At 38.1% G+C, this 144179-nt stretch overlaps 1 protein-coding gene and 1 pseudogene across 1 annotated transcript; one reads left to right on the forward strand and one right to left on the reverse strand.

Moving 5' to 3' along the window:
• Positions 1 to 2478: 2478 nt before the first annotated feature.
• On the reverse strand, positions 2479 to 3815 carry LOC113888082 (annotated as a pseudogene).
• Positions 3816 to 43312: 39497 nt separating this feature from the next.
• Positions 43313 to 108902, forward strand: LOC113887728 (sodium/hydrogen exchanger 2-like). The gene is made up of 9 exons (XM_027534916.1): positions 43313 to 44195; positions 47324 to 47787; positions 48310 to 48560; positions 67879 to 68096; positions 72697 to 72893; positions 89175 to 89264; positions 95167 to 95237; positions 106319 to 106430; positions 108127 to 108902. Exons 1-9 carry the CDS (start codon positions 43940 to 43942, stop codon positions 108259 to 108261), a joined length of 1794 nt encoding a protein of 597 aa, XP_027390717.1. The 5' UTR covers positions 43313 to 43939; the 3' UTR covers positions 108262 to 108902.
• The last annotated feature ends 35277 nt before the right edge of the window (positions 108903 to 144179 follow it).

Consider the following 144179-nt stretch of genomic DNA (forward strand, 5'->3'; position numbering starts at 1 on the left):
GTACTATGTAAAACTTTTCCAAGTGGGAAAATTTTCACTTATTTCTGTCTTTTAGGGACATCTATATATATGGCTGGTAGAAACATTTACAACAGCATATTGAACCTACTATATATGAACAAGGACCTCTCTCTTTTTACAGTTGATCATATGGTACACTAGGAGAGGGAGAGGCATCAAAGCAACAGAGGTAAGTGACATGAGATCTAGGCCTTCTGTTTGTGCAACTTACTTGAGACTTTAGGACCAGTCTATTGTATTATGGATTGCTATTGACATAGTGGATCTGATAATAACCAGTTCATGATGGTCAGCTCTAGTAGTAGTCACTGATGTCCCTTAGTCATGCGTTTAGTCTCTACTTAGGGTCTAGTGTTAGTTGTTCAGTCATGTACAACTCTTTGCAACACCAGGGACTGTAGCCCTCCAGGCTCCCCCGCCAATGGGACTCTCAAGGCAAAAATACTGGAGTGGGTAGCCATTCCTTTCTCCAGTGGATCTTACTGACCCAAGGATTGAACTCAGGTCTCCCACATCACAGGCAGATTCTTTACCAGTTGAGCCACTGGGGAATCCCCTACTAGGGTCTAGTAGCATATATAGGTCTTCTTTTCAAACATCAAGTAGTTATCTGCTGCAGAAGGCATGGCCTTGTTCCACTACCCTTTGAGTCTGTGTTATAACTCTCTAATTGGGGTCATAAAATCCACACAACATCCCCATCCACTATATCTTTAACAGCATCAAATCTGCCTGGTCATATGACCTAAAACCAGGCAGCATTCACCTTCATCTTTTCCAGACCATCTGTTATAGGTCTAAAATTAAGGCCCAATATTATATGCTCCCTTGATACCTGAAACCAGTAATGCCCCAAGTGGCTTAAAGCAAAGTTTCCCTTTGTGGATAATGTCTCCTCGTCAGACCACCATCCCTATCAAGGGTGCCAGGCACAGTTCCTGCTTATCCCTGGATAGTGGGTTTCAGTTCTCTGCCAGCCATATTTATTTATTTAATATAAATTATTTATTTTAATTGGAGGCTAATTACTTTACAATATTGTAGTGGTTTTGCCATACATTGACATGAATCTGCCACGGGTGTATATATGTTCCCCATCCTGAACCCCCCTCCCACTTCCCTCCACATCCCATCCTCTGGGTCATCCCAGTGCACCAGCACCAAGCACCCTGTCTCATGCATCAAACCTGGACTGTCTGCTAGCCATAATTATCCAAACAAGCCAATTTCATGTTCTGACAAAAACTAGGCAGCATCCTACTCTCTTGACATTATAAAGCCTGCCTTCTGCAGCCCTTTCTTGTTAACTCTATTTCAGGTTGCAACACACAGGTAGTATTATGTGACATATGGTGTCCTCCTTCCTTGGGCTGTGAGTATATATGACTCTCAAACTGCTGTTAATTTCATCTGTCCAGTGTTGGTTGTGTGTTTGACCAATGCCATAATTCTAGGGTGTTCCTCACCAATGGGGATGAATGGGAAGCAATTAAAATAACCTTTCTTACTGCTCATAGCCTTACTCAAAACTGAGCCTTTTAAAAGTCTTGATAAATGGGTAAGAACACTATTTCCAAGTGTAATATACCACTACATCCAAAGTTCAATGATGACTGCCAATCACTGGATTGCTTTTACATTGGAAGGGGATCCAATATAAGATTTCTGCCAGATGTTGAATACTCCAACCCAGTTATTACCCGTGGACTGCAGAAATAACAATGACATGGGTCCATAGAATCTCTGGCTCCACTGTCAGATTGATTTAGGCCAGAATTCCATGTATCATCCCGGCCTCCTTAAACTCCCATCTTACCTAATATGTCAGGTCCTTTAAGATCAATGTCATCTCCAACTTTATATCAAAGAGTTTTTTCCTTGAATATCTTTTGTCAGATATTAATATTGCTATATTCCTTTTAATTTTTTAAATTTTTATTTCATTCTTTGCATTTTCAGAACTTGTTTTTGTATCTGTGCACACAGTGGTCTTGGTCAATGACTCACCCATATTTTCTGCATCTACATGAAGTACTTTTGCTAAAGTTCTAAAAAATGCCTTTGTGGCCCTATGTCACATAGAATGGTGATGATCAGGAAATCCATTCACTCAATTATCATTCTATACAATGCACTCCTTGGTGCAGAAGATGGAGAGATGAATTTAAAAAAGGGAAAGAAGTCTCTCACTTCTTGAACTGGACACAGGAGTTCTCAAATTAAAACCAGAAATCATAAAAAGAGGGAGCAGGTGCTTACTGGCAACATGAATACTAGACACCAGACTGGACAGTGAACTGTATTTCCTTGCGAAGTTTTCAAAACACTCAACCAAGCACTGCCTTAAGTCCAGCAAGTACAATGCTCTGGAAGATTCCACCACAATGCAGTGGCTGGCATTTATGGATGAGGATGCAGGCTGAGCATTCCTGCCACAAACACCCCAGTCCCCTGATTCTAGCTGAAGGTGATGGCCTCCAGCTGCTGCTTGCCCTCTATGGCCATGGCACACTGCATGGCACTGGGGATTACCTTCTTCCACTCATTGGGCACATTGTTCTCCTGCTGCTTCAGATCAAACACCTTGGTAAAAGCCTTGGTGCAGGAGCCACACATGAAGGGCTTCTTGCCATTTTGCCTTTGCTCGTGGTCCTTGAGGTGGGACTTGTTCTTGAAGGCTTTGTTGTATATGTAACAGAGGAGGCACCTCTCCTTGCTGTGAACCCTCACATGCTTCTTTAAGTCTGGAGCATGGATGAATAACTTGCTGCACACCTTGCAGCTGTAGGGCTTGTAGCCTCCATGGGTCTTCAGGTTCTTCTTCATGTGTGCCTGGGTGGTGAAGCCTTTGGTGAACATCTTGTAGACAAAGGGCCGGTCAGCCATGTACAACTTTTTGTGCTTCCTCAGCCAGCCCTCATCTGAAAGCGTCTTCCCACAGGCCTGGCAGGTGATCTGTTCCTGGTGATGGTCATCCAATAGGTACTCAAACTTCATGTTGCTGGCAGCTGTGGTCCAGCCTGGAGTCTGTTCATCCTTCACTTTTCCCATCTCATCATTAAATGTTAAGGCATTGAGGGGTCTGGGATCCCAGATCCTTGGACTTGGGGGTCTCCATGGATTTGAATTCCTGGCGGTAGCTGTTAACTTGCCCTACTCCTCGATCCCCAGCTCTTTCAAGACTGTTTCCTGGACTCTGAACATCATCTTGGGTGACTTACTGTCCTTCTGACTTGCAGGGGAAGGGGGAGAAATGCCTCTAGTGTGTCACTGGAGGGACTGTTGTCCGCTTTCCGAGTTCCTCCATGTCTTCATTCTGAGTGTCAGCAGCATCTCCAATGGGGTAATTGATCTTGAGGTAGTACTTGCTTTTGGATTGATCATTATTTTTGCCTGGACTGGACACATCCAACTTCTGAGAACAGTTTATCAAAAAATCAGATACCAAGAATCTGACCCGATGACATCATTAAGTTAACATTTTTTTCCCCAACAGAAACCTTTAACCATTTACATATAATTCAAGACCTCTTCAAATATATCAGAATGGAAAAAAATCTGTTCCTATTACTGAAGAGATATCAACCTCAAGCTTATCAAAAAGCTTTCTAAAATAGGTACCACAGGGGGCAATGGTATATCTGTGTGCTCTGAACTTTACATCATCAGCCACAATTGCAATATTGAAAAATTCTCCTTCCAGGTTTTGCTCATGTAGTGTCTTCAGAGACAGAGTTTTATGATCTTCATCATATTTAATGGATGGTTTCAAACATACTGATTGAAAATTCCATGAACGCCCAAGACGGTGGAGGAATAGTACGAGGAGACCACTTTCTTCCCCACAAATTCATCAAAAGAATTTGAATGCTGAGCAACTTTCACAAAACAACTTTTGAATGCTGGCAGAGGACACCAGACACCCAGAAAGGCAGCCTATTCTCTTCAAAATGAGGTAGGACACTTCAGTGTCTGGTTTCCGCCCTGCAGCAGATGAATGGATAAGAAAGCTGTGGTACACATACACAATGGAGTATTACTCAGCCATTAAAAAGAATACATTTGAATCAGTCCTAATGAGGTGGATGAAACTGGAGCCTATTATACAGAGTGAAGTAAGCCAGAAGGAAAAACACCAATACAGTATACTAACGCATATATATGGAATTTAGAAAGATGGTAACAATAACCCTGTGTACGAGACAGCAAGAGACACTGATGTATAGAACAGTCTTATGGACTCTGTGGGAGAGGGAGAGGGTGGGAAGATTTGGGAGAATGGCATTGAAACAGGTAAAATATCATGTATGAAACGAGATGCCAGTCCAGGTTCGATGCATGATACTGGATGCTTGGGGCTAGTGCACTGGGATGACCCAGAGGAATGGTATGGGGAGGGAGGAGGGAGGAGGGTTCAGGATGGGGAACACATGTATACCTGTGGCGGAATCATTTTGATATTTGGCAAAACTAATACAATTATGTAAAGTTTAAAAATAAAAGAAAATTAAAAGCCAAAAAAAAAAAATGAGGTAGGACAAAATATAAAACATTAAAAAAAGAGAGACAAAAGAATTAGGGATGGAGACCCATCCTGGGGAGGGAGTCATGAAGAAGTTTCCAAACAGTAAGAAACCCTCTCACAGGCAGGTCTGGGGGTAGTTTCGGAATCTTAGAGGGCAACATAACTGGGAGGGAAAAGCACTACAGAATATGTGACTAACCGCAACTCCCAGAGGAGAAGAAGCCCAGATGCTCGCCTCTGCCACCAGTGAGCAGGGGCTGGACAGGGAGGCATGGACTGCATCATTGGTGCTTAGGGTAAGGACCAGGTCTGAATGCCCTGAAGACAATCTGAGGGAGCTAAAGTGAGATAGCAACCCAAACTGTGGCATTGCCAGAGGTGGGGGGTTGGGGGAAAGAGAACTTTCCCTTGAAAGGTGCTAACAAGCAGCCAGGCTGCTCAAAGAAGAAAGGATTGAGTGAATACCAAAGGAGAGCTAGCTGGCTGCTAATAGGGCCCTTTCCCCCGGCTGAAAGCAGAGACTCAGGTGTAGGACAGCCAGAGCCAAAAGGCGAGGGGCAATCTCGGCCCCAGAGACCCGCATCCTTCACCACATTCTGAGCAGGCTCCCAGTTGCTAACCACGTCTTCCTGGGATCCTGGATGGTTAGCATCTGCCAGCAGGGTCACAGCCTGAGATCAGCTCCTCAGAGGAGACACATGGCATACCTGAGACAGTGCTCTCATGGCACATGGGGGAAACCTAGAAGCTGGGACAGGGGAGGTGATTAAGATGCATGGCCCACCTGGGACAGTGTGGCCACCAAGCACCTGACCTACTGAGCTGCTTGGACCTGGGAAGGGCACAAAACAAATGCCCAACTTAGTATGTACCCTTGTGGAGTACCAAAAAACCTGAACCTAAGCAGCCTAGACCTGGGAAATGCACTAAATGCATTGGACAGTGGCCATGCAGAGTACCCTGGAGCTTGAGCAGTATAGAGCCAGAAAGCACATGCCACGAACTGGGGCAAACCCAGTGTGGTCCATACACTGAGAACACACCCCCCACACACCAGCAATATTTTTTGAAGTGTCCCTCCCTCCCCACAACACAACTGAACAAGTGAACCTAAATAAGTGACCACCTGTGGCCCCTTGTGTCAGGGAGGAAATTAGACTCTGAAGAGACTTGCAAACAGAGGAAGTTAAAATAAACAAAGAAGAGGGAACGGCTCTGGAAGTGACAGGTGCAACAGATTAAAACCCTGTAGTTAACATTGACTAAACATCAGAGGGGGACTATAGACCCCCTCCGAAAACAAGTACAAGCTGGAAAAAGGAACTATCTGAAACTGTACTGAGGCCACACTGCCCAAAACATCTCCAGAGAAATTCCGAGATATATTTTTACTGTAATCACTTTTTAATATATTTTTTTTAAAATTAAGCTCTTTATTAGTCTCTTAATTTTCATTTTTAAACCTACTATAATCTCGCAAAAAGAGATCTTTTTTTACAGTTGACTTCATATTTTTTTTATAATTTTTGTGATTGATTCTGTTTTCTATTTTTAATATAGTGTCTTTGAGAGTCTATTTCTACTTGAGATTTTTAATCTTTGCTTTTTGGTATTATCAATTTTTTACCTTTAAGAATCTAATCTTCAGTACCAATTTTCACTTAGGGGTGTGATTAACTGCTTGGTTGCTCTCTTCACTTTTGACTCTCCCTTTTCTCCCCCAGGTTACCTCTATCTTCTCCCTCATCCTACTTTCCTCTACTTAACTCTGTGAATCTCTATGGGTATTCCAGATTGTGGAGAGCACCTAGGGAAATGATTACTGGCTAGTCTGGTCTCTCCCCTTTTGACTTCCCCTCTTCTCCTCCTGGTCACCTCTATCTCCCTCTTCCCTATTCTCTTCTCCATGTAACTCTGTGAAACTCTCTGAGTGTCCCTCGCTGTGGAGAATTGTTTCAACAATAACCTAGATGTTTTATCATCTGTGCTGTATGGATGGAGAAGTATTGAGCCTAATGTTAGAATAAAACTGAAAGCCAGAGGAAGGAGGTTTAAATCCAAAACTTGAAAACATCAGAGAACTCCTGACTCCCACGAACATTAATCAACAACAGCTCATCTAAAAGCCTCCATACCTACACAGAAACCAAGCTCCACCCAAGAGCCAACAAGTTCCAGAGCAAGAAATACCATGCTAATTCGCCAGCAACACAAAAACAGAGACCTGAGCATTAAAATATAGGCTTCCTGAAGTCACACCAAACCCATAGCAAACCAACACTCACTACTGGTCACTACACTGCACTCCTGGGAGAAGAGATCCAGCTTCACCCACCAGAAAACAGATGCAAGCTTCCCTAGCTAGGAAACCTTGACAAGCCACTAGTCCAACCCCACTCACAGGGAGGAACCACCACAATAAAGAGGAAACACAAACTTCCAGCCTACAGAAAGGCCACCCCAAGCACAGCAATCTAAACAAAAAGAAAAATCAGAGAAATATTCAGCAGGCAAAGAGGCATGATAAATGCCCACCAAACCAAACAAAAGAGGAGATAGGGAGTCTACCTGAAAAATAATTCAGAATAATGATAGTAAAAGTGATCAAAAATCTTTAAAACAAAATGGAGTGACAGATAAATAGACTAGAGACAAGGATTGAGAAGATGCAAGAAATGTTTCACAAGGACCTAGAATAAATAAAAATGTCAATCAATAATGAATAATGCAATAACTGAGATCAAAAGCACTCTGCAGGTAACCAAGAGCAGAATAACTGAGGCAGAAGATAGGATATGTGAGGTGGAAGATAGGATGGTAGAAATAAATGAAGCAGAGAGGAAAAAAAAAAAAAAAGAATTAAAAGAAATTAGGAAAACTTCAGAGACTTCTGGGACAATGTTAAACACACCAATATTTGAATCATAGGAGTTCCAGAAGAAGAAGAACAAAGAAAGGGCATGGGAAAATACTTGAGGAGATAATAGTTGAAAACCTCACTAAAATGGGGAAGGGAATAGTCACCCAAGTCCAAGAAACTCAGAGAGTCCGAAACAGGATAAACCTAAGCCAAAATACGCCAAGACACATATTAATCAAATCCACTAAGATAAAATACAAAGAGCAAATATTAAAAGCAGCAAGGGAAAAGCAACAAATAATACCCAAGGGGATTCCCATAAGGATGACAGCTGATCTTTCAATAGAAACTCTTCAGGCCATAAGGGAATGGCAGGCCATACCTAAAGTGATGAAAGAGAAAATACATATTAAAAACGAATATTACTCAGCTGTTAAAAAAGCACATTTGAATCAGTTCTATTGAGGTGGATGAAGCTGGAGCCTATTATACAGAGTGAAGTAAGTCAGAAAAAGATACACCAATAGATTATATTAACGCATATACATATCAAATTTAGAAAGATGGTAACAGTGACCCTATATGCAAGACAGCAAAAGAGACACAGATGTACAGAACAGACTGTTGGACTCTGTGGGAGAAGGCAAGGGTGGAATGCTTTGAAAGCATAGCATTGAAACATGTATATTATCATATGTGAAATAGATTGCCAGTCTAGGTTTGATGCATGAGGCAGGGTGCTCAAGGCTGTTGCACTGGGATGACCCTGAGGGATGGGGTGGGGAGGGAGGTAGGAAGGAAGGTCAGGATGGGGAACACATGTACACCCATGGCTGATTCATGTGAATGTATGGCAAAAACAACCACAATATTGTAAAGTAATCAGGCTCCAATTGAAGTTTAAAAAAACAAAAAACACACAACCTACGGCCCAGATTACTATATCCAGGAAGGATCTCATTCCAATATGAAGGATAAATCAAAAGCTTTACAGACAAGCAAAAGCTGAAAGAATTTAGCACCACTGAACAAGCTCTTCAACAAATGCTAAAGGATCTTCTCTAGACAGGAAACAGAGAAGGTTTGTAAACTCAAAAGCAAAACAACAAAATAAATGGCAACAGGATCATACTTACTAATAATTACCTTAAATGTAAATGGGTTGAATGTCCCAACCAAAAGACAAAGACTGCCTGAATTGATACAAAAACAAAACTCCTATATATGCTGTCTACAAGATACCCACCTCAAACCAAGGGACACAAACAGACTGAAAGTGACAGGTTGGAGAATGATATTTCATGCAAATGGAGACCAAAAGAAAGCAGGAGTAGCAATACTCATATCAGAGAAAAAAGACTTTGAAATAAAGGCCATCAGATCAGATCAGATCAGTCGCTCAGTCGTGTCCGACTCTTTGCGACCCCATGAATTGCAGCACGCAAGGCCTCCCTGTCCATCACCAACTCCTGGAGTTCACTCAGACTCACGTCCATCGAGTCAGTGATGCCATCCAGCCATCTCATCCTCTGTCGTCCCCTTCTCTTCTTGCCCTCTATCCCTCCCAGCATCAGACTCTTTTCCAATGAGCCAACTCTTCGCATGAGGTGGCCAAAGTACTGGAGTTTCAGCTTTAGCATCATTCCTTCCAAAGAAATCCCAGGGCTGATCTCCTTCAGAATGGACTGGTTGGATCTCCTTGCAGTCCAAGGGACTCTCAAGAGTCTTCTCCAACACCACAGTTCCAAAGCATCAATTCTTCGGCACTCAGCCTTCTTCACAGTCTAACTCTCACATCCATACATGACCACAGGAAAAACCATAGCCTTGACTAGACAGACCTTTGTTGGCAAAGTAATGTCTCTGCTTTTCAATATGCTATCTACGTTGGTCATAACTTTCCTTCCAAGGAGTAATGCGTCTTTTAATTTCATGGCTGCAGTCACCATCTGCAGTGGTTTTGGAGCCCAGAAAAATAAAGTCTGACACTGTTTCTACTGTTTCCCCATCTATTTCCCATGAAGTGATGGGGTCGGATGCCATGATCCTCGTTTTCTGAATGTTGAACTTTAAGCCAACTTTTTCACTCTCCACTTTCACTTTCATCAAGAGGCTTTTGAGTTCCTCTTCACTTTCTGCCATAAGGGTGGTGTCATCTGCATATCTGAGGTTATTGATATTTCTCCCAGCAATCTTGATTCCAGCTTGTGTTTCTTCCAGTCCCGCGTTTCTCATGATGCACTCTGCATATAAGTTAAATAGGCACGGTGACAATATACAGCCTTGACGTACTCCTTTTGCTATTTGGAACCAGCCTGTTGTTCCATGTCCAGTTCTAACTGTTGCTTCCTGACCTGCATACAAATTTCTCAAGAGGCAGATCACGTGGTCTGGTATTCCCTTCTCTTTCAGAATTCTCCACAGTTTATTGTGATCCACATAGTCAAAGGCTTTGGCATAGTCAATAAAGCAGAAATAGATGTTTTTCTGGAACTCTCTTGTTTTTTACATGATCCAGCAGATGTTGGCAATTTGATCTCTGGTTAATCTGCCTTTTCTAAAACCAGCTTGAACATCAGGAAGTTCATGGTTCACATATTGCTGAAGCCTGGCTTGGAGAATTTTGAGCATTACTTTACTAGCGTGTGAGATGAGTGCAATTGTGCAGTAGTTTTAGCATTCTTTGGAATTACCTTTCTTTGGGATTGGAATGAAAACTGACATTTTCCAGTCCTGTGGCCACTGCTGAGTTTTCCAAATTTCCTGGCATATTGAGTGCAGCACTTTCACAACATCATCTTTCAGGATTTGGAATAGCTCCACTGGAATTCTATCACCTCCACTAGCTTTGTTCATAGTGATGCTTTGTAAGGCCCACTTGACTTCACATTCCAGGATGTCTGGCTGTAGGTCAGTGAACACACCATTGTGATTATCTGGGTCATGAAGATCTTTTTTGTACAGTACTTTTGTGTATTCTTGCCATCTCTTCTTAATGTCTTCTGCTTCTGTTAGGTCCATACAATTTCTGTCCTTTATTGAGCAAAAAAGACAAAGAAGAATACCACTTAATGATCAAAGGATCAATCCAAGAAGATATAACAATTATAAATACATATGCACCCAATGTAGAAGCACCTCAATACATAAGACAGATGCCAACAAGTATGAAAAGGGAAATTAACAGTAACATAATAATAGTGGGAGTCTTTAATACCCCACTCACACCTATACATAGATCAACCAAACAGAAAAGTAGCAAGGAAACACATACTTCAAATGATTCAATGGACCAGTTGGCCCTAATTTATATCTATAGGACATTTCACCCTCAAACGATGGATTTCACCATTTTCTCAAGTGCACATAGAACATTTTCAAGGATAGATCACATCCTGCACCATAAATCTACCTTGGCAAATTAAACAAAAAATGAAATTATTTCAATCATCTTTTCTGATCACAATGTTGTAAGATAAGATGTCAACTACAAGAATAAAGCTATTAAAAATACAAACATATGGAGGCTAAACAACACGCTTCTGAATACCCAGAAAATCATGGAAAAAATCAAAAAGGAAATAAAAATGTGATATGCATAGAAACAAATGATAATGAAAACACAGCAACCCAAAACCTATGGGATTCAATAAAAGCAGTGCTAAGGGGCAGGTTCATAGCCATATAAGCTTATGTCAAGAAACAAGAGGAAAAGCAAATAAATAATCTAACATTACACCTAAAGCAACTAGCAAAAGAAGAAATGAAGAGCCCCAGGGTTAGTAGAAGGAAAGAAATAAAAAAAATTATGGCAGAAATAAATGAAAAGGAAACATAGAAGACTACAGCAAAAATCAACAATGCTGAAAGCTGTTTCCTCAAGAAGATAAATAAATTAGACAAACCATTAGCTATACTCATCAAGAACAAAAGGGAGAAGAATCAAATCAACAAAATTAGAAATGAAAATGGGGAAATCACAACAGACAACAAAGAAATACAAAGGATTATAAGAGACTACTATCAGCAAGTATATGCCAATGAAATGGTCAACTTGGAAGAAATGGATGAATTCTTAGAAAAATATAACCTTCCATAACTGAGCCAGGGATAAATAGAAAAACTTAACAGGCTCTCACAAGCATGGAAATAGAAACTGTAAACAAAACTCTTCCAACAAACAAAAGCCCAGGACCAGATGTCTTCACAGATGAATTCTACCAAAAATTTAGAGAAGAGTTAACACCTATCCTACTCAAACTCTTCCAGAAAATTACAGAGGAAGGAAAACTGCCAAATCTATTCTATGAGGCCACCATCACCCTAATACAAAAACGAGACAAAGATGCCACAAAGAAAGAAAACCACAGGCCCACATCACTGATGAGCATAGATATAAAAATCCTCAACAAATTTCTAACAAACAGAATCCAACAACATATTAAAAAGATCATATATCCTGATCAATGGGCTTTATTCTATGGATACAAGAATGATTAAGTATTCACAAATCAATGTGATACACCACATTAACAAATTTAAAGATAAAAACCATATGATTATTTCAATAGATGCCAAGAAAGCCTTTGACAAAATTCAACACCAATTTATGACCAAAACTCTCAGGGAAGTAGTCATATAAGGAACATACCTCAACATAATAAAAGCCATATATGACAAACCCACAGCAAACATCATTCTTAATGGTGAAAAATTGAAATAATTTTCCTTAAAGTCAGAAATAAGACAATGGTTCCCACTCTCACCATTATTATTCAAAATAATTTTGAAGGTTTTAGACAAAGCAATCAGAGAAGGAAAAGAAATAAATGTAATCCAGATTGGAAAAAAAGTAAAACTCTCACTATTTACAAATAACATGATCCTCTACATAGAAAATGCTAAAGACACCACCAGAAAATTACTAGAGCTGATCAATGAATGTAGTAAAGTTGTAGGATACAAAATTAACACAGAGAAATCCCTTGAATTTCTATACAATAACAATGAGAAAACAGAAAGAGAAATTAAAGAAACAATCCCAATCACCATTGCGATGAATAGAATAAAATACTTAGAAATAAATCCATCTAAAGAAACAAAAGATCTATATATAGAAAACTGTAAAATACTGATGAAATAAATCAAAGTTGACACAAATAGATGGAGAAATATACCATGTTCACGGATCTGAAGAATCAATATAGTGAAAATAAGTATACTACTCAAAGCAATCTACAGGTTCAATGCAATCCCTACAAAGCTACTAATGGTATTTTTCACAGAACTACAACAAATAATTTCACAATTTGTATGGAAATACAAAAAACCTCAAATAGCCAAAGCAATCATTAAGAAGAATGAAACTGGAAGAATCCACCTGCCTAACTTCAGAGTATACAACAAAGCTACAGTCATTAAGATAGTATTGTACTTGCACAAAGACAGAAATATAGATCAATGGAACAAAATAGAAAGCCCAGAGTTAAATCCACACACCTATGGACACCTTATCTTTGTCAAAAGAGGCGAGGATATACGATAGAGAAAAGAAAGTCTCTTTATCAAGTGGTGCTGGGAAAACTGGTCAACCACTTGTAAAATAATGAAACTAGAACACTTTGTAACACCACACACAAAGATAAACTCAAAATGAATTAAAGATCTAAATGTAAGACCAGAAACTATAAACTCCTAGAGGAAAATATAGGCAAAACATTATCTGCCATAAATCACAGCAAGATCCTCTATGACCCTCCTCTGATAATACTGGAAATAAAAACATAAACAAATGGGACATAATTAAACTTAAAAGCTTTTGCACAATGAAGGAAGCTGAGTTTACTTTTTACTTTTGGCAGGTAAACCCAAGCTCCCTGGAGCAGAGAGCGTGTTGAAGCTCTGCTTGATTGCTCTTTTCTGTAATGGAAAGTGTTATTTTTCAGGCTACATGCAACAGTGGACTGTATAAACCAGTATTTCATCCCTTTCTTGATCCAGTGAGAGAGAGAGAGAGAGGTGTTATCAGTTTGTTTTTCTTCCTATTTCAAAAAGCAATTCTTGAGTTTTTGTTTCTGTTTTAATGAAAAAGACAAACCCCACGTTGATCTTGACCAAATGCGTTTTGCACATGTGTGAAGCCTCCGTTTCTGCAGCGGCCCTTAAAGGGGTGGTTCGCTGCTCCCATCAGGGGTCTCCCAGGCCTGCCCGTATCTCCCGCCTCGGCCAAGCCCACCTGGCGCTGCATTTGCCTGTGATGCCCGCTGTGAGTGGTGGGCTGGACGGGTGACCTTTGCCTTCTCTGCCCACGCGCTTGTCCTCTGGTAGTCCCTGCAGACCACCCCAGGCAGAAGAGGAGGCCACAGGGGACTGCCAAGCAGTAGCATTAACCCTCTGGGCTCAGCCCCAAGGAGGGCCCCAGGCCCTTTTTATCCACTACTTCTGTCTCTCTCTCTCTCTCTCTCTCTCTCTCTCTCTGTGGCTGAGGGAGCAGGCCCAGTGGCTGGGGAAGTTTAGGTGGAGGCCACAGCCCTGCCTCCCAGGTCTCCTCCCCCACCCTGGCTGTTGCTTGGGTTCCAGCTGCCACTCCCAGCCCCTCAACCAGTGGAAGCCGGCCCTGTGCGCACCTTGCCCATGCCTTGGATTAAGAAACTCATCCATTTCAGTCCCGGGGGGTGGGGGGATGGGGCAGCAAGGGCGGACAGGGAAAGGGGTGTGAGGCCTGTCCATCCCGCCACCCAAGCCCACTGTCTACAGAGCAGAGCCACGGGTTCTGGTATCTTCCGGTTCCGTTCCTTCTCCAAGCTCCATTTTTCCGGGTGGTGGAGCTGCATGGGTCCTAGGGAGGGCCGGGGTCCCTGAGCGAGCCAGCACTCGGCGTGTGAGCAAGGCCATGGAAACCCTGCCCCAGTGCATCTTACCTCACAGGGCTGGTTTTCAGGGATTCTTCAAGGCAGCAGGCGAAAATCTTGCCACAGTTGAGAAATTGACAAGAAGCTTCCATGTTGTGTACATGGTTCTCTTTCTCTCTTTTTTACCTTTGAAAAGAAAAACCCAGAAAAATGCATCAGATTTGTGTACATGAGAGTATGCCAACAAGGGTGGCCAGTTTTGCTTTATGATCTTATGAAGGAAAATTTGTGACCCTACATACACACACACACACACACACACACACACACACACACACACATATATTCCCCAACGGGACTTTATTTATATTGCAAATAAATATTATTTTTTTCTTTAAAAAAAAAACATAAACAAATGGGACATAATTAAACTTAAAAGCTTTTGCACAATGAAGGAAGCTACAAGAAAGGTGAAAAGACAGCCTTCGGAATGGGAGAAAATAATAGCAAATGAAACAATTAACAAAGAGTTAATCTCAAAAATATACAAGGAGCTTATGTAGCTCAATATAAAAAAAAAGTAAACGATGCAATCAAAAAAATGGGGCAAAGAACTAAGCAGACATTTCTCCAAACAATATGTACTGTTGGCTAACAAACACATGAAAAGATGCTCAACATCACTCATTATCAGAGAAATGCAAATCAAAACCACAGTGAAGTACCATATCACCCTGGTCAGTGTGGTTGCTATCAAAATATCTTTTGATATTATTATATATATATAATTTAGCAAGATGTTAATGATGACCCTATATGCAAGACAACAAAAGAGACAGTATCGATGGTCTAGTCCAGTACTGATGTTGTTTGTTGTTCTTTATTCTGTTCCACTGACTTTGACTTCATTATGACACAAACATCTTGTTCTGATGACAGTGGCTTTACTCTGGGTACCTCTCCGTGGTCTGCTGCAGCCCCCACATGCACACTCAGATATTGTACAGGAGGAATTTAGCAGCTCAGCCATAAGTAGCTGGTGAGCTGCTGGGGCTCAGTGTTGGGATCAGGCAGCCCCTAGTGAATAACTGAGCTGAGGTGGCAGAAGCACGAGGCCCTGGCAACTTCTACTCAGTGTGGGATGCCATCAATAGTGGAAGTTTTGATCCATCCAGAGCTCTCCACTGAGTTGGGCTGGGATTTTTCACATGCACGTATCTTTTCATTTTTAAATCTGTTTGCATGTATATTTTTTCTATGTAATTTTTGCAACTTTCATTTGAGTTTTATCTCTTGTTAAAATATAGCTGGATTTAGCAACCCCAGTCTGAGAGCATCTGCCATTTAATAATGAATTTACCTCACTGACATTACCTATTATGATGATTATATTTAGACCTATTTCTGTATCTTATTTGGTGTTTTTCTTTTTGCCAGTTTCTAGAGTTTTTTTCCCATTTTTTTTTTTTTAATCGTTGTTGACAATCCTTGTTAGATTGACTGAGGTTTCTTTTTTGCTCTATTTTTCTTCTATTTTATGCTCATTATTACTAACAAATAATGAAACCCTAAGCCTAACCCTAACCTAAGCTTTACCTGAGCTCTGTAGAACATTCATATTGTGCTTATGGTTTATATCTTGGGCATATCTCATTGTTTTTCTGGTCACTTTCAGGGATCAACAGTCTAATTTTAAGTATTACAAACAGAAATCTAGTCTATTACTGCATTTTTAATCTCTCACTCTGCTTATAGTTGGATCTGACTCATGGTTGGAAGCCTGCAGTGAGAAGTAATCATAGAGAGGAGGTTATGTGTGGATGGATTCTTTCCTATTTCTTTAACATCCTTTTTATGCCTTTAGTCCCTGTGTTGACTAAAAAAAAGATATACAACTTGCCCCAATTTTATCTGGAGCAAAATGAGGACTGCAGCCCTGGAGGCAGCATCTCAGATAGCTCTGAGACTGCTACTGTTATAGCCATGCGTTCTGGGAAACAAACTCACTCAGAAGGACAATGCAGATAGTGAAGTGCATTTTATTACACAGGTGGGCCCAAGGCAGAGTCTCCTCTTAGCTAAAGACCCCGACCAGCATTTATGAAAATCTTTTATACCCTATGTGTATATGTCTGAACCCACCACCCCAATTTCCTTGATACTTACATAAAACAAAGGAAGGGTAAATACAATCACAATACCCCCATCAATCATGTGTTAGGTGTTCAATCACAATAACCCCATCATTCATGTGTTAGGTGTTCAAACAGTTAATAATCTATAAGCCTGTGGTTACATCCCAATAGATACAGAAAGAATTTATGACCTGTCTAGAGGCAGGGGTGATTAGAGTATGTTTTCTCTTAGGTGATGAGTAACCTGGATATGATCTTCAAGATTCCCCTGTCCAGAGGGGTCTTCTCCTTCTATTGTAGTTTCCATAGGCACTAAGCAGAGTTCAGAGTCCATTGGAGAGGTGGCCGAGCATGATCAGCATGAACAAGCCTAAGATGGAGTCCAGCTCTGTCTGTTTCCTCCTTCGTTCCCCCCCTTGATGCTCTTAACTCATATTATGAGCATCATTCATAGGGATATATTGCACCCTGGCTCTCCAACCGCCAATTTAGGAGAATGACATCAACCTTTGGGTTACAAAGTTCATAACACATTGTAAAATTCAGGGTCCACAAAGCAGAACTATCAAGGCAACTATAACAGTGGTAAATATGGTTTTCCACCAATCACCCTTCACCCAAGATAGGACTGAAATCCATAAAGGAATGTTTTCATTTGAAATTGCTTTTACCTGGTTTTTCATGTCATCTAAATCAGTTGATACATTTCCAGATAAGTCAGGAATGTATACACAACATTCAACCTTAATTATAGCACTGGTCCCTCCTTGAGCAGCTGTGAGTATGTCCAAAGCCATGTTATTATGAATTACCACTTTTCTCATTTGGATTTGCTCTTCATTTAAGGCTTGGATGGCTTTTGTTCTATCTAGGAGGGCCTGTTTTGTGAAATTAGTTAAGGCCTCTACTTTAATCATGATACCTGTTGTCCCTATAGAGGGTACGAATAAGGCAGCAATATACTCATACCATTGTAACACGGATCTTGTCCACCTAGCATGTAAATAAAGTAGATTTACTAGGGCTTGTTATAGGTTAGGCTTTTGTTACACTGGCATTTATATCAAATATAACCCCATGACTCGAATCTATTGATGGTAGGTCTTATACCAAGAAAGCAAGGAGAGGTTATGATGGAAAAGAGAGAGGAAAGTCTCTTTTTGTCATCCCAGAAAAGAGCAGAGTGTTTTAAAATCTCCTTGGCAGAGTGGTGACACCCACCAAGAAAGTCCATCCATCACTGACAGGCATAGCTCTACATATCCAGCAGTTGGAAGTGTTGTGGAAGCCTGCGTAGGAATGTGCCCATGAGATGAAAACGTTGTCCTGAGTTGAAAAGGAAGTTAAATTCAAAATCATGTGATGGATTCGTGTTGATGTACGGCAAAGCCAATACAATATTGTAAAGTAAAACAAAAAATAAAATAAAATAAAAAAAGAAAATATGGGGGGGTGGGGTGGGATCATGTTGATGAGGCCAAGCAGCAGGAGTTGATTGTGCGGCTTAATCCTGAAGAGGCTCTTCCAGGATCTTCCTTTCCTTCTTCTTAAAGGCAGTCTTAGTCTCCTGAGGGTCAGCGGGGTCCCTCTGTGCAGTCCATTCAGCATTTTATGGGTCTGTGTGGTATGTTCTCTTCACCCTCGTATGATGGATCCAAGGGACAATACCTGCAACTTTAACTGCAGTAGGGGTAGTTAGAATAACATAAGGGCCCTTTCATCAAGGGGCTAGCAAATCATGTTTCCAATCTTTGACCCATACTTGGTAACCAAGCGTAAACTCATGAATCTGTTCCCCAAGGGGGGATGACACTCTTTCTTGTACAAACTTAGTTACCCGATTTATTATCTTACCCAGTTCCATCTGCTGTGAAATCCTATCCCCCCTTACCTGAGGCAAATTTGTTGACACATGTTTTATTATGAGAGGGGGCCTCCCATACACAATTTCATATGGAGAATAGCCTTGGGACTGTGGGGTCATCCTGAGTCTGAGCAGAGCCATCGGAAGCAAGTCCACCCAGGAACAGTCAGTCTCTATGATCCACTTGGAGGGTCTCTTTAATGTCCGGTTGGTTCATTCCACCATCTCAGAACTCTGGGCCTATATGCAGTGAGCAATTTCCATTTGATGTTTAAAGTTTTGCTTACTTGTTGTACTAAATCAGCTACAAAACTGGGTCATTGTCTGAACCAATGCTGGTAGGCAGTCCAAATCTGGGAACTATTTCCCTAAGCAGGCACCGGGCTACTTCTGATGCTCTTTCAGTCCAGGTAGTAAAAGCTTCTACCCATCCTGAGAATGTACATACCATAACCAGCAGGTAATGGTAGTGTTGGTGAGGTTTCATTTCAGTGAAGTCCACTCCCAGATGTTCAAAGGGCAGCATGTCTTTCAGCTAAATACCCAGAAGTTTTTGTCTGAATACCCGAGAGGCAGCATTAACCTGTGAGCAGGCAGCATGGCCTAGGTGGGTTACTTGGTGTGTTTGGCTTACCAGATTGTGTGCCAGCTCCTCCAGTAACAATAAATTTGCCACTTGGCAATTCCCACCATCCCTTTTCAATCTAAATGGTCCCTTCCACTTTGGCTAACCTGACAGCCATTGTCCTTGTTTTATAAGGCTAGTGCCATCAGTATATAGGACCCAACTAGGGTCTGGAACCTTGCGTCCTTCTTTAAAACAAACCCCAGATACCTTACCTCCTCCTTGCAGATCTGTGTCTTCTTCTTTGACACCCAGTAACCTGCTTCCATCAGCAGCTGGAGCAGTGCTTTTGTCCCTTTCCAGCATTTTTCCTTGGTCTTGGCAGCCAGCAGCAGGTCATCCCCATATTGTAGGAGCCAATATCCATACTCTTCCAGATAGAATGAGTTCAGGTCAGAAGCCAAGGCTTCCCCAAAGATTGCTGGGGAGTTCTTAAACACTTGTGGGGGAGTCCAGATGAGCTGTTGTTTGGTGCCCCCGACTAGATCTTCCCATTCAAAGGCAAAGACGGGCTGTGACACTGGGGCGAGCCACATGCAGAAGAAGGCATCCTTGAGGTCTAGGTGAGTATAAACTTTAGTTCTTGGCTGGAGGAGGCTAATTAAGGTATAGGGGTTTGGAAAAGTGGAGTGTAAAGTCAAGTAGCCTGGTTGACTAGCCAGAGACCCTGTACAGGCCTGTAGTCCTGTCCTCCTTCCTTTTTGACTGGCAGTATTGGCGTATTCCAAGCTGACCGTCACTCTACTAGAATGTCCTCTTGTTTCAATCTATTGATGTGGGGCAGTATGCCGGCCCAGGCCTCTATCGGTAGTGGGTACTGGTGCTTTCTAACCGGGATGGTGCCTTGTTTGAGTTCTATTATCACCGGGGCTTGCTGTTTAGCCAGCCTGGGGGGAGGGGGTTTGTCTTCCACCCAGACCTCATGGAATAATTGAGTTAGCTCTCTCTCAGGCTCTTCCAGCCCACCCGGTTCTTCCTTCGGAGGCTCATGCAACCTCTACTCATCTTGGGATGGTATTGAGAGAGAGAGCAAATAAATCATAGTGTCCATCTGGAAATTGGGCCTCTCCTCAGGGGAGAAAGTCACTTGTACTCCTAGTTTGGAGAGCAAGCCTCTTCTCAACAGGGGTACTGGGCACTCAGGAATGTAAAGGAATTCATGAATCACTTAGTGCACTGCCATCTGACATTTTCTGGGCTGGCAAAACGATTTAATCATCTCTTCTTCCGATGCCCCAGTTACAGCGGTAGGCTTTTTGGACAGTGGTGCCACAGGTTTTGTTACTACCAACAGTTCTGCTCCTGTATCCACCATGAAGTCAATGTTTTGATCCCCCACTTTTAAGGTTACCATGGGCTCTCAGGACCTGATATCTCTGAGCCCCGGCAGCCCTATTTAATTTCCAAGTCAGCAAACCCCACAACTGCAGGAGTTTCCTCTTCCTTCCATGCCTTAGGGCATTTATTCTTCCAGTGGCCAAAAGCTTGGCACCAGGCACACCTGTTTGGCTGTAATGGGGCCCGGAGCCTCTATTGGGACCGGTTGAAGGACTGTTCTGTCCCTGGGGCAGATGAAGTTTTTCGGAGGGCCCGAGATAGACTTTTCCAGAGCAGCAGCTAGCATTGTAAATCTCCTGTCTGTTCTCTTTTATTCCCTCTGGCTCTCTGGCAGAGTGCAGTCTCTGCTTACTTCCAACATCTCCCTCTCCTTCTTGTCAGTACTCACCGGGAGAGGTGGGTATAGCTTGGGCGGTTTGGCTGGAGCTGGATCCTGGAAGTGTTGGCCAGAGGCTTCTGTCATCGGGATAGGGCCAGGACTTCACCTGGCCCTAGATTGGACATTAAGGCGGCCTCCAGTCCTGGAGGAGCATTGGGAGTCAGGTGCGTCATTATCCAGTATGGGGGAGGGGTCAGGTGGTCTCCGTCCAAATCCTGTAAAACTTCTTTTTTTTATCATCAGTCAATTTTGGGGCCATTAATATTTTTCCCTTTCCCTTCTGGATACAGAACCTTGTCCAAGTAGGAGGGTCTTGAGCTAACCCTAGCCATGAGTCAATATATGGATATTGATCCAGGTGTCTTGGCTCTCCTGTGACTACTGAATAGACTGCTTCCACTATTTTTAAGTTCATGGTGTTCTCTGGTGGCCATCCTACTCCCATAGGGGGCCATTCAACCTCACAGAGTACGTGGAGCTGGTTAGGCTTCATCTTCACCCCGTAGTCTCCTCCTAATCCCTTCTTAAAAATTTTAATCATGCACTCCAATACAGTTGCCTTAGATTAACTTCCTTCCATTTTGCTTACCTTCTCAGACCTTCTTCTACTTTTCCTTTTTGTTCTGTCTACAAAGTTCTCAGTACCCTATGTACTTCTGATATTTCCACTCAATGACACTTAAATTGCCATTCTGCCTCCTTCCTAATTAGGTTGAGAAGAGCCTTACCTGACAGATCCCAGAAGGAGAAGGGGGATCACTGGGCCTTCACCTGCCTGTCAGCACAGCTGAACCAGAACACCAGGTGGTCCAAGACTGTTTGTCCCTTAAAGTCCACTCTGCTTTGGTGGGCTTGATCAGATGCAGATGAAAACACAGATGGGTTAAATATCTCATATCCCAGGCCATCTCTGGAAAAGCCAATTCATACTCACTTATGTATCCCCCTCCTTCTAGCCTAACAAAGCCGAGGGGGTCAAGAATTTCATAGCATATCGGACACCTCCTGGGGGAGGGCAGAATATGAGCATACAAGGATCAGTTTCCTATCCTAAAAATCCTCTGGTGATAGCTGGTAATAATTTTCCCTGAGACGGTGTGGACACACCTTCTAAATGACCACAAATTTCCTTCCTAAACCCTAGCACACTCGTCGACCTGTGTACCAAGCAATCACTGCTGCCTGCCTATTCCAGGCTCCTGCAGCTCCGTGCCCCTTCTAGCCCCTCCCAGGGGGGTAATCAGGCCCCCTCTTCCACCCTACCGGGTGGGTTCCTCCTCACCTGAGCGCTCAGTTCCCTTGCTGCAGTTCACTACCTGCAAAAGTGAAGAAACCGGGAGTTGAAAGGCTGAATTCTTCCAGCGGGGCAAGGTACCTTCTCCCCTCTAGGAGATTCAAGCCCAAAGCCTCGGGGTGGCCTCAAATGAAACCTGTCTCCTCAAAGTGAGGTGTTTTCCGGCCCATGTGACAAATGTTATAGCCGTGCATTCCGGGAAACAAACTCACTCAGAAGGACAATGCAGATAATGGAGTGCAGTTTATTACACCAGTGCGCCCAAAGCAGAGTCTCCTCTTAGCCAAGGACTCTGACCAGCATTTGTGAAAATATTTTATACCTCATGTGTACATGTCCGAACCCACCACCCCAATTTCCTTGATACTTACATAAAACAAAGGAAGGGTAAATACAATCACAATACCCCCATCATTCATGTGTTAGGTGTTCAAACAGTTAATAATAAATAAGCCTGTGGTTACATCCCAATAGATACAGAAAGAATTTATGACCTGTCTGGAGGCAGGGGTGATTAGAGTATGTTTTCTCTTAGGCGATGAGTATCCTGGAGGTGATCTTCAAGATTCCCCTGTCCAGAGGGGTCTTCTCCTTCTATTGTAGTTTCCATAGGCACTAAGCAGAGTTCAGAGTCCACTGGAGAGGTGGCCGAGCATGATCAGCATGAACAGGCCTAAGATGGAGTCCAGCTCTGTCTGTTTCCTCCTTCACTCCAAAGCAGCCTTGGGGGAAAGTCAATATGTAAGGTTTTGGTGAAGGGGAAGTACAATACTATGAGCACTCATTTTACAAAATGGTTTTTGTTAGTCATGAGGATCTGATGTCACCATAAAGGGATTTATTGCTTCTCTAGATACGAGGAAATACAAGGATTGAGATCATAAAATCTGTTCCTAAAAATATCCAACTATCTAAAGACCTGTCCCACCAGATTCCCTGGAGCACAGAGTGCCTCACTCCACCCTGAACTCCCTCAAGGATAGTTGAAGGTCAATAGCTATAGCAGCATGGGGTTCAATCTCCATAGAGGCAGATGGCAAATTCCTTTGTTGTTCAGTCATTGACAATGCTCTTAAAGTAAAGTTGCTCAGTCGTGTCCGACTCTTTGCGACCCCATGGACTGTAGCTTACCAGGCTCCTCCATCCATGGGGTTTTCTAGGCAACAGTACTGGAGTGGGCTGCCATTTCCTTCTCCAGAGTATCTTCCTGACCCAGGGATAGAACCCAGATCTCCCACACTGTAGGCAGATGCTTTACCATCTGAGCCACCAGGGCAATGCTCTTGGTAAGTGCCAATTTGTAGTTGACACCGGCTTACTTGGCTGCCTCTAGCTCATGCAAGATGATTGGTGTTTAAAGGGGAGGAGAGAAGAAGAAAATATATCTTACCAGACTGATCCATTGTATTAGTAATTGAGCACTGAATGCTCTCATGATGTGTCAAGTGCCCAAATTCACATATACTCTCCATGGTTATTCCTCTTTGTGAATTCTTGAGAAAGCCTATTGCTTTAGGAATATTCCAGTGCCTGTCCATTCCCATGTCTGGGATATGCCCTTATAGCTGACTGCTTATCAATTTCCTCTCCTTTTCTATTTCTGGAAGTAATGAATTGTTCCATCCTATTTTCTTAGGAGAGAGTAATTTATCCATGCAGGACTATCTCTTGGTGTAACAAAAGGATTCTGAAAAGTACAGGCAGGGGTTTTCTGATACTGATCACTTTGATAAGATGGATGGTATCAATAAAAAAGTGTAGTGATTCTGAGTGTGTAGGTGTGTGGATGTGTGTGTGTGTAAGAACATGTGTCAAAGCTGGGGAACCACTTCAAACTGAGTTCAAGCTTGCTCTGCTCATTGCATGACAGGCCAATGAATCTGCGAGATGAGGTGTTGAGGCAAGGAATACTACTTTATTTGGAAAATCAGCTGACTGAGAAGATGGCAGGCTAGTGCCTCAAAATAACCATCTTGTTGGGGTCTGGATGCCACGTTCCTTTGTAGAGTCAGAGTGAAAGAAGCAATGAGGAACTAAAGTCAAAAGGCAGAATAGAGAGGGAGAGGCAATGAGGAAGTAAAGAGAAAGTGTCTTCAGTCTTGCAAAACATCTCCAAAGGAATGGCCAGTCTTTCAAATGAGTGTGTTAATCTCTTCTTTTCACAGGTGGGTAGCCTCAGATTATCTCTCTATGAGCTGAACAAAGGCACTTTAATTCAGTCAGGCAGAGGAGCAGAGTTCCTTTGAAGCACACCATTATGTATGATTATAATAGCAAAAGCAACAACAACAACAAAAAAGTCAGAAAAACAGTTTCCAACATGGAGTCAGAATTGGCTTCTTCTCTGCAGCAGGGTCAGAACTGGCTTCTTCCCTGCAACAATTCCCCACTGTCAAAGTCCATTCCACGATCTTGTAGATCAAAGGGTGAAGACAGTTCTGCTTAGTCAGATGGATCTTTCTGGGAGTTTCCACCATCACTGCCAGTTTTTCAAATGTTGACATTTGTCTTCATTTTGTTCCTCTTTTGGTAAGTGTCTATTTTACACCTGTAGACTTAGAAATATTGAACTTCAAATCCATGAGTCAGTATCTCAAGTTAAGAAATTTAGCACTTTTCTATGTATGGGAAGATGCAAGAGTCAGGGCTCATTAAAATTATTTCCTTGGTGTGTACCTCAGCCATCTGAGGCCTGTAATGCTGCATTCTCAGAGTTTGCTCAGGGTGGCTGCAGTCCAATGACTTCCAGGTAGCAGGCATTCCCCTTCCTCAGGGTTCACTGGCTCATGTTGAAGGGCTGCAATTGCTGATTCCATTCCTCAGGTCTTCCCCTCTTGGTCATACATTTGACCAATATTTGGGAGGCATTTCTCAAATATGACCAAGTTTTGTCCCACAGCACTGAGAGGCTCATCCTCATTCAAGCAAACATTCTTGATAGGCCACTCCAGGTGTTAAGGTTTAGACCAGGCCCCATCAATAATTAAAAATTCTCTGGACTCTAACTACAGTGCAGGAGACATTTTCCCTGTTTCTTTTTCTCATATCTAGAATCACACTACTGCAATTATTTTATGTTACAAATGTGATTTCCTTAAAGTGTTTATCTTAGAAGTTTGTTGGAGGCCTAATTACACATTAGTTACTTCAAGAGACAACAATCTTATAAATTAAACAGGATATAAGTAATGCATAGTTCAGCAAGGGGATACAGAGCACAATTTGAAAACAAAGAACAAATTTAAACAATGACTAGTATAACTAGTTGTAATCCAGTTGCAGTAAATGAATGACCAAAGGAGCCAAAGTTGACTTAATGATCTATCTGCAGTTTCGTTGTACTGCCATACATACTTATGCATGGCTTAATCTTTGAGAGAAGCATATGTTGCTGGCAGGATCAACCAGGTAGAGAAAAAAATATATAAATGTTCCAAAATATACAATCTACAAAACCATTGAAAGTCATATTTAATTGAAGGAGAAGGTCTTTCTTACAGCTGGAAAATATAGATTTAAACCAGTATTCCTTTTAGATAGAAACCATAAAATATTTACCAGTTTACTCAGTTCTCTGTAACTAATCCTTTTTGTTAACAGCTTTATGAAGTCATCAGTTTTCTCATTAGGATTCTTCAATTTTTTTCTCAGTTCAATATTATGTTTTAAAAGTCAGAAACTTGCATATATCTGAAAGTACTTTTTATAAATCTTCTTGAAGAGGAGGCATTTGTATTTCCATACAAATTGTGAAATTATTTGTTCAAGTTCTGTGGAAAATACCATTGGTAGCTTGATAGGGATTGCATTGAATCTATAGATTGCTTCAGTAGCATACTCATTTTCACTATATTGATTCTTCCAATCAATAAACATGGTATATTTCTCCATCTATTGTGTCATCTTTGATTTCTTTCATCAGTGTTTTATAGTTTTATATATATAGGTCTTTTGTTTCTTTAGGTAGATTTGTTCCTAAGTATTTTATTCTTTTCATTGCAATGGCGAATGAAATTGCTCCTTAATTACTCTTTTTTCTCATTATTAGTGTATAGGAATGCAAGGGATTTCTGTGTATTAATTTTATAACCTACAACTTTACTATATTCATTAATTAGCTCTAATAATTTTCTGGTGGTGTCTTTAGGGTGTTCTATGTAGAGGATTATGACATCTGTAAACAGTGAGTTTTACTTCTTTTTTCCCATCTGGATTGCTTTCACTTCTTTTTCTTCTCTGATTGCTGTGGCTAAAAATTTCAAAACTATGTTGAATACTAGTGGTGAGAGTGGGCACCTTTGTTTTGTTCCGGACTTTAGGGAAAATGCTTTCAATTTTTCACCATTGAAGATAATATTTGCTGTGCATTTATCACGTATGGCTTTTATTATGTTTAGGTATGTTCCTTCTATGCCTGCTTTCTGGAGGGTTTTTATCATAAATGGGTGTTGAATTTTGTCAAGGCTTTCTCTGCATCTATTGAGATAATCACATGTTTTTTATCGTTCAATTTGTTAATGTAGTTTATCATATGATTGATTTGTGAATACTGAAAAATCCTTGCAACCCTGGGATAAAGCCCACTTGGTCATGATGTATGATTTTTTTAATACGTTTTCGGATTCTGTTTGCTAGAATTTTTTGAGGATTTTTGCATTTATGTTCATCAGTGATATGGGCCTGTAGTTTTCTTTTTTTGTGGAATCTTTGGTTTTGATATTAGGGTGATGGTGGCCTCATAGAAGGAGTTTGGCAGTTTACCTTTCACTGCAATTTTCTGAAAGAATTTGTGTATGATAGGTGTTAGCTCTTCTCTAAATTTTTGGTAGAATTCACCTGTGAAGACATCTGGTCCTGGCTTTTGTTTGTTGGATGTTTTTTATTACAGTATATATTTCTGTGCTTGTGATGGGTCTGTTAAAATTTTCTATTTCTTTCTGGTTCAGTTTTGGAAGGTTATACTTTTCTAATAATTCATCCATTTCTTCCCAGTCATCTATTTTATTGTCATATAGTTTCTGATGGTAGTCTGTTATGAACCTTTGTATTTCTGTGTTGTCTGCTGTGATTTCTCCATTTTCATTTCTAATTGTGTTGATTTGATTCTTCTCCCTTTTGTTCTTCATGAGTCTGGCTAATGTTTGTCTCTTTTATTTATCTTCTCAAAGAATCAGATTTTAGTATTGTTGATTTTTGCTATAGTCTCCTTTGTTTCTTTTTCATTTATTTCTGCTGTAATTTTTATGATTTCTTTCCTTCTACTAATCCTGGGGCTCTTCTTTTCTTTTTTTTTCTATTTGCTTTAGGTGTAAAGTTAGGTTATTTATTTAATTTCTCTCTTGTTTCTAGATGTAAGCTTGTATTGCTATGAACCTTCCCCTTAACACTGCTTTTGCTGAATCACATAGGTTTTGGCTTGTTGTGCTATCATTTTTATTTGTTTCTATGCATATTTTCATTTCTTTTTTGATTTCTTCCATGATTTGTTGATTATTCAGAAGCATGTTGTTTAGTTTCCATATATTTGTATTTTTAATAGTTTTTTTTTTAATGTAATTGACATCTAATCTTACCATATTGTGATCAGAAAAGATGCTTGAAATTATTTTAATTTTTTTGAATTTACCAACTTTAGATTTATGGCCCAGGATATGATCTATCCTGGAGAATGTTCTCTGTGCACTTTAGGAGAAGGTGAAATTCATTGTTTTGGGGTGAAATGTCCTACAGATATCAATTATGTCTGACTGGCCCACTGTATCTCTTAAAGTTTGTGTTTCCTTGTTAATTTTCTGTTTGGTTGACCTATCCATAGGTGTGAGTGGGGCATTAAAGTCTCTCACTATTGTTGTTTTACTGTTAATTTCTCCTTTCATACTTGTTAGCATTTGCCTTACATATTGTGGTGCTCCTATGTTGGGTGCATATATATTTATAATTATTATATCTTCTTCTTGGATTTATCCTTTGATCATTATGTAGTGCCCTTCTTTGTCTCTTTTCATGGCCTTTATTTCAAAGTCTATTTTCTCTGATATGAGTATTGCTACTTCTAGTTTCTTTTGGTCTCCATTTTCGTGAAATACCTTTTCCAGCTTTTCACTTTCAGTCTGTATGTGTCCCTTGGTTTGAGGTGGGTATCTTGTAGAGAGCATATATAGAGGTTTTTTTTTTTTTTTTTTTTTTTATCTATTCAGCCAGGCTTTGTCTTTTGGTTGGGGCATTCAAACAATTTACATTTAAGGTAATTATTGACAAGTATGATCTTCTTGCCATTTACTTTGTTGTTTTGGGTTTGAATTTATAAACCTTTTTCTGTGTTTCTTGTCTAGAGAAGATCCTTTAGCATTTGTTGAAAAGCTGGTTTGGTGGTGCTGAATTCTCTCAGCTTTTGCTTGTATGTAAGGGTTTTCATTTCTCTTTCATATTTGAATGAGATCCTTGCTGGGTATAGTAATCTGGGTTGTAGGTTTTTTGTTGTTGTTGTTGTTGTTGTTTTAATTTCATCACTTTACATATGGCCTGCCATTCCCTTTTAGCCTGAAGAGCTTCTATTAAAAGATCAGCTGTTATCCTTATTGGAATCCTCTTGTGTGTTATTAGTTGCTTTTCTCTTTCTGCTTTTAATATTTGCTCTTTGTGTTTGATCTTAGTGAATTTGATTATTATGTGTCTTGGGGTGTTTTGCCTTGGGTTTATCCTGTTTGGGACTCTGCATTTCTTGAACTTGGGTGGGTATTTCCTTGCCCATTTTAGGGAATTTTCCAACTATTATCTCCTCAAGTATTTTCCCATGCCCTTTCTTTTTTCTTCTTCTTCTGGGACTCTCCTAAGATTCCAATGTTGGTGTGTTTAACAGTGTCCCAGAGGTCTCTGAGGTTGTCCTAATTTATTTTAATTATTTTTCCTTTTTTCCTCTCTGCTTCATTTATTTCCACAATTCATCTTCCTCCTAACGTATCCTATCTTTCGCCTCAGTTATTCTACCCTTGGTTACCTGCAGAATGCTTTTGATCTCAGTTATTACATTATTCATTATTGATTGACTCTGTTTTTATTTCTTCTAGGTCCTTGTGAAACACTTCTTGCATCTTCTCAATCCTTTTCTCTAGTCTATCTGTCACTCCATTTTGTTTTCAAGATTTTTGATCATCTTTACTATCATTATTCTGAATTGTTTTCCAGGTAGACTCCCTATCTCCTCTTTTGTTTGGTTTGGAGGGCATTTATCATGTTCCTTTCAGTTCAGTTCAGTTCAGCTGCTCATTTGTGTCCAACTCTTTGACCCCATGCCCTACAGCATGCCAGGCCTTCTTGTCCAACTCCAACTCCTAGAGTTTACCAATCATTGAGCCAGTGATGCCATCCAACCATTTCATCTTCTGTCATCCCCTTCTCTGTTGCCTTCAATCTTTTCCAGCATCAGGGTCTTTTCAAATGAGTCAACACTTCGCACCAGGTGGCCAAAGTATTGGAGTTTCAGCTTCAACGTCAGTCCTTCCAATGTACACTCAGTACTGATCTCCTTTATGATGGACTGGTTGGATCTCCTTGCAGTCCAAGGGACTCTCACGAGTCTTCTCCAACACCATAGTTCAAAAGCATCAATTCTTTGGCACTCAGCTTTCCTTATAGTCTAACTCACATACCCGTACATGACTACTGGAAAAAACATAGGCTTGACTAGACAGACCTTTGTTGGCAAAGTAATGTCTCTGCTTTTGAATATGCTATCTAGGTTGGTCATAACTTTCATTCCAAGGGGTAAGTGTCTTTTGATTTCACAGCTGCAGTCACCGTCCACAGTGATTTTGGAGCTCACCCCACCCCTCTCCAAGTAAAGTCAGGCACTATTTCTGATGTTTCCCCATCTATTTGCCATGAAGTAATGGGACTGGATGCCATGATCTTCATTTTCTGAATATTGAATTAAACCAACTTTTTCACTCTCCTCTTTCACTTTCATCAAGAGGCTCTTTAGTTCTTTTTCACTTTCTGCCATAAAGGTGGTGTTATCTGCATATCTGAGATTATTGATATTTCTTCCAGCAATCTTGATTAAAGCTTGTGCTTCATCCAGTCCAGCATTTCTCATGATATACTCTGCATATAAGTTAAATGAGCAGGGTGACAAGATACAGCCTTGACATACTCCTTTTCCTATTTGGAACTGGTTTATTGTTCCATTTCCAAGTTCTAACTATTGCTTCCTGACCTGCATACAGATTTCTCAAGAGGCAGGTTAGGTAGTCTGGTATTCCCATCTCTTAAAGAATTTTACACAATTTATTGACTCCATAGAGTCAACGGCTTTGGCATAGTCAATAAAGCAGAAATAGATGTTTTTTTTGGAACTCTCTTGCTTTTTCAATGATTCAGCAGATGTTGGAAATTTGATCTCTGGTTCCTCTGCCTTTTCTAAAACCAGCTTGAACATCTGGAAGTTCATGGTTCATGTATTGCTGAAGCCTGGCTTGGAGAATTTTGAGTATTATTTTATTAGCATGTGAGATGAGTGAAATTGTGCAGTGGTTTGAGCATTCTTTGGCATTGCCTTTCTTTGGGATTGGAATGAAAACTGACGTTTTCCAGTCCTGTGGCCACAGCTGAGTTTTCCAAATTTGTTGGCATATTGAGTACAGCACTTTCACAGCGTCATCTTTCAGGATTTGAAATAGGTCAACTGGAATTCCATCACCTCCACTAGCTTTGTTTGTAGTGATGCTTCCTAAGGCCCACTTGACCTCACATTCCAGGCTGTCTCTCTCTAGGTGAGTGATCTCACTATCATGATAATCTGGATCGTGAAGATCTTTTTTGTGCAGTTTTTCTGTGTATTCTCACCACGTCTTAATATATTTTGCTTCTGTTAGATCCATACAATTTCTGTCCTTTATTGAGTGCATCTTTGCATGAAATGTTCCCTTGGTATCTCTAATTTTCTTGAAGGGATCTTTAAGTCTTTCCCATTCTATTGTTTTCCTCTATTTCTTTGCACTGATCATTGAGGAAGGCTTTCTTATCTCTCCTTGCTATTCTTTGGAACTCTGCATTCAGATGTTTATATCTTTCTTTTTCTCCTTTGCTTTTCACTTCTCTTCTTTTCATGCTCCTTTAACCTGCTGACTATTTCTCTGCCTTTTCATTTTGCTTATATTGATGTGTTTGGGGTGGCCTTTCTGTAGGCTGGAAGTTTGTGGTTCCTCTTTATTGTAGAAGTTGCTGCCTGTGGGTGAGGTTGGACTAGTGGCTTTCAAGGTTTCCTGGTTAGGGAAGCTTACGTCTGTGTTGTGGTGTATGAAGCTGGATCTCTTCTCTCTGGAGTTCAATGAAGTGTCCAGTGTGAGTATTAGTTTTCCATGGCATTGGTGTGACTTTAGGACGCCTTTATTTTAATCTTCAGGGCTGTGTTCCTGCGTTGTTGAAGAATTAGAGTGGTATGTCTTGCTTTGGAACTTGTTGGTTCTTGGGTGGAGCTTGGTTTCAGTGTTTGCAGGCTTTCAAATGAGCTCTTGTCAGTTAATGTTCTCAGGATTCAGGAGTTTTCTGGTGTTCCTAAGTTTTGGATTAACCCTCCTGTCTCTGGCTTTCAGTCTTATTCTTACATTAGCCTCAAGACTTCTCCATCCATACAGCGCAGTTGATAAAAAATCGAGGTTAATGGTGAAAAGCTTCTCCACAGCGAGGGACACCCAGAGAGGTTCACAGATTTCCATGGAGAAGAGAACAGGGAGAAGGGAAATAGAGGTGACCAGGAGGAGAAGAGGGGGATTGAAAAGCAGAGAGAGCAGCATAGCCAGTAATCAATTCCCTATGTGCTCACCACAGTCTCGAACACACAGGTTCATGGAGTTACTTAGAGAAGAGCCGAGGGAGGAAGGAAATAGAAGTGGCCAGGAAGAGAAGAGGGGGAGTCAATAAAGGAGAGACAAATCTAGCCAGTAATCAATTGCCTAAGTGTTCTCCAGAGCCTGGAACACAGAGAGAGATTCATAGCTTTAAGTAGAAAAGGGAGGGTAAGGGAAGAGACAGAGGTGACCTGGGAGAGAAAAGGGAGAGTCGAAAGGGGAGAGAGCAATCAAGCCAGAAATCACATCCATAAATAAAAATGGATACTGAAGATTAGATTCTTAAAGGTACAAAATTGATAACAAATACCAAAAAACAAAGATTTAAAATCTAGAGCTTAAACTCTCAAAAATGCAATATTAAAAATACAAACAAACAAACAAAAAAATCCAAAAACTTTTCTTTTGTTTCTTTACCAACTGAGCTTCCGTGATAGCTCAGTTGGTAAAGACAATATATTGGGGGCCACACAGAGGCCCAGTGAGGAAAAAGAAGATATCACTTGGAAATTTTCCATCCACTTAACATTTAACTTCACAGGGTCTGAATCCTAACTCTGTGTTCCCCTACAGCAAAAAAAAAAAAAAATACAAACAAAATCAATCACAAAAATATTAATATATATATATGATATTTGCATTAAAAATAGGGTCTCTTTATTGCAAGGTAAAGTAGGTTATAAAAATGAAAATTAAAGGAGTAATAAATAACTTAAAATTAAAAAGAATAAAAATGATAATAGTTAAAATATATTTAGGTATTTTTCTGGAGCTGTTGTGGGCAGTGTGGGGTCAGTTCAATTTCAGGAAATTCCTTGTTCCAGCTTATACTTCTTCTCAAGGTCTATAGGCCTCTTCGAATGCTTAGTCAATGTAAACTGCAGGGTTTTAATCTGTTGTACCTTTCAATTCCAGAGCTGTTCCTTCTTCTTTGTTTATTTTGGCTTCCTGTGTTTGCGAGTTTCTTCAATGCCTAATTTCCATCCTGACAGAAGGGGACGAAGGTGGTCACTTATTTAGGCTCACTTGTTCAGTTGTGTTGTGGGGAGGGAGGAATATTGTAAACAAATATCACTGGTGAGTGTGGGGAGTGCTCACAGTGTACTGAGCACACTGGGTTTGCCCCAGCTTATGGCTATTGTGCTTTCCCAGTCTACACTGCTCAGGCTCCAGGTTGCTCAGGAGGGGTACTGTCCAACTGTCCAAAGCACGACCTGCATTTAGTGCACTTCCCAGGTCTAAGCTGCTCCAGTTCAGGTTCTTGGTTATTCCACAAAAGCACAGACTCGGTTGGGCTTGCGTTTTGTGCCCTTCCCAGGTCCAAGCAGCTCAGGCAATTAAGGGCTTGTCGAGTGCACTGTCCCAGGTGTGCTCTGCCTCTTAATTACCTCCCCAGTCCAGTTGATCGGTTTCCCAGGTGTACCGTGAGAGCACCATCTCAGGTGTGTCTCCTTTGGGTAGATGATCTCAGGCTGTGATCCTCCTGGCAGATGTCAACCATCCAGGATCCTAGGAAGACTTGGTTAGCAACCGGGAACTTGCTCACAGTTTGGTGGAAGATGCCCTCTCTGGGGCCGAGATTGCCCTTGCCTTTTGGCTGTGGCTGTTGCACGCATGCCTCTCTCTCTGCCTCTGGCAGGGGCAGTGGCCAGTCAGGAGCCAGCTAGCTCTCTTTTGGTATTCGCTCAACCCTTTGTTCTGTGAGAAGGTCAGGCTGTGCCTTAGGTTAGAGCTTTTTGTGGGAAAATTCTCTCTCTCTCTCGCCCCCCCCCCCCCCCCCCCGCCCCGGCTATCCCAGTTTGGGTTGCTATCTCATGTTAGTTCCCTCAGATTGTCCTCAGGGCATTCAGGTCGGGTCTTTACCCTAAGCATGCAACCTGCACCTCCCTCCCTGTTTGGCCCCCCTCTCTGGCGGTGGCTGCAAGCGTCTGGGCTACTTGTCCACTGGGAGTTGCAGTTAGACATGTATTGTGTGTGTGTGTGTGTGTGTGTGTGTGTGTGTGTTTTCCTGGTTATGTTGCCTTCTGAGATTCCAAAACTTCCCACAGACCTCCCTGGTGAGAGGGTTTCCTGGTGTTTGGAAACTTCTCCTCCTTCATGACTCCCTCCCCAGGATGGGTCTCCATCCCTAATTATTTTGTGTCTCTTTTTGTCTTTTATATTTTGTCCTATCTCCTTTTGAAGAGAATGGGCTGCATTTCTGGGTGCCTGGTGTCCTCCACCAGTGTTCAGAAGTTGTTTTGTGGAAGTTGCTCAGCATTCAAATGATCTTTTGATGGATTTTTGGGAGATAAATTCATATCCCTATCCTATTTCTCCACCATCTTAGGACCGCCCCCCTGCTCTTATGATTGTTAACATCTCTAGTATGTGCCCCAAAGTTCTTTCCTCTGGGATAGATGAAATATTCCCCATTACAAGTTTGATAACACCAAAACACAAAAGAAAAGACGTAGGGAAATTCTAACACAGGCAGCACAAATTCCAGCATAAATGGAGAGACAAATAAATTCTCAAATCAGGTAAATAAATTTACCCTACAAAACAAATGAACTAATTCCAACTAGACTATCCACCCCCACAAGAAGTAGCTTCCCAATAAACCAGTTCCAACTGAATCAGTTCCCAAATCAGGTAAATGAATTTACCCTACAAATGAGCTAATTCCAACAAAGGTGGGTTTGCCCCACAAGAACTAGTTCCCCAATGAACTGGTTCATGGGAGGGTTCAGCAACACTTCCCCTCCTCAACAGGGTACCCTAATCAAATTTCTCTTAAAAGAAAAGCCCAAATTGGGGGTGGGGTGGGTGTTCCCGATCTGCACAATGGAGTGACTTACCCTCCAAAATTGAACCTGTCAGCTCATAACACCAAATGTCTCATAAAACAAGTGAATAGTCTGGACTGGCTATCGAATTGGGTAGATTTACCTTACAAATGAAATTGAGGCTGTCAACTCGTAGAAGTGTGTCAGTTCCTTGTCTCAACTGGTGAGCCCTGGGTCAGCCAGTGATGCTTCAGTTAATTTTGAAGGAAAGAACCTCAAGACAAATGGTCCTGGCAGCTGCTAGGTTTGTACCCCAGTATTCCTTGATTAGGGCTGGCGAGCCACAAGCAGCAAGGCTCCTGGCTGGCTAAGCCAAACTATTACTGTAACCTCAAAATAACCATTTGTTGTGGTCTGGATGCCACGTTCTTTTGTAGAGTCAGAGTGAAAGAAACAAACAGTGAAAGAAACATTCTGTCAAAAGGCAGAATAGAGAGGGAGAGGCAGTGGGGAAGTAAAGTGAAAGGGTCTTCAGTCTTGCAAAACATCTCCAAAGGAATGACCAGTCTTTGGAATGAGTGTGTTAATCTCTTCTATTCACAGGTGAGTAGGGTCAGATTATCTCTCTATGAGCTGAACAATGGCAGTTTAGTTTATACTCAGGCAGAGGGGCAGGGTCCTTTTAAGCATGCCATTTTGAATGATTATAATAACAAAAACAATGAAAAACAAATCAAAGGAACAATTTCCAACAGTCAGTCATAACTGGCTTCTTTTCTGTCCAAAACTACACATAACCTCTGAAATACCTAATTATGTCCATATCCACTCCCTTGTTTGCAAATCACTGCTGTGCCGAGCCACATATTTTGGTGGGATGTGTCATATTCTTAACTAACTGTGTGCAAAAATAAATATTTCAGTCTTTGTGTGGGTACTCAGGCTTCCCAGGTGTTACTAGTGGTAAAGAACCCACCACCCAATGCAGGAGACTTAAAAGACATGGGTTTGATCCCTGGATCAGGAAGATCCCCTGGAGGAGGAAATGGCAACCCTCTCCAGTATTCTTGCCTGGAGAATCCCATGGACAGAGGAGCCTGGTTGGTTATGGTCTATAGGGTCGCAAAGAATTGGACACAACTGAAGCGACTTAGCACATGGGTATACTCAGGCATCTCCTATTCAAAGAAGTGAAGACATTGAAAGCTTTTACTACTTACTTGTGTGTTCTCTCTTTTTTGGATGTTTTCTCTTCTTGTTTCTCCTTTTTTTTTCTTTTCTCTCATGCATCTGGGATAGTATTAGTTGATGGTAGTTAGAACTGGTTCCAAATTGGGAAAGGAATACATCAAGGCTGTATATTGTCACTGTGCTTATTTAACTTATATGCAGAGAACATCATGCGAAATGCCGGGCTGGATGAAGCACAAGCTGGAATCAAGATTGCCAGGAAAAATATCAATAACCTCAGATATGCAGTTGAAACAACCCTATGGCAAAAAGTGAAGAGGAAACTCTTGATGAAAGTGAAAGAGGAGAGTGAAAAAGCTGGCTTAAAACTCAACCTCAGAAATTAAGATTATAGCATCCAGTCCCATCACTTCATAACAAATACATGGGGAAACAGTGGAAACAGTGACTGACTTTATTTTCTTGGGCTCCAAATCACTGCAGACGGTGACTGCAGCCATGAAATTAAAAGATGCTTGCTCCTTGGAAGAAAAGCTATGACCAACCTAGATAGCATATTAAAAAGCAGAGACATTACTTTGCCAACAAAAGTCCATCTAGTCAAAGCTATGGTTTTTCTAGTGGTCTTGTATGGATGTGAGAGTTGGACTATAAAGAAAGCTGAGTGCCAAAGAATTGATGTTTTTGAACTGTGGTGTTGGAGACGACTCTTGAGAGTCCATTAGACTGCAAGGAGATCAAACCAGTTGATCATAAAGGAAATCAGCCCTGAAAATTCATTGGAAGGACTGATGCTGAAGCTGAAACTCCAATACTTTGTCCACTTGATATGATGAACTGACTCATGGAAAAAGGCCCTGATGCTGGGAAAGATTGAGGGCAGGAGGAGAAGGGGACCACAGAGGATGAGATGGTTGGATGGCATCACTGATTCGATGGACGTGAGTTTGAGCAAGCTCTGGGTATTGGTGGTAGACAGGGAAGCCTGGCTTGCTGCAGTCCATGGGGGTAGCAAAGAGCAGAACATGACTGAGCAACTGAAGTGAGTTAGAACTGTATGTCAGAATTGGACCTGTATTCTCTCAGGTTCATTCCTCGACATTTTTTTCAGCGGGAAGACTCCTCTTGTTTGTGTTTCTGAGACTCCTGTGTGTGCAGGCTTCCTGGTGGACTCATATTAATTGTAGGTTCTGATGGGTGTTTGAAGAGAGAGAAAAGAAGGTACAGAGTATTCCTCTCTCTTTATTTTCCTTGGGGAGGTCTCTGATAGCAGCTGTTCATGACTCTAGCTTTTAGTGTGAAGAGGAAAAGTTAAAATTTTACATAACCTCCTGCTCCTTCTGCCTCTGTAAGTCAGCTTGCTTCTTGCAAAGTCTGGATCACGTAGGTCACATAGTCTCAGAAAGTGGGGACTCACAATACTAGGAACTGGAGCTTATCTCACTCACAGTTGTCCTGCTCTTTGCAATCGTCCAGCCCCTGCAAACCTGCTTAATCATGCCTGTCCATATATAAAAACTCTGTAACCCCTGTGTTTGGGGCTCAGAGCTTGGAGTGTTAACTCCTCTGGGCCCCCTGGTGTAAAAAACCTGAGTTCTCCAACTCTCCGAGTGTGGTGGTTGGTTTCTTGAATACTGGTTTCTGCAACAAGTGAACATGACTGCTAATGTTTTAGCTTCTGTCAGATCATTCTGGCCACAGTGGTAAGTTTCCATCTTCTCTCTTTGTCTCTTCAGCCTAGGGGTAGTAGTAGCTTCTTATTATTGTTAATCTTTCTAATCTGTCAACTTTATGTTTTCATTGTCATGTCTATTTCATGTTGTTGCCATTTCTCTTTAGGTCTCAATGTCTTTATTTATGTGCTGTGCTAAGTTGCATCAGTCATGTCCAACTCTAAGAGAACCTATGGCACATCAGGCTCTTCTGTCCATGGAATTTTCCAGGCAAGAATACTTGAATGGGTTGTCATGCCCTTCTCCAGTTTTTATTCATACTGTCAACCAAAAAATTATAGACACAACCTGAAAGTAAAAAGTTATTTTATTCGGTGGCAATGTTTAGGACTCTGAGCCTGAAGACAGCATCTCAGTAGCTCTGAGGAAACTGCTCCAAGGAGGCATGGGGTAAGTCAGACTATATACAAGTTTCCAACAAAAGGAGTAGGTAGTCTGAGCATCAAAGATCAGGTATCAAGGAATTTAGCATGCTATGTATGGGAAAATGTAAGCCTCTGGGCTCATCAAATTCATTCCTTTCATATGCACTTCAGCTACCTGGGGCCAGTCCTGTTTCCTTGTTCACCTCTTTCATTCACTCAGCTCCTCAGCAATCACTGTCAGGGGGTGGCAGCATCACCTGGATAGCAGTTTGGGAAACCTCATTCACATTTGGAGGCTGGAAATTGCTGATGGCTGTGACATTTCTTCTTTATTAATGTGACAGGAGATATTTTCATTCCACAGTACCTCTTATTTAAGATGCATTCACCTTTTTTTTTTTTTTTTCTTTCCTGGAATTTGCTATGATATTTCTCTGGTTGCTTATGTCTCTATTTTGCATTGCCAGTGAATCTTAGGATTTTTTTTTTTTTTTTTTTAGCTATCTCCAACTTTTCCTCCTTTGAGTCTCAGTTAAGATTTTTTCCCCAGGACATTGTCTCAGTATTCTTTCTTCTTTTAGTCTGGATTAAGAACCTTGATTCTGTGCTCTCATGTGTTTTGTACTTCCCCAGTATCTAATTGTATTGCATTAGGATTGCATTTTTAATTTGTATCTCTCATTAGTCTGTAGCACAAAGGCCAAACTTATATTGAAAGTATTTAGCATCATATGCCTAGTACCTAGCATCAAATACATAATGGACACTAAATAGACAGCTATTGGTTGTATATGTATTGTTGAATGAAACTCACTTATTTTATTCTAATGATCTTAGTTGTTTATGTGCTTATTTTCCCCTTTAAATCATAAGTTTCTTGATTGCAAGGAATTAGTGTTATTCCTCATGTCTACAGCATGAAGTTCTATACCCACATAGTATAAAAAGTACATACAAGACACAAATGATTTTGAACACTAAACATTATTTTTGAAAAGGAGTAAATAGAACTTCACAAAGGTTAAGTAAGCTAACTAAGGTCAATTAGGATCTAATGGTGAGACTAGACTCCAGTCTCCTAATTCATAGTTTGTTGATCTTTTATATTTACCAAATCCTCTGAGTTCAATGATTTATCCTATGCCACGAATTTAAGTTAACAATTACCTTCTTTATAGATTTATACTATATAAGTCTTAGTAACAATGGACTACAGAATTAAATATTTGTCTTTTAGTTTTTAAAAGGAAGGAAATATCTATCAATTACATGCATAGACAATTATCCCCCCAAAATTAAAAAAAAAGCATCAACCAAAACTTGTTCAACAATATTCATAGCAGCCTTTTCCACAATAACCAAAACTAGTAACAACCCAAATGTCCATCAACATAAGAATAGATAAATTGTGATATATTTTACAGTGAAACATCACTTGGCATTAAAAAGTACTAAACTACTGATGTGTATAACAACATGACTAATTACCATGCTGATTGAAAGAAGCCAGACACAAGATAGTACATACTGTATGATTTAATTCATATACAGTTCAAGAATAGACAAAAAGTAATAAAAACACCTATTTCTGCTTTATTGACTATGCCAAAGCCTTTGACTGTGTGGATCACAATAAACTGTGGAACATTCTGAAAGAGATGGGAATACCAGACCACCTGACCTGCCTCTTGAGAAACCTATAGGCAGGTCAGCAAGCAACAGTTAGAACTGGACATGGAACAACAGACTGGTTCCAAAAGGAAAAGGAGTACGTCAAGGCTGGATATTGTTACCCTGCTTATTTAACTTATATGAAGAGTACGTCATGAGAAATGCTGGACTGGAAGAAGCACAAGCTGGAATCAAGATTGCTGGGAGAAATATCAATAACCTCAGATATGCAGATGACACCACCCTTATGGCAGCAAGTGAAGAGGAACCCAAAAGCCTCTTGATGAAAGTGAAAGTGGAGAGTGAAAGAGTTGGCTTAAAGCTCAACATTCAGAAAACGAAGATCATGGCATCTGGTCCCATCACTTCATGGGAAATAGATGGGGAAACAGTGGAAGCAGTGTCAGACTTGATTTTTGGGGGCTCCAAAATCACTGCAGATATTAACTGCAGCCGTGAAATTAAAAGACGCTTACTCCTTAGAAGGAAAGTTATTACCAAACTAGATAGCACATTCAGAGGCAGAGACATTACTTTGTAAACAAAGGTTCGTCTAGTCAAGGCTATGGTTTTTCCAGTGGTCATTTATGGATGTGAGAGTTGGACTGTGAAGGCTGAGCACCGAAGAATTGATGCTTTTGAACTGTGGTGTTGGAGAAGATTCTTGAGAGTCCCTTGGACTGCAAGGAGATCCAACCAGTCCATTCTGAAGGAGATCAGCCCTGGGATTTCTTTGGAAGGAATGATGTTAAAGCTGAAACTCCAGTACTTTGGCCACCTCATGTGAAGAGTTGACTCATTGGAAAAGACTCTGATGCTGGGAGGGATTGGGGGCAGGAGGAGAAGGGGACGACAGAGGATGAGATGGCTGGATGACATCACTGACTTGATGGTCATGAGTCTGGGTGAACTCCGGTAGTTGTTGATGGACAGGGAGGCCTGGCGTGCTGTGATTCATGGGGTCGCAAAGAGTCGGACACGACTGAGTGACTGAACTGAACTGAATGTATATTGAGAGAAGAATGGGACTTGTCTGTGTGTTAAGGTGAGGATAAGCTAAGATGTAGCATGAGACAAAGGTTCAATATCTTCCTTGAGTGGTAGTTATAAAGGTGTATGTAAATTGCCAAAACATGAAGCTGAACATTTAAGAACTGTGCATTTTATTAAATATAAATTATACTTCAATAAAAAGAGAAAAGAATGGAGAGGTGCTTTTCTGGGAATAATCTTCCATTGATTCTAAAATCACATTATGTATCTCTTTTATAAAAGGCTAGACTTGATAATGAAGGAGAAGGCAATGGCACCTCACTCCAGTACTCTTCCCTGGAAAATCCCATGGACAGAGGAGCCTGGTAGGCTGCAGTCCATGGGGTCACTAAGAGTCCGACACGACTGAGCGACTTCACTTTCACTTTTCTCTTTTCATGCACTGGAGAAGGAAATGGCAACCCACTCCAGTATTCTTGCCTGGAGAATCCCAGGGACGACGGAGCCTGGTGGGCTCCCGTCTATGGGGTCACACAGAGTCGGACATGACTGAAGTGACTTAGCATAGCATAGCATAGACTTGATAATGAGAAGGCTAGACTTGATAATGAAAAGGCTAGACTTGATAACGAGGGACACCAATATTAAGTTGTTGTTGTTCAGTTGCTCAGTCGTGTCCAACTTTTTACGACCCCATGGACTCCAGCACACCAGGCTTCCCTGTCCTTCACCATTTCCTGGGGCTTGCTCAAACTCATGTCCATAAGATTACTCCAGAACTTGATCTAGTGGAAACCTGGAAAATAATTACTAAGAATAGTGTGTGAGTTTGTGCTCAGTCATATCTGACTCTGTGTGATCTCATGGACTATATATAGTGTGCCAGACTCCTTTGTCCCTGGAATTCTCCAGGAAAGAATACTGCAGCAGGTAGCAGTTTCTTACTCCAGGAGATCTTCCTCACCCAGGGATCAAACCCATGTTTCCTGGGTCTCTTGTATTGACAGGTGGATCCTTAACCACTGAGACACCTGTAATGGTTAGTGTCAAATTTGCAATCTTTGATCTGAAAATAAAGTAAATAGCTAAATACTGTGTATAGAATGATGATAAATAAAATTGCAGATGGAAAACTTTACAAGGAAATTAAATTTTAAGTTTTAAAGATTTTTAGTTTATGCCCCACTTAAAAAAAAAGATTTATTTTTAAGACGACTGCTCATTGACATATTAAAAGCATATGTATTGGTGAGACTGTGTCTTCAAAATACTCCTTTTTTGTTGAAAAATGGGTCACTGATTTATCATTAGTTGTTAGGTTAGATGGTGTTAGGCAACAAAGGAAAAATGGGTCATTGATTTAACTAATACCCTCGGGCTACCATATTTTAATTACCTGTGTTCTCTGTGAATAGTTAACTATGGTAGCAGTCCCACATCCTGTTTTGTGAAATATTTACTTACTTATCTCAGCCTTCATTTCTTCTTTCTTTCTTCCCTTCCTTGCTTCCTCTTTCCTATGCATGCATATTTATATGTAGCTTTTGCTTTCTATCAGAAAGGCAAGTGTGACTATTATTAAAACAAGAATTTACTATGAAATCATTTTCCCACATTTACTGTATAATTTTGCTGTATTCTGTGCACACACACAAAAAAAGAAAAATACTTTTATTTGGTATCATAAATATCTATATTTGCCATAATGCTCAAAATGTACATCACTTTAAAATAGACTCATCAACATCCTCCATGAATTTTTTTAATTGCATATCTTTATTCCAGAAAAACAACTATTTCTGCTTTATTGACTATGCCAAAGCCTTTGACTGTGTGGATCACAATAAACTGTGGAACATTCTGAAAGAGATGGGAATATCAGACCACCTGACCTGCCTCTTGAGAAACCTATATGCAGGTCAGGAAGCAACAGTTAGAACTGGACATGGAACAACAGACTGGTTCCAAATAGGAAAAGGAGTACGTCAAGGCAGGATGTTGTCGTCCTGCTTAATTAACTGATATGCAGGGTACATCATGAGAAACGCTGGGCTGGAAGAAGCACAAGCTGGAATCAAGATTGCCGGGAGAAATATCAATAACCTCAGATATGCAGATGACACCACCCTTATGGCAGAAAGTGAAGAGGAACTAAAAAGCCTCTTGATGAAAGTGAAAGAGGAGAGTGAAAAAGTTGGCTTAAAGCTCAATACTCAGAAAACGAAGATCATGGCCTCTGGTCCCATCACTTCATGGGAAATAGATGGGGAAACAGTGGAAAAAGTGTCAGACTTTATTTTGGGGGGCTCCAAAATCAGTGCAGATGGTGATTGCAGCCATGAAATTAAAAGACGCTTACTCCTTGGAAGGAAAGTTATGACCAACCTAGATAGCATATTCAAAACAGAGGCATTACTTTGCCAACAAAGGTCCGTCTAGCCAAGGCTATGGTTTTTCCAGTGGTCATTTATGGATGTGAGAGTTGGACTGTGAAGAAGGCTGAGCACTGAAGAACTGTGGTGATGGAGAAGACTCTTGAAAGTCCATTGGACTGCAAGGATATCCAACCAGTCCATTCTAAAGGAGATCAGTCCTGGGTGTTCTTTGGAAGGACTGATGCTAAAGCTGAAACTCCAGTACTTTGGCCACCTCATGCGAAGAGTTGACTCATTGGAAAAGACTCTGATGCTGGGAGGGATTGGGGGCAGGTGGAGAAGGGGACGACAGAGGATGAGATGGCTGGATGGCATCATCGACTGGATGGACATGAGTTTGGGTAAACTCCGGGAGTTTTTGATGGACAGGGAGGCGTGGCATGCTGCGATTTATGGGGTTGCAAAGAGTCAGACACGACTGAGTGACTGAACTGAACTGAACTATCCTGCTCTTAAGTACTAGGGCCCTTATTCACACTAAAGAAAAGGTTTTTCTCCTGGAATTTTTAGGAGTAGATGATTTAATTTTTTCAACCCCTTCACCTCTCTCTGTGGAAACAAGGAGGTCTAATGTTTACCGTTTTACCTAAGAGGCAGCTGGAATTTGACATCCTAGTTAGGATTCTCATATGTACAGTCCTTGATAGTCTTTGGAGATTTGGGGATTCTTCTTGAATAGTTTTCCATATCCTTTATGAATTGGAGTTATCTTATAGTAAGAAAATAGATTCCTAAGTGGCCAGAATACAGTTCCAGTAGTTTTCTTCCCCTGGAATTTAGGACTGGGGGTAAGATCCTTTTCTATGTCAATCAATGAATTTGTTCCTGTTTCCTCCCTTTGCTAGCTCAGGTTCTAATTTCATCCCAGGGCATCACAACCCAGCATTTCTCTTCTGGGACTCCACGGAGCTGCTGAAATTTTCATTGATCATTAAATACTAGCCAGAAAGACTAAGGGTCAAGGACAGCAAACCGCATTTGTCAGCAGCTGCAGCTGGAAAGGAGATTAAATACTTAAGCAAGCACAGCTGGCAGAGCTGGTGATGGCTCACAGGCTGGGCCTCTTGTTGCCTCTGCTGCTGGGTCAGCTCTGCTCCCAGCTTCTGGGAACCTCTGGGAATAGCATGCTGCACTACTGGAACCTGAAGGCAGAAAATGGCAGCTGGGGATCCAAAAGAATTCAGGATAATGCCTCGGTGGCATCTGCTCACACACTCCTCTTCTCCCTGGATTACCAGCATGTGCAGACTCCTTTTGAGATCACACTCTGGATTATGTTTGCCTCTCTGGCAAAGATAGGTAAGTGAGGAATTTCCCAAGGCTTTCCCAGGGTGTTGCCTAATAGGGACAGTGGGGCATGGAGTGGGTGGGGGGATCTCAGGGTTTTTCCAGATGTTAAGAAAGGCACCCTTTTCCTAATAGAACAGAGAAAGGCAAACCGGAATATCTGCCTCCTGTTCTCTGCCAAAATGATCTTTATCTTCATAGCTCAAACCTTCTTGCAGTGATCATGTTCAAATGTTGGTGGTCTCCCAGTGGGAGGAGGCAGGAATAGGCCCAGCAAAGGGACTTAGACTGCAAAGTGTCCCAGTTGTTCAAGGGTTGAGCAGACAAGGCATAATTTTAAAAGGGAGAGCAGAGAAATCTAAATAGAATGATTCTAATTGATCTGAGTCTTTAGACAGCATTTTTTCCTCACAGAATGCTTGCTATAGTTGCCAGGTAGTAACAAAGTGGGACAAGTCCATTTTCTATTTTTTAAAAGATAAGCCTTTATACCATTACTCAGAATTTGAGAGAAAACACAAACTAAGACCAGATCCAGCAAGAAAAGAACTGTTATATTTTAACTATTTCAACTTTATGAACACCCTGAATTTCTAGCTTTATGATTCTCCTAAGGGGATTTATTCCGTTTTTCCTTTTACGTTCTTTAATAATTTATCAGACCTTTGCCTTGATGGTGTTAAAGTATTTATGATAACGTTATCATTTTTCTAGGTTCAGAACAAAAGCAATGTCAGGAAAACTTCAAAGTCTATAGAATTCTGTTATTTTAAAATGAATTTCTTCTAAAATAAATCATGTTCAGCATTTCAAAGTTTTATTTAAGTGACTTTATATACTAAAGCTTTACCATTCATGAAATATATTATTTAATGATGACACAAAGAATCCATAGATTCATAGCATGATAGGTTGTCAGAGCTGGAAAAACCCTTAGAAATCATTCTCATCCAACTTTATTTTGTAGATAGGAAATTTGAGGCCCAGGAAGAGAAGATGCTTTGTGAAGTTCAACAAAACGGAACTAGAATGCTCATTTACATACCTCCTTGATTAGAAGTACATACTGTCTTGGGTGATAATAAAGAACATTTGTGAATTCTTTTAAATTATTAGGGTTAATAATTAAGGTTATTAGGGTGCAGGTTCTTTTAAATTATTTTTGTATTATTAGATATGTTGATTATATTAAATCTTCTAATTAAATGTTAATTTCAGGATGATAGGGCAAAGGGACTTCCCAGTAGTCTTCCATTCCCATTTGTTAAAGTAGGAATTTATTGAACCATCACTGACAGATAATTTTTTCTGTGACCTTGTAAGAGAATGTAAATTTAAAAAGCTAACCAAATAAATTAATTAATTAATTAAAAAAGCCTTCCTTGTAAGCAATCATTCAACACATATATTTTTAAACACATTTTATGTGTGAAGAATTATATTGTGGCCAGGGGCTAAAGTGATGAATAAGGCCCCATCCTTCCCATGAGAAGTTTTCAAATTATTTCAATGCCTAGAGAAAATAAGTGATTCTGTAGAGGATAAAGAAGGACACATCATGGTTTAGTGGAAAGATAAAATTACTATGAGCTATTTAAAATTTACTCAATTTAGGAGCCAGTGCCTGGCACATAGGCAATCAATAAGTATGTGTTAGATAAGTAAAGTACTTCTTTGTCTCATATTTTTCATTTTTAATATGAGAATAACAGTATTTACATTGTTATGCTGGTATGATGGGCTTCCCTGGTGGCTCAGATGATAAAGAGTCTGCCTGCAATGCAGGAGATCTGGGTTAGATCCCTGGGTCAGGAAGATCCCCTGGAGAAGGGAATGACAATCCACTCCAGTAGTTTTGCCTGGAGAATTCCATGGACAGAGGAACCTGGTGGGCTACAGACCATGAGGTCTAAAAGAGTTGGACACAACTGAGTGACTAACACTTTGCTGTTGGTTTGATGAGAGAATCAAATAGAAGCATATAGGTGAAAGCACTTTTGAAAATATTTTGAAATAAACTCTAGCATATGAACCAACTGGCTTTCTTTTCTAAAATGTGTTTATTATTTATCTGATAAGTATCTGTTGAGCTATTTCTATGTGATATCAATGTGCTAGGGATTATTGTAAAAACTATGCTCAATCCTTGAGAAAATTGTAGTCAAATTAACTAACAAATGTATTAGAAAAGGATATCAGCAGTGTATTGGTGAGGACAGGATTAGACAGGAAGGAATGGATTAGCTCAGATGGTCATTAAGGTCCTTTCTATAATAGAGAAGATCGATGATAATTAGAGTAGTTTTCTGTAAGCTTCATGTAAGCTAGAGCATGATGATGTGGAATATAATGTGGGCAGAGGAAAAAGAATACAGGATAAAACAGAGAACTGCTGCCATGTAGGTTGCTAGAGATGGCTGTATTTCCCTCATGGGAAGAAAGAGTAATATCATTCTATGAAAAACAAACTTTATAATTGGGATTGTATTTTGATAATTCAGTAGTATGCATTTATGTAAGCCCATATATGTCAATCAGACTAAGTGACAGTTTGGGGTAATTATATGAACATTGAGCTAAAAGTCAAGATACCTGTCTGGGTTGTCATCCCAGCTCCACCACATACTTACTGTTCAGCCATGAAAAGTAGCTTCATTTCTTTGGCCTCAGTTTCCTTATAAATAATTATAATTCCTTATGAATGAAGAATCAGTTATGATTACTAAAGCCCTTTTCAACTCTTATTATTCAAAGCAGACATTTGAATTATGGTTATCATTTCTATATTTTTGAGTTTCTGATGTCTTTGACTATGATCATGAGAAGAGCAGAAGAACACTGCAAGCTGATAAGTGTGTTGTTTCTATTTTAAAATACATACTCATATTTGAAAATGATTCAGTGGGCATATGAATAAACTTGCTGTTAATTGTGAATATTTTAATTCTATTAGTAAATATTTTCCATTGTAAAGGAAAGTGTCTTCACTCATGCCTCTGCATCTTTATTAAGTCATTATTAAAATGTAAAATGACTGAGAAGTTATTTTCCTGAAATCATAAGACTTGACAAGAAGGCTGACATATAGAGATGATTGATAATAAAGATGTTTACTAGTCTATCTTTTTTCTCTTTTCTAGGATTTCATCTCTATAATAAGATACCCACAGTTGTACCTGAAAGCTGCCTTTTGATATTTGTAGGTCTCATCATGGGAGGACTAATTTACAGTTTAAATGACAAATCTCCACCAGTCATGAACAGTGATATATTTTTCTTGTATTTACTTCCACCAATAGTCCTTGATGCAGGATATTTTATGCCCAGTCGGCCATTTTTTGAAAACATAGGAACCATTCTGCTGTATGCTGTAGTTGGAACAATGTGGAATGCATTTGGAATAGGCCTTTCCCTCTATGGCATATGTCAGGTGAAGCTCTTCAACCTTAAAGATGTGTCATTGCTCCATAACCTTTGGTTTGGTAGTTTGATTGCTGCAGTAGATCCTGTGGCTGTACTCTCTGTATTTGAAGAAATTCATGTGAATGAAAAGCTTCACATTTTGGTGTTTGGAGAATCCCTCCTTAATGATGCTGTTACTGTTGTAAGTATCCCACACACGAGTTTTCATGGTAATTAATTAGGTTCCCTTATGCTCACCCTTGAAATTTAAATAATAATTTAATTCTGGTTTAGACCATGATTGAACAATTTAGTCCTAGGAATAAGGTTATGAATTTAGATAATATGATTTACTCATGATTAATATGTTTTCAAAAATAGAAATACTTCTTTGATACTATACTAACCTTTATCAGTTTATTAAGAGAAAATTAGGGTATGCCTTCTATAGGTCAAAGTCTTCCTAGTCATGTTACAAGAATATTTTAGCCATAAAGGATATATTCACAGCCCATCAATTTTCAAACAGAATCATGCATAATTTAATACTCATCTGTAGAAATATCTTTTGATATAAGGAAGCTTTCTAGGAACTCATATTGGGGAGGAAAAGGGGAGTTGAAGAACTTCAAAGTTGAGAAACTTCAAATTAGAAGGGCATGAATTGAGACGTTCCTGATTGGTAAATTCACTCTAATCTTTTTTTTTTTTTTTTTAAATACAGGTGCTCTATAAGCTGTTCAAATCTTTCTCTGAAATGCCATCTATCAAATCATTGGACATTTTGGCTGGGATAGGAAAGTTTTTTTTGGTTGGAATAGGAGGCATTTTCATTGGGCTCTTGTTTGGCATGATTGCTGCCTTTACCACACGCTTTACCAAGACCATCCGGGTCATCGAACCTCTCTTTGTCTTCTTATACAGTTATCTCTCCTACCTGACAGCTGAAATGTTCCATCTCTCAGGTATTGTGGCGTAAGTATCTGGACAAGTCTTTGATCTATTGAATTTCTTTTAGGAATTGTTTCTTATTTTCCACTAGAAATCTAGGAAACTGCATTTCCTAAATATGGAAGGTGACTCTCCTTTATGTTCTTCAAGGATTTCCTGTTACCTCTAATAGTCACTTAGTCATAGGACTGCAAGTGTTATTGTTGTCAAGCTCATGGACTCCCTGTAGAGATTAAATGGCTACATCTCAACTACCTTGCCTGTGTTCCGATTGCGGGTCAGTATGACTTTCATTGCATAACAAAAATGCTGAGAATTTGGCATGAGGCTACCTAGAGCCCTCCTCTCTTTGCAGGGGAGAATCATTCGCCTAATGGATTAGTGTATCTAAACCCAGTAACATTCCAGTGGTAAGTAATTAGATAGCACACTGTATAAATAAACTTGGCATTAGCTCTTATATAGATGGATTTTATGCCATAACAAATAACTTTATGATTTGTTTTGTAAACCATATGGCATATGCTACATTTTTCTCTTCTCTATCACTGGCATTTAACCAATGATGATAGTACCTCATATCTAGCTTATAAGGCTAAATGCCCATATGGTAAGTATTAACACCTAAATGCTTTTGTGCTAGGGTTTAGATAGATCACTCCATTCTGTGTTTTTAAAAGAAATGGAATGCATTATCTTTTTCAAATTACACATGTTTTCTGAAAGCTCAAAGAGAAAAAGAAAAAAGAAAAGATTGATTTAAAAAAAAATTATTTATTTTAATTGGAGGCTAATTACTTTACAATATTGTGATGGTTTTTGCCAAAATTAAGTTCTTTAGAACTAATGCCATTTGACTTTAGGTTACTCTTAGTTCTCAAAGGACTTACTGTACATGAGAAATGTCATAAAATAGTGATTACAGTTAGTTTGTTTTAAATAAAAATGTTCTAGGTTGAAAGCAAGGATTCTATCTAGCATCTGTCTGGGTGATTGCATTTTAATTTGTTGAGAGATGTAGTTTGTGTTTTAAATTGTCTTTGATTTTTATTGTTTGTATTACTATTAATGAAAGACATGTAGAAAAAAGCCAAAAAAGGAATTGGATGGGGCAATTTAAATTCTTTTAATCTAGGACATTTTCCAAAGTTTTAATATAGTATCATTTAAGTGGCTTCCTTCTTTTGAGCACCCTGCACTTTTAAAGAACTTGACAATGTGGTGAGTCCTGAAAGAAACAGGGAAAACAATGTTGTCAGAATTACTTGTTTCCTCTGAAACTCTCCTGATTCTTAACTTTCTTATAACTCTAATATATGTTATTTTGGATTAAGAATATGAGAATCTTTCAGGGTTATATCTGACAATCTTGTTTCTTTTGAGTGCTAAAGATATTGGGAAAAAGACCTTCCTTTATTTTTATGGAGGTAGTTTAGCAAAATAATTAAATGATTAATTCAGACCATCTTAGGCTAACACTTTATATGCATTTTTGTTATCTTAAAAGGTATTTGAAAACCTAAAGAGGTTGGAGGTGGGAGGCAGATTTAGGAGGGAGGGGACATATGAATGCCTATGGCTGATGCATGTTGACGTGTGGCAGAAACCAACACAACATTGCAAGGCAATTATTCCCCAATTAAAAATAAAGACTTTTTTTAAAAAGAAAAAAAAAAGATATTTGTGCAAATATCCTTTAAATATATATATATATATATATCTTTATAAACTTTGTGTTATATGCAAAACTTTGTCTTACTTAAAGTGAAATTGTTTTGAATGTAGTTGGAAAAGAAGGGCACAAGTATGATTTAAAGTATTTGGGAAAATCTTTTCCTAAGATATTGTATTAATTGGAAACTTAATTAGGCTGAAAACACTGGATTAAGAAATGGAACTCCAAAATTTAGGTCACATAAATGACCAAATAATGATGGTATTTAAACTTGTAATAAAATGAACAGAATGATAATTCAACTAACTGTCAAATCATAGATGTTAAATATTAAATACATTTGAAAAATTAATTTATTTTTTTAGAAAACCTCCTCCAAAACCTTCTGAGTTTCAGTTACTCTACCTGTTAAAAGTAGATGATAATATCTACATTACAGAATAATTGTAATAAAATGAAACAGTATATTAACTGAATGACTATTTAAATATATAAACAGCAAATTTTAGATATTATGTAGTTATTTATTGACTGAATCACTGTGTTAAGCATGAAACAAAAGTATAATCATAGTCACAATGTCACTTTGGGAAGATTTTCCCTTCCTTTCAATTTGTTGCATTATCCAATATGAAAATGTAGCACAAAACACTTACACTCAGTCAATTATTAGTCATTTTTTTCATAAATGAACTATGTATAAATCAAGTTCTGCCTGAAGGATTACTGATTCTTAGAATGGTCAATATCATCAATTTTTCTTGTTGTTGAAATCGAAATGAGGACACAATTTTACTGTGAGAAAAGTAATTAAAATATATTAGAATTCTATACATCTGTGTACAACATTGTAATGTAATTAGCCTCTAATTAAAATAAATAAAAAAATATATATTAGAATTATGAGGTTGAAGACTATTCTTAGCCTAAAAGCATAAGGCATCAGTCTTAATGATGGGTGCTTTTAACAGGGGTATATTGCATCCATTATAGGACTCATTTTTGTTCCTTTTCAACAATTCATTGTTTCTGAAGTCAATAAGTACTCATTTACTGATATCTTAAAATAGGTTTTGTTATATTATGTTGCCTCCTACTTTAGACATTTTTTCATAAAAGAAAATCTGCTCATCAGAAGTACCAATTGCTATATAAATTTATTTTATAAATTACCAAATTTATTTATTTATTTATAAAAGTTCCAATTTATTTATAAAATATTAAATTATTATATCTTTATATATAAATTTATAGAAAATTAAATATAATTTAATGATTCTTTGAGAAGAATATTCAAGTCTAGATTTCTATTAGACACTTGATAATATGTTTTTTATCACCATTGTATTTTGTTACATTTTTTAAAAACTTAACAAATGTGAGTTTGCTTCTCTGAGCTTCAAATTGTTCTGTATTTCATTCAAAACAGTGTTTGCTATTGTTGCCTATCAGCATAGGTGGAGAACAATGTTTTTATTTTTATTTTTTTATTTTATTTTTTAACTTTACAATATTGTATTGGTTTTGCCATATATCAACATGAATCCACCACAGGTATACACGTGTTCCCCATGCTGAACCCTCCTCCCACCTCCCTCCCTGTACCATCCATCTGGGTCGTCCCAGTGCACCAGCCCCAAGCATCCAGTATGGTGCATCAAACCTGTACTGGCAACTCGTTTCATATATGATATTATACAGGTTTCAATGCCATTCTCCCAAATCATCCCACCCTCTCCCTCTCCCACAGAGTCCAAAAGACTGTTCTATACATCAGTGTCTCTTTTGCATACAGCAAGAGAACAATGTTTTTAATTAACTTTGGTTGGGTCAGACAGCTATGACTGCCTAATATTGTTTTTGAGAATCTCAGAAAAAGTAGGCATTGTTATTTTTAAATTAATCTCCAAAATATATTGGCATTGTTTTATATGTCAGATTGACATCACTGTTTGGCATAGGAGACAAATAATTTTTATAAACAATTAACAACCATTTGTTGGCCCTGTAGATAGTATTGCTTTCCTGGTGGTTCAGACGGTAAAGAATCCACCTGCAATGCGGGAGACCTAGTTTCAATCCCTCAGTTAGGAAGATTCCCTGGAGAAGGGAATGGCTACCCACTCCAGTGCTCTGGCCTGGATAATTCTATGGATTTTATAGTCCACGGGATCACAAATAATAGATAGTATTATAACAAGGTTATAGTGTAGAAAATAGCAGACCAATTAATTTCTCATCTTTCACCCTTATATTGTAGAGCTTCCCTGGTGGCCTAGATGATAAAGCATGTTTAAATGCAGGATTATGTTCTCTACAGAAAATTATTTGTGCAATTAGCTTGTTTGTGATTTCTATTCAGGAGCTTGTACAAAATTATTTTACATTCTAATAAAAATGAATAATTATAGCTAAAATACTCAAAGGGTGTTCTTTTTATATACTGTTTTATTCACCCTGTCATGAAAAAAAATCCTCTAAATTTTGTAAAAAGAGATACTATAGAACATGAAGATTTAGAAATAAGTTTTCACACAATGACAAATACTATTTTTGTGAGATCAGAAATACATTAAAGTTATTTCATGCATTTGATATGAACTATAAAGCTAAGGTGTTAGAATTTAGGAATGTTCTAGCTTAAGGCTCCAGTTCTATAATGGGTTTGAGCTGTACCAGTTTGTAATTCCATAACTTATTGTTTTCACAATATAATAATGCTCTATCAAAGAAAGTGTCATCAATCAGCAAAGAATGCCCTATATAATGAAGTTTATATATTGTATTATAACTTTCCTTCACTTTCAAAACTGTTCAAATCTAATAGAAATTCCTTTTTGTTTGCTCAAATGCTAAAACTCTATGCTGTGGAGTGTAGTTCTCTTTCACTTTTGGAAAGAGTTTTTTTTTTTTTTTCCTAACCAACTGACATGCAGATTGATTTAGTTTTCTACTGTGATCTTCATTATCTATAGATTCCAGATAAGTACCTTCTAATTACTTTCTAGCCTAGTTGGACACTTTAAATACTAAACCTAAATTTAAAGTGAAGTCCTAGCTCAAAGTATGTACATAAATAAAATAAAATATTATAGCTACAGTCCATGTTATATTTTTGTGGTTGATACTATTAATCTGAGAATATTCCTTAAAATATCAAATGTTAATAGAATCATAGAGTTTCTTTAAAATGTAAATTTCTTTCTATTTCTTTTGAAATGTATCAAGCCTATACACCTTTGTCATTTGGAGTAACAGACAGGATACTTGCACATTTAACCACTGATATTAGAGCAAACAATTGAATTGGGAATCATGAAAATGTTTCTGCTTACCAGTTCCACTGTTTTAATTCAAAATTTCCAAGACTGAAATAGAATAGGTTCTGTTAGCTGTCTTTAGCAAAACTTCTCTGGCCTACCTAGCTTACTCAGTTTTGAAATTTCAATCCCAACAGTGTTCTCAGGAAAGAACCAGTGTCTTTGTGCTGAGAATGATATAAGAAGCAAGATCTGTAGAGAGACTTGCACACAGTAGGGACTCAATTGTTTCTTTTTGAATGAATGCACACATGAATGCATAAATGACTAGGGAAATTTTGGATGAGACATCATGAAACCACTTCTGTAAAAGAAAGTACTTGTATTAATCATGTTTTTATGACTCATAAACAACCTGACCTATAGAGAAATGGATCAAGGAAGTGAGAAAATGGCTTTAAGTATCTCATACTTAAGGAGGAAGGTAAAATTAATTCCCTAAAGATCTGTAATGAGTCGATGACAGACATGACATTTTATTCTAGAATTTACCTACTAAGAAACTCTTTTACTCATAAGGCAATCAATATTCAAACCTTTAAAATTCAGAGTTTAGTCTTAAAGACTGAGAAATTTTATTGAGTTCATCAACAAGGCTAATTATATTAAGAGAGAAAAGACTTGGAAATAATCTATGATTTTTATTTTTACATCTTATTTATATGTTAGATTTTTACCCATGCATGACTTCAAGAGTTTATGCATTGCTGTGACTTCTGCACAAAGGGACTAAAATAGCCTAAGAAAATGTGTTTTCATGTTGTGAAATACTTCACAGTGATATGAAGTGAAGAGAGTGTTAGTCACCCATTCATGTTTGACTTTTGTGACCACCCATAGACTATAGCCCCATAGGCACTTCTGTCCATGTACTGGAGGAAGTAGCCATTCCTTTCTTCCCTTGAATGGCAGTAGTCATCCGACCCAGGGAGATCTTTGGGACCTTCCCAAGCCAGGGGTTGAAAGTACATCTCTTATGTCTCCTGCTTTGGTAGGAAGAGTCTTTACCTGCTAAGAAACCAATATAGGCCTAAAATATTCAAAGTGTGGTTCACGAACTCTTGTGTACTGTGCTGTGCTAAGTTGTTTTAGTTGTTTCTGACTCTTCACGACTCTGGGCTTCCCTGATAGCTCAGTTGGTAAAGAATCCACCTACAATGCAGGAGACCCGGTTCAATTCCTGGGTTGCAAGATCCCCTGGAAAAGTGATAGGCTACCCAGTCCAGTTTTCTTGGACTTCCCTTGTGGCTCAGCTGGTAAAGAACCCACCTGCAAAGCAGGAGACCTGGCTCGATCCCTGGGTCTGAAAGATCCCCTGATGAAAGGAAAGGCCCCACTCCAGTATTCTGGCCTGGAGAATTCCATAGACTGTATAGTCCATGGCGTCGCAAAGAGTCGGACAGGACTGAGTGACTTTCACTTTCCCTTTTCTTTGTGATCCTATGGACTGTAACCTGCTAGATTCCTCTGTCCATGGGATTCTCCTGACAAAGTCAGCAAGGAACTATATCTCCTCCAGCTATATCACTTTTTCTCTTTAAATCAAACAAATCTAAAGTGAATTGAGAAATATAAGATGTCAATTAAATATTTTCCCTTTAATTAAATTTTAATAGTGATTCTTTAACCTTAAAAATTCATGTGATTAGTCTAATAGATTTGCTTTTAAAGAATTATAATCCTGCATAGCAATCCAGAAAGCCAAAGCAATTAAAAAGAATTGTTTTGAAAAATCAAACTTTTTTATTCTCTGTGACATTTAAGCAATAAATCTCTAAAAAACTAAAGTACCAACCACCTAAGTCAAGAGAAATGAAAGTTACAAAATTGCAAATTCTTTTTGAGTGACACTTTTTATGGAAAAGATTTTTTCAGAAAATAAGTACTCATAAACTAATGAGTTCTTCTAAAGAAACATAATCAAAAAATGTTTTGTACAATCAAATAAATGTTCCTACTCAACGTATCCCCCTCCAAAAAATCTCAAGTTGCTCAAATTATACTAATTCCTTAAAGACCTGAATCACTTCTTCATGAAGACGTTATCACTCATAGAAATTTATTTGCAACTTTGTCTTAACTCTAGTCACATCTGTTTTGTGTCATGGTTACTCATTTAGATGTTTCTCCCCCACAAATATTAGCTAACATTCATTGAGCATTTCCAGTATGTCAGACATTATGCTTATTGCTTTACATACCTTTTCTTGTTTAATTCTCATGGCAATTGCATCAGTTAGGCATTTATTTTGCCCATTTTACAGACCAGAAAACTCAAATTTAGAAGGATTAACTAATTTGCCTAAGGTTATGCCCCCTGGCAACTCTAAGAGCAGGGATTCACTCACACATCTGTCTGATTGCAGACCCCAATGCCTTAAAAAGTGAAAGTGTTTGTTGCTCAGTGGTGTCTGACTCTGCGACCTCATGGACTGTAGCCTCAAAATGGATTAAAGATCTAAATGTAAGACCAGAAACTACAAAACTTCCAGAGGAAAACATAGGGAAAACACTCTCATAACACTGTAACATAAAACACAGCAAGATCCTCTATGACTCACCTCCAAGAATAATGGAAATAAAAGCAAAAATAAAGAAATCCACATAATTAAACTTAAAAGCTTTTGCACAGTGAAGGAAACTGTAAACAAGGTGAAAAGACAGCTTTCAGAATGGGAGAAAATAATAGCAAATGAAGCAGCTGACAAGGAATTAATCTTAAAAATATACAAGCAGCTCATGCAGCTCAATACCAGAAAAATAAACAACCCAATAACAAAATAGGCCAAAGAACTAAACAGACATTTCTCTGAAGAAGACATACAGATGGCTAACAAACATGAAATGATGCTCAACATCACTCATTATCAGAGAAATGCAAATCAAAACCACAATGAGGTATCATTTCACGCCGGTCAGAATGGCTGCTATCCAAAAGTCTACAAACAATAAATACTGGAGAGGGTGTGGAGGAAAGGGAACCTTCTTAAACTGTTGGTGGGAATGCAAACTTGTATAGCCACTATGGAGAACAGTGTGGAGATACCTTAAAAAATTTGGAATAGAACTGCCATATGACCCAGCAATCCCACTGCTGGGCATACACACTGAGGAAACCAGAATTGAAAGAGACACATGTATCCCAATATTCATCACAGCACTGTTTACAATAGCTAGGACATGGAAGCAACCTAGATGTTCATCAGCAGATAAATGGATAAGAAAGTTGTGACACATATACACAATGGAATATTAACTCAGCTATTAAAAAAAAAACATATTTGAATTTAATTTCTAGATATTTTATAAATGTTAGCATTATTATGAAACCATCAAGAAGATATTTCCCCAACGTTTTATTATAGAAGCTTATGGAAACAAAGAATTATTGGTTTTGATTGGTTCTTGATACATAGAGATGCTTTTAGATATAGCTGAATCAATTAATATATCAAATACTTTTCATAAAGGCATACTATGATCTCATTTAACTTCATTACTGACTACTGCATTGGGACTGGAGTGTAAACAGTCACATCGAGTGAGGGCTCTCTCAGGTTAAAATGAATTCCAGTCAAACTTTTTTCATTGTCCCCGAGATACACTTTAATTAAAAAAAAAAAAAAAAAAGCAGACAAGTATTTATGAGCTCCTATATTCTCAGTGCTGGAGGGTAGAAAAGGTAGAAGAGGAGGCTGGCTTCATGACTCTCTCAGCACTGAAGACCTAGAGCCTGTAGCATTCCCTGCCTGCTTCCTTGTTTTGCTTTCCATAATAATTTCTTTTAATCTTTAATGCCACTTGATATTGCAGTTTCTTTTTTTAAACTTTGTATTGTGGTATAGCCAATTAACAATGCAACAGTTTTAGGTGAACAGTGAAGGGGTCTAGCCATGCATCCACATGTATGCATTCTCCCCAAAACTCCCCTCCCATCCAAGCTGCCACATAACACTGAGCATAGTTTCTGATTCATATTAACTACTTAAATAGTGAAGACAATTTTAAACCAGCTACTCATTAAATCTTTTGTTACCAAACTCAGGTTCAGCTGCTTACATCTTGAAAGCCAGTACTGGGGACACAAGTGTTGGTTGGAAAGGAAAGTTCACTCTATTCAGGAGGCTGGCAACCTGGGGAGAAGGCAGACTTGTGTCCCAGAACCCATTCCAAAGATTCTGCTCTAGTCATGAAAGTTTTTAAAGGGGAAGCTAATCACAGTTAATCATTTCAGGATGGGATCAGAACCTTCATCACCTTTCACTGTGTGCAGACTTGCTGACTCTGTGTGATCTTTCTTTAGATGCTATCTCATTCATACAGTAACTGGGGAAAAGGTCTACTAATCAGTTAATTCTTCATTTTATTTTTCAGTCTAAGAAAAGAATCAACAAATAAGTTAAGGCATTATGTGATCAAAAGATTTGGGAGATGTGCTTGGGACAGAGATTAATGAAGTAGGGAGGCACCTGGTATAAAAGCTGAGTTAAAATATAGCTACTAAAGTGATGAAACAAAGGAACTCTTGCAAAGAGCTACTCCCTGCAAAAATCTGTTTTTTTTTTTTTTTTTTGCAAAGAGCTTCTTACAATTTGACAGTTAAATTAAGTGCCTAGTAACCCAAGTTACAGTGCTGGGTTCTACATACACAATTTGTGTACAAAGATAAAATTCCCTTTTAATTATTAGAGCTTGCTGATACTTCAATACTGTATATAGTAAGGGTGAAAGCAGATAAGTGATTGAAATTAATAGTCTAATAAGTGATCTAAAAAAAAAAAAAAAACCAAACTGTTCTTTCTTTAAAATCCTTGTCATAGTATTTTTTTAAAACTATTGTTAGAACTTTATTACTAAGTGGCTGTACTTCAAAAAATACTATTCCTCTCTCTTTTTAAAATATTTTGCTGAAAGAAAACTTTGGAGTTTTATAGTGAAAATAGAAATAAAGAGTAAAAAGGGGTGACCAAAAGTCTGTTGGGTGACAGCTGATAGTGAAGGGAAAATAAATCAAAGAAATAGGGATAGGAAACTTTATAAAGTAGATGCAAATCATTGCCAAATTAGCCTTTGAGGAGTACCAAACTACAAGAACAGAAATGTAGTTTATGTAGGCAGGCTTCATTTGTTTTGCATGGAGAACTACAGGAACCATATCTGATTATTACCGGTAAAGATTTGACACGGTTCTTTTCTGACACAAGTTTAAGACTGTAGATTCTAGTCCTAGTCATTACATAGAGAGGTGAATAGTTATAACAATTTTATAGCAATTTACTATTGCCCCATATAGAGTTTGTTATGTGAAGGGAAATCATAAGGTATGCAGAGTGTAAGAAATAAAACATACCTGAAATTGTTTGAGTCTAGTGAAGGCATATCTCATTTTATTGTGCTTCACTGTATTGCACTTTGCAGTTATTGCATATTTTACAAATTGAAGGCTTGTGACAATCCTGCATTGGGCAAGTCTATCAGCACCATTGATCTAATAGCATTTGCTCACTTCATGTCTCTGTGTCACATTTTGGTAATTCTTATAATATTTTGAGCTCTCCACTAACAGAAATATTACAACTCACTGAAGGCTCAGTTTATGGCTAGCATTTTTAGCAATACCAGCTTTTAAAATTAAAGTATGTACAATTGATTTTCAGAAATAATACTGTTGCATATGTAATAGGTTGCAGTACAAAGTAAACATAACTTTTTTTGTGCACTGGGAAACTACAGTCTGTGGGATTGCAAAGAGTCGGACATGACTGAGCAACTAACACTTGACTATATGGACGTTTGTAGGCAAAGTAATGTCTCTGTTTTTTAATATACTGTCTAGGTGTGCATAGATTTTTCCAAGTAATAAGTGTCTTTTAATTTCATGGCTTTAATCACTGTCCACAGTGATTTTGGAGCCCAAGAAAATAAAGCCTGCCACTGTTTCCATTGTTTCCTCGTCTATTTGTTGTGAAGTGATGGGACTGGATGCCATGATCTTTATTTTTTTGAATGTTGAATTTTAAGCCAACTTTTTCACTCTTCTCTTTAATATTCTTCAAGAGGCTCTTTAATTCCTCTTCATTTTCTGCCATTAGGATGTTGTCATCTGCGTATCTGAGGTTATTGATATTTTTCCTGTAAATCTTGATTCCAACTTGTGCTTCATCCAGCTCGGCATTTCTCATGATGTACTCTGCATATAAGTTAAACAAGCAGGGTGATAATATACAGCCTTGATGTACTCTTTTCACAATTTGAAACCAGTCTGACATTTGATGTCTGATTCTCACTGTTGCTTCTTGACCTGCATACAGGTTTTGAAGGAGGCAGGTAACGTGGTCTGGTATTCCCATCTCTTTAAGAATTTCCCACAGTTGTGAGCTACACAGTCAAAGGCGTAAGTGTACTCAACGAAGCAGAAGTAGATGGATGTTTTTCTGGAATTCTCTTGCTTTTTCTACGATCCAACGAATGTTGGCAATTTGATCTCTGGTTCCTCTGTCTTTTCTAAATCCAGATTGTATATCTGTAAGTTCTCGTTCCACATACTATTGAAGCTTAGCTTGAAGCATTTTGAGCGTGGCCTTGCTAGCATGTGAAATGAGAGCAATCGTGTGGTAGTTTGAATATTCTTTGGCATTGGTTTTCTTTGGGGTTGGGATTTCAATTGACCATTCCCAGTCCTGTGGCCACTGCTGAGTTTTCCAAATTTTCTGGCATATTGAGTGAAGCACTTTCACAGCATCATCTTTTAGGATTTGAAATAGCCCAGCTTAAATTCCATCATTTTCACTAATTTTGCTCATAGTGATGCTTCCTAAGGCCCACTTGACTTCATACTCCAAGATGTCTGACGCTAGGTGAGTGATCACACCATTGTGTTTTCTGAGTCAATGAGATAATTTTGAAGAATTTTTCTGTGTATTCTTGTCCACTCTTCTTAATATCTTCTGCTTCTGTTATGTCCTTACTGTTTCTGTCCTTTATTGTGCCCACTTTTGCATGAAATGTTCCCTTGGTATCTCCAATTTTCTTGAAGAGATCTCTATTGTTTTCCTCTATTTATTTGTGTTGTTCACTTAAAAAGGCTTTCATGTTTCTCTTTGTTATTCTTTGGAAATCTGCATTCATATGGGTATATCTTTCCTTTTCTCCTTTGCCTTTCACTTCTCTTCTTTACTCAGCTCTTTGTAAGGCCTCCTCAGACAACTATTTTGCCTTTTTGCATTTATTTTTTTGGGGTATGGTCTTGATCACCACATCCTGCACAATGTCACGAACCTCTGTCCATAGTTCTCCAGGCACTCTGTCTATCAGATCTAATCACTTGAATCTGTTTGTCACTTCCACTGTATAATCAGAAGGAATTTGATTTAGTTCATACCTGAATGGCCTAATCATTTCCCATACTTTCTTCAATTTAAGTCTGAATTTTGCAATAAGGAGTTCATGATCTGAGCTGTAGTCAGCGCCCTGTCTTGTTTTGGCTGACAGTGTAGAGATTCTCCATTTTCGGCTGCAAATAATATAAACAATCTGATTGTTTTGACTTTCTGCTGATGTCCATATGTAGAGTGTTCTCTTGTGTTGTTGGAAGAGAGTGTTTGCTATGACCAGTTCATTCTCTTGGCAAAACTCTGTTAGCCTTTGCCCTGCTTCATTTCGTACTCCAAGGCCAAACTTGCCTGCTACTCCAGGTACCTCTTGACTTCCTACTGTTACCTTCCAGTCCTGTATGAAGAAAAGGACATCTTTTGTTGTTGTTAGTTCTAGAAAGTCTCATAGATTTTCATAAAACCATTCAACTTCACCTTTTTTGGCATTAGTGGTTGGGGCATAGACTTGGATTGCTGTGATACTGAATGGTTTGCCTTTGAAATGAACAAATATAATTCTGTCATTTTTGAGATTAGACCCAAGTACTGCATTTCAGACTCTTTTGTTGACTATGAGGGCTACTCATTTCTTCTAAGGGATTCCTGCCCACAGTAATAGATATAGTGTCATTAGATAAATTCACCCATTCTGGTTCATTTTAATTCACTGAATCCTAAAATGTTGATGTTCACTTTTGCCATCTCCTGTTTGACCACTTCCAATTTACCGTGCTTCATGGACTTAAGATCCCAGGTTCCTATGCAATATTGTTCTTTATAGAATTGAACTTTATTTCTATCACCAGTCACATCCACAACTGGGTGTGGTTTTCGCTTTGCCTCCATCCCTTCATTCTTTCTGGGGTTATTTCTCCACTCTTCTCCAGTAGCATATTGGGCACTTACTGACCTAAGGAGTTCATCTTTCAGTGACATATCTTTTTGCCTTTTCATCCTGTTCATGGGGTCCTCAAGGCAAGAATACTGAAGTGGTTTACCGTTCCCTTCTCCAGTGGCCCATGTTTTGTCAGAACTCTCCATATGACCCATCTATCTTAGGTGGCCCTACATGGCATGGCTCATAGTTTCATTAAATCAGACAAGGCTATAATCAAAGCAATCAGTTTAGTTAGTTTTTTTTTAATTGTTGTTTCCATTCTGTCTGTCTTCTGATGGATAAAGATAAGATGCTTGTGGAAGCTTCCTGATGGCAGGGACTGGCTGTGGGTGAATCTGTGTCTGGGTCTGATGGACATGGCCATGATTAGTAAATCTTTAATCCAATTTTCTGTTGATGGGTGGGGCTGTGTTCCCTTCCTGTAGTTTTGCCTGAGGCCAAACTATGGTAGGCGCAATGGCAGTAATGGTGACCTCCTTCAAGAGGTATTATGCCAGGACTGTTGTATTCAGTGCCCCTGACCCCACGGCAGTCCTCTGTCAACCCATGCCACAGCTGGAGACTCCTGGACACTCATAGGCAAGCCAAGCTCAGTCTCTTGTGGGGTCACTGCTCCTTTCTCCTGGGTCCTGGTGTGCACAATGTTTTGTTTGTGCCCTCTAAGAGTCTGTTTCCCCAGTTCTCTGGACATTCTGTAATCAAATCCCACTGGCCTTCAAAGTCAAATTCCCCGGGGCTTCTCAGTCCCTTTGCCAGATCCCCAGGTTGGGAAATCTACTGTGGGCCCTAGAAATTTCACAACAAAACTTAAGTGGTATAATTGTTCTCCAGTTTGTGAGTTGTCTGCTCAGGGGCTCTATGGTGGGGCTCACACACCATGCCTTCTAGATCTGCTGCAGCCAGTGCCCCTGTCGCTGTGCCAGGCCACTGCTGACCCATGCCTCTGCAAGAGACACTTAAACACTCAAGAGTGAAAGGTTGTTGTTGAACCATGCAGAGATGCCAGGATTCTTGGCCCCCAGAGGAGAAGAATTCAATCCAGGGCCAGAGACGAGGCTTGATCACTCAGAGCTTTTATGGAATAAAGTTTTATTAAAGTATAAAGGAGATAGAGAAAGCTTCTGACATAGGCATCAGAAGAGGGCAGAAAGAGTACCCCTCTGCTAGTCTTCAGCTGGATGTTATACAGTCATTAGCAGTCTGTTAATGAAAGAAAGGAATGTCTTAAAACTCAGAATGGCACCAAACCCCTTACCCATAAGATGCATTTTGGGATTATCTTTGCACCAAATGGTTCATCTGGGCCATAAAATGATTAACTTGAATCTTGAAGAAGGGCAGATCACCATACAAATAGTTTAATTTACATAGATTAGGGGAACAATATCTGAATATAACATACTGGTTTGTCAAGTAGGTTCTGAGCCAAGAGGCAGAACTGACTTGAAGATAGAGTTTGGGGTAAATGCATAGTATATTAGCATAGTTTAAGGTAAACATTTCTATAAGAGAAATGCATTGATTATCTCTAGGTTTGAGAATAGTTAACTTCAGGTGAAACCAGGTGTCATGGCAACAGAGTATTTTAAGAGAAACCTCTTTTTAAATTTGTATGGAGAAGGAAAAAATATCGCTAGTTTGTTTCCTCCTGCTGCTTAAGAGAGATAAAAATATGACACTTGCAGGCTATTTTCTCCTTTTGGAGACCCCTGGCCTTCCTGCCTGTTTACCCTCTCAAGGGCATGTCTGGATGAGTCTCTTGTGGGGTCCTTGCATCCTGGTGTTCACAAGGTTTTGTTTGAGCCCTCTGAGCATCTCTGGTGGATATGGAGTTTGATTCTAAATGCTATGTCACCCCTCCTACCATCTTCTTGGCACTTCTCCTTTGCCCTTGGACATGGGTTATCTTTTTTTTTTTTTGGTGGGACCCAACATTTTGTAAAAGTTGTTCAGCAGTGAGCTGCAATTTTGGAGTCTTCAATGGAGAAGATTAGCACACATCCTTCTACTCTGCCATCTTGTTTAACACATTAGAAAGCAGAGCCGTTACTTTGCTGACAAAGGTCCATATAGTCAAAGCCATGACTTTTCCAGTAGTCAAGTATGAATGTGAGAGTTGGACCATAAGGAAGGCTGAGCACCAAAGAACTGATGCTTTTGAACTGTGGTGTTGGAGAAGACTCTTGAGAGTCCCTTAGACTGCAAGGGGATCAAACCAATCAATCCTAAAGAAAATAAACCCTGAATATACATTGGAGTTACTGATGCTGAAGCTGAAGCTCCATGACTTTAGCCACCTCATGCAAATAACTGACTCATTGGAAAAGACCCTGATGTTGGGAAAGATTAAAGGAAGGAGGAGAGGGGACGACAGAGGTTGAGATGGTTGAATGGCATCACTAACTCAATGGACATGAGTTTGAGCAAGCTCCAGGAGATGATGAAAGACAGGGAAGGCTGTTGTGCTGCAGCCCATGGGGTCACAAAGAGTCAGACATGACTGAGTGACTGAACAATAACATGGTAGAAAACAGACAAGAAAGAAAAATACAATTTATCTTTAAAAATAATTAATTTATATGCAAATTGTATTTCTAACTTAATATATGTACTGTCAGAGTGACATTTTTTTTTTTTTCTTAAGATCATAAAGTGATTCAGAGTAGGGACTTGTTTGGGGTGAAAATCACACAATGCACCATACCTCTCAGTAAATATTAAGCAGTTTATCAACTGTGAATTGCTTTAGATGTGGTCATAGTGCGTGTAAGTTGGCAATAATATATTCTGGGTAATATTTTAATTAGTTACCAAACCTAAGATAATCAAAGATGCAAATGAAGAACTTTCTTGTGCCAAAAGACACCAGGCAGCATGTAGTATTTCAGGGATTTCAGCTCATCCTCTATGTAAATCTTACTCTGAGATTTTCATTATTCCATTTCTCTCAAAGAATCACAAATTGACCCACAAGAATGGACCTTTGTGGCTATTGAGCTGCTTTCTTTTCTTTCTTTCTTTTCTTTTTTTTTTAACAGAATAGGATATGAGAATAAAACCTGCATGTAACAGGTTGGAAAACAAGAAATTTATGATATTTATCAAGTAACCAAATGCTATTTTTAGAAAAAATTATTAAACATAGTGAAAGTATTAAGGGAATACATTCTATTGAGTTTAATTAGCACTTGACAGTTCACTTAAAGCTTTTGATTCCCAATTATTTTAGATATTTCAAACATTATCCAGGAATTGTTTTAAAATATATTAAAAAAATAAAATTTCAATAGCCAAATAAAACTGGTCATTCATGAGACACCTACACTTATACAGGAACTCAGTTTTTGCCTTCAAAATTTGCCCAAAGAACTATAACTGAAAGGAAAATTCTACAAAAGATTGAGAGCAGATAGTTGTCTATTACATTTTAAAAGGCTCGTAATTTACTAGTTGACCAAGCCTATTTACCTAAAGTAGTTGAGAGTAAAATGAAAATAGAGCAATTAAAAACATTAAAAACTGTTGGCCTAGAACACTGAACTTCATCATGGAACTCTTCCAGTTTCTGGAAAAAAATCCAAAGGAAGGAACACTAGGTAACAATGGCAGGAAAGACATCTCTTTAGAACTAAATTTACTAGAAAGAAAAATGCAACTTGAAAGAGAAAACCAACATATGTTGGTAATAATACTTGATTTTAAGTATAATAAATAATTTGAAATTATCTCTTCAAAAATTGAAATTATGAACTGAAAAAGTCTTTTTTTAAATTTTATTTTTTAACTTTACAATATTGTATTGGTTTTTATGTAAGCTGTTGTGAGGAGAAAAGAAATGAAAAGTCAGAGAAGCTTCTTATTCTATTTCTTTCAAAGTGAAACAGTTAATATTGTTTCTTAAAAAAAAAAAAGAGGGGTTTATATTGGGCTGATGCTGAATGTCAGAGTATTTCAATACCCAATTAATGATAGAAAAATAAAAAGCAAGTCAGTAAGAAAGGTAACCAACTTCTGAAACAAATGGAAAAGTAAAACATCATGTTGATTAAATATGTCACACTTAAAAAAACATTGATCATCATTCACACAAATGAAATATATTGTGTACATTTAAAATATATATCAAGGTGGTCAAGGACATGGGCTCTAGAGACTGATTAGATTCAATCCCAGAGCTGCTACTTTCAAGCCAAGTGATCTTAAGAAAGTTATTTAATTTCTCCTGGCCTCATTCACCTGTGACATAGCAATAGTAACAATATCTATCTCATAAATATCATTGTGAAAATTAACTGAGATAAAATAGATAAAATACCTGTAAGACATAGTTGCCACAAAATAAGCACATACATATGTTAGCTACACTTACTGGCATTTTAAATCATTAACTATCTTAAATCAGTGTGCCTCTAACTGAATTCCCTGGGTTTAATCTGGCTGAAGCAATCCAAGAGGGCTTGTGGTAACTATAAGTAGAAATGTCAATCAGTTATTACTGATATTAAGGGAGCTGAAGGTGAATCAGTCTTTTAAACTCTCCTTTGTGAGTGCAGGTTTAACCAAAACTGAAATGTTTAAAAACTTTATTGGAGTATAGTACATTTACAATATTATGTTAGTTTTAAGTGTACCGCAAAGTGATTCAGTTATATATATATATATATATGTGTGTGTGTGTGTGTGTGTGTGTATGTGTATATATATATATATATATATGTATACATATAAAATAGAAAAATAATGTATATCTATACATCTAGATCCTTGCTCAACACTGCTTTACCTACTACTTTGTGTTATTCGTATGGTAATCCTTTGACCATTTTCAGTGTAGATTGGTTTAAACTAAGGATTAGCAGCTCATGGTTTTTATACCTTGAGTATCACAAGATTTATTATTGTTTGTATAGTCTGGACTAGTCCTGAGCAAAAATGTAGATTTACAAAGCTGACCCATATTCTTCTCTGACTGCGTCTCAGATTCCTAGTTTGGCATTCTTACCCTTAAGGCTTTTAATGTGAGCCATTTTCTGGGAGTTTTGCATTTTGAAAGGCTGTATTAGAGGTAGTAGAACATGTTTCTTCTCTAAAATTCATGCAATTGTGTGCATATCTATCACTCCTCCCCACGTCTTCAGCAGAGAGTAATTTAAAAATAATTTATCATGGGGTGGCAATAGGTTATTGCTCATCTCATATACAATGTTTTTCTCCCTTCCCCGCTCCCCAGTTGTTAAGAAAATATCTAAATATCTGACCCTTAAATTAATAACAGTGGGAAGGCAATAAATCATTTTGGTGGATTGAAAGGTGCAACGAAATACTCTAGAGTAAGGCTTGGAAAAGATTATTCAACAGGAATATAACAACATAATCTTGAAAGCATAGTGAATCGAATAAAACAGTAAAACACTCCCTGACTATCAAAAATTGCTTTATTTATAACAGTAGTGCTTTAGAGGCTACAAGTATGTGTTATTTCTCATATTAGCCCTTGCCTCTTAGCATATTTGCTGCCAACTAATTATTAGAACCTCTCAGTGCAACCCTATTTAAAGAAGACTGATTAGGCAGTGGGCTTCCCTGGTGGCTCAGACTACAAAGAATTTGCCTGCAATGATGGAGACCTGGGTCTGAGCCCTGGGACAGGAAGATCCCCTGCATAAGGGAGTGGATACCCATCCAGTATTCTTGCCTGGAGAATCCCATGGACAGAGGAGACTAGCAGGCTAGGGTCCATGGCGTTGCAAAGCGTCGGACAAAACTGAGTGACTAAACGCTGAATGACTGACTTATTAGACAATGTTAAAGATGATAAAGCAGATACATTATTCTCAGCACACAAAAGGACACAGAAGCTGTCATTTATTCTGAAAATTAAGTGTTTGATTGTCTTAGAAATGTTATTGTATAAATTCTGAGGAAATGGCATTTTTTTTTTTATGTTCTGGAATGGAGTAAGGCATCTAGAGTAACAGAGACCCTAGTTTAGTCCTCAACAACATTTGTGTGATCACTTTCTCTTAAAGTTAAATGCAAATATTTACTCTTACACATTTTTTCCCCTCTTCTTTAGAATTATTGCCTGTGCTATGAGCATGAAACGCTATGTGGAAGCTAACATTTCTCAGAAATCCCATACCACTATCAAGTACTTCATGAAGATGTGGAGCAGTGTTAGTGACACTCTTATCTTCATCTTCCTTGGTGTTTCTACCATTGGAAATAACCACGAATGGAATTGGCCTTATATTTGTTTCACTGTCATTTTCTGTCTTATTTGGAGAGCATTAGGTATGGTGAACATTGCTTTTTTATGTAAAATGTGTCAGCTTGTTTTGAGATTGCATTAGAAACAAGAAATTTAAAATTCCAATATGTTTATTTGCTTTACTTCTCATAAGTAGACTGTTTTCTATTCTTCACTTATGCAGGGGCTCCATAATAGCAAGGTTAAGAAAGTGGCTCTAAAATCAGACTGAGTTCAAATTCTAGCTTCACTACATAGCCTTTTGACTTTGAAAAAAAATCATATAATCATGCTAGCAGTAACAGTCCTTAACTGTAAAATGAGAATCGTTGACACTATAAACTTTTGCCAACTATTGTGAGAATTATATGATACAATGTAATCAAAGAGTTTAGCATACAGCCTGGTACACTTTAATACTACTATTATTGGGCTTTCCAGGTGACACCAGTGGTAAAGGATCTGCCTCCAATGCAGGAGATGCAAAAGACCTGAATTTGATCCATAGATAGGGAAGATCCCTGGAGCAGGAAATGGCAACCCCCTTCAGTGTTCTTGTCTGGAAAATTCCATAGATGGAGGAACCTGGCTGGCTGGCTGCAGTCCATGGGGTCACAAGGAATTGGAAATGACTGAGTACCCACGCAGGCCTGCAAACCCTCTTCTAACCCAGTGTTTACATTAAAAAAATATATATACTCCACAGCTTAATTGTTACTTAAACTGAGCTGTCTCTTTAATCTTACACGTTGTAGTGTATATAGGAATGCAGTTTATGGTTTATCATATTTTTTGACATTTTTATCTCTATTTTCCACATCCTCAACACATGAACAAAATCATTGTAGACCTTTCTTTGGAGACTATGAACCTTACCCTAGCAACACTAAGGGGGACATTAGGGAATTTGCTTGTAATTTTAAGAATGAATAATAAGACTGGCCAGGGTATGCTTTATTGTCTATTGAAATGTATTTAGGTTGGCATTAACAGTGAAACTATAAGCTAAATGTTATGCAAGTTCACAGAAGGCAATTTCTAATTTATTCTGAGCCCACTGGAAAATCTCACTAGAATTATAAAATATTATTTTTAATCTAAATGTCTTTTTAAATAAAATTGAACAAAAAGTCTACTTTGTGCTCATGTGCTATAAAAAATAGCTGATGGAAACAAAAATGCCAAGAATAACCGAAAATGTTTTCCTATAAAATGTTAAGACCTACAGTCTCCCAAAGCAATAGAAATAAAAGCAGAAATAAATGAATGGGACTGAATCAAATTTAGAAGCTTTTACACAGCAAAAGAAACCATAAGCAAAACAAAAAGACAGTCTATGGAATGGGATAAAATATTTGCAAATGGTGTGACTGACAAGGGATTAATTTCCAAAATATACAAATACAAATACAAATTCCAAAATATACAAATACAAATACAAATTCTAAAATATACAAATACAAATTCCAAAATATACAAATACAAAATATACAAATGTATAACTCAATGACAAAAAACAACTCAATCAAAAAATGGGCAGAAGACCTAAACAGACATTTCTCCAAAGAAGACATACAGATGGACAATAGGCACATGAAAAGATGCTCAACATTGCTAATTATTGCTAAGTCACTGAGTCATGTCCAACTCTTTGCCACCCCATGGACTGCAGCACACCAGGCTCCTCTGTTCTCCACTATCTTCCTGAGTTTGCTCAAATTCATGTCCATTGAGTCAGTGGATGTTAATTATTAGAGAAATACAAATCAAAACTACAATGAGATAGCATTTCACATTGGTGAAAATAACCATGATTAAAAATCTACAGATAACAAATACTGGAGAGGGGATTGAGAAAAGGGAAATCTCAGTCACTTTTGGTGGGAATGTAAATTGGTACAACTACTATGGAGAATGATATGGAGTTTCCTCAGAAATCTAAAAACAAAGCTATCATATGATCCAGCAATCCCACTCCTGGGCATATATCTGGAGAAAACCATAATTCAAAAAGGTACATGCACCCCAATGTTCATTGCAGCACTATTTATAATAGCCAAGACATAGAAGCAACATAAATATCTATTGACAGATGGATGGATAAAGAAGATTTGGTACATGTATACAATGGAATACTGCTCAGCCATAGAAGAGAATGAATACTATTTGCAGTAACATGGATGGACTTAGAGGTTATCATACCAAGTTTAGTATGTTTATATCATACTAAATTTATGTCATATGATATCACTTAAAAGTAGAATTTAAAATGTGATACAAATGAACTTATTTATGAAACAAACTCACAGACATAGAAAGAGATCTATAGTTACCAAAGGGGAAAAGGGAGGGAAGAGGAATAAATCATGAGTTTGGAATTAGCAGATACAAACTACTATATATAAAATAAACAACAGCATCCTACTTTATAGTACAGATAATTATATTCAATATCCTATAATAAACCATAATGGAAAAGGACATGAAAAAGAATATATATATATGTATAAGTGAACCACTTTGCTGTGCAAAAAAAATAACACAACACTATAAATCAACTATATTTCAATTGAAAAAAAAAAAGAGTAGTAAAATTTTAAGGCCTAGTAAAAGCAAACATTAAAGATGAACACCAGGATTTCTATAGGTTTGTAAATGTATCTTTTTTAATTTATTAATTTCTTATTGAAGGATAATTGCTTTACAGAATTTTGCTGTTTTCTGTCAAACCTGAACATGAATCAGCAATAGGTATACATATATCCCCTTCCTTTTGAAACTTTGTGTGAAAATTCATGAGATGAAACAAATCTTCTGTCCAATACCATTTTATTTCTAAATTATAATGTGTAGAAAATTGCTACATCTGGTATGAGAAGAGAAAAGGAAAAGATCTTTATCATAAATCAATGAAGTATCTGTACTTCCTTTAAGCCATCATGATTTAGGTTAATTTTGTGCCTAAATAGACAGAGGAAAGATGAGCTAAATACAGGCCATAGGGGGCCATATTTTTCCCCCCTTTGGATTTTAGCTATATTAAATGATGTATATTTTTTGTAAGTCTGTTAAATTGGAAGGTTTCAGTGGAATATTTTCATTCCTTTGGTTTGGGAATCCACATAGAATGAATAATAAAATTATAAAGTTAGCATTCTGACAATGTCAATATGACTGAAGCAATTCACCTCAGTTGTCCAAAATGCAATTTGACTCAAAATATGCTGGATGAATTTCTATTTAATCAAAATGATAACTTGGCCTCAAATATAATGTCACTAGCCTTGAATTCTGGTAACTATACAAAATAAGAGTGATTAGAAATTTTATTACATATATTTAGGCATCATTGGAACATATTAAATGTTCAAGTGTCAATAAAGTAGTTATTATTAGAAATAATAATAATGTAAACAGTCATGTGTGGCTTTGGAAGGTTTTATCCAAAGTGTTAGGAATTATTTTCTCTGGATGGGTGGGAATATAGGTGCTATATGCTGCATTTGCATATTTGTATTTTTCTCTAAAAGCTACCTTTACTTTTATAGTAATATGAAAGAAAATTAAAAGAGCTAAAGAGACAGTTTTTAAAAGATAATTAAAAGATCTTATACTTTCACTGGACTTAGTTCTCATTTATTTTAATTATGACTCCTCTAATAATTTGACTATGCTTTCATTTTCTGGAACTGTTTAAAATATATCGATTGAATTAAAATGTTTTTAAAAACAGAAAAATGAACCAAGATTCTTAGTCATATACAGAGGCTGGAAGACTACTCCCATGGCTCTCCAAATTGCTGATACCATACTACAATGAAGAGGATATGATATTTTTTCCAAACAAATCAATTTTGGCTAAATTTTCTGCTGGCCAACTTATTTCAGCTCAAATTTTGTGTAAGAATCCCTACTTTCAGCCCACTTGGCAAGGAATTTTGCCTTTTTGGTCTTGAGGTAAATTATCTGCTAAACTCATTCACAATAAGATACTCAAAACATAATCACTGGGAGTAAAATCCGTGGGACAAAAGTTTAACTGGTGCCCTTCAAATAGTACTGGTACATGAGAAAATACTTCTCTTGTGCTTAAGGCTACTTTTTGAGACTACCAACAAATGTGAGAAGTAAAAATCTTTGGCTGAGACTTGAATCTCAGAACTCTAGATTCTGGGTGACAGGGGAAAAACAAATCTTGTTTTTGAAGCCTTGAGGAATATGGAATCCTGGCTCACTAAAGATTAAAACCAACACAGGTCACATTACTTAACATTTAGTTCACTAGTTGGGTCTACTCACTAGCATTTATAAGACTGAAGAGAAATGTTATATTCTGTTTGTAGAGACTACATTTGCAGAATGCCCCGGATTAGTCCACATAGGCCTAAAGAAGAGAAATGCACTGCTTTCATTCTAAAAAAATGAAAAGAATCAAAGGAAAAACCAAAACATAAACAATATAAAATGTAGCTGTTTAAAGAAATCTCTCTGAGGAAATAAACCTTTTAATAGTTTAGCTCATTTAGGCTTTTAAATTATTCATTACAAATCCTTAGAATTTCAATCTAGTTTAACACTATTATATTTGTAGCATTTCCTTCTGTTGATTAATTACTCAAATATTCTTCTTATTGAAAAATTTAGGAGTTCTTGTGCTGACTTTCTTCGTGAACAAATGTCATGTGAATACAGTCACCAGAAAGGACCAATTTATTATAGCCTATGGAGGTCTGAGGGGAGCAATCTGTTTCTCCCTTGTTTTTCTGCTCCCAGAGTTTTCCAGAAAGAAGCTCTTCATTGCAGCAACCACAGTTGTTATCCTCTTTACTGTTATTGTTCAGGTAAACAAAACAAAATAGTACAATTTGAAATCTTCCACTTACATGGATATGAATGGTCCAGCATTCTCTTTCTAGGTCTTGAACTGCGTTATATTTAGGAGAGACAATTACAGCATGTGAAATAGTCTTTACCATAACTTAAACAGAACATTTGCTGAAGCTGAGATATTTCTTTTTAAAGCAATAGGGGAATGGATGAAGGTACCATTTATTTAAGTAGCTGACACCAATAGTTTTACAACAAGTAAAACTTGCATTTTAGCTACTTAAAAAGGTAAGGTGCAGAGGAGGAAATAAATGAAATGCTTTAAGAATTTAATTCTAAAGAAGCTTTTCTCTTGAATTTTCTCTTTATCCTGTCCATATCATTATTCTCTTTAATTCCCAATTTACTACAGTTTGATTTTATACAGCTGGCCAAAAGAATATTGGAAAAAAATATCTAAAAACCTATTAAGCAACTTAATGAGATAGTATTTCAAATTTTGGCTAAAATGTTTTAACTAGAATAATGATGGTGGATGTGTGTGTGTGTGTGTGTGTGTGTAGTGGGAGAAGACAAGTCAGAAGATATGAATTTGGCAGGCTTCCCTTTAAAATTATATCTCTAGAATGGGTGAGATAATTCTGTAGGCTTTGAATGTTTTATTTTGTTTGTAAATGACTAAGATTGAGCATTTATAAATTTCATTGAAAACTTAATGAATTTTATTAAACCTGTCCCTAATCAAATTGTGCTTTTTTTGATTAACTGATTTTCACTTTGATATGTGTCAGGTAGCACAATGCTACTTCAAAATACAAAGTCATTTTAAAGAATAAACTGACAATTCCTATATGTTTTGGAATTATTACTTAATATCTCTGATACTTTATCAATAATCGTCATGAAATGAAATGAAATGTTAGTCACTCTGTCATGTTTGGCTGTTTGCAACCCCATGGCCTGGGGCTAACTGGGCTCCTCTGTCCATGGAATTCTCCAGGCAAGAATATTGGAGTGGGTTGCCATTCCCTTCTGCAGGAGATCTTCCCGATCCAGGATTTGAACCTGGATCTCCTGCACTGTAGGCAGACTCTTGACTGTCTGAGTCACCAGGGAAGCTCTCTAATATTCTCCTTTGATTTTACATTTCCTCCAAGTATTCAAATGCATCTTACTCCTAGAGACTTCATCATTTGACATTTACATTTTCCCATTGATTAGTACTATAATCTATTTAAGACCCTAACTGGGGACTTAAATCCCATGGACGGAGGAGCCTGGTAGTCTGCAGTCCATGGGGTCGCTAAGAGCCGGACACGACTGAGCGACTTCACTTTCACTTTTCACTTTCATGCATTGGAGAAGGAAATGGCAACCCGCTCCAGTGTTCTTGCCTGGAGAATCTCAGGGACGGTGGAGCCTGATGGGCTGCCGTCTATGGGGTTGCACAGAGTCGGACACGACTGAAGTGACTTAGCAGCAGTAGCAGCAGATGTTTTGAAGGGATATTGTTGGATGATTGCAGTTGTAGACAAATTGTACAATGGAGAACTTCTCATGTTATTCTAGTACCATCTAGTGGTGAAAATACTTGCAGAAATTTAAATTTTGTTTGAGAATGAAGACCCATTGGGGAGAAAAGGGCAAAAGTACTATATATATATATATATATTTTTTTTTTTTCCTTAGATATTGATAAAATTGCCATGATATGCTTCAGGTAAATGAGTGCCTGGCACACTATCAATAGAACATGTCTTTGTAGTTTTCTGTCTGTGATATAATGGAAATATTCTGATTTGGCCAATTTTACCCCATTCTTTTTGAGGGGAAAGGAGTACTAAAGTTGAAATCCGAAGACCTGGTTGCTAATCACAACTTCATTCCAGATGAGCTTTCTAATCTCAGACATTTAAATGATTACTCAGTATTCTTTTTTTTTTTTTTTTTTTTTTGTAGAAAGAGGATACAGGACTTATCTTTCAGGGCTGTTTTGTTATAAAGATTAAATAATAATATAAATTTAAAAGTCTTTGTATTTATAAGATGATATTGTTATTATCACTATGACTGAGCACACTTAAGTTATCTTCACACATTGTGTCAGTTTATCAGTTCCACTTACCTACAATTTGGATTCTGCCCTCACTGTTCCACCAAAATTATTTTTGCCAAAAGGTCTCTGCTGGCTTCCAAAGGGCTTCCCTGGTAGTTCAGATAGTAAAGAATCTTCCTGCCATGCAGGAGACCATCAAAATCCCAAGTTATGACGTCTTTTGTCCTAACATTATAAAACTTGTCAGCAGAGTTTCATACAGTTTAAAACTTCTTTCTTGAAATGTTTTCTTTTTTGCTTTTCTTAACATCATACCCTCCTAGTGTTTCTGTCTTTCTGGGAATTTGCTGGATGATCCTTTTCTGTTGGGTCTCTAAATAGGAGAGTTCTCCAGTATTAGGTCCTGGACATTCAATTCTCACTATACTTTTTCATTAGATGTTTATATTCATTTTCATGGCTTCAAGTACAATATAAATTCTGATGACTTCTAAATGTTTGTCTCCAGATCAGCTATCTACTCTGAGGTCTAGATAATTGCATTAAACTATTATGTCATACTTCCACTTGGATGTCTCACAAGAACATCACAGCTGTGAACTGTAAAAAAAAAAAAAAAAAAGCCTAAAAATTGTGAGTTATGTTTTATGTAGGAAGCTTACTGAGAACCAAAGCCTGGGAAAAAGCCTCTCAGATACCTCTGAGAAAGTGTTGAAAAGTGGTAAGAGAGGAGCCAGGATATATAGGAGCTTTGGCTGAAAAAAAAAAAAAAAAAAAAGAAAAGCATGTTGTCCAATATAAAAACATTGCTAATTACAAAAAACAAACATCTCAAGTTAATGATTTCAGTGCTTTTCTATATATGGGAAGATGAAAAAGTCTGAATGCCTTGAAATTATTCCTTAGATACGCATCTTAACTTTCCAGGGGCAGTGTCCTGTTTTTTTTTTTTTTTTCATTCTGAATTCCCCTAAGGGCATAACTTTGAGGATGGCTGCAATGGATGATGGCAGGAAACATTCAGTGTTTATGGGAATGGCAGGTAGTATTTATTTTTTATCCACATAGCCAATATATCTACAAAGGATAAATCTGATCCTTATCTGTTTTTCTTCTATCTTAGTAAATGACACTGACATCTACCCATTTACAAAGACATTCTACAGAAATGTAGACTACATATTTTATAATTTCCTTTTACTTATCCCTCACATCAAGCCCTGTGGTTTTTAATTCCAAAATATATCTTCAATATATGTACTTGATTTTAAAAATATTTCTAGATATACAAAGTTGTATTAATAATATATTTTGATTCACGACGCCAACACCAATTTGAATCATTGACCCAATGAAAGAAAGAGAAAGTGTTAGTTGCTCAGTCATACCTGACTCTTTGTGACCCCATGGACTGTAGCCTGCCAGACGCCTATGTCCATGGAATTCTTCAGGCAAGAATACTGGAGTGGGTTGCCATTTCCTTCTCCAGGGGAACTTCCAAACCCAGGGATTGAACCAGGGTCTCCTGCATTATAGGCAGGTTCCTTATGGTCTGAGCCACCTGGGAAGCCTGTTGAAAGAAAGTGAAAGTGTTAGTCACTCAGTTGTGTCCAACTCTTGACATTCATTTATTCATTCATTCACTCGATACTTCTAACAGCTGTGAGCCCAGCACTAAACCTGAGAAAGTTAATAATAATCTATGCAATGCACTATCCTATTTTCTTTCATATCTCTCTCTCTGTCTTTACAGGTGACTGATATCCTGAATAAATCATTTATTATTCTCTTGTCTTTTAAAAAATGCTTTTTGAAATCACATATTATACACATAGACACACACATAAATAATATATTGATCAGTTTAAATTATTTTTTAACTTTATAAAAAGTATCTATTGTGGGTGTGTATATATATGTTTTGCATGTTCAGTTCAGTTTAGCTCAGTCATGTCCGACTATTTGCAACCCCACGGACTGTGGCATACCAGGCTTCCCTGTCCATCATCAGCTCCCGTAGCCTACTCAAACTCATATCCATCATGTTGGTGATGCCATCCAACCATCTCATCCTCTCTCCATCTCATCCAACCATGTTTTGCATATAGCCTTCTGGAATTTTTTGGTCTATTAACATTTTGTTACTAATATTTATTTATATAGTTGTGAGTAGCTGTAGCTCATTAATTTTCAGTGGTCTACAATACTACATTTTATGATTATATACCAATTTATTTATTAATTGTCCTTTCAGTTGAAAAGCTTTTCTTTTTTAATTTTAAAAATGGTATTTTCATGAGTATTTTCATATCTGTCTTTTTGTGGAATCTCTGTGCTATTCTCTATTACCATTGCCATCATCTTAGTCCAAGTTGCCATCACATTTCCTGAACTGCCTTAAAATTTTCCATTTTCCTTTCCTATTTCAATCTATTATTACCACAGAATCAAGAGCAATATTTTTAAAACACAAATTGTATTACATACCTTCCAAAATTCTTTTATTGGTTCTTTTTTAACTTTTAATAAATTCCAAAACACTTAGCATGACTATGAGCTTTCCATTACAAATATGGCTTATGTCTACCATTTTTTTTTAATTTTATTTTATTTTTAAACTTTACATAATTGTATTAGTTTTGCAAATATCAAAATGAATCCATCACAGGTATACATGTGCTCCCCATCCCGAACCCCCCTCCCTCCTCCCTCCCCACACCATCCCTCTGGGTCGTCCCAGTGCACCATCCCCAAGCATCCAGTATCGTGCATTGAACCTGGACTGGCATCTCGTTTCATACATGATATTTTACATGTTTCAATGCCATTCTCCCAAATCTCCCCACCCTCTCCCTCTCCCACAGAGTCCATAAGACTGTTCCATACATCAGCGTCACTTTTGCTGTCTCGTACACAGGGTTATTGTTATCATCTTTCTAAATTCCATATATATGCGTTAGTATACTGTATTGGTGTTTTTCCTTCTGGCTTACTTCACTCTGTATAATAGGCTCCAGTTTCATCCGCCTCATTAGAACTGATTCAAATGTATTCTTTTTAATGTCTGAGTAATACTCCATTGTGTATATGTACCATTGCTTTCTTATCCATTCATCTGCTGATGGACATCTAGGTTGCTTCCATGTCCTGGCTATTATAAACAGTGCTGCGATGAACATCGGGGTACACGTGTCTCTTTCCTTTCTGGTTTCCTCAGTGTGTATGCCCAGCAGTGGGATTGCTGGATCATAAGGCAGTTCTATTTCCAGTTTTTTAAGGAATCTCCACACTGTTCTCCATAGTGGCTGTACTAGTTTGCATTCCCACCAACAGTGTAAGAGGGGTTCCCTTTCCTCCACACCCTCTCCAACATTTATTATTTGTAGACTTTTGGATCGCAGCCATTCTGACTGGTGTGAAATGGTACCTCATAGTGGTCTTGATTTGCATTTCTCTGATAATGAGTGATGTTGAGCATCTTTTCATGTGTTTGTTAGCCATCTGTATGTCTTCTTTGGAGAAATGTTTATTTAGCTCTTTGGCCCATTTTTTGATTGGGTCATTTATTTTTCTGGAGTTGAGCTGTAGGAGTTGCTTGTATATTTTTGAGATTAGTTGTTTGTCAGTTGCTTCATTTGCTATTATTTTCTCCCATTCTGAAGGCTGCCTTTTCACCTTGCTGATAGTTTCCTTTGATGTGCAGAAGCTTTTAAGGTTAATTAGGTCCCATTTGTTTATTTTTGCTTTTATTTCCAATATTCTGGGAGGTGGGTCATAGAGGATCCTGCTGTGATGTATGTCAGAGAGTGTTTTGCCTATGTTCTCCTCTAGGAGTTTTATAGTTTCTGGTCTTATGTTTAGATCTTTAATCCATTTTGGGTTTATTTTTGTGTATGGTGTTAGAAAGTGTTCTAGTTTCATTCTTTTACAAGTGGTTGACCAGTTTTCCCAGCACCACTTGTTAAAGAGATTGTCTTTAATCCATTGTATATTCTTGCCTCCTTTGTCAAAGATAAGGTGTCCATATGTGCGTGGATTTGTCTCTGGGCTTTCTATTTTGTTCCATTGATCTATATTTCTGTCTTTGTGCCAGTACCATACTGTCTTGATAACTGTGGCTTTGTAGTAGAGCCTGAAGTCAGGTAGGTTGATTCCTCCAGTTCCATTCTTCTTTCTCAAGATCGCTTTGGCTATTCGAGGCTTTTTGCATTTCGATACAAATTGTGCAATTATTTGTTGTAGCTCTGTGAAGAATACCGTTGGTAGCTTGATAGGGATTGCATTGAATCTATAAATTGCTTTGGGTAGTATACTCATTTTCACTATATTGATTCTTCCAATCCATGAACATGGTATATTTCTCCATCTATTTGTGTCCTCTTTGATTTCTTTCACCAGTGTTTTATAGTTTTCTATATATGGGTCTTTAGTTTTTTAGGTAGATATATTCCTAAGTATTTTATTCTTTCTGTTGCAATGGTGAATGGGATTGTTTCCTTAATTTCTCTTTCTGTTTTCTCATTATTAGTGTATAGGAATGCAAGGGATTTCTGTGTGTTGATTTTATATCCTGCAACTTTACTGTAGTCATTGATTAGTTCTAGTAATTTTCTGGTGGAGTCTTTAGGGTTTTCTATGTAGAGGATCATGTCATCTGCAAATAGTGAGAGTTTTACTTCTTCTTTTCCAATTTGGATTCCTTTTATTTCTTTTTCTGCTCTGATTGCTGTGGCCAAAACTTCCAAAACTATGTTGAATAGTAATGGTGAAAGTGGACACCCTTGTCTTGTTCCTGACTTTAGAGGAAATGCTTTCAATTTTTCACCATTGAGGATAATGTTTGCTGTGGGTTTGTCATATATAGCTTTTATTATGTTGAGGTATGTTCCTTCTATTCCTGCTTTCTGGAGAGTTTTTATCATAAATGGGTGTTGAATTTTGTCAAAGGCTTTCTCTGCACCTATTGAGATAATCATATGGTTTTTATTTTTCAATTTGTTAATGTGGTGTATTACATTGATTGATTTGTGGATATTGAAGAATCCTTGCATCCCTGGGATAGAGCCCACTTGGTCATGGTGTATGATCTTTTTAATGTGTTGTTGGATTCTGGTTGCTAGAATTTTGTTAAGGATTTTTGCATCTATGTTCATCAGTGATATTGGCCTGTAGTTTTCTTTTTTTGTGGCATCTTTGTCAGGTTTTGGTATTAGGGTGATGGTGGCCTCATAGAATGAGTTTGGAAGTTTACCTTCCTCTGCAATTTTCTGAAAGAGTTTGAGCAGGATAGGTGTTAGCTCTTCTCTGAATTTTTGGTAGAATTCAGCTGTGAAGCCATCTGGACCTGGGCTTTTGTTTGCTGGAAGATTTTTGATTACAGTTTCAATTTCTGTGCTTGTGATGGGTCTGTTAAGATTTTCTATTTCTTCCTGGTCCAGTTTTGGAAAGTTGTACTTTTCTAAGAATTTGTCCATTTCTTCCACGTTGTCCGTTTTATTGGCATATAATTGTTGATAGTAGTCTCTTATGATCCTTTGTATTTCTGTGTTGTCTGTTGTGATCTCTCCATTTTCATTTCTAATTTTATTGATTTGATTTTTCTCCCTTTGTTTCTTGATGAGTCAGGCTAATGGTTTGTCAATTTTATTTATCCTTTCAAATAACCAGCTTTTGGTTTTGTTGATTTTTGCTATGGTCTCTTTTGTTTCTTTTGCATTTATTTCTGCCCTAATTTTTAAGATTTCTTTCCTTCTACTAACCCTGGGGTTCTTCATTTCTTCCTTTTCTAGTTGCTTTAGGTGTAGAGTTAGGTTATTTATTTGACTTTTTTCTTGTTTCTTGAGGTGTGCCTGTATTGCTATGAACTTTCCCCTTAGGACTGCTTTTACCGTGTCCCACAGGTTTTGGGTTGTTGTGTTTTCATTTTCATTCGTTTCTATGCAAACTTTGATTTCTTTTTTGATTTCTTCTGTGATGTGTTGGTTATTCAGCAGCGTGTTGTTCAGCCTCCATATGTTGGAATTTTTAATCGTTTTTCTCCTGTAATTGAGATCTAATCTTACTGCACTGTGGTCAGAAAAGATGCTTGGAATGATTTCTATTTTTTTGAATTTACCAAGGCTAGCTTTATGGCCCAGGATGTGATCTGTCCTGGAGAAGGTTCCATGTGCGCTTGAGAAAAAGGTGAAATTCATTGTTTTGGGATGAAATGTCCTATAGATATCAATTAGGTCTAACTGATCTATTGTATCATTTAAAGTTTGTGTTTCCTTGTTAATTTTCTGTTTAGTTGATCTATCCATAGGTGTGAGTGGGGTATTAAAGTCTCCCACTATTATTGTGTTATTGTTAATTTCTCCTTTCATACTTGTTAGCATTTGTCTTACATACTGTGGTGCTCCCGTGTTGGGTGCATATATATTTATAATTGTTATATCTTCTTATTGGATTGATCCTTTGATCATTATGTAGTGACCTTCTTTGTCTCTCTTCACAGCCTTTGTTTTAAAGTCTATTTTATCTGATATGAGTATTGCTACTCCTGCTTTCTTTTGGTCCCTATTTGCATGGAAAATCTTTTCCCAGCCCTTCACTTTCAGTCTGTATGTGTCCCCTGTTTTGAGGTGGGTCTCTTGTAGACAACATATGTAGTAGAGGTCTTGTTTTTGTATCCATTCAGCCAGTCTTTTCTTTCGTTTGGGGCATTCAACCCATTTACGTTTAAGGTAATTACTGATAAGTATGATCCCGTTGCCATTTACTTTATTGTTTTGGGTTTGAACTTATACACTGTTTTTGTGTTTCCTGTCTAGAGAATATCCTTTAGTATTTGTTGGAGAGCTGGTTTGGTGGTGCAGAATTCTCTCAGCTTTTGCTTGTCTGAAAAGCTTTTGATTTCTCCTTCATATTTGAATGAAATCCTTGCTGGGTGCAATAATCTGGGCTGTAGGTTATTTTCTTTCATCATTTTAAGTATGTCTTGCCATTCCCTCCTGGCTTGAAGAGTTTCTATTGAAAGATCAGCTGTTATCCTTATGGGAATTCCCTTGTGTGTTATTTGTTGTTTTTCCCTTGCTGCTTTTAATATTTGTTCTTTGTGTTTGATCTTTGTTAATTTGATTAATATGTGTCTTGGGGTGTTTCGCCTTGGGTTTATCCTGTTTGGGACTCTCTGGGTTTCTTGGACTTGGGTGATTATTTCCTTCCCCATTTTAGGGAAGTTTTCAACTATTATCTCCTCAAGTATTTTCTCATGGTCTTTCTTTTTGTCTTCTTCTTCTGGGACCCCTATGATTCGAATGTTGTAGCATTTAATATTGTCCTGGAGGTCTCTGAGATTGTCCTCATTTCTTTTAATTCGTTTTTCTTTTATCCTCTCTGATTCATTTATTTCTACCATTCTATCTTCTAATTCACTAATCCTATCTTCTGCCTCTGTTATTCTACTATTTGTTGCCTCCAGAGAGTTTTTAATTTCATTTATTGCATTATTCATTTTATATTGACTCTCTTTTATTTCTTCTAGGTCCTTGTTAAACCTTTCTTGCATCTTCTCAATCTTAGTCTCCAAGCTATTTATCTGTGATTCCCTTTTGATTTCAAGATTTTGGATCAATTTCACTATCATTATTCGGAATTCTTTATCAGGTAGACTCCCTATCTCTTCCTCTTTTGTTTGGTTTGGTGGGCTTTTATCCTGTTCCTTTATCTGCTGGGTATTCCTCTGTCTCTTCATCTTGTTTAAATTGCTGAGTTTGGGGTGTCCTTTCTATATTCTGGCAGTTTGTGGAGTTCTCTTTATTGTGGCTTTTCCTCGCTGTGTGTGGGTTTGTACCGGTGGCTTGTCAAGGTTTCCTGGTTAGGGAAGCTTGTGTCGGTGTTCTGGTGGGTGTCCAGTAATGAGTTATGAGATGTCTATGGTTTTGGGGTGACTTTGGGCAGCCTGAATCTTGAAGCTCAGGGCTGTGCTCCTTTGTTGCTGGAGAATTTGCTTGGTATGTCTTGCCCTGGAACTTGTTAGCCCTTGTGTGGTGCTTGGTTTCAGTGTCGGTTTGGAGGCGTTTGATGAGCTCCTGTCAATTAATGTTCCTTGGAGTCAGGAGTTCCCTGGAGTCAGGGTTTGGACTTAAGCCTCCTGCTTCCAGTTATCGGTCTTATTTTTACAGTAGTTTCAAAACTTCTCCTTCTATACAGCACCATTGATAAAACTTCTACGTTAAAGATGAAAAGTTTCTCTACTGTGAGGGTCACTCAGAGAGGTTCACAGCGTTACATGGAGAAGAGAAGAGGGAGGAGGGAGTTAGAGGTGACCCAAATGAGATGAGGTGGAATCAATAGTGGAGAGAGTGGGGTAGCCAGTAGTTACTTCCTTATGTGCACTCCACAACTGGACCACTCAGAGATGTTCACGGAGTTATACAGAGAAGAGAAGAAGGAGGAAGGAGACAGAGGTGGCCAGAGGGATAAAAGGGGGGAATGAAAAGGAGGGAGACAGATCCAGCCACTAATCAGTTCCCTAGGTGTTCTCCACCATCTGGAACACACATAAACTCACAGAGTTGGGTAGAGTAGAGAGGGGTTAGGGAGGAGACACAGGCGACCTGGTGGAGAAAAAGGAGAGTCCAAAGGGAGAGAGAGCAGTCAAGCCAGTAATCTCACTCCGTAGTGAAAAATGGGTCCTGAACAATTGGGTTCTTAAAGGTACAAAATTGGTAACAAATACATAAAAGCAAAAATTAAAAATCTAGAGTAGAGTTTGGAATTTCAAAAATACGATGTTAAAGAAAAGAAGAAGGAAAAGAAAGAGAAAAAACGAACAAAGAAAAACAAATAAGGTCACAAAAATTATAAAGAAAATACAGGTACAAAATTGCTAACTAATACCAAAAAGCAAAAATTAAAATCCAGAGTAGAGTTTGGAATTTCAAAAATACAATGTTAAAAAAAAGGAAGAAAAAACATAAAGAGAGAAGACAAACAAACAAAAACAATGTCACAAAAATTATAAAGAAAATACAGGTACAAATTTGATATCAAATGCCAAAAAGCATAAATTAAAAATCTAGAGTAGAGTTTGTAATTTCAGATATACAATGTTATATAAAAGAAGAAGAGAATGAAACAGAAAAAAAAAAAAGTCACAGAAATTATAAAAAAAAAACTGTAGGTACAAAATTGCTAACATATACCAAAAAGCTAAAATTAAAAAACTAGAGTAGAGTTTGGAATTTCAAAAATACAATGTTAAAGAAAAGAAGAAGAAAAAAAAAAAAGTTCAAAAAATTATAAAATATATATATATGAAATTTGCTGAAGAAGAAAAAAATGGGGTCTTTTTTTTTTTTTTTGCAAAGTAATAGGTTATAAAAGTGAAAATTAAAGGAACAATAGAGGACTTAAAAATTTTTTTTTAATTAAAAAAAAAGAAAGAATGAATGATCGTAAAAATATATCTAGGACTTTCTCTGGTTTTGTTATATGGTGGGTTCAGTTCATTTTTGGCTAGTTCCTTGGTCCAACTTATATTTCTCAAGATCTATAGGCCCCTTCCTATGTAGTCCGTAGTAACCACGGGGTTTTAATCTATTGCCCGTAGCTTCCAAGGTGTTTCCCTCTGTTATAACTTCTTCTGTTTGCTGGTCTCTTCAGTGTCTGGCTTCCGCCCTGACACAAAGTGGATGGTGGGGGAAACTTTTTTTTTTTTTTAGGCTCACTTGTTCAGTCGCACTGTGGGGAGGGAGGGAGGGATGCTGCAAACAAATAACACTGGCGTGCGCTCGCAGTGCCTCAGCCACACTGGGTCTGCCCCCACTCACGGCGCGTGTAGCCTCCCTGCCCACACTGCTCGGGCTCTAGGTTGTTCCGCCGAGAACAATCCGAGGCCGGCCCTGGGCTGCATGTACCTCCCAGGTCCAAGCCGCTCAGGTTCAGGCACTCGGGTAGTCCTCAGAGGCGCAGACTCAGTTGGGCTTGCATTTTGTGCTCTTCCCAGGTCCGCGCAGCTCAGGTGATGAGGTGTTTGGCAAACGCCAATGCTGTGACTTATCGCCTCCCCGCCACTCAGTTATCTGGGTGTAAAACCGGCGCACCTTCTCAGGCAGATGTTGACTGTCCAGACCCCCAGGAAGTTTTAGTTAGCAAAGAAGCCTGCTTACAGTTTTATAGATAATGTCTCTCTGGGGCTGCGATTGTCCCCTTCTGGCTCTGGCTGCCTATTACCGGAGGGGGAAGGTCTGCAGCCGGCTATCTCTGTTCAGTCCTTTGTTCCGTGCGCGGGCCTGGCGGTGTCTTAGGTTGGGGCTGGCTTTTCGCGTGGTAGATATCCCACAGTCTGGCTTGCTAGCCCAAATTATTTCGCTCAGATAGTGCTCAGGGTATTCAGGCCAGATTCTTACTCTAAGCGATGCAGCCCGCGCCGCGCCTCCCTGCCCAGCCCCCGCTTGCTAATGGCGTGTGCAGGCGTCTGCGCTGCTTCTCCACTAGGGGAGTTACCGTAGGGCTCGCAATCTGTGAGTTTTAATTATTTATTTATTTTTTCTCCCTGTTATGTTGCTCTCTGTGCTTCCAAAGCTCGGCACAGATTCAGCAGTGAGAAGGTTTCCTGGTGTTTGGAAACTTCTCTGTTTTTAAGACTCCCTTCCCAGGACGGAACTCCGTCCCTCCCTCTTTTGTCTCTTTTTTTTTTTTTGTCTTTTATATTTTTTCCTACCTCCTTTCGAAGAGTTGGGTTGCTTTTCTAGGTGCCTGAGGTCCTCTGCCGGCATTCAGAAGTTGTTTTGTGGAATTTACTCGACGTTTAAATGCTCTTTTGATGAATTTGTGGGGGAGAAAGCGTTCTCCCCGTCCTACTCCTCCGCCATCTTAGCTCCTCCCCTCTTATGTCTACCTTTGAAACCCCATGTTTTGTGGCCATTCTCCATCTTGTTCACTGTGATTTAAGCCTCTTGAACTGCATCAACCTTGACAAACTTTTTCTTCTTCCAACATGTCATTCACTCTCCCCAAAACACTATCTCCTAAGTTCCTTGCATGTCCATCTTCCTTTTATCCTTTAATCCTCAGCTATGTAGAGCCTCCTCACAGAAGAATTCCCAGACCACTCTATGCAAGTATGTTTGTTTTTATTTCTGGGAGAGCAGACACTGTAATTAAATTAAGCCTTGGTTTGATGGTGTGGGGCTTAGTATAAACATCTCCATTCTGGGCTTATTGTTTTGAACACTTTCATAGAATGTATCACTATATATATCATCTACCTGTTGTTTTTCTTTTTTCTTTTTTTTTGGGAGGGGGGCTTGCTAATTTGTGTCCAACTCTTTTGCCACTCCATGGACTGTAGCTTGTCAGGCTCCTCTGTCCATGGGATTTCCCAGGCAAGAATACTGTAGTGGGTTGCCATTTCCTTCTCCAAGAGGCTCAGTGGTAAAGAATCCATCTGCCAATGAAGGGGATATGAGTTTGATTCCTGGGTTGGGAAGATCCTCTGGGGATCTTTAGTCATTCTTTTCTCCACTTGGGTGATGTCTGTCTCCTTGCTAAACTGAATTCCATGAATGCAGGAAATAAATATAAATTATTCACCACTATATACTCAGTCTATTAGTGTGGCTCCAATGAAATGTGCAATAAATTTCTGAAGCAAGGAAATAAATGAATAAATAGTAAATAAAAGTTAATTTGGAGTATGAATATAAATTATGAACATTTGTAGTAGAGGTTTGAAATCAAGACTATTTTTTTAAACCATGATTTTTATTGATTTACTCAAGCTTCACTTAACCATATATATGATTTACTACAGAGATTCAAACATAAAGAATAAAATTTTGTCTCTCAACTATTCTACATCTTTAAAAGGCCAAAGAATAATAGTACAAAATATATAGAATGGGTTATAAGAGATGCCACTGAGTCAGGTTGGTTTGACACCTTTATTTTAAAGCATTAATTTTGATCTATCCATGGTAGACTGAATAGAATGAATTAAGTTAAATGAAGATGGAGAGTCATGTAAAAGGGTTTAAAAATGCAAACATGGAGTCAGCCTTTCAAAGACAGGTCATTAGACAGATCTGCTCATGGTGGAAAGTTTTTGCCTGTGATAAACTCCGTTAAAGGATGCAGTTATATCCCATGAAAGCATTGTATGGTGATGTTTTAAATGTCAGAATGAATTTAGTGGAATTGTATAACTGAAACATCACCTAAAAAGCAGGAATTATGTACAATTATTTATGAAAACCTTGTGAATAAGATGATCACCTGACTTTGGCCAATTCACATGCATTTACAAAAAATTGCATAGCTCCAAATTGGAAAGGAAGCTTTTGGGATGGCATGCTTATTTGGTGTGTTAAAGCAATCAGGCCCACAGTAAGGCATTTTTGTCATTCAGAAGTGCTGAAGAGTTGATGAAGAACTAGGACACCCTTGAGATTCTTTTAAGTTTCAACCTTAACATTAATGAAAATTATTACCTGCTTCTTTCCACATTTTGAAATAAGGTAAAAATAGAACCCTCATGGGAATGCTTTTACACAATATTTTGAAAGTGACTAAGTAGTGTGGAAGTTCATTTGAAAGCAGGAGATTTTGTTGTTTATTTGCAGCCAGGTTTTTCTATATTCCACTTCATATTTCTTACTTTAGTTCATAACTCTTTCTTAAAGTCCTTGTTTCCAAATGTAGATGCCAGGGCAAATCTCATCTTCTTCTCTTACTTTACATTCAACCATACTTTGGTTTAAAAAGACAAAACAAAACTAAAGAAAGAGAACTCTGCAAAGAGCAACTTGGCTTACAGTAGTCATCCACAGAAGAGCCTTTAACTTCCCAACATAACTGTATCTGTTCCTAACCTCTTCTTTCTTTTTCTTATAACAGAACTGGGGGTCTCCTATCTCAAGCTCTCCTTTGTAATCTATTCCTTTTTTGTCTTGTGTTTTCAATCATTTATGTTCTCTCATGTATATTTACACTCTTCTCAGCTAGATTCTTCCCATCAACTTTAAACAGGCTCAAGCAACTCCTACTTAAAACACACTACAACTACACTAAAGTAATGTTCTCTATTGACCACATAAAACTTTGTTGCTCCCATCTCTTTTATTAAGGTTACTAATGGTCATTTGCCATTCTCATTTCACTTGAGCTTTCCCAGGGATTCCACAAGTCAAACTCCCACGTTCTTGAAATATTCTTTTTGTATTTTGTGACAACTGACTTTCTGATTTTCCTCTTACTTCTCTGGTTTCTCTTTCTCTGTCTCTTTTATAAGCTTATTATCATTGTGTGTTTATTCACTCAGTTATGTCCGACTCTTTGTGACTCCATGGACTGTAGCCCACTGGGCTCCTCTGTCCATGGAGATTCTCCAGGCAAGAATACTGGAGTGGGTTGCCATTCTTTTATCCAGGGATGATGAATAACAAAGACAAAATTATACACCAGAGGTAATTTAAATGAAAATCTCTTGCAGCATTTTGGCTCTGTGATTTAAGCACTTTCTGATTTTGAAATACAGTGGTAGATTTTTTTCAGGTTTTTTTTTTTTTTTTTTTTTAATGACCCACATTTTTGTCAACAATATATGTCATGATTGATCCTTATAAAGGAAAATCACAGCACTTCCCTCTCATGTTAGACCAATGATAGTTCTGAATTTTAAGAAAATGTTCTAAATTTTTATTGTGGCCAGATTAAGACACCTGTGCATATGCACCCATACATAGACACACACAGAGACACACCAGGGAAATATTCAAGCACTAATTTCATTTTTTTTAATTTAAATTTATTTATTTTAACTGGAGGCTAATTACTTTACAATATTGTATTGGTTCTGCCATACATCAACATGAATCTGCCACGGGTGTACACGTGTTCCCCATCCTGAACCCCCCTCCCACCTCCCTCCCCGTATCATCCCTCCAGGTCATCCCAGTGCACCAGCCCCAAGGATCCTATATCAAACCTGGGCTGGCGATTCGTTACTTATATGATACTATACATGTTTCCTTGCCATTCTCCCAAATCATCCCACCCTCTCCCTCTCCCACAGAGTCCAAAAGACTGTTCTATACATCTGTGTCTCTTTTGCTGTCTCACATACAGGGTTATTGTTACCATCTTTCTAAATTCTATATATATGCATTAGTATACTGTATTGGTGTTTTTCTTTCTGGCTTCAAGCACTAATTTCATATGAAAGAAATTCAACTCTTTGTTTTTCATTTTGTAGGGAATGACTATTCGTCCTCTTGTTGACTTATTAGATGTAACGAAAAGAGGAGAGACCTCTCCAACTGTGAGTGAACAAATTCTCATTCGGGTAAGATGTCTATATATCATGTATATCATCTTGTTGACTGGAACTAACCCTTGTATATTAGGTCTTTACATGATAGATCTTTTTATACTTGAATTTCTCTAATAAAAGGAGATGTGATTTTCTGAATAGGTATTTGTTATATTGGGCTTCCTAGGTGGCTCAGTGGGTAAAGAATCTGCCTGCAATGCAGGAGATGCAGAAGATGTGTGTTCAGCCCCTGGGTTGGGAAATTCCCCTGGAGGAGGGCATGACAACCCACTCAAGTATTCTTGCCTGGAGAATTCTATGGACTGAGAAGCTTGGTGGGCTGCAGTTCATAGGGTTACAAGGAGTCGGACATGACTGAAGTGACTGAGCACACATGCATGCACTCATTTGTTATATTGTAACAATCTGTAATTTGAAAATCAATCAATCAGTTCTTTTGGTAAGTGATAAGAACAATGAAGGTCTAAATGTTAGCATTTGCTCTTGAGAGAGTAACAGGTAGGAAAGCTATAGATCCCCAAGTAGCAGGAGGAAATAAACTGCAAGTGAAAGTGAAAGTCACTCAGTCATGTCCAACTCTTTGTGACCCCATAGACTATACAGTTTATGGAATTCTCCAGGCCAGAATACTGGAGTAGTTAGCCTATTCCCTTCTTTAGGAGATCTTCCCAACCCAGATATCGAACCAAAGTCTCCCGCATTGCAGGGAGCCACCAGCTGAGCCACCAAAGAAGCCCAGTGGCAGACATTTCTTCCTTCTCTACACAAAATTAAAAGAGGCTTCTTTTAATTCTGTGTTGAAGACACCTGATTCTGTCTTTAGCAATAACCAATGTATTTTTCTTATGGAAATGCTTTTCTTATGCTATGTTAATGAAACTGCATTTGCTTTGGAATCTGCCTTTCTTCAAAATGGTTCTGCCTAAGACCTTTTCTTTTCTGAAACCTTAGGCTGATAATGACTCAACAAACCAGTATTCATGTCAATTGTTTTATGGTCAGGGGATGACATAGTACCTCCTATCTCAAAAATGCATATTGTGGGGGAGGGGCCTGGTGAAACTCCCTCAGCCTTGAGGCGTCTCTGCTATCTGATTAATAGCTTTCTATGACCTAAATCAAATCCCTTATGATTATACAGTGGAAGTGAGAAATAGATTTAAGGGACTAGATCTGATAGATAGAGTGCCTATAAACTATTGACAGAGGTTCATGACATTGTACAGGAGACAGGGATCAAGAACATCCCCATGGAAAAGAAATGCAAAAAAAGCAAAATGGCTGTCTGGGGAGGCCTTACAAATAGCTGTGAAAGAAGAGAAGTGAAAAGCAAAGGAGAAAAGGAAAGATATAAGCAACTGAATGCAGAGTTCCAAAGAATAGCAAGGAGAGATAAGAAAGCCTTCCTCAGCGATTAATGCAAATAGAGGAAAACAACAGAACAGGAAAGACTAGAGATCTCTTCAAGAAAATTAGAGATACCAAGGGAACATTTCATGCAAAGATAGGATCGATAAAGGACAGAAATGCTATGTACCTAACATAAGGAGAAGATATTAAGAAGAGGTGGCAAGAATACACAGAAGTACTGTACAAAAAAGATCTTCATGACTCAGATAATCATGATGGTGTGATCACTCATACTCACCTAGAGCCACACATCCTGGAAGGTGAAGTCAGGTGGGCCTTAGAAAGCATCACTATGAACAAAGCCAGTGGAAGTGATGGAATTCCAGTTGAGGTATTTCAAATCCTGAAAGATGATGCTGTGAAAGTGCTGCACTCAATATGCCAGCAAATTTGGAAAACTCAGTTGTGGCCACAGGGCTGGAAAATGTCAGTTTTCATTCCAATCTCAAAGAAAGGCAATGCCAAATAATGCTCAAACTACCGCACAATTGCACTCATCTCACACACTAGTAAAGTAATGCTCAAAATTCTCCAAGCCAGACTTCAGCAATATGTGAACCCTGAACTTCCAGATGTTCAAGCTGGTTTTAGAAAAAGCAGAGGAACCAGAGATCAAATTGCCAACATCTTCTGGATCATGGAAAAAGCAAGAGAGTTCCAGAAAAACATCTATTTCTGCTTTTTGACTATGCCAAAGTCTTTGACTGTGTGGATCACAATAAACTGTGGAAAATTCTGAAAGAGATGGGAATACCAGACCACCTGACCTGCCTCTTGAGAAACCTGTATGCAGGTCAGGAAGAAACAGTTAGAACTGGACATGGAACAACAGACTGTCAAGGCTGTATATTGTCACCCTGCTTATTTAACTTATATGCAGAGTACATCATGAGAAACGCTGGGCTGGAAGAAGCACAAGCTGGAATCGAGATTGCCAGGAGAAATCTCAATAACCTCAGATATGCAAATGACACCACCCTTATGGCAGAAAGTGAAGAGGAACTAAAAAGCCTCTTGATGAAAGTGAAAGAGGAGCGTGAAAAAGTTGGCTTAAAGCTCAACATTCAGAAAACAAAGATCATGGCATCCGGTCCCATCACTTCATGGGAAATAGATGGGGAAACAGTGGAAACAGTGTCTGACCTTATTTTTTTGGGCTCCAAAATCACTGCAGATGGTGACTGCAGCCATGAAATTAAAAGACGTTTACTCCTTTGAAGAAAATTTATGACCAACCTAAATAGCATATTCAAAACCGAGACATTACTTTACCAACAAAGGTCCATCTAGTCAAGGCCATGGTTTTTCCAGTAGTTATGTATGGATGTGAGAGCTGTACTGTGAAGAAAGTTGAGCACCGAAGAATTGATGCTTTTGAACTGTGGTGTTGGAGAAGTCTCTTGAGAGTCCCTTGGACTGCAAGGAGATCCAACCAGCCCATTCTAAAGGATATCAGTCCTGGGTGTTCTTTGGAAGGACTTATGCTGAAGCTGAAACTCCAATACTTTGGCCACCTCATGCAAAGAGTTGACTCACTGGAAAAGACTCTGATGCTGGGAGGGATTGGGGGCAGGAGGAGAAGGGGACGACAGAGGAAGAGATGGCTGGATGGCATCATCGACTCGATGGATATGAGTTTCAATGAACTCTGGGGGTTGGTGATGGACAGGGAGGCCTGGCATGCTGAATTCATGGGGTCCAAAAGAGTTGGACATGACTGAGAAACTGAACTGTTCTGTTCCTTTCTGGTCTCTATGTCAGAAGCTTTCCCCATCTCGGTTATGCTTTAATAAAACTTTGCTGCACAAATGGCTCCAAGTACTCAAGCCTCATCTGACCCCTGATAGAAATCCTCTCCTCTGGAGGTCACGAAACCTGATGTAACACAAAGATTGCTGCAGCAACCTTTCACTCTGTTACTGTCCAGCTTCCCACATTATCTTAGCAAAGTATTTTAACATTTTGTACACTTAGTTTCCTAATCAGTAAATTTGAATGGCTGTTTACATGATCTGTGAATGCCTATCCAGGTTGAATAACCTATGAATTATGAATATTTTTTTACTGTAAATTATAATTTTAAGTGTTTTGAGTTTGTTTGACATATTAATTCTTAATATTAGACTAAATTATCCAGGAGCTGAGTTGATTTTTTGTTTGATATTATAAAGCAATTGTTTACAAACTGACCTGTGTAATCCTTATGTAGTTGGGAAATTTTTCTTGGGGTATTTTGGCCTTTGGTGGAGTTTTTTATATACCACCAAAGATTGAGAAAGTTAAAAATTTCCATATTCAGATTGAAAAATATACTCTTTGACATACAGTTTCAAAATTACCCAGAATTTAGACATAAATGCTTAATTTCTACATTAGAAGTAAGGAGACGATCAGAGATATTTAAAGATGTGAACTCTATCACTTGGTTTTGTCTTCTTATAGAAATAGAATTTGTTTTTTTTGCTTATCTTTGGTGGGATTTTATAGAATGTAGCAATAGGAATATTGAAATATAGAGAATGTTAAGAATGCTATCAAAATATTCTTATTTTTATTAATATGGAAAAATTTTGGGAACTTTAGTCAAAGGGAAGGGCTAGTTTGTCTACCTTACCTTTAACTTCAGTATGGCACAGACTGTAATTTTCTGGGATACATTTTCTGCACATATAATAACTTTGTATATGTAAAATACTTGTTTTATCAATAATTATGTGCCTAAGAGGACTTCCCAGTGGCCCTAGTTGTAAATAAACCACCTGCCAATGCAGGAGTCAAAAGAGACATAGGTTCAATCCCTGGGGTGGGAAGATCCTCTGAAGAAGGGAATGACAGGCCACTACAGTATTCTTGCCTGGAGATTCCAATTGACAGAGGAGCCTGATGAACTATGGTCCATAGTGTTGCAAAGAGTTGGACACGACTGAAGCGACTTAGCATGCATGCATGTGCCTAAGAAAGTGTACCGATAGGCATGAATAGCTCAACTGATTGCATTCTTCTTTCAAATTTTAATAGGTAATTGCCAAAGTTGTAAAATAAGCATTTGTTGATAATTTTATTATAATTGAAAGACGTTTTAGGTTTTTTTAGGGAAAATCATATTTTTCCTGTGTTATTCTTACCATATGGATGAGTTTTAATGACTGTGTAATATATGTTATATTGATAAAACATAATATAGCCAATTTATAGGACCAAGGCAAATTTTATTTCCTTTTTCAACTTTTTATTTTAAAGATGTCAAGTGTACAGATTTCAAACACTGTTCAATGAATATGTATTTACCCTTTACCTTGACTCTCTGTTGCATTTGCCACATTTGTTTTACCACTCTCTATTTATATTGGTACCTATTATTACTGTCATTTGCTGAATGATTTGAAATTAGGTTGCAGAAGTCCTGATTATTCACTTCTAAATGTTTTAGCATGTATTAACATTTTTAAATAAAAGGACATTCTAGTACAAAATCACAACTGTTTATCAAATTCAGAAAGTTTAGCAATAGCGTTACCTAATTTAATTCCATATTCACAATTTTTCCAAATGTCCCAATATTTTATAGTATTTTTCTCCTCATCTAGGATAACGCATTGCATTTAGTTGTCATATCCTTTCAGTTACCTTTAATCTAACACTGTTTTTCAACTTTTTGTTACTTTTCATGACACTGGCATTTTTGAAAAGTTCGTGAAGATGTTTTGTATCAATAGAATATCACTCAAGTTGGGTTTATTATTTCTTCATAAATATATTCAGTTTATTTTTTGTGAAGTTATGTCAAACTAAACTTTTAATCTTAGCACTTAAAGTCCTTTGTTAACTACTTTCTTTCCCCACCCTTGATCTACATCTATCCAACCTTCTTTTTTCATAAATCTCTTATAAAGTTCCTTATTTTCTCCCATATATGTTACTCATGATATTCCCATTACAAAGAATGATTTACTTTTTCCATATGTAACCCCATGTCTTCTAGGGCAAGCTCACACTGCGCATTTTCATATAAGTCTTCTCTAAATTCATCTTTTTCTATTTCTTTCCTAAATATTCCTTTTCTTGCTGCATTTATACATATACACATACCAAGTTTAAACTGAATTATCATGCATGTGCTTTTATCTTTCCTCTCCAGTTTTGTTCTATATCCTTCAGAAGCAAGAAATATGCCTTTTACATCTTTTATTTCTTTCACTTTACCAGACCTAGACTTTGGTAATTTAATGAATTTATCATATAATACTGATTAATATGTGCATTTTCAATTTTAAATGGAATGTCTCTAATGCTTATGCTAGAATTATTGCAAGCATTCTTATTTATAAATATAGATGCTCCTTTTTATGCTTACCCTGAAAAGAGTTTAGGATTAAAAAATCAAGCAACTCGGATGAAATCAACAATTTTGAAGATGGTTTTGAGAGATCCTTTTATTTAGCATTAACTAACCAAGTTCCTCATGTATACTATATATTTAGACATATATTTTGTTTTATTTCAGTTCTTTGATCATTTGCTGGCTGGCGTAGAAGATATATCAGGACACTGGGGACAATATTACTGGAAAGACAAGTGAGGATTTGCCAAAAGTATGCTTGTATACATGCAAAGAAAAATGCAAATGAACCTGTATATCTTTCTGTATGTTTCTGTTGGGAATAGTTGAGATTTACTCATTCACATGTTTAAAAAATGATGACAGCTAAAGAAACAAAGATCTTTCTTTTTCTTATCATGAAGGATATGACCAACCCTAAGTTCAGACCCTAAAACTAAATAGTGTGCCATAAAATTCTTAGACCTTCCTGGGGTGGGGGGGTATTATGCACAGTTCCAGAGAAAGTGATTTTACATCAAATCATGTTACTATCCTAAATAAAGTCTCTAATATCTTGTCACTTGAAACTTATCCAAATTTTTTACCTCAGTTTACAATTATAACTACTGTTAGCTTCCTTCCACATCTCATTCTATTCTCTCTGCCATATATCATACTGTAGTCATGTCTTTACTAACACAGTAAGTTCAGTATATTGTTACCTTAAAGCCTTTGTGTAATGTTCCTGTTGCCTGAAATTCTCTTCTACTTGATCTTTGCATGCCTAGTAACTTCCTGTCATTTAAGCCTTGGCTAAAATTTCATTTCCTCAAAGAGTTATTCCCTTAATATTCATTCTCTATTATATCATAATTATCTGATATTTTAATGTTTTTTCCTTTATTAAATATTTTATTTTAATCTTAAAAATATAATTCATATAAAATATATCATTCTTATATGTTTCTCTCAAACTAAAATATAAGTGGCAACAGGACAGAGACCTTGTTTGCATTGTTAAGTTCTGTAACTGCAGCACTTAAAAAAGTTCCTTCTACATAATAGGTGTGCATGTGTGCATGTTAAGTCACTTCAGTCCTGTCCAACTCTTTGCGACCCTATGGACTGTAGCCCGCCAGGCTCCTCTGTCCATGGGATTCTTCAGGAAAGAATACTGGAGTGGGCTGCTGTGCCCTCCGCCAGGGTATCTTCCTGACCCATGGGGTCAAACCCATATCTCTTATGTTTCCTGCATTGGCAGGCAGGTTCTTTACTTCTAGTGCCACCTGGGAAACACTACATAATAGGTACCAGATAAATATTTTAAAATAAAGAAGTGAATGACTGAGTGAATTATAAAAGGGATACTTTTAATGCTGATATTAAATCTAGTCTGAGATTTTAAATCCAAATGTTTAAACTATTCTAAATTAAGACCTATTCGTAATACCCTGGTAGCAACACATATTAAAATTTGCTGATTCAGCTTAGATTTCTTGCAGGAGCTGTGTTAAAAAACGAAATACAGTTTTAGCAGCCAACACTTGACACAAGCAGTAGGGTCAATACTTTGTCGATATCCTTTTATGCCACATTACAGGAGAGATGGTTTCTATAGTGAAGTTAAGATCAGAGAACCAAGAGAAATTTTGCTAGTGTTCATCCTCAAAGAAAGTCATTTTAAACTGATAAGGAAATATTAATTTACCCTTCTTATAAATGCAACGGATCTAACAAAAATCATTTTTTCCATGTTTGATTTGGATGAATGTTTTTGATCATAGAGAAAGGATGTAAACCATGATAAACCATGACTGGGACTTGTTTGTGTGTGTTAGTCCCTCAGTCATGTCTGTCTCCTTGCAACCCCATGGACTGTAGCCCACCAGGCTCCTCTGTCCATGGGAATTCTCCAGGCAAGAATACTGAAGTGGATTGCTGTTCCCTTTTCCAGGGGATCTTCCTGACCCAGGGATCAAATCTGGATCTCCCGCACTGGAGGTAGATTCTTTACCATATGAGCCACCAGGGAAGCCCCTACACTTACTGTCTTGCCCTTTCTAATAATTCAAACAGCCTAGAACATTTTTTTTTTTTTACAATAAACAGTTAGAGCTAATTACCTGGCTCTCTGTTTAATTATGTTCCGTGTGGTTTTATACAGTGACTTTTGTTGGCAGAAGAGCTACACACACACTTCGAAGACTTTATAATTGGGGTCATCTCCTTTCCTTCTCCCTTTGCTTTCACCTGTTGTACATAAATATCCTCCTCCTCTAAAGTAGAATCTCTACCATGCACCATAAATTTCTGGGTCCAATTTTTTCATTGGCAAAAATTGCTATTTAACATTCTAAAGTTTTGTTTTTCTGATATTGCCATCTACTGTCTCCCTGAGCAAATTTCGTGTTGATGGCTTGAGCCTAGAGTCAAGGTGGCTTTAAATTCCTGGAGCATCAGAAAGTGACTTTAACGTATGTAAACATTTTAAAAAAGAAGTAGAAAATAATAATAATAATAATAAATTAAAAAATAAAATTAAAAAGTAGACCTCAGAAAAGTATTCAAGATTGCAGTGAATTTTTTTTTTTAATATGAACTTATTGCCTATAAATCTATATTTAGCTGGTATTTTCACTCAGGTGTTGTGAAACTGTAGTTTAACATGGTTTATTTTTCATTTTGTGAGTTTAAATTCAGGTTCCTTAAGCAAATATTTAACTCTGGTGTTCAATTCCTTTTCCCATTCATTGAAATAAACTGTATTTCAGCCGCCTTCTCTGAAATATAGACCCTATGTTGCCAATACTTCTGTCTTTGGTGTAAATATTTTTTCATCATAAGTCTATATTTCCCTTGGCTTGATTGATGTTAGTGGGATAAATCTAAAGCTGCAATTTACTAATAAAGACATTTGAAATTAGAATTTCTTATAAGTTTTTTTTTTTTTTTTTTTTGGTCTTCTCTTTACATCATAGAATGGTTTTTCCATTTAAACAAGTTACATATGAAATAGGCAGGGGGTCAACCAGTTCTGGGACCTTCTAACTATAGTATAAAAATTCCTGAAAAAAAAAAGGCACTAATTTCCTGGAATTTTTATTTTATTTAATTCTTGGACAGATTGGAGTATTTGAACAGCAAGTATCTGCAGAAGATTTTGCTCAGAGAATATGATCAGGCCAGATCAAGCATTGTGCTTCTTTATGAAAAGCTTGAAAGAAAACATGCCATTGAGCTAGCAGAAGCAGGCCAGTTAGTACACACACCATCTAGTACATCTTTGCTGTAAGTGTGTTCATGTGTGCAGTGCATGCATGTGTTTATGCATGTGTGCAGTGCATGCCTGTATTTATGCATGTGGTGTCTGTGTTTTCATTAGTTTAGTGAAATATCACACAAAAATTACAGAATTATTTAAAGTTCTGTCCTTTTAAAGTACAATCTTCTTTCCTTGCATCACTTCCTGGGAAATATGAAGAAGAACTTAGATGAAACTGAGGATGTTTGAGTAGCATAGGCTGCATTGTTTAGCAAACAGTGGTGAATAAAGCTTAATGGAATAAATTGTCTATGAAACTTCAGCTTCTAAGAGTTTAGAAATGTTGTCTATCTTTAAGAAATACATGTTTGCATTTTTATTTCATTTAAAGACTCATGTTGGGTAAAATTTACCATTAGCTTTTGTTGATTAAGGACTGAACTGAGTGTTAAAAGGTATTTAATTTTTCTTTTTTACTTTGCTGAAGAGAATAAATAGAGAAAAATATAATTTGGAGATTTATTTGCTGTAGGTCTTTAGGCAATTGTTAGGAGAGAATAGATAGATCTTGAAAAGGGAAAATAAAACATAGGAAAAGAAATAAGGAAAGAAAACTATGTTACTATGAATAATTATTAACTGTATTTGGTGTTTGAATAGGAATTGATGTTTTCCTGCATCATGAAATTTTGAGGATGGAGGAGGTTCTTTTATTAATTTTTTATAGATCTTTAAGATCCTTCAAGAATAATTTGTTTTAACAGGTATGAGGCAACTGTAGTTGTATATTTAGTCTAAGACAAAAGGATTAACTACCTTACCCTAAGGCCCATCATTCATAATCAGCAAGTGCAGATTTGACAGGAATGTATTTCATCAGTGGATAGCTCACTTCTCTATTTTACATTCAGAAGTTGAGGCGTCAATATTTAGCCATTGTTTAATAGTAATTGGCTAGAACACTATTATAGCCCTTAGATATACATGGTATGTACTGACATGGAACTATATCCAGGACATAATATTGATTAGAATTAGAATACTGAGAAATAAAAGTGTAGCATGATTACTTTTATAGAAAATATAATTTATATACCTGTATCTGTATGTGTGCATAAATAGTCTAAAAATGTGTACACCAAGAGTTAATTGTACTTTTCCCTAAGTAATGAAATTGTTTAATTTTTGTGTTATTCTTTATATTGTTGTATATTTTTGGTTATGCATACATTAATTTTAGGGAAAAAAAAACCTTAAATCCATTGAGGAAAGGAAATAGACAAAATCAAAAGCAAAACAGAACTTAAGGGAAAAAAAAAGATCCCAAACTCCACAGTGTAAGAATGGGAGTCCTCTTGGTTCCAAGCAGTTGACCAAAGTTAAGCAATGTTTTTCTCAACAATAAGTTAGCAAATAAACACTGGAATAGGATATCAAAATATAGTACAAAATAATTTTTGTGTTAAGAGATTATTAATTAGAATATAACAATTTTTTTTATTGTTGACTTTATGACTTGACTTTTTGAAGTGAACAGCACCAGATGACCTACTGAAGTATTTTCTGCTATAAAGTATTACTGATATTGTCTCAGCTGAATCTTCTATATTAAGTAGAGGTGGCTGGCTACAGGGAGGGAAAGGTAGATGGATAATAATTTTTATGCCATAAACTCTTGAATAGATCAGGCTTTGGACGTATTTAGGAATATTAACATTTTTCTTTTAAGCCAGGTACAAATAACCAAAATACAATTAAGAGCTAAACATAAATTTGATGTATTTGAATAGTATATATAGCAATTCTGATTAATTTAGGACTCTAAGTGTGAATTCTACTTTATGTAAATCTCACAAATAGACTCACATCATTGTCTGAAATGACCTCAGAAATACTGACATTTCCCTTTGAAATAGAAATATAAATCTGGCATTAATATTAGGATAAGAAGTATGCAAACTAGTAATTTATAAGTCTTTAATAAATATATTTCAGAATTTGAATGGAGACTAAAGCTTCAATTGCATAATTGTTATAAAAATATTATGTTTGTTTATATAGGAGAAGTCAACTCAGTTACTGTTAGATGGTAGCATACTTTAAAATTTCAAGCCACTTCATACCCATTAGAATGGCTGTTAAAAAAAAAAAAAAAAAAAACAGAAAATATCAAGTATTGGACAGAAAACAACATGTGTTGGCCAGATTGTCCTGGGATTGGCACCCTGTTGGGGATATAAATGGGTGCAGCCTCTGTGGAAGATGATACAGTGATTCTTTCAAGAAATTTAAACATAGAATTACCATATGATCTAGCAATTCCACTTCTGGGTATTTACCCAAAAGAAGTGAAAGCAGAGACTTGAACAGATATTTGTACACCTTTGTTCATAACAGCATTACTTACAATAGGCAGAATGTGGAAGTGACCTAAGTGGCCGTTGATGAATGAATACACAAATTGTGGTAAATATATTATACACACACACACACACACATCTTTTAGTATTTGAACTAGCTCAACTATAATTCCATCACCTTCACTAGTTTTGTTCATAGTAATACGTCCTAAGGGCCATTTGACTTTGCACTCCAGGATGTCTGATTCTAGGTGAGTGATCACACCATCATGGTTATCTGTGTCATTCAGATCTTTTTTGTATAGTTCTTCTGTATATTCTCACCATCTCTTCTTAATATCTTCTGCTTCTGTTAGGTCCATACCATTTCTGTCCTTTATCGAGCCCATCTTTGCATGAAATATTACCTTGGTATCTCTAATTTTCTTAAAAAGAACTCTGTTTTACCCATTCTATCGTTTTCCTCTATTGCTTTACATTGATCACTTAAGGAAGGCTTTCTTATCTCTCCTTGCTATTCTTTGGAACTCTGCATTCAGATGGGTATATATTTTCTTTTCTCCTTTGCCTTTAGCTTCTCTTCTTTTCTCAGCTATTTGTAGGGCTTGCCTCCTCAGACACCCATTTTGTCTTTTTGCATTTCTTTGTCTTGGGGAAGGTTTTGATCACTGCCTCCTGTACAATGTCATTAACCTCTGTCCATAATTCTTCAGGTACTCTGTCTATCAGATCTAATCTCTTGAATCTATTTGTCACTTCCACTGTATAATCATAAGGGATTTGATTTAGGTCCTACCTGAATGATCTAGTGGTTTTCCTTACTTCCTACAATTTCAGTCTGAATTTGGCAATAGTTAATGATCTGAGCCACAGTCAGCTCCCAGTCTTGGTTTGCTGACATGAAGAGCTTCTCCATTTTCAGCTCAGTTCAGTTGAATTCAGTCACTCAGTCGTGTCTGACACTGTGACCCCATGGACTGCAGCACGCCAGGCTTCCCTGTCCATCACCAATTCCCAGAGCTTACTCAAACTCATATGCATCGAGTCAGTGACGCCATCCAACCATCTCATCCTCTGTCCATCCCTTCCCCTTCTGCCTTCAGTCTTTCCCAGCACCAGAGTCTTTTCCAATAAGTCAGTTCTTCCCATCAGGTGGCCAAAGTATTGGAGCTTTAGCTTCAGCATTCAGTCCTTCCAATGAATATTCAGGACTGATTTCCTTTAGGATTTTCTAGTTGGATATCCTTGCAGACCAAGGGACTCTCAAGAGTCTTCTCCAACACCACAGTTCAAAAGCATCAATTCTTCAGTGCTCAGCTCTCTATATGTTCCAACTCTCACATCCATACATGACTACTGGGAAAAAAAACAGCTTTGACTAGACAAACCTTTGTCAGCAAGGTAACATCTCTGCTTTTTAATACTCTAAGTTTGTCATAGATTTTCTTCCAAGCAGCAATCTTTTTTAGTTTCGTGACTGCAGTCACAATCTGCAGTAATTATGGAGCCCAAGAAAATAAAATCTGTCACTGTTTCCATTGTTTCCCCATCTATTTGCCAGGAAGTGATGGGACTGGATGCCATAAGTTTAGTTTTTTGAATGTTAAGTTTTATGCCAGCATTTTCACTCTCCTCTTTCACCTTCTTCAAGAGTCTCTTAAGTTCCTCTTCACTTTCTGGCTTAAGAATGGTGTCATTTGCATATCTGAGGCTATTTATATTCCTCCCAGTGATCTTGATTCCAGCTTGTGCTTCATCCAAGCCTGGCATTTCACAAGATATATTCTTCATGTAAGTTAAATAAGCAAGGTGACAATAGAGCCTTCATGTACTCCTTTCCCAATTTGGAACCAGTCTGTTGTCCCATGTCCGGTTATAAAAGTTGATCCTTGACCTCCATATAGATTTCTCATGAGGCAGGTAAGGTGGTCTGCTATTCCCATCTATTTAAGAATTTTCCACAGTTTGTTTTTATCAGTACAATGAAAGGATTTGGCATAGTCAAATAAAGCAGAAATAGATGTTTTTATGGAATTATCTTGCTTTTTCTATGATCCATTGGATGTTGACAACTTGATCTCTGGTTCCTCTGCCTTTCTTAAATCCAGCTTGAACATCTGGAAGTTTTTGGTTCATGTACTGTTGAAGACTAGCTTGGAGAATTTTGAGTATTATTTTGCTAGAGTGTGAGATGAGCACAATTGTGTGGTAGCTTGAACAAACTTTGACATTGCCTTTCTTTGGGATTGAAGTGAAAACTGACCTTTTCCAGTCCTATGGCCACTGCTGAGTTTTCCAAATGTGCTGGCATATTGAGTGCAGCAGTTTAAACGCATCATCTTTTAGGATTTGAAATAGCTCAACTGGAATTCCATCACCTCCACTAGCTTTGTTCGTAGTGACACTTCCTGAGGCCCACTTGACTTTGCGCTCCAGGATGTCTGGCTCTAGGTGAGTGATTTCACCATCGTGGTTATCTGTGTCATTAAGAACTTTTTTGTGTAGTTCTGTGTATTCTTGCCATCTGTTCTTAATATTTCTTCATTTCTGCTATAAGGTTGGTGTCATCTGCATATCTGAGGTTAGAATATAATCAATAGGATTTCAGCATTAACCATTTGGTGATGTCCAAGTTTTCTCTTGTGTTGTTGGAAGAGAGTATTTTCTATGACCAGTGTGTTCTCTTGGCAAAATCCTTTTAGCCTTTGACCTGTTTCATTTTGTATTCCAGGCCAAACTTTCCTGTTACTCCAGGTATCTCTTGACATCCTACTTTTGCATTCCAGTCCACTATGATGAAAAGGACACCTTTTTTGGTGTTTGTTCTAGAAGGTCTTGTAGGTCATCATAGGGCTGTTAGCTTTTTTAACATTAGTGTTTGGGGCATAGTCTTGGATTATGGTGATATTGAATGGTTTGCCTGGAAATGAACAGGGATCATTCTGTCATTCTTGAGATTGCAACCAAGTACTGCATCTCAGAATCTTTTGTTGACTGTGAAGGCTACTCCATTTCCTCTAAGGGATTCTTGCCCACAATAGTATATATAATGGTCATCTGAATTAAATTTGCCCATTCTGGTCCACTGTAATTCACTGATTCCTAAAATATCAGTGTTCAGTCTTGCCATCTCCTGTTTGACCACTTCCAATTTATCTTTATTCATGACCTAACATTGCAGGTTCCTATGCGATATTGTTCTTTACATCGTAGAACTTTACTTCCATCACCAGTCACCTTCACAACTGGGATGGTTTTTGCTTTGGTCCCATGTTTTCATTCTTCCTGGAGTTATTTCTCCACTCTTCAGTTCAGTTCATTCATTCAGTCGTGTCTCACTCTTTGCAACCCCATGGACTGCAGCATGTCAGGCTTCCTTGTCCATTACCAACTCCCAGAGCTTGCTCAAAATCATGTCCATCGAGTCGGTCATACCATCCACCCATTTCATCCTCTGTTGTCCCCTTCACTCCCCCTTCAATCTTTCCCAGTATCAGGATCTTTTCCAGTGAGTCAGTTCTTCACATCAGATAGCCAAAGTATTGAAGTTTCAGCCTCAGCATCAGTGCTTCCAATGAATATTCAGGATTGATTTCCTTTAGGATTGACTGGTTTGATCTCCTTGTAGTCCAAGGGACTCTCAAGAGTCTTCTCCAACACCACAGTCCAAAAGCATCAATTTTTCAGTACTCAGCTTTTTTTTATAGTCCAGCTCTCACATCCATACATGACTACTTGACAAACCATAGCTTTCCAGTAGTAAATTGGCCACCTACCCACTTGGGGAGTTCATCTTTTAGTGTCATATATTTTTGGCTTTTCATACTGTTCATGGGGTTCCCAAGGTAAGAATATCGAAGTGCTTTGCCATTCCCTTCTCCAGTGGACCACATTTTGTAAGAATTCTCCACCATGACCTGTCTGTCTTGGGTGGCTCTACACGATATGGCTCATATTTCATTGAGTTAGACAAGGCTGTGATCCATGTGATCAGTTTGGTTATTTTTTTGTGATTGTGATTTTCATTCTATCTGTCCTCTGAATGGATAAGAATAAGAGGCTTGTAGAAGCTTCCAGATGGGATGGACTGATGTGGGGAAATCTGGGTCTTGTTCTGATGGGCGAGACCATGCTCAGTAAATCTTTAATTCAATTTTCTGTTGATGGACAGGGCTGTGTTCCCTCCTATTGTTTGGCCTGAGGCAAAACTGTGGTAGGGGTAATAGCGATATCCTTCAAAGAACTTATGCCATCATTGTTATATTCAGTGCCCCTGACCCCATGGCAGGCCTCTGTTGACCCATGCCACCACTGGAGACTCCTGCACACTCATAGGCAAGCCACACTCAATCTCTGAGGTCACTGCTTCTTTCTCCTGGGCCCTGGTGTGAACAAGGTTTTGTTTGTGTCCTCCAAGAGTCTGTTTCCCCAGTGCTGTAGAAGTTCTGTATCAAATCCCACTGGCCTTCAAAGACAAATTCCCTGTGACTTCTCATCCCTTTGTCAGATCCCCAGGTTGGGAAATCTGTTGTGTGTCCTAGTACTTTTATAACAGTGAGAGAGCTTCTTTGATATAATTGTTTTCCAGTTTGTGGGCCATCTGCTCAATGGTTCTATGGTGAGGCTAATGGCGACCTTCTCCAGAGGACTTATTCCATATGCTATGCCTCCCAGGCCTGCTGCAGCCAGAGATTCCACCCTTGTGACAGGCCACTGCTGATCCATGTCCCTGCAGGAGACACTGACACACTCAAAGGCAGGTCTGGCTCAGTCTCTATGGGGTCTACAGTTCCTGATGTGCACAAGGTTTTGTTTGTGCCCTCCAAGTGTTTCTGGCAAATATGGGGTTCTATTCTAAATGCAATTTTGTCCCTTCTACAGTCTTGTTGGGGCTTCTCCTTTGCTCTTGGACATGGGGTATCTTTTTTTGGTGTGGTCCAACAATCTCCTGTCCATAATTATTCAGTAGTGATTCTGGAGTTCTCACAGAAGATGAGCGCACATCCCTCTACACCATCATGGGTACCTAAAATAGGCAAATTCATAGACAGAAAGTAGAATGGTGGTTCCAAGAGCTAGAGAAAGGTGGGAATCAGGAGTTATTGTTTAATGGGTACAGACTGTCAGCTGGGAAAGATGAAAAAGTTCAAATGATAAATGGTGGTGATTGTTGTAAGAGCTGTGAATATATTTAATGCTACTGAACTACTTAAAATGGAAATTAAAAAAAAGCCTCAAAGCCATTTGAAATGCTACTGTGAAACGGCATAATTCTAATGGCTAGCCTCAGTTATCATAATTAAATTGATCTGCAGTTTTCCTTGAATAATGAGTGAATAAGCACTTTATTAAAGTCATTTTGAAGAATCACTGTCAGCAATTTATACATACTTGTTTGGTTGTGTATAGAGTGAACATGGGTATGGATTATAAAAATTTTAGTACTCACAAACAGAACTGTCCTTTGAAATATTTTTAGCCTGATATTGAGATAAACTGACTTAGAAGTAGAAAGTCCCTGAATGTCTGAATTTGCTACCCTTAAAGTTCAGATTTCTTCTTTTCAGTGAGTCTCCCTCTCCATCCCAGCCTCAATTAGTCTTTCAGACCATCTTTGTAATGCATGTATTGGTATTTTAGCTTTTATGAATGCATTTATGAAAATGTATTTATATGGTGATTGCCTATAATGAATCCAGGTATCTTTTTTCAGCCGCCGTCATGGAACAGCCAAGTCAGTCCCATCCCCAGCACCTCAGGATCAAGACATTATGGACAATATTCAAGATCTACTGGCTACAAACCTTTATAGGATCAGGAGAATGGTAAGATTGTTATTCGGTATATACTACTTTATTCATCACAGAAATGGAATAAATCTATATACACTTTGTTTTATAATTTCAAATGAACTTTCCCCCCATATATGTCACAGAAATGTTAGCAGGGTAAATAAAATGACAAATCAGTGTTTCAGTCACTCAAACTTGTTACTCATAGGAAAGTCCTGTAACATTTTCTATTTAATTGCCAGTTTTTTTTAAGGAAACTCCATACTTCTTCCATAGTGGCTGTATCAACTTACAGTCCCATCAGCAGTGCAAGAAGGTTCCCTTTTCTCCACACTGACTCCAGCACTTGTTGTTTGTGGATTTTTTTGAGGATGGCCATTCAGACCAGTGTGAACTGTTACCTCATTGTAATTTTGATTTGCATTTCTCTAATAATGAGTGATATTGAGCATCTCTTCATGTGTTTATTAGCCATCTGTGTGTCTTTTTTGGAGAAATCTGTTTAGGTCTTTTGCCCACTTCTTGATTGGGTTGTTTGTTTTTCTCATATTCAGTTGTATGAGCTGTGTGTGTATTTTGTAAATTAATCTTTCATCAGTTGTTTCATTTGCTATTATTTTCCCCCATTCTGAGGGTTGTCATTTCACCTTGTTTATAGTTTCTTTTGCTGTGCAAAAGTTTTTAAATTTAATTAGGTCCCACTTGTTTATTTTTGTTTTTATTTCCATTTATCTAGGAGGTGTGTCATAAAAGATCTTGCTATGCTTTATGTCATACAGTGTTCTGCCTATATTTTCTTCTAAGGGTTTTATAGTTTCTGGTCTTACATTTAGTTATTTAATCCATTTTGAGTTTATCCTTGTGTATGGTGTAAGAAAATGTTCTAATTTCAGTCGTTTACACATAGTTATCTGGTTCTCCCAGCACCACTTATTGAAAGCAAAGAAGTGTTAGTTGATCATTTGTGTCTGACTCTTTGCGATCACACAAACTGTAGTCCACCAGGCTCCTCTATCCATGGAATTCTCCAGGAAAGAATACTGGAGTGGTTTGCCATTACTTACCTGATTTCATACAACACTACAGTGCTACAGTCATCAAGACACTGGCACAAAAACAGAATTATAGACCAATGGAACAAGATGGAAAACACAGAGACAAACCCATACACCTACGGGCACATTATCTTTGTATATTATTGCCTCCTTTGTCAAAGATAAAGTTCCCATAGGTGTGTGGATTTATCTCTGGGTTTTCTATCTTGATCCATTGATCTATACTTATGTTTTTGTGCCAGTACCATACTGTCTTGATGACTGTTTCTTTGTAGTATAGTCTGAAATCAACTAAGTTGATTCCTCCAACTCCATTCCTCTTTCTCAAGATATTCGAGGTCTTTTGTGTTTCCATTCAAATTGTGAAATTGTTTTGTTCTAGTTCTGTGAAAAATGCCATTGGTAATTTGATAGGGATTGCATTGAATCTGTAGATTTTATTTGGTAGTATAGTCATTTTCACAGTATGGATCCTTCCAACCCAGGACCATGAAATATCCCTCCATCTGTTTTGTTGTCTTTGATTTCTTTGATTAATATCTTATAGTTTTCTATATGCAACTCTTTTGTCTCCTTAGATAGGTTTATTCCTAGGTATTATATTATTTTTGTTACAATGGTATATTTATACCTTTATATCCTTTCATTTTGCTAAATATGAAAATTTCTTCCAGTGCCCACGTCTGATCAGGCAACTCATCCAGCTAACTCACTCAGTGCTGAAGTCCTACCTTCACTCCCTGACTGACAGCAGAATCCTGTCGTCAATTCTGACATACCGTGGAGCACTACTAGGAGTCAATATTTGACTACAGATGTTCATTTCATTTTGAAGTACTCATTTCAGTTTGAAGAACCATTCATTTCCATTTGAAGGACTCCCATTAGCACTTCTTATAGACCAGGTCTGATGGTGACAAACTCCAATTTTTGTTTATTTTAGAAAGATATTTATCTCTCCTCTTTTTGAAGAACAGTTTTGTCATTTACAGTATATGTATTTTGTGGTTATTTTCCTTTCAATACTTTGATTTATTATTCCACTTTCTCCTGGCCTGCAAGATTTTTGCAGAGAAAAATGTATATATACTATTAGTGGCTTTCCTAAATTTGTGATGTGTCATTTTTCTCATGTTATTTTAAAAATTCTCTCTTTGTCTTTGACAATTTAATAATAATGTTTCTTATATAGACCTTTTCAGGTTTAACATATTTGGGGGTTCATCTGAATATGAATGTCCATTATCTCTCAATATTTATATATTTCAGCCATTATTTTATCTTACAATAGCTTATTTTATTAAGCTTTTATCCCTTTTCTTATTTACTTCTGGTACTCCTATTGTGCATATATTGATTTACTTGATGGTTTCTGAAAGTCTCATAGGCTTTCTTCATTATTTTTCCTCTTGTTCCTCTGATTATGTAATTTGAAATGAATTGGGTTCAAGTTCACGATTTTTTTTTTTTTTTTTGCTTGAATGAAATTGATATATGAAGCTTGGTATTGAAATTTTCTCTTCAGTAATTATTCAGCTCTTGGATTTCTGTATCCAACCCCCCCCTCCCCCCCCCCCCCGGAAGGCTATTATTGAACCACGCAGAGACGCTGGTATTCTTGGTTTCCGGAGGAGAGGAATTCAATCCAGGGCCAGAAACGAGGCTTGATCGCTCAGAGCTTTTGTGGAAGAAAGTTTTATTAAAGTATAAATAAGATAGAGAAAGCTGACATAGGCATCAGAAGGGGGCAGAAAGAGTACCCCTTGCTAGTGTTAGCAATGGAATTATATACTCTCTACTCCCATAATTTACATTTTAAGATAACAGGATTAGCCAGAAGGTTGTTTTCCAGAGACTGTCCTCAAGCAGGATACATTATTGTTATACAGTCCTAAGGAATGTAGAGGGGAAAAAAAAAAAGTTTGTCCTTTCTTCTTCGTTGAGAAGTCCAGACCCCTCTCTCCTTGGGGACCCCTAGACTTCTTATCAACCTACCTAAGAAATAACTCTCTCATACTCCCTTCTCTTTTAGGAGAATTATGTTGCCAAGGGAAAGGGGGGTCATTCTCATTCCATAACTGCTTCTGAGCTGATAAGGGGCATTGTCCCTAAATTGGTGAGGCAACATATTCTCCTAACCCTCATATTGAGGGTCTCTCATCCAGGGGCCCCAAGTAATAGTTGGAGGAGGGTGTGGCACTCATAGGAGCTTGGACAACCATTTGTAACTTAAAAGTTTTTAGACGGTTAGAAAACTCCATTATACAGTTACAGATGTAAGGCAAAATAGTCATTAAACCAAGTTAAAATCAAAATGAAAAGTCACATTATGTCCATAGTTACATCAGTCCATCTTAAGGTTGTTAGATGTCATCAGTTTAAGAAAAGGCATCACATGTGATTGTTGTCGAAGATATTTGCAGACTTGGAGAAAGTCTTTTCCTTGAAGTGGAGATGTCCACCACAGGAAGCCTTCCACTGATGAAGAGGGGAGTGCTCCACAGACCCAGCAGTTAGACCGATTGTGGAATGCAGTGTAGGAGTGAGCCCAGGACAAGAAGGCATTGTCTTAAGGATCAAATGGCAGACTCAGGATTTTTGGAGTCAGCAGAAGTAGGCTCACATAGATTATCAGGCCCATCTGAAAAGTACAAAGTCAGAGCACAGAAAGTAAAGACATAAAATGAAGTTACTTAGTTCTGGTCAGGGTGCCACCTCTTAACTCGAGTGTGATGTACCCAAGAATCAATTCCTGGCACTTTGACAGCTGTGGGAGAAGAAAGAATAACCTGCTAAGGGCCTTCCCAGAGGGGCTCAAACGACAGGCCCCCAGACCCCAATGATTTTATGAGGAACTCAGTTCCTTGCTCAAATAGAGGCTTGCGTGACTCAGAGGCTGGGTCAGGAGTCATCTCCCAGAGTTCTGTTAATGCCTGTTGTAAAGCTGAGAGCTGAGTGACATAACTAGTTAATTCCAAGGCTTCAGGGTCTATAACCATGTTTATTCATAAGAATGGCCTTCCATAAATACATTCAAAGGGGGACAGTTCGAGCCCTCATTAAAGCTATGGGTAGGACTTTAATCCAAATGTCTTGCATCTATTGAATTAATTTGTGCAGATGTCTTTTGATAATGTCATTAGCTTTTTCAATCTTTTTTGAGGATTGGGGTCTCCAGGAACACGGTAAGTGATATTTTATTCCTAGAGCTTTAGACACCCCCTGAGTTAGACCAGCTTTAAAGGCAGAGATTTTGTCATTCTGAAGGCTCTGTGGCAGCTCAAACCTGGGGATAACTTCATGGATTAAAATCTTTATAACCTCCTTAGCCTGTTCACTACTACAGGGAAAAAGCCTCAATCCATCCAGTAAAAGTATCCACCCAAACTTGTAAGCAAGAATATCCATTAGGTTTTGGCATATGAGTAAAATCAATTTCACAGTCCTCTTCAGGATATTTTCCACTTTGTTGTAATCCAGATTTTGCTAGCTTTTCAGTCCTTGGGTTATTTTTCTGACAAACCTCACACTTTTTGATAATGTTCTTTAAAGTATTATTATATTTTTACCTTCAAACAAATGAGAAGCCATCTGGTAAGTACTCACTGCACCCAAATGAAAACTCTGGTGTAAACCCTTAAGAATTTTCCATTGAGCATTTTCAGGAATTATTAATCATCCATCCTTGGACTGTAACCATCCTTTATCAGTCATCGTTGCTCCTCTTTTCTCATATCTTTCTGATTCTCCCTCAGTATATTGTGGTTTTTCCTGTTCCACAGGACCTGTCCAGATCAAAGGTGTCTGTAGTGAAGGGGTTTTGAAAAGTGCTGCTTTTCTGGCTTGACAGTCAACCAGCTGATTACCTTTGGCTACTTTACTCCCATCTCAGTTGTGTCCTTTGCAATGCATAACAGCTATTTCTTTAGGACAATATATAGCAGTTAAAAGTCTCTCGATCTCTCTGAAATGTTTAATAGGTTCTCCTGTTGTTGTTTTAAACTGTCTTTCTTTCCATATTGCAGCATGAACATGTAAAGTCAAATAAGCATACTTAGAATCAGTGTAGATATTTACCCACTGCCCTTTGCTTAACTCTAGAGCTTGGGTCAGAGACACAAGCTCTGCTAACTGAGCACTGGTTCCCTGGGGAGAGATTTTGCTTCTTAAACCTGCTCAGCAGTCACCACGACGTAACCTGCTTTACGCTTTCCATCCCAAACAAAAGAACTGTCATCTGTAAATATTTTCATGTCAGGATTGTCTAATGGGGTATCCATTAGATCTTCCCGAGCTGCATGGTTTAAAGTTAGGAATTGGGAACAATCGTGATCAGGTGTTTCATTTTCCTTCTCAGAAAGGAAAGTGGCAGGATTTAAATTCCCACAAAGTTTAAGCTTAGTTACTCGTCCTTCTAACAACAATGACTGATATTTAAGAAGCCTACTGTCTGTCATCCAAATATTAACCTTAGAATTTAAGATTCCACTCACATCATGAGAAGTCAGTACAGTAAGGTTTCATCCATTAATTATTTTTAAAGCTTCAGGTGCTAATAAAACTGCTTCCCCAATTACTCTTAGACAATGGGGCCACCCAAGTGAAATTGCATCCAATTCTCTGCTTAGATAAGCAATAGGTTGCTGGTGAGGCTCTCGGGGCTGTGTCAAAACTCCCAAGGCCACACCTTTTCTTTCAGTGACAAATTAAATTCTGACCCTGTGGACAGCTCAGAGCGGAAGCTCGCAGCGGAGCAGTCTGAAGAACCTTAAAATCCTTTTGAGTATCTGGAGGCCAAACCAGTTTGTCGGTTTGGGCCTGCTAAGTTTCAACTATAAGTTTATATAAAGGCCAGGCAAGTTCCACATAACCCGGAATCCAAATGCAACAGTAACCTATGATTCCCCAAAATCCTCTCAGTTGTCTTAAAGTCATAGGTAGGGAATGATTTAGTATAGGTTTAATTCTCTGGGGCCTGGGGCCCTACTCCCTTCTGATATGATTAGGCCCAGATATCTAACAGATTGTTGACAAAGCTGAGCCTTTTCTCTTGATGCCTTGTAACTGCAGCCTGCCAGAAAATTTAAGAAGTCTTCTGAGGCTCATGAACAAGCTTCCTCTGTCTCAGCACAGAGCAAAATATCATCTACATATTGTAACACCACTGCTTTGGAGCTATGAAATTTTGTAGATCCCATGACAAACTTTATCCAAATAAGTGAGGACTGTCACGAAATCCCTGGGGCAAAAGTGTCCAGGTTTACTGAGAAGCTGGCTGTGTAGGGTCCTCAAAGGCAAATAGAAACTGACTTTCATCCACCAAAGGCACTGAATAGAAGGCATCTTTTAAATCAATTATTGAGAAATATTTGGCTCATTCAGGAACTTCAGACAATAGAGTGTAAGGATTAGGCACCATAGGGTGTAAAGGAGCTACAGCCTCATTTATTATTTGTAAATCTTGGACCAGTCTCCATTTAACATTTGATTATTTTTTATATCCAAAATAGAAGTGTTATATGGACTGTTATAGGGAATTAATAGTCCCTGCTCCTTTAAATTTTCGATGTTGGGTTTTAACCCTTCCTTAACCTCAGGTTTCAGTGGATACTGCTTCTTATGTGGAAATAAGTGTGTGTCTTTGAGTGTGGCAACTACAGGAATAGCATTTTCTGCTCAACCCACAGTTTTTCTATCAGCCCACACTCTAGGATTTACATTTTGTTCAATTAAAGAGAGAGAAAGGGAAGGCTCCATATTCATGAAAACAGAGGCATGGACCTTACTCAGTATATCTCTCCCCAAAAGGGGTGACAAGACTCTGACACGATCAAACACTCATGTTAAAATAGCACAGAGTAAGTCACAACTTACAGAAGAACGGAAATAATAACTCTTGGCTTGTCCAGACAGTCCCATTACATAAGCAGATCCGAAAGAAAGTGGGCCAGGGGCTTCAGTAAGGATGGAGTAAGCTGCCCCAGTGTCTAAAAGGAAATCGACAGATTGGCCCCCTACAGTTATTAATATGCAGGGTTCCTCAGGTGTAATTGGGATGGGAGCTTGTGTTAGGAAGCCCAGGCACCTTCAGTCCTGATTGTCTTGAGAGTCCGACCCCTGAAACCTATGCCTCTGGGGTCAGTCTCCTCCAGTGTGGTCCCTTGGAGACCAGACATGGAGCCGGGGAAGCTTGGATGCCTGAGGACAATCTCACTTGAGGTGACCCTCCTTTCCACAGTAATAGCAAGCCCATCCCTTTTCACCTGAGTCCCTCTGGGCATTTTTCTCAGGCTGTTTAAGAACGGTTTTCATAGCCTTTGCAAGGGCTTCCGCCTGTTCCTTTGTCTTTTTCTGCCTTTCTTTCTTTTCCTCATATTCCCTACCACAATAGACTGTCTGAGCCAGTTGTAACAGATTATCTAAAGACTGATTTGGTCCATACGCCCATTTTAATAGCTTATGGTGGATATCTGGAGCCAACTGAGTGAGAAATCTAACCTTTAAGATCACTTTTCCCTCTTCACTTTCAGGATCAATCTCAGTGAATCAGCGAAGGGCTTCTCTCAGTCTATCTAGGAATTTATCAGGAACTTCCTTCTCCTCCTGTTCTATGTCTGCCAATTTGCCATAGTTTAAAGACTTAGCACACACTTGCCTGAGTCCTTCAAGAATACATCTGCACAATGACTCTGATCCCATCTTCCTTTAGCTGTGCTGTAGTCCCAGTTTGGTTCTGTAGTTGGGACTGCCTGATTCCCAGTGGGGAGGGTGGCTATCTTATCCTCCCTCTTCCCTACTGATTCATTACCAAGCCATTTATCTCCATAAGCAACTACTTTTCCCAGAACTTGAGTCTTTGAGTTGGGAGTCAGTGTTTGTCCCAAGATATAGATCACATCTTTCCAAGTAAGGTCATAAAGCAAAGTAACACCTTTAGAGGTGAGGACCCAGCTCTAATATTTAGAGCTCTAAATATAAGCTCTAATATATTTTTCTTGGTCCTCTAAATAGTCTCTCAGATCCTCCTTGATTCTTTGTATTTCTTGATAAGAAAAAGGCTTATTAATTCTCATAGACTGATTATTTCTCCTTGTGGGTGCTTCATGAAGAGGCAACAGCTTGTGTGGCTGTTCCTCAGTCTCTCTGGCTGCTCTGCGCATATGACCCCAGGGATAGATTGGAGAAACCTGCTTTTCTTTATCTGTCTCCTGTCCTTCATCTCATCTAGCAAAGTAGGAGGACAGGAGGGAGCTGAAGGAGTCACACCCAAATCTATATCCTTAGGACATAAGTCTGGCACACTTCGCAGAGAGAAAAAGGACAACACATATGCTACTTCTACCCATTTCCCTTGTTTTCTACAGAACCAGTCTAATTGTAAAACAGTTATACTTAAGAGACCCACCAACCGGCCACCCGCGGCAGTGTAGTATCACATAGGAAGACCAAGCGTGTCTTCTTTAAGCTCTGGAGATCAAATCTATCCCAGTTTTTCAGGATACAGTTCAAAGGAGTGAGGCTGGAGTTGTTAGCTCCCATCTGTAAGAGAGAAAAAAAGTGACCAGCGCCCTCTTTCTACTGAAGGTGTCACTCCCTGCTCTAGATGGGGGTGTAGACAGACTTTACACCAAAGCTTTTCTTTCCTGGTCGGACTTAGTCTGTCCCTTACCGACGCAGGCGACATACATGTCCCTCCTGGTACTACCACTGAGAGGGGGTGGGGATGCACCAGGGGTAGACCTGATGGCATCCCTGACTGACGTCCAGCTCCTCACCATTAAAACCTTGCTTGCCTCTGATGCCACCCTGGGTGCAATCAGAGTAACTTTCCGGAATGCCTCCCAAGACAAGACTGCTGGGGGAAACATTTTCATCACCTGAATGCACAACCCTAAGTATATGCCTGACCACAATAAGATCAATATGAACATAAAACCGAGATGTTCCTTCCAAGCATCACCACACCAGTATAAGAGTCTCCTCTGGTCCACTAAGAGCCAGTGTTACCAAAGGGGGGAAAAAATCATTGTAGTTCCAATCTGAGTAACCTTTAACCTCAGAGATGCTCTTGGAGCTAGAGCTCAATCTGTCTTCCAAACTTTCTATGCCTAGTGAGGCTAAGCGCTTCCTGATTACCAATCCAAATTTGGGACCTAAGTCATAGTACACAGTAACAGCATAAATCACAAGTCCCTTGCAAGTCTACTAATCTGACAGATAAGGTTAGTACTTCTATTTCCCAAGGAGTTATGAAATGGTAAAAGAAACTGAAAAGTTTGACTGAGAAAGGAGAGTTTGGTCCACATGCTTTGCCCATTTCTGGTCGGTCCCCAAAGGAGACTTAATGTGTCTCTTGACATTGACAGGCCGGTATAAACCCCTGACAGGTTTCTTCCATAAGCTGTATGAGGTCACCGCGGAACTACAGAGCAGGGTTCCTCACTTGCTTCATGCAGGGCATTTCATTCATTCATGCAAGCACACCACAGAGTTATTAAAGTACAGCAGAAAATGTGTTCGCAAGCAGAACAAAGAATTAGAGTTCCAAGCATCCTTACCTTGTCCTGAAGAATCCCGGATGAGCCCACAAGATGAAAGGTTGTTGTTGAACCATGCAAAGATGCTGGGATTCTTGGCCCCCAGAGGAGAGGAATTCAATCCAGGGCCAGAGACGAGGCTTGATCACTCAGAGCTTTTGTGGAATAAAGTTTTATTAAAGTATAAAGGAGATAGAGAAAGCTTCTGACATAGGCATCAGAAGAGGGCAGAAAGAGTACCCCTTTGCTAGTGTTAGCAATGGAATTATATACTGTCTAATTAGTTATTACAGTGAATCCAAAGAATGTCTGGAGGTTGTAAAGACCTCAGTAGACCTACTCCCATAATTTACATTTTAAGATAACAGGATTAGCCAGAAGGTTTTTTCCCCAAAGACTGTTCTCAAGCAGGATACATTATTGTTATATAATCCTAAGGAAAGTAGACAGAGAAAAAAAAAGTTTGTCCTTTCTTCCTTGTTGAGAAGTCCAGACCCCTCTCTCCTTGGGGACTCCTAGACTTCTTATCAACCTGCCTAGGAAATGACTCTCTCACCTTGCCATGGTTTCTTTTCTTTACAGAAATTTTCATTTAGAACTGTTCATGTGTTGTTTTTCCTGTGTTCTTTTAGTTCACTGAACTTTGTCAGGTAGTTCATTGACATCCATTTCTGTAGGGTTATTTGTTGGAGCCTTATTAGTTTCCTTTGGTAATATCATGTTTCCCTGATTCTTTGTGATCCTTGAGTTGCCTTTTGTACATTTGAAGATATGATCCCCTCGTCTAGTTTACAGGCTGACTTCAAGAGAACAACACAGTCATTAATCAGTAGAGACTTGGATTCTGGGAATGTCAACTGACTATGTCCATAAACAGGCAATGTCTTCTTTCGGGGTCTGCTAGTAGCTGAGAATTGCTGTCAGTTTCTGTGGATCTGATGGGCCTGTTGCTAGAATCTATGCTCAGATGTTGACTCCTAACAGCACTTCATGATATGTCAGAGTTGTTGATAGGATTATACCATCAGTCAGGGGCTGAAGGCAGGACTTCAAGGTTAGGTGAGTTAGCTAGATGAGTTGCCTGATCAGGTGTGGCCACTGGCAGAGCTCCATGAATGGGTAAGCACTGTGGATAGGCAGAGCCTACTGACTGGGCTCTGTACCCAAAAGGGGCTAGTTGGGCTCTAGAGTTGCACTGGGTCAACTGGCAGGCTCTGGGCTTTGCTGATGCCACACTTAGTGTTCCATGGTCAGGCAGGGGTGGTTGGCTTAGTTCCAAATTTATGTGCAGCAGACTGGATTGACTGCAGTTTAATGGGTCAGCCTATAGGGACAATGTTGTATAAGGCTGCAGGTGGTACTCGATTGTTGGGCTAAGCTACTGGAAACCTCTTTTGGGCAGATCTGGGTGGCACTGTTCTGTGGTTAGATGAGGTGGCTGTTAGCAGCTGTCATCTTGCCATATAGCTGTCAGAGACTGCAGAATGACTTTTCAGATATGTGCATTTTTTTTCCTGCTGAGATTCCCCTGCCCTGTTTTACTTTTTTTCTAGGTGTCTCCAAGTAGTCTGCTGCTGCTGCTAAGTCGCTTCAGACGTGTCCGACTCTGTGCGACCCCATAGACAGCAGCCCACCAGACTTCTCCATCCCTAGGATTCTCCAGGCAAGAACACTGGAGTGGGTTGCCATTTCCTTCTCCAATGCATGAAAATTAAAAGTGAAAGTAAAGTCGCTCAGTTGTATCCTACTCTTAGCGACCCCATGGACTGCAGCCTACCAGGCTTCTTCGTCCATGAATTTTCCAGGCAAGAGTACTGGAGTGGGGTGCCATTGCCTTCTCCGTAGTCTACCTGTGCTAAATCCTCCAGTGTTCTGCATGAACAGAAATGGGCCTCTGAGGCATTTCCCTCAAAATTAACAAAGTTCAAAGTCCACTTCAGTTTCTCTTTTCCTCACTGGAAAAATTACAAACATTATATATACTTAGAAATGTGCTATGCTGATTTTGGGGAAGAGCAATGTGAAAAAACACAGAATAACTGTACAAAAAAGATCTTCATGACCCAGATAATCACGATGGTGTGATCACTGACCTAGAGCCAGACATCTTGGAATGTGAAGTCAAGTGGGCCTTAGAAAGCATCACTACGAATAAAGTTAGTGGAGGTGATGGAATTCCAGTGGAGCTATTCCAAATCGTGAAAGATGATGTGGTGAAAGTGCTGCAGTCAATATGCCAGCAAATTTGGAGAACTCAGCAGTGGCCACAGGACTGGAAAAGATCAGTTTTCATTCCAATGCCAAAGAATGCTCAAACTACCACACAATTGCACTCATCTCACACGCTAGTAAAGAAAAGCTCAAAATTCTTCAAGCCAGAATTCAGCAATATGTGAACCATGAACTTCCTGATGTTCAAGCTGGTTTTAGAAAAGGCAGAGGAACCAGAGATCAAATTGTCAACATCTGCTGGATCATGGAAAAAGCAAGAGAGTTCCAGGAAAACATCTATTTCTGCTTTATTGACTATGCCAAAGCCTTTGACTGTGTGGATCACAACGAACTGTGGAAAATTCTGAAAGAGATGGGAATACCAGACCACCTGATCTGCCTCTTGAAAAATTTGTATGCAGGTCAGGAAGCAACAGTTAGAACTCGACATGGAACAACAGACTGGTTCCAAATAGGAAAAGGAGTGCATCAATGTCATATATTGTCACCCTGCTTATTCAACTTATATGCAAAGTACATCATGAGAAATGCTGGACTGGAAGAAACACAAGCTGGAATCAAGATTGCCGGGAGAAATATCAATAACCTCAGATATGCAGATGACACCACTCTATGGAAGAAAGTGAAGAGGAACTAAAATGCCTCTTGATGAAAGTGAAAGAGGAGAGTGAAAAAGTTGGCTTAAAAGCTCAACATTCAGAAAACAAAGATCATGGCATCCAGTTCCATCACTTCATGGGAAATAGATGGGGAAACAGTGGAAACAGTGTCAGACATTATTTTTCTGGGCTCCGAAATCACTGCAGATGGTAACTGCAGCCATGAAATTAAAAGATGCTTACTCCTTAGAAGAAAAGTTATGACCAACCTAGATAGCATATTGAAAAGCAGAGACATTACTTTGCCAACAAAGGTCCGTCTAGTCAAGGCTATGGTTTTTCCAGTGGTCATGTATGGATGTGAGATTTGGACTATGAAGAAGGCTGAGCGCCGAAGATCTGATGGTTTTGAACTGTGGTGTTGGAGAAGACTCTTGAGAGTCCCTTGGACTGCAAGGAGATCCAACCAGTCCATTCTAAAGGAGATCAGTCCTGGGTGTTCACTGGAAGGATTGATGCTGAAGCTGAAGCTCCAGTGCTGTGGCCACTTCGTGCAAAGCGTTGACTCATTGGAAAAGACTCTGATGCTGGGGCAAGAGGAGAAGGAGACAACAGAGGGTGAGATGGCTGGATGGCATCACTGACTCGATGGACTTGAGTCTCGGTGAACTCTGGAAGTTGGTGATGGACAGGGAGGCCTGGCGTGCTGCGATTCATGGGGTCGCAAAGAGTCAGACACGACTGAGCGACTGGACTGAACTGAACTGAATGTGAAAAAAAGTAGAACTCCTAAAAAAGTAAAACTTTTTTCCTTACCCTCTTTGGATGCATTTTTTTCCCTAATTTTTTTGTGTTCTACTAGAGTGTTGTAACCTTTCCCCTGGAATTTGGAATTCTCACAAAGGCATTCTCCTCTGTGGATATCTAAAAATTGGTGTTTCTGTACTAGGGATGTCCTTTTCTGCCATCTTTGCTGGCATCACTCCAGGATGGAATGCTTTATCATTGTGAAATGACCCATCTTATTTCAGGCTCCTCTCCCTGCATCAGGGCATGGGGGCTCTCTCAAGGCAATTAGCTGAGGCAATTTCAAGCCTTATCGCCTTAGTTGCCCATTTTACTGGCTTCACTCTCTTCCATAGCTTTATTTAGTGTTTTACTCATCTTTTTATTTTTTTCCAATTTGTTGTTTTTCAATCTCTAAGTCGTGTCCAACTCTTTGGAAGCACCTGACCTGCAGTACACCAGGCTTCTCAGTCCTTCACTATCTTTAAGAGTTTGCTCAAACTCATCTCCACTGAATCAATGATGCTATTGGACCATCTCATGCTCTGCCACCCTCTTCTCCTTTTATCTTCAGTGTTTCTCAGCATCAGGGTCTTTTCCATTGAGTCAGCTCTTCCAGTCAGGTAGCCAAAGTTTTGGAGCTTCAACTTCAGCATCAGTCCTTCTAATGAATATTCAGGGTTGATTTCCTTTAGGATCGACTGGTATGATTTTGCAGTTCAAGGAACTTGCAAGAGTTTTCTCCAGCACCATAATTCAAAAGCATCTATTCTTCAGCAGTCACCCTTCATTATTATTTAGTCACTCTAAATCTCACATCTGTACATAGCAGCTGGAAAAACCATAGCTTTAAATATAGTAACCTTTGTCAAGAAAGTGATATCTCTGCTTTTTAATATGCTGTCTAGGTTTGTCATAGTTTTTCTTCTTTTAATTTCATGGCTGCACTCACCATTTGCAGTGATTTTGGAGCTCAAGAAAATCTGTCACTGCTTCCACTTTTTCACCTTTTATTTTTCATGAAGTAATGGGACCAGATGGTGTGATCTTAGTTTTTTGGAATGTTGAGTTTTGAGCCAGGTTTTTCACTCTCCTCTTTCACCCTCACCAAGAGACTTTTCAGTTCCTTTCTATTTTCTGCCATAAGGGTGGTTTCATCTGTGTATCTGAGGTTATTGATATTTCTCCCTGCAATCTTGATTCCAACTTGTGATTCATTCAGTCCAGCATTTCACATGATATAATCTGCATGAAAGTGAAAGTGTTAGTCCCTCAGTAGTGTCTAACTCTTTGTGACTCCATGGACTATAGCCTGCTAGGGTACTCTCTCCATGAGATTCTCCAGGCAAGAGTACTGGAGTGGGTTGCCATTTTCTTCTCCAGGGGATCTTCCTGACCCAGAGATCAAACCAGGGTGTCCTACATCTCAGGTGGATTCGTTACCCACTGAACCACCATGAAAACCCTGTCCTACTGTACTCTGCACAGAAGTTAAATAATCAGGGTGACAATATACAGCATTGTCATACTTCATTGGAGCCAGTCTGCTTTTCCATGTCTGGTTCTCATTGTTGCTTCTTGAAATTCACACAAGTTTCTCAGGAAATAGGTAAGGTGGTCTGGTATTCCCATCTCTTTAAAATTTTTCCACAGTTTTTTTTTTTTTTTTTTTTTTTGTGATTCACAGAAAGTCTTTAGCATATTAGCATATTCCATGAAACAGAAGTAGATACTCTTCTGGAATTCCCTTGCTTTCTCTACGATCCAATGGATGTTGGCAATTTGATCTCTGGTTTCTCTGCCTTTTCTAAAGCCAACTTGTACATCTTGATTCTTGGTTCACATACTTCTGAAGCCTAGTTTGAAGGATTTTGAGCATAAACTTACCACCATGTGAAACGAGTGCAGTTGTATGGTAGCCTAAACATTCTTTGACCTTACCCTTCTTTGGAATTGGCATGAAAATTGACCTTTTCTGGTCCTGTGGCCACTGCTGAGTTTTCTAAATTTTTTGGCATATTGAGTGCATTTTCACAACATCATCTTTTAGGATTTGAAGTAGTTTAGCTGAAATTCCATCACCTCCACTAGCTTTGTTTATAGTAATGCTTCCTCAGGCTCACTTGACTTCACACTCCAGGATGTCTGGTGATAGGTGAATGACCACACCATAGTGGTTATCTGGGTCATCAAGCCCTTGTTTGTATAGTTTTGTGTATTCTTGCCATCTCTTAATCTCTTCTGCTTCTGTTTCTGCTATAGTTTTTTCTATTGGTTTGCTTCAGGAGACAGGATAAATATGATCTCTGTTACTCTATCTTGACTGGAACTCAGTTTTGTTTTCAATTTTTCTTCTTTTAAAAAATTACATAAAATATTTTTAGTGCAACTGTTCAATGTATAGTGCAGGATACATTCAGATAAGTCTAGCTTTCATCACTATTTCCTCCTACATTGCTTTTTTCTTCCATCTAAAGGTAATGGGTTTTTAATTAGAGGTAGTTTGTATTCATTTTTTTTTTCCTTTGTGAAAAAGTAAAAAAAAAATATTTTCTAAAGGTGATCTAATTCAGTCACCAAAATTGGGACACATACTCAGTTTCAAAAGTATCATCAAAATCTCTAAAATGTGATTATAAAGTAAACATTGTTTGTTGTTGCTGTTGTTCAGTTACTCAGTTGTGTCCAACTCTGTGATGCCATTGACTGCAGCACAACAGGCTTCCCTGTTCTTCTCTATTTTCCAGAGTTGGCTCAAAGTCATATCCACTGAGTCAGTGATGCCATCCAACCATCTCATCCTCTATCAAACCCTTCTCCTACTGACCTCAGTCTTTCCCAGAATCAGGGTCTTTTCCAATGAGTTGGCTCTTCATATCAAGTGGCCAAAGTATTGGAGTTCCAACTTTAGCATCAGTCTTTCCAATGAATATTCAGGACTGATTTCCTTTAGGTTTTGATCTTCTTGCCTGTCCAAGGAACTCTCAAGAGTCTTCTCCAGAACCACAGCTTGAAAGTATCAATTCATCGGTCCTCATGCATCTTTATGGTCCAACTTTCACATCCATGCCTGACTACTGGAAAAAACCATAGCTTTGACCATATGAACCTTTGTTGACAATGTGAGGTCTATGCTTTCTAATACACTGTCTAGGTTTGTCACAGCTTTTCTTCCAAGGAGCAAGTATTTTTTAAATTTCATGGCTGCAGTTGTCATCTGCAGTGATTTTGGAGCCCAAGAAAATAAAATCTTTCACTGTTTCTATTGTTTCTCCATCTATTTGCCATGAAGTTATGTGAAGGGATGCTGTGATATTAGTTTTTTGAATGTTGAGTTTTAAGCCAGCTTTGTCACTCTCCTCTTTCACCTTCATCAAGAAGTTGATGAACAGTTGAAATGTAGTTTAAATGAGATTAAATGTAATATTTTGTTCTGTTACATTTTTACAATCTTTTTAGCTGCGGAAATTTTGAATATGTTTAGATGATAAATATTCCTCAAATCCTTAGCTTAATGCAGGATTATAAAAAATGATAAAAAGTTTCATGTATTCTTGAACTTCTTTGACAAATTCTAATACATTTTACACAATAACAATTATGTTCATTTTATTAACATATAGATTGAGTTTATTCATTAATGTTCATATTCTTGGCACTTTAATTATGAAACCTCTGTGTTGTGTACTTTGACCAGGCTCCAACATATAATAGGTATACCCTTCCAGGAGAAAGAGGAGCAACAGAACAAGTAAAGGAAATCCTCGTTCACAGACACAAGAGCCTGCAACAAAATCTTTCTCAAAGTGACTCTGATCAGTCTCAAAAAGAGGTATATTTAACGTTGTTTTCTCTTTATTCTAGTTCTTCTGTTGTAATTAGTTCTTATTTGGAATATTTTCTTCCCTGTACTAGAAACAGGATTACATGAACTTTTTTTTTTTTTTTTTTTTAATCAGCTTCTTAGTAGGTAAGCCTTACCAGGGGAAGTGGAAAGTCTAATTTACCCTTGTCACAAATTGTTATTGATACAGTAGTGGAAGACCTCAGCTTAAATAATAGAATTATATATAACTATATAGCAGGACCTTGGGATCTGTATACCAAATAAACTATTCATTAATACTCTTGGTTTAGGGCTATATTTTCTATCTCTTCATTTAGAAACACCACCTGCGAGCTACCATATTGATTTAGGATGGATATAAGGGAAGAATATAGGTAGAAAGGGAGCCCTGATTTCCCTTATGCAATGTTAGTGGCAAAACATGAAGGTTAAGTCCAAGGTTTGGATTTTCTAAGTAGAATTCCACTAGTAGAAAGTGAGAATTGGGGAAGAAGGCAGTTTGTGGTTGGCTTCAATATATTTAGTCTTTTTGAGCTAGATTCTAAATTCCTTAAAATATTGGGTGATGATTGCCTTGTTTACCACTCTGTCTCCAGTACCTGGCAATAGCCTACTGTGTAGTAATGAGTAATAATGGTATTGATATATGTAACATGATGTAAATTTTTTAGTATATATTCAGTAGCCATTTTAAACATTTTACTTTATCTCATGTAATTCTCACACTCCCTTTGATGCAATTATCATTATAGGCTCCCCTGGTAGCTCACACAGTCAAGGATCTACTTGAAGTGCAGAAGGCCTGGATTTGATCCATGGGTCAGGAAGATCTCCTGGATAAGGGAATGGCAACTCACCCAAATATTTTTGCCTGGAGAATTCTATGGACAGAGAAGTCTGGTGGGCTACAGTTCATGGGGTCACAAAGAGTTGGACATGACTAAGTGACTAACACTATGCTTACTATCATCATGCCCCATTTAAAAATGAAGTAACTGATAAATAAGGAAAAGTAGATAACTAATCCAAAGAATCAAATTTCAAATACGTTCAGTGTAGGTGCTCAAAAATTCTATGATAAAAACATGAATGTGTGAATGAATGAACTGATTTACTAGGTTACTCTCCATAACAAGAGTGAGTAATGTGAGCTACTGAGCATGCTGAAGTTGGAGTTGATTTATAAAACTATCTGATATCCCTGAATATATCACGGTATGGACTTGTTACCATTGGGTCAAAGGTCAGCTGTTTCCTTTGTCATAGAGCTGAAGCTTATGGTGCAAGAAAATATTTTTTCAGTTTCTTCTTTATTGGAAGAGATGGTATTAGAGCAATAAGAATGGTAAAGCCCAGATGGAGCATCTACAAACTAACGTAGCCTGTCATAGAAAGAACTATCATAGTTCATGGTCTGTCCACTCAGAGATTCTGAAACATGAGTGGATATCAATAATGAACACCAAGCTCTATTAAAATTTAGTTCCAAAATAACAAGTCATTCAGTTCATTTCAGTTCAGTCACGCTGTTGTGTCCGACTTTTTGAGACCCCATGAACTGCAGCACGACAGGCCTCCCTGTCCATCATCAACTCCCAGAGTTCACTCAAACTCACGTCCAATGAGTCGGTGATGCCATCCACCCATCTCATCCTCTGTCGTCCCCTTTTCCGTCTGCCCCCAATCCCTCCCAGCATCAGAGCCTTTTCCAATGAGTCAACACTTCGAATGAGGCAGCCAAAGTACTGGAGTTTCTGCTTTAGCATCAGTCTTTCCAATGAACACCCAGGGCTGATCTCCTTTAGAATGGACTGGTTGGATCTCCTTGCAGTCCAAGGGACTCTCAAGAGTCTTCTCCAACACCACAGTTCAAAGGCATCAACTCTTCGGCACTCAGCTTTCTTCACAGTTCAAATCTCACATCCATACATGACCACTGGAAAAACCATAGACTTGACTAGACGGACCTTTGTTGGCAAAGTAATGTCTCTGCTTTTCAATATTCTATCTAGGTTGGTCATAACTTTACTTCCATGGAGTAAGTGTCTCTAATTTCATGGCTGCAGTCATCATCTGCAGTGATTTTGGAGCACAAAAAATAAAGTCTGACACTGTTTCCACTGATTCTGATCTATTTCCCATGAAGTGTGGGACCAGATGCCATGATCTTCGTTTTCTGAATGTTGAGCTTTAAGCCAACTTTTTCACGTTCCTCTCTCACTTTCATCAAGAGGCTTTGTAGTTCATCTTCACTTTCTGCCATAAGGGTGGTGTCATTTGCATATCTGAGGTTACTGATATTTCTCCTGGCAATCTTGATTCCAGCTTGTGCTTCTTCCAGCCCAGCGTTTCTCATCATGTACTCTGCATATAAGTCAAATAATCAGGTTGACAATATCAAGCCTTGACATGCTCCTTTTCCTATTTGGAACAAGTCTGTTGTTCCATGTCCAGTTCTAACTGTTGCTTCCTACCTGCATATAGGTTTCTCAAGAGGCAGGTCAGGTGGTCTGGTATTCCCATCTCTTTCAGAATTTTCCACAGTTCGTTGTGATCCACACAGTCAAAGGCTTTGGCATAGTCAATAAAGCAGAAATAGATGTTTTTCTGGAACTCTCTTGCTTTTTCCATGATCCAGGGGATGCTGGCAATTTGATCTCCAGTTCCTCTGCCTTTTCTGAAACCAGCTTGAACATCTGTAAGTTCACGGTTCTTGTATTGCTGAGGCCTGGCTTGGAGAATTTTGAGCATTACTTTACTGGCATGTGAAATGAGTACAATTGTGTGGTAGTTTGAGCATTCTTTGGAATTGCCTTTCTTTGTGATTGGAATGAAAACTGACCTTTTTCCAGTCCTGTGGCCACTGCTGAGTATTCCAATTTGCTGGTGTATTGAGTGCAGCACTTTCACAGCATCATCTTTCAGGATTTGAAATACCTCAACTAGAATTCCATCACCTCCAGTAGCTTTGTTCATAGTGATGTTTTCTAAGGCCTACTTGACTTGACATTCCGGGTTGTCTGGCTCTAGGTCAGTGATCACACCATCGTGATTATCTTGGTCATGAAGATCTTTTTTGTATAGTTCTTCTCTGTATTCTTCTCACAGAATGTGGTCTACTGGAGAAGGGAATGGCAAACCACTTCAGTACTTTTGCCTTGAGAACCCCATGAACAGTACGAAAAGGCAAAAAGATAGGATACTGAAAGAGGAACTCCCCAGGTCTGTAGGTTCCCAATATGCTACTGGAGATCAGTGGAGAAATAACTCCAGAAAGAATGAAGGGATGCAGCCAAAGCAAAAACAATACACGGTTGTGGATGTGACTGGTGATAGAAGCAAGATCTGATGCTGTAAAGAGCAATATTGCATAGGAACCTGGAATGCTAGGTCCATGAATCAAGGCAAATTGGAAGTGGTCAAACAGGAGATGGCAAGGGTGAACATCGACATTCTAGGAATAAGCAAACTAAATGGACTGGAATGGGTGAATTTAAATCAGATAAGCATTATATCTACTACTGTGTGCAGGAATCCCTTAGAAGAAATGGAGTAGCCATCATGATCAACAAATGAGTCCGAAATGCAGTACGTGGATGCAATCTAAAAAACGACAGGATGATTTCTGTTTATTTCCAAGGCAAACCATTTAATATCACAGTAATCCAAGTCTATGCCCCAACCAGTAATGCTAAAGAAGCTGAACTTGAACGGTTCTATGAAGACCTACAAGAACTTTTAGAACTAACACCCAAAAAAAGTTGTCCTTTTCATTATAGAAGCCTGGAATGCAAAATGGGAAGTCAAGAAACACCTGGGGTAACAGGTAAATTTGGCCTTGGAATATGGAATGAAGCAGGGCAAAGGCTAATAGATTTTTGCCAAGAGAACACATTGGTCATAGCAAACACCTGCTTCAAACAACACAAAAGAAGACTCTACATATGGACATCACCAGATGGTCAACACCAAAATCAGATTGATTACATTCTTTGCAGCCAAAGATGGAGAAACTCTATACAGTCAGCAAAAACAAGACTGGGAGCTGACTGTGGCTCAGATAACGAAATCCTTATTGCCAAATTCATACTTAAATTGAAGAAAGTAGGGAAAACCACTAGACCATTCAGGTATGACCTAAATCAAATCCCTTATGATTATACAGTGGAAGTGAGAAATAGATTTAAGGGACTAGATCTGTTAGATAGAGTGCCTGATGAACTATGGGCAGAGGTTCATGACATTGTACAGGAGACAGGGATCAAGACCATCCTCATGGAAAAGAAATGCAAAGAAGCAAAATGGCTGTCTGGGGAGGCCTTACAAATAGCTGCAAAAAGAAGAGAAGTGAAAAGCAAAGGAGAAAAGGAAGGATGTAAGCAACTGAATGCAGGGTTCCAAAGAATACCAAGGAGAGATAAGCAAGCCTTCCTCAGTGATCAATGCAAAGAAATAGAGGAAAACAACAGAATGGGAAAGACTCGAGATCTCTTCAAGAAAATTAGAGATACCAAGGGAACATTTCATGCAAAGATGGGCTGGATAAAGAACAGAAATGGTATTCACCTAAAAGAAGCAGAAGATACTAAGAAGAGGTGGCAAGAATACACAGAAGAACTATACAAAAAAGATCTTCATGACCCAGATAATCACGATGGTGTGATCACTCACCTAGAGCCAGACATCCTGGAATGTGAAGTCAAGTTGGCCTTATGAAGCATCATTATGAATAAAGCTAGTGGAGGTGATGGAATTCCAGTTGAGCTATTTCAAATTCTGAAAGACGTTTCTCTGAAAATGCTGCACTCAATATGCCAGCAAATTTGGAAAACTCAACCCTTGCCATAGGACTGGAAAAGGTCAATTTTCATTCCAATCCCAAAGAAAGGCAATGCCAAAGAATGCTCAAACTACTGCACAATTACACTCATTTCACATGCTAACAAAGTAATGCTCAGAATTCTCCAAGCCAGGGTTCAACAGTACATGAACTGTGAACTTCCAGATGTTCAAGCTGGATTTATAAAAGGCAGAGGAACCAGATATCAAATTTTCAATATCTGTTGGATCATCAAACTAGCGAGAGAGTTCCAGAAAAAAAAAAAAAAATCTACTTCTGCTTTATTGACTATGCCAAAGTCTTTGACTGTGTGGACCTCAACAAACTGTGGAAAGATTCTTCAAGAGATTGGCATACCAGATCACCTTACCTGCCTCCTGAGAAATCTGTATGCAGGTCAAGAAGCAACAATTAGAACTAGACATGGAATGACAGACTGGTTCCAAATCTCAAAAGGAGTATGTCTAAACTGTATATTGTTACCCTGCTTATTTAACTTATATGCAGAGTACATCATGAAAAACACTGGGCTGAATGAAGCACAAGCTGGAATCAAGATTTCCTGGAGAAATATCAATAACCTCAGATATGCAGATGGCACCACCTTTATGGCAGAAAGCAAAGGAGAACTAAAGAGCTTTTTGATGATAGTGAAAGAAGAGAGTGAAAAAGTTGAATTAAAACTCAACATTCAGAAAACTAAGATCATGGCATTTGGTCCCATCATTTCCTGGCAAATAGATGGGGATGCAATGGAAACAGTGGCATATTTTATACGTTTCGGCTCCAAATTCACTGCAAATGGTGATTGCAGCCAAGACATTAATTGATGCTTGCTCCTTGAGAGAAAAGCTATGACCATCCTAGACAGCATATATATATATATATATATATATATATATATAGACAGCATTATATATATATAATTTAGAATAATGGTAATTATGATCCTATATGTAAGACAGCAGAAGAGACATAGATGTAAATAATAGACTTTAGGACTCAGTGAGAGAAGGTGAAGGTGGGATGACTTGAGAGAATAGCATTGAAACATGTATATTACCATATGTTAAATAGATCACCAGTCCAGGCTCAATGCATGAGACAGGGCACTCAGGGCTGGTGCACTGGGATGACCCTGAGGGATGGGATGGAGAGGGAGGCAGGAGGGGGTTTCAGGATGGGTACACATGTACACCCATGGCTGATTCATGTGAATGCATGGCAAAAGCCACTACAATATTGTAAAGTAATTAGCCTCCATTAAAATAAATACATTTATAATAAAAAATAAATAAAAGAAATTAATTTATTAAAAAAAAGTAGAGACATTACTGTGCCAACAAAGGTCTGTCTAGTCAAAGCTATGGTTTTTCAAGTAGTCATGTATGGATGTGAGAGTTCGACTATAAAGAGAGCTGATCACTGATGAATTAATGCTTTTGAAGTGTTGTGTTCGAGAAGACTCTTGAGAATCTCTTGGTCTGCAAGGAGATCCAACCAGTCTATCCTAAAGAAAATATGTTCTGAATATTCTTTGGAAGGACTGATGCTGAAGCTGAAACTCCAATAATTTGGCCATTGGATGTGAAGAACTGACTCATTTGCAAAGACCCTGATGCTGGGAAAGTTGAAGGTAGGAGGAGAAGGGGACAGCAGAGGATGAGATGGTCGGATGGCATCACTGACACCAGTGGACCTGAGTTTGAGTAAACTCCATGAGTTGGTGATGTACAGGGAGGCCTGGTGTGATGCAGTCTGTGGGGTCACAAAGAGTCGGACATGACTGAGCCACTGAACTGAGCTGATTAATTAGTCATCACTAATGATACACATTCTGTCACATTCTTTCAGACCTCTCCACCATGACCCGCCCGTCTTGGGTGGCCCCACAGGCATTGCTTAGTTTCATTGAGTTAGACAAGGCTGTAGTCCTAGTGTGATTAGATTGACTAGTTTTCTGTGATTATGATTTCAGTGTGTTTGCCCTCTAATGCTCTCTTGCAACACCTACCATCTTACTTGGGTTTCTCTTACCTTGGACGTGGGGTATCTCTTCATGGCTGCTCCAGCAAAGCACAGCTGCTGCTCCTTACCTTGGAGGAGGGGTGTCTCCTCATGGCCGCCCCTCCTGACCTTGAACATGGAATAGCTCCTCTAGTCCCTCCTGCGCCCATGCAGCCACTGCTCTTTGGAGGTGGTGTTGCCTGTCCTGGCCACTGCCCCTGGCCTTGGGCGTGGGGTAGTTCCTCCAAGCCTCCACCCAAGCCTCAGACGCGTGTTAGCTCTTCTTGGATGCCACCCCTGACCTCCGGCGTTGGGTAGCTCCTCTCGGCTGTTCCTGCGCCATTGCAGCCTGGCAATCTTGGCCGCTGCCCCTGACCTCGGACATGGGGTAACTCCTCTTGGATGCCTCCTCTCGGACATGGGGTCCTCCTGGCTTCTGCCCCTGACCTCGGACGTGGGGTAGCTGCCCGCATTAAATGTGCCGGTCGCAGCCGCCCTTCACTAAATACACAGAAGAACTGTACAAAACAGATCTTCATGACCCAGATAATCAGGATGGTGTGATCACTGACCTAGAGCAAGACATCCTGGAATGTGAAGTCAAGTGGGCCTTAGAGAGCATCACTACAAACAAAGCTAGTGGAAGTGATGGAATTCCAGTTAAGCTATTTCAGGTCCTAAAAGATGATGCTGTGAAAGTGATGCACTCAATTTGCCAGCAAACTTGGAAAACTCAGCAGTGGCCACAGGACTGGAAAAGGTCAGTTTTTATTCCAATCTCAAAGAAAGGCAATGCCAAAGAATGCTCAAACTACCACACAATTACACTCATCTCACACGCTAGTAAAGTAATGCTCAAAATTCTCCACGCCAGGCTTCAGCAATACATGAACCGTGAACTTCCAGATGTTCAAGCCGGTTTTAGAAAAGGCAAAAGAACCAGAGACCAAATTGCCAACATCTACTGCATCATGGAAAAAGCAAAAGAGTTCCAGAAAAGCAACTATTTCTGCTTTATTGATTATGCCAAAGGCTTTGACTGTGTGGATCACAATAAACTGTGGAAAATTCTGAAAAAGATGGGAATACCAGACCACCTGACCTGCCTCTTGAGAAATTTGTTTGCAGGTCAGGAAGCAACAGTTAGAACTGGACATGAAAAAACAGATTGGTTCCAAATAGGAAAAGGAGGATGTCAAGGATGTATATTGTCACCCTGCTTATTTAACTTATATGCAGAGTACATCATGAGAAATGCTGGGCTGGAAGAAGCACAAGCTGGTATCAAGATTGCCGGGAGAAATATCAATAACCTCAGATATGCAGATGACACCACCCTTATGGCAGAAAGTGAAGAGGAACTCAAAAGCCTCTTGAAGAAGGTGAAAGAGGAGAGTGAAAAAGTTGGCTTAAAGCTCAACATTCAGAAAACGAAGATCATGACATCCAGTCCCATCACTTCATGGGAAATAGATGGGGAAACAGTGGAAACAGTGTCAGACTTTATTTTTCTGGGCTCCAAAATCACTGCAGATGGTGACTGCAGCTATGCAATTAAAAGACGCTTACTCCTTGGAAGAAAAGTTATGACCAACCTAGATAGCATATTCAAAAGCAGAGACATTACTTTGCCAACAAAGGTCTGTCTAGTCAAGGCTATGGTTTTTCCTGTGGTCATGTATGGATGTGAGAGTTGGACTGTGAAGAAAGCTGAGCGCCAAAGATTTGATGGTTTTGAACTGTGGTGTTGGAGAAGTCTCTTGAGAGTTCCTTGGACTGCAAGGAGATCCAACCAGTCCATTCTGAAGGAGATCATCCCTGGGATTTCTTTGGAAGGAATGATAGTAAAGCTGAAGCTCCAGTACTTTGGCCACCTCATGTGAAGAGTTGACTCATTGGAAAAGACTCTGATGCTGGGAAGGATTGGGGGCAGGAGGAGAAGGGGACGACAGAGGATGAGATGGCTGGATGGCATCACTGACTCGATGCATGTGAGTCTGAGTGAACTCCTCGAGTTGTTGATGGACAGGGAGGCCTGGCGTGCTGAGATTCATGGGATCACAAGTAGTCGGACATGACTGAGCGACTGAACTGAGCTGAATTGAACTGAATGATACACATATACGTTCATTCATGAAATATTTATTTCTGGCATAGTGACAGAATTTTGGCTCTCATTAATGTGCTCTGTTCCTATTATTCTGGGAACAATTTCTGAGTCAACATTTCATTTGGTCAGAAATTATTCCTCAACTATTGTTTGTAGCTTGCCTTTATGAAACTGCTGGAGAGAAAAGCCAGCACCAGCTGGATGTGGAAGAAGAAAGAGGAAGATACTGTAGCTTTTTGAACTAATGATCAGAATTGGGGAACAGGTCTACCTACTTTGGCTAGTAAGCATAATACATTAATTCTTTTACAATTATCTTTCTTTCTCCTGGTTACTTGAAAAACTAGTTTAATGATATTGATATTTTGTATTCAAGTATTTTCTTTAACCACCTAAAACTAATTAACATCTTTATATTTATTAATTTTTATTAAATTATTTGGATTTTATTATTTGACATCTCTCTGGGTGTAGTATGATTTTAGATCCCTACATTTCTCATTATCTTAAGCTACTTATTTATTTTAAAGTCAGGTCAGCACTATGTTTCACCCCTTATATTCTTGGGAACCACACTCTTGAAAGTCTTATTACTAAGTGCATAGTTTTTACACTTATCTACTTCTTTGCTCTATCATGACAACTGTGTTCTATAATTTGCTACTTTAATTTTCTCACCCAGTTATTGTAATGAAACATACTAGAAGTTTCTATCATTCCATTTGTATTACCTTCATTCTTCTTCCCCCTCCCTGTACCCTCTATATCTATATCTCTACTTGTCTTATTCAGATTTAATATAGACCATTTTTGTTAGGAAAAAAAAAATGCCATGTCGATGGTGCAGCATATGTAGTAAGCCCTGCTTTCAACCTCTGTCAAGTTTTAAAGATGCAGCAATATTTAACTGTCTTAGTCTAACTACTAGTTTGTGTGTCCATGCCTAGTTTTATAGGTTACAGAGAGAAGAACTAATAGAAATGATTTACCATGAAGCTCTTTTAGTAACAAAAAAGAGAATATTAATTATTTCATGCTTTGAAGTTCTAAATTATTGCCTTTTTCAATCAAATAGTCAAGGTAAGCATAAGGCATGCACGCTTGGCTCTTGGTAGATCATATATTATTATTTAAAAAAAAGTGTTTGCAGAAAATCAAAACTATCTATTGCAGTCTTATTATTATCTACTGTGAAAAGTGCTTCATGTGGTTTGGCCTCTCTCTCTAATATTATCTCTCTTTTTCCTTTTTTTATTCTTTCTTCTCTTCCTCCTTTTCTTATTTTGTCTCCCACCCTCCCTTTCTTCATTTTTTGCTTCTTTCTTTTTGAATTAAAAATATCTGTTAGGAAAATTTTAGTTTATTTTTCTGCATTTAGTTGTGGTGCAATTTATTCCTTACCACTATATTGAAGTTCTTCTACAGCATTTCAAAAATTCCTGTTTACATGTGTCATACTTATGTTTACATTAACCTGCAATATAAAGAAGAGATTAATGGTTCCTGAATAACAACTGAGAGTTAAGGAGACTCTCATAAACAATTATTTGTCCAAGATTATTGGTTTTATGGAGTAGTTTTTGAGTAATAATTCAAGTTTAAGCAGTCAAACAATAAACACGTATTGAATCACTACCATGCGACTAGAAGGCAACATAGTAGTGAGAACACAAAACTATAAAAGGAAATTATAGGTCTAGTCTTACGTTGATTACTACATGATCTTAGGTAAGTAAATTTAGTGGCTTGATATCTACTTTATGAATCTGAATTAATATAAAACTGTGCATATGTTTGACTTACAGGAAAAAAAAGTAGTAAAATGTGATGTGAATGTGCTTTCTGAATTATATGAGAAATAACTTCTATGATGTATCCAAATTTTAAGAAAAACATTAGAATTAAAGGATAGTCACAATACAATTTAGAATCATCTCAAGGTGTCAGGTGACCTGTCCACAAGTTGTCTTACTCAGTTTGTGCCGATATAACAGAATACCATAGACTGGGTGGCTTAAATAATAAAAATGTATTTATCACAGTTCTGGAAGCTGGAAATCCAAGATCTGAGTGTCAGCATGGTCAAGTTCTTGGTAGAAGCTCTTTTCCTGGTTACAGACAGCCATCTTATTGCCATATCCTCACATGTTAGAAAGCAGAGAGGAAGCTATCACATGCTTTACTTTATAAATGCATTAATCCTTTTATGAAGACTCCACACTTATGTCTTAATTACCTCTAAAAGTCCCCATCTCCAAATACTATCTCATTAGGGATTAGAGTTTCAACATATGGATTTTGCGGGGAGCACATACATTCAGTCTATAACAGAACTGATACATTTTGGGTTAAGCATGTGGGAAGACAAATGTGGAGAGTGTTGTTCTTTAGCCAGAAAACTGTGCAGTCATAAGTAATTATGAATATAATGAAGAGCCTAGAAATAAACTTTTATACATATGGACAAATGATTTTTAATGAGGGTGCTAAAATCATTCAATGGAGAAAGGACAGTCTCTTCAACAAATGGTGATATAAAAACTGTATATCCAGAGGCAAAATAATGAAATTGGGTCCTTACCCTATACCATATACAAAAATTATGTCGAAACAAATTAAAGACCTAAATTTAATTGCTAAAACTGTAAAATTCTTAGGAAAAATGTAGGGGAAAATCTTCATAACATTGGATTTGGCAATAATTTCTTTGACATGACTCCAAAGCAAAGGCAGAAAAATAAAAGCAGATAAATCGAATTGAAAAAACAATGCATCAAAATAAACAATAAACAGTGAAAATCAACCTATGAGATGGGAGAAAATATTTACAAATTATATATATTGGAAGGGGATATTATCCAGAATAAACACAGAACTCTTATTTCTTTATAGAATATATGTATATTTCAAATGGCTAGCAATCATATAAAAAGAAGCTCAATACTAGTAATCATTAAGGAAATGCAAATCAAAGCCACATGATACCAGGATGCTTGGGGCTGGTGCACTGGGATGACCAGAGGGATAGTACAGGGAGGGAGGTGGGAGGGGAGTTCAGGATGGGAAGAACGTGTACACCTGTGGCAGATTCATGTTGATGTATGGCAAAACCAATAAAATATTGTAAAGTAATTAGCCTCCAATTAAAATAAATAAATTTAAATAATATAAAAAAAGAAAACAAATGTTGGAAAGGATGTGGATAAATTCAAATCCTTGTGCATTGTTGATGGGAGTGTAAAATGATGCATACGCTATGGAAAACAATATGATGGTTCCTCAAAAAATTAAAACATGGAATTAATATATGACCCAACAATTCCAAATCTGAGTATATATAAAAAGAATTGAAAGTGAGGTCTTGAAGAGATGTTTGCATACTCATGTTCGTGGCAGCATTATTCACAAGCCAAAAGATGGAAGCAACACAAGTATCCATTAGTGGATGAACAAAACATAGCACATACATACAATGGAATACCATTTAGGTTTAAAATAAAGGAAGTTAGGACACATTTTACAATATGAATGAAACTTGAAGATATTATGCTAAATGAAACAAGTCAGTCACAGAAGATAAACAATGCTTGACTCTACTTTTAGGACATATCTAGACTAGTCAAATTCATAGAAACAGAAAATAGAATTGTGATTGTTAGGGGCTGAGAAGAGTGAGAAATTGGGAATTTTTATGTTGTATGTATTATGTATGTATTTCTATATTTAAGGTGGCTTATTTAATGCAATAATTTAATGGTCCATACATCTGGTCTTTTAGAACTATAGATGATGCCAACCACCACTTTGTTTGTAAGAACAAATCTGTGTTAAGAAAATGATTCTGAAGGGTGAAATTGAACAAACTCTCAGCAAAAGTTGTCAGGTGTGCATTGCTAGCTATCTCTTGTTTTACTTTGCATTAAGATTAATTTTATTCCACTTCAACTATTTAACTGTTGGCTTGATTTTCATTCCAGATTCTGAGCGTGTCTCAGATCATACTTATTAATTGACTTCCATGTAATCCAGGGATGCTTTTAAGGAATAAGAAATATGTTTTGGCAGATTCGTTCTTGAATATCTTTGTAACGTTAATATATTTATTTTGGGAAATAATATTATTGTTTTACATTTTCTTATCAATTCATAAATAAGGGATGAAAAATAACAGTGAATAATACAGTTTTTTGGGCTTTATTTATTCTTTATTATTTTTTTAATTTAATTTTATTTTTTAACTTTACAATATTGTACTGGTTTTGCCATATATCAACATGAATCTGACACAGGTATACAAGTGTTCCCCATCCTGAACCCTCCTCCCTCCTCCCTCCCCGTACCATCCCTCTGGGTCGTCCCAGTGCACCAGGCCCAAGCATCCAGTATCATGCATCGAACCTGGCCTGGCGACTCGTTTCATATATGATTTCATACATGTTTCAATGCCATTCTCCCAAATCTTCCCACCCTCTCCCTCTCCCACAGAGTCCAAAAAACTCTTCTATACATCAGTGTCTCTTTTGCTGCCTCGTATACAGGGTTATTGTTTTAATAAATACAAACTGCATTAATAATTGTGCAAGCAGTTTTTATGAGTACAATAATTCATTTTCTTTTTTCATTTTAGAAAGATACCTATTCTTCATCACATGATGGTTCTGAAAGAATGGATAAACAATGCCATTCATTCACTAGTAAGTTTGCAATAATATAACTATAGATATTGTCCCTCCTAATGTTTTCATCATGGTGACATTGACCATATTTTCCATCACATACAATGTGACTCATGTACAGGTGCATGTTTCCAGTAGTTCCAATAATTGATCATTTTCTTAACAATGTAACACTCAGAAATACTCTATCAAATTAATTGATGAAAGCCTCACTTGTCTAGTTTTTCCTCATAATTTAAAGTATTTAATATAAAAATTACAAGTCAACTTTCAATATTGTCTCTGGCCATTTGTATGAATTTATTATATATGCACACATCACTATTCTAAGTCAGTTGGAAATAGTGTGTTTGTTTGCTTTTAGAAATTCTAAAAATGTTTGACATAACTTAATAATGTGTGTATAATGAAACCATTAACCACACTATACTTCTCCTAAAATAATTTGACTAAAACAATTAAATTATTTAACCTCCTATAGCCTTAGTTGATAAACCAACAGTGATCCTGCCATTAATGCTTTTTTTATTTGGGTTTTTTTGTGGGTTCAACCTTTGGGTCAGGAAGATCCCCTGGAGAGGGGAATGGGTACCCACTCCTGGATTCTTGCTGGAGAATCTCATAGCTATTGAAACTCATCATTTGAACTTTTATGCTAAGTTTATTCTATTTATTTTCCTATTCATGTCAACCCATTCTAATCTGATTGACAAACGTGCACATGTTCAATTAATTTAAGTTCATTTATTGAGTCAGCTCAGTTAATTTAATTGAGTGCAAGATCATAGCCTTTGTTGCATGTGGACCTGTTAGTTTCACTCTCATTCCCTGTTGAAAACTACATCCTGAACCATGGTCAGTTGTCCTACCTTTCAGTAACCCCAGAATAAATGATAACATGTGCCTGCATTTAACTGGTAAGTTTTCAATCTTATAAAAATAAATATTGTTGTAAGCCATTGGTTACACAAGGAATTGGGTAAGCATTGTGAATAAATAAGTGTAAAACCAATGTTATTGAGCATGCCTCATTACGATGCCTTTGTGTAAAGGGGCAGATGACACTTATATGTTTTATGAACATGGAAATTATTTTACCTGTATTTGGATCCTAACAGCAAATGTGCTGACAAGAAATGTTATTTTGCCTAATTTAAAAGTTATATTTGTAGTCAATAGTCTGCTTTGGATATGTTTACTGTTCAATGACTATACAGTTAATAATTTTTTCATCTGAAATAGTGAATCTGGAATTATTATGCAGGATTTGGGAATATGTTTGAGCTTCTCTCTCCCTTGTGACATTAGTCAGTTATTCAAAAGTTCAGAGAGGGTGGCATTTCTTTTCTTTGATAGAAATCTGACACAAAATGCATTTGTGTTTGCTGAAATGTTGATGGTTTATGTACCATTCTAGAAGACCTTTTTTTTCTGCCACCGCCCCCCCCCCCCTTGATTGTGTTTATACCTAGACTGATTTTTTTCCCCCAAATTGGGAAAATATGACAACACACATAAGTCAATGGATACTTTTTTTCAGTCAGTCATATGGTTGTTTTGGCCTTTTTTGGTTGATTCTACCTTAAAATATATTTCTTGCCATCTGGCCAATTAAACAGCTCTTCCATTCATATTAGAAATCTCAGAGACATAGATGAATTTGAAAATAAATGGTTCCCAATATTCACTATTATTTTATTCTTCAACCAATAAATTAAATGAGAGAGCAAAAATCAATTGGTTAACTATAATCTTGTTCTTCTCACCTGCTATATGAGAAGAAACAGAATGCTTCACTTTCTTGTTTTATATATATATATATTTTTTTTTTTCATTTCTTATTCTTGCTTTCTTGTTTAAAGGGAATTCTTTCCTGATGATTACCTTAAAATTGGAAAGGATCTCCATTAGTCCTAAAATATGGAGTAAAATGCTCTAATGCTTTTCAGGAGTTATTTCCTTCATCAACATTTGAAAGACAACTTTTGAAATTTTATGTACAGAATGACAAGATTTCCACTTGAAATTCTGGGTTGTAAATAATTTATAGTCCCTGGAGAAGTAAATGGAGATGTAATGGGTGGCAGATGAAAGGAGTATTCTTCATTTATTTTATATCCTTTAAAAGGGGAGAGTTTATAATTTCCTTCAGGCAACTAGGACTTCCTTTCACAATAGCTTATTATCTACATCACATTATGTTGTCAAAGAAAGAATCAGTGAATGTCCATAGAATGTATGGTGGATGAAGGTTTTCTAATATGCAGTCTTCATTGCCAGAGTTGCCAGGAATATCAGCAATTAGCAATTCCTAAAGAAGAATGTATTTCAGGTTTTACAAATAGCACTGACATTAAAAAGCCTGGATAACCATTTTTCTGCTCCTGGATTGCTATTGACTGGCTATTTAAATAGCTTCTTTGAAAACTATTTGAAATTTCATGTATGTTAAATGTGATCATTATTTTAAAATTCAAACTTCATGATACTGGATGCTTGAGGCTGGTGCACTGGGACGACCCAGAGGGATGGTATGGGGAGGGAGGAGGAAGGAGGGTTCGGGATGGGGAACACATGTATACCTGTGGCGGATTCATTTTGATATATGGCAAAACCAATACAATATTGTAAAGTTAAAAAATAAAATTCAAACTCCAGCATATCCTCATTATCTCTATTAGTATCTTCATAGAGGAGGAGAATAGGAATAGGCACAGGTTTTATAGGTGCACCTCTGAATGGTGGTGATATTCTTTTATTGATATACAAGATTGATATGGGCTTTTCATTGAATTCAGAATTAAAATATTTTCCTAAGCTTATTCCCTATTCTTGGTCTCCCTGATCCAATTTGTCAATACATGGGGGAAATGAGAGGATACTAGATTTTTGTATAACTAAATGTAACCAAAGTTTTTCCTATTTTATTTTCCTTTAGTTACAGTCTTAGTGTAAGTAATTCTGATAAACTTTGTTGCTGTTCATTTTTCTCCACTTTTCAGCAGGTGATTATGCAGTGCCTTCTGGTGTGAAATACAGTCGTTCTAAGTCAGAAGGTTATATAACTTCCTGGAAAGCTAGCAGTGTGGAATGATTAAATGAAGATGAACCAGACCAAGATCAGAGATTCTGAAGCTGGTGATTTGTTGATTTCTCATGGAACTCCTAATTATTGGTTTGACTAATTATTAATTCAATAAGTATTTACCCAGTAGTATGAATATATATATATGAGTAGTTCGCTATGCATTGGATGGAAAATAGTAATGAAGTTATAATAATTGGTTTGACTAATTATTAATTCAATAAGTATTTACCCAGTAGTATGAGTATATATATATGAGTAGTTTGCTATGCATTGGATGAAAAATAGTAATGAAGTTATAATAATCTATAAAACTGATTTGTAAATGAGCTAAATATAATAATCAGTAAGTTTAATTTTGCATATGTCATACTATTTAAAAATTAAATTATGAATATGAATTTTATACAATATAGAAATATATCAAAAATAGGGACATCTTGACTAGTAGCCAAGATAAGCATTTTATTGTACTCACCATTCACTGAGACACTTTTGGACTTGTAAATTCACTTTTTAATCTTCACAGTTGAAACATATAAGATCAAATAGTGGTAACTCAGAAAAGATCATCAAAATGACAAAAAGTGTATAAAATAAAGTCCAAGAGAAAATGCTGAAAGACTTTAGCACACTGTCAGAGAAAGATCATCACATTTTTGAGAAGAATATTATAGCAAGATATAGACAAATCATTTTCATTAATACATGACAGCTTCTCTGGTGGCTCAGATGGCAAAGAACCTGCCAGCATTGCAGGAGATCTGGGTTTAATCCCTGGGTCAGGAAGATCCTCTGGAGAAGGGAATGGCTACCCACTCCAGTATTCTTGCCTGGAGAATTCCAAGGACAGAAGAGCCTGGTGGGCTACAGTCCATGAGATTGCAAAGAGTCAGACATGACCATTACAGCAAAGGAAACTTTGAAGAAAATTTGAGTTTTACACAGAAATTTTAGAATTAAAAAAAAAAAAAAGTCAAAGCAGTGGAAAAAAAAAAAAAGAGCGATTGTCAAGAGAATCCCTATATAACTGGAGATAGCCAAGTTAACTGTTCTTGAATGAAATTCTAGAAATGGTACATATGATTTTGGAATACTTTAAAGCAAAATTTCTCCCTCATCCTGTCATTTTCTTCTTCTGTATTGTATTGTAATATTCATTTTAACATCTTTATTTAAATATAAATTCAACATCAGCATCATAATCATCAAAAACAAAAACCAAATTGACAGGAAAGTTTATCTTCTTTACTTTGTTTCTTTACTCTATTTTTCTTTCTGTTTTTTTTTTTTTTTTTTAATTTTAGTTTATTTTTAAACTTTACAATATTGTATTAGTTTTGCCAAATATCAAAATGAATCCGCCACAGGTATACATGTGTTACCCATCCTGAACCCTCCTCCCTCCTCCCTCCCCATACCATCCCTCTGGGTTGTCCCAGTGCACCAGCCCCAAGCATGCAGTATCATGCATCGAACCTGGACTGGCTACTCATTTCATACATGATATTATACATGTTTCAATGCCATTCTCCCAAATCTTCCCACCCTCTCCCTCTCCCACAGAGTCCATAAGACTGTTCTATACATCAGTGTCTCTTTTGCTGTCTCGTACACAGGGTTATTGTTACCATCTTTCTAAATTCCATATATATGCGTTAGTATACTGTATTGGTGTTTTCCTTTCTGGCTTACTTCACTCTGTATAATAGGCTCCAGTTTCATCCACCTCATTAGAACTGATTCAAATGTATTCTTTTTAATGGCTGAGTAATACTCCATTGTGTATATGTACCACTGCTTTCTTATCCATTCATATGCTGATGGGCATCTAGGTTGCTTCCATGTCCTGGCTATTATAAACACCAGAAGAAGAAGAAGACAAAAAGAAAGACCATGAGAAAATACTTGAGGAGATAATAGTTGAAAACTTCCCTAAAATGGGGAAGGAAATAATCACCCAAGTCCAAGAAACACAGAGAGTCCCAAACAGGATAAACCCAAGGCAAAACATCCCAAGACATATATTAATCAAATTAACAAAGATCAAACACAAAGAACAAATATTAAAAGCAGCAAGGGAAAAACAACAAATAACACACAAGGGAATTCCCATAAGGATAACAGCGATCTTTCAATAGAAACTCTTCAAGCCAGGAGGGAATGGCAAGACATACTTAAAATGATGAAAGAAAATAACCTACAGCCCAGATTATTGTACCCAGCAAGGACTTCATTCAAATATGAAGGAGAAATCAAAAACTTTTCAGACAAGCAAAAGCTGAGAGAATTCAGCACCACCAAACCAGCTCTCCAACAAATACTAAAGGATATTCTCTAGACAGGAAACACAAAAACGTACAAATTCGAACCCAAAACAATAAAGTAAATGGCAATGGGATCATACTTATCAGTAATTACCTTAAACGTAAATTGGTTGAATGCCCCAACCAAAAGACAAAGACTGGCTGAATGGATACAAAAACAAGACCCCTACATATGTTGTCTACAAGAGACCCACCTCTTTCCTCTATTTTTCATGGAACACTTTATAGTTTGCTCAGCTCCATTTTGCTACCACTAGGCAGATTATTCTGTATCTATAGAAGCACCAATAAGAAGTGAATCCAAAACTCAGCATTTCTAAAGCTATGGTTCTATGTTTATCTTTAAAGGATGGTAGAGAAAATATAAATTTGTTAATTATGAAAACTGAAAATTATCTTGAGTGAAATATTCATATTAATTGTCTTCAATATTAAGGAAACAGAATACCTTCTTATAAATTTTAAGTATGACATGAAATTCCTGTATAAAATAATATGCCAAAGCATCCTTGCTTCCTTTATCCACTCGTCTGTATCTCTGCCTTTCTTCCCACAATGCTTTATATTTACATTCTTCTAATACATAAGAAGTCCCCATATTAGGACTTCCCTGGTAGCTCAGTTGGTAAAGAATCTGCCTGCAATGCAAGAGACCAGGGTTTGATCCCTGAATCAGGGAGATCCTCTGGAGAAGGAAATGGCAAGCTACTCTAGTATTCTGGAAAATCTACCCTAGATTCTGGAAAATCCCACGGACAGAGGAGCCTGGCGGGAGCCTCTTTGGGGTTGCAAAGAATTGGACACGAGTTAGCAACTAAAGCATAATATAACATTTTAAACATACTGCATTTATGCCAATAAATATGATGGGGATGATTTCTTTTAATGGATTATGTCTTAGAAATTTAAATAGATTTCACTTATTTAAGTAAAATGCTGCATTGTGTTCAATGGAAAAGAGGTCATGTTATTAACTCATTATTCTAATAAAATGCTCTATGAGTAGTTTTTACTTGAATAAACTTAAATCATACAATGATATCTATTAAAGTCAATTTCTCTGTAAGATATCACATCGTGCATGTTTATGTGAACACTCTGAAACATGGAGTATATATTAGTGTTTCTTGCGTGCTTAGTCTCTCAGTCATGTCTGACTCATTGTAACCCCATGGACTGCAGCCCAACAAGCTCCACTGTTCATGGGATTCTCCAGGAAAGAATACTGAAGTGGATTGCCATTCCCTTCTTCAGGGGATCTTCCCAACCCAGGGATCGAACCCGGGTCTCCTGCATTACAGGTGGATTCGTTACCATCTGAGCTACCAAGGAAGCCCATATATTAGTGCTAGTTGATTCTCTATAATGCCATTGTAATTCTAGAACATAGATTATTTTACTGATACTTAACATTGTGTGATTCTTTTCTTCTTTAGTTGATATCTGAACCTCTTGTTTAGAAGAGAAAGTTACCTTTATTATGACAAAACTTGAATGGTATGATCAAGACATAAAGTTTTATCAAGTTCTCACAGAAATAACTATTTCTCATAGATATTATTCAAAAGTAAAGAGGCCGTGTAAAGTTTGAGAGTTTGGATAAAATGGGCAGGATTAACTTTATGTCAAATATTCTTGATTATAGAATACTAATCACTGAAAAACTCTTCTGTATCTATAG

The sequence above is a fragment of the Bos indicus x Bos taurus genome, chromosome X (genome assembly GCF_003369695.1).
Source record: "Bos indicus x Bos taurus breed Angus x Brahman F1 hybrid chromosome X, Bos_hybrid_MaternalHap_v2.0, whole genome shotgun sequence".
Taxonomy (NCBI): Eukaryota; Metazoa; Chordata; class Mammalia; order Artiodactyla; family Bovidae; genus Bos; species Bos indicus x Bos taurus.

Excerpts from the sequence above, each read along its gene's own strand:
- LOC113887728 (XM_027534916.1), top strand. The coding sequence starts at position 43,940 with ATGGCTCACAGGCTGGGCCTCTTGTTGCCTCTGCTGCTGGGTCAGCTC. Across the intron at positions 47,788-48,309 it reads TTAATGATGCTGTTACTGTT|GTGCTCTATAAGCTGTTCAA; the intron begins GTAAGTATCCCA and ends TTTTAAATACAG. Across the intron at positions 89,265-95,166 it reads GTGAACAAATTCTCATTCGG|TTCTTTGATCATTTGCTGGC; the intron begins GTAAGATGTCTA and ends GTTTTATTTCAG.